This window comes from Budorcas taxicolor, chromosome 14 (genome assembly GCF_023091745.1).
Source record: "Budorcas taxicolor isolate Tak-1 chromosome 14, Takin1.1, whole genome shotgun sequence".
NCBI lineage: Eukaryota > Metazoa > Chordata > Mammalia > Artiodactyla > Bovidae > Budorcas > Budorcas taxicolor.
In genome coordinates, this window is record NC_068923.1 from 29,581,489 (window position 1) to 29,725,667 (window position 144,179).

Genomic DNA, 144,179 nt, shown 5'->3' on the forward strand with positions numbered 1-144,179 from the left:
CAGCTTCAACGTCAGTCCTTCCAATGAACACACAGGACTGATCTTTAGGGTATACTGGTTGGATCTCCTTGCAGTCCAAGGAACTCTCAAGAGTCTTCGTCAACACCACAGTTCAAAAGCATCAATTCTTTGGGGCTCAGCTTTCTATATAGTCCAACTCTCACATCCATACGTGACCACTGGAAAAACCATAGCCTTGACTAGACAGACTTTTGTTGACAAAGTAATGTCTCTGCTTTTTAATATTCTGTCTAGGTTGGTCATAACTTTCCTTCAAGGAGTAAGTGTCTTTTAATTTCATGGCTGCAGTCACCATCTGCAGTGATTTTGGAACCCCTCAAAATAAAGTCAGCCACTGTTTCCCCACCTATTTACCATGAAGTGATGGGACCCATGCCATGATCTTAGTTTTCTGAATGTTGAGCTTTAAGCCAACTTTTTCACTCTCTTTCAATTTCATCAAGAAGCTCTTTAGTTCTTCACTTTCTGGCATAAAGGTGGTGTCATCTGCACATCTAAGTTTATTGATATTTCTTCCGGCAATCTTGATTCCAGCTTGTGCCTCTTCTAGCCCAGCATTTCTCATGATGTACTCTGCATAGAAGTTAAATAAGCAGGGTGACAATATACAGCCTTGACGCACTCCTTTTCCTATTTGGAACCAGTCTGTTGTTCCATGTCCAGTTCTAACTGTTGCTTCCTGACCTGCATATAGGTTTCTCAAGAGGCGGGTCACATGGTCTGGCATTCCCATCTCTTTCAGAATTTTCCACACAGTGATCCACACAGTCAAAGGCTTTGGCATAGTCAATAAAGCAGAAATAGATGTTTTCCTGGAACTCTCTTGCTTTTTCCATGATCCAGCGGATGTTGGCAATTTGATCTCTGGTTCCTCTGCCTTTTCTAAAACCAGCTTGAACATCTGGAAGTTCATGGTTCACGTATTGCTGAAGCCTGGCTTGGAGAATTTTGAGCATTACTTTACTAGCATGTGAGATGAGTGCAATTGTGTGGTAATTTGAGCATTCTTTGGCATTGCGTTTCTTTGGGATTGGAATGAAAACTGACCTTTTCCAGTCCTGTGGCCACTGCTGAGTTTTCCAAATTTGCTGGCATATTGAGTGCAGCACTTTTACAGCATCATCTTTTAGGATTTGAAATAGCTCAACTGGAATTCCATCACCTCCACTAGCTTTGTTTGTAGCGATGCTTCCTAAGGCCTACGTGACTTCACATTCCAAGATGTCTGGCTCTAGGTGAGTAATCACACCATTGTGATTATCTGGGTCATGAAGATCTTCTTTGTACAGTTCTCCTGTGTATTCTTTCTACCTCTTCTTAATATCTTTTGCTTCTGTTAGGTCCATACCATTTCTGTCCTTTATCGAGCCCATCTTTGCATGAAATTTTCCCTTGGTATCTCTAATTTTCTTGAAGAGATCTCTAGTCTTTCCCATTCTATTGTTTTCCTTTATTTCTTCGCTATTTCCTTGCTATTCTTTGGAACTCTGTATTCACATGGGTATATCTTTCCTTTTATCCTTTGCTTTTTGCTTTTCTTTTCACAGCTATTTGAAAGGCCTCCCCAGACAGCCATTTTGCTTTTTTGCATTTCTTTTTCTGGTAAAGTTAGGAGATTATAATTTAGGCTGGCATCACCACTTTGAGAACCACCAAATATGTGACGTAAATAAACAGGCCCAGTCTAGCCAAGAAAGATGCAGTGCCTATAATAATTTAGAATCACTAAGTATTTATGATACAAAACAAAAATCCCCAAACCTCTCCAATCATGCCACTTGTGCCCTCTTTCCCCTATCAAGGCTGATCATTCTTCTTTCCCAGGCTGTTCTTTTTCTGCCCTCTGGACCTCCAGCCCTGACATTCTTCCAGAAATGACCTGGGGTTATAGGAATTCCCTTCCCTTTCCCCCTGCTGGTGCTGCTGCTGCTAAGTCACTTCAGTTGTCCGACTCTGTGCAACCCCATAGACGGCAGCCCACCAGGCTCCCCTGTCCCTGGGATTCTCCAGGCAAGAACACTGGAGTGGGTTGCCATTTCCTTCTCCAGTGCATGGAAGTGAAAAGTGAAAGTGAAGATGCTCCGTCGTGTCTTCACGATGAAGAGTCACGTGTCGTGACTCTTCACGACACCATGGACTGCAGCCCACCAGGCTCCTCCATCCATGGGATTTTCCAGGCAAAAGTACTGGAGTGGGGTGCCATTGCCTTCTCTACCCACTGCTGCTATCGCCTGGGATTATCCCAGCCACCTCTCCACATCCTCATCCAGCTGGGGAAGGAGAAAAGGATGAGATGATACTAGAAATAGTTCTGATTCAGCCCATACCAAACTTGACTGTGGATGCAGTTAAATCATCCAGAGGTGGCTACAGTGGTGGTGATCTTGAAAAATGAGGTGTGTCGGTTTCTTCTTTGGCCTCCAAGCTTACTATCTTTCACCTGCCTGCAGCCATAAACCATATCTCTTCTTGATGAATTTCCTGTGCTCTGTGACTGGGCACCCTTGATCAGAACTTATCTCCACACTGAGCAGCGCGTGTCAAACTGCCCTCTTCCTCCTGAACTTTGAGCCTCAACAGCCTGGGGTGGGAGAGGAAGGGAGGGAGGGAGACTGTCATTGATCAAGGGTTCTAGGAGGGGTTAGTGACACAGAGGTAGATTCCAAAGCCAGCACAGAGGTGGGGCAGGAGGACTTGACCCCAAGAAATACGCGGATGGAAAAGGACGCAGTGAATGATAGAACACGCATTAGACACTGAAGACAAAATCATCATGGACAGTCAAAATGTTAGTTGTTAACTTAAGTCTTCTTGCCTTCCGCCCCATTCCACTGTGGTACGCAGAGGAGAGTCAGTGTTTGGCTTACCACTGCATCTCCAGCACCCAGCATCCCACCTGACACCCGATAGACTCCAGTCTCCTTGGCCATCTTTCATTTCCATTTGCAAAGCTCTTCCCTGTTTCTTGGAGAAGGAAATGGCAACCCACTCCAGTACTCTTGCCTGGAAAATTCCTTGGATGGAGGAGCCTGGTAGGCTACAGTCCATGGGGTCACAGAGTCAGACACAACTGAAGGACTTCACTTTCCTGTTTCTAGAGCCATAGCATAAACTAAAACATCAGATCTGGAAGACTTTCTCACTTTCTCAATGATGCCCTGCTTCTCATCCATTGGTTCACAGCCTAGCTAGCTCTTTAAAGAGTTCTATTTCTATTTAGAGTAAATTATAGACACACTTGCACATATGCATGGATATGTGTGCACACACACATTTGCTTCCATCATAGCATTCTGTTTGGTTCCACCACAGTCCATACTACAGTTTGTAATAATTCTTCGTACATTTCCTCAGCTTGGCTGTACATTCCAGAAAGAGAAAATATTCATATCCATTTTGTTCATTGTTGTAGTCCCAGTGACCAGCCCACCCAAGAGTCTCAATAGATAAAGGTTAAAGAACAAAAGAACGAGAATATAAGCAGAGGTAATAAACCTATACGAATTTTCATCCTAAGTTACATGGGCAGGTGGCATAAAATAAAGACAGCATCTTAGACCAGAGGAGGAAAGATGGATTAATTAATAACCATCTATGATCGATTAAATAACCAAAACTAAAGCAGAATCCATTCCTTCTTTATTCTACATCAAAATCAATTCCAAATGAGTCAAAGATATAAATCTTAAAAAAATTAAGCCATTCAAAAAAAAACACTTGAAGATGAAGATATACAAGAAATCTTAATAATCTTAATGCAGAGACTTTTTTCTAAGCAAGTCAAAGAAGAAAGGATGGATATATTTAAATATGTAAAAATTAACACTTCCTTCACACACATATACACATATATACACGTTCCAAACGTAAACAGAGACAAAAGATAAATTGGGGAATTATAATTGTCATACTTGACAAAAACATGGATTTTATTATATATGTTCTTACAAGTAAATAATAAAAACTCTAGTAACTCAAAATAAAAATAAAGGACATAAACAAGCAGAACACTGTAAAACTCATACAAATGGCTTTTAAGGACCAGGATATATTATTTTAAGAATACCAAGGAAAGGAATGTAAATTAATCATGAGATAGCCATTTTTTATCTTTGAAATTGGCAGAAATGAAGTTTGATCATCTTTAGTGCTGGTCAATATATGGAGAAAGAAGCACTGGCATAGAACTGTAGAAGGGTATACACATTGTCTTGAAAGTCAGGTGTTTGAAAGTCACTCAGCATTTTTATGTCTGTGTGTAGGACAACTTGGCAGCATCTCTCAGAATTTTAAAGCACGTGGATGTGAGAGTTGGACTATAAAGAAAGCTGAGCACCGAAGAATTGCTGCTTTTGAACTGTGGTGTCAGAGAAGACTCTTGAGAGTCCCTTGGACTGTGAGAAGATTAAACAAGTCCATCCTAAAGGAGACCAGTCCTGAATATTCACTGGAAAGACTGATGCTGAAGCTGAAGCTCCAATACCTGATGCGACAAACTGACTCATTGGAAAAGACCCTGACGCTGGGAGAGATTGAAGGCAGGAGGAGAAGGCGACAACAGAGGATGAGATGGTTGGATGGCATCACCATCTCGATGGACATGAGTTTGAGCAAGCTCAGGAAGTTGGTGATGGACAGGGAAGCCTAGCAGGCTGCAGTCCATGGGGTCGCAAATAGTCAGACACCACAAAGCAACAGAACTCTTTAAGCCACCAATTGCATTCTAAGATTTTATTCTCCAGATAAACATGCACACATATGCAAATATGCATAAATGAAGACAGTCATGCAAAAGACCAAAATAATCTAAACCACCCGGAACAGTGGACTGATTAAATAAGCTTTGGTTCATACCCACAGTAAACTAATATGTGGCCACCAAAGAAGAAATGTGCCAGTGTCTTGTGTCTGTTTACTAAGTGAAGCCCACAGGGCATGGGACAAAGGCAATGCACAAACCCATTTTTTGAGAAAAAGAAGCCAGTGATAGATAGACAGATAAACATGGCTGTGTATGCATACCATCTCTGTAAGGACTCAAAGCTCAGAGGGGAGGGGCTGAGTGGTCAGTAGGCTTACTTTTCATGGTGCCTTTTCATATTATTGGGGGAAAATGTACCATCTGCACACATTATTTTTGAATTTAGAAGTTAGCTAGATTATAAAAAATGATGGTAGCATAACTCAGTGCAGCCTTCAAAAAGACCCTCTGTAATAATAATGGCGATGTTAGTAAAATAAAAAGATTTTTCAGTCTTGTTTGGTAATGCTTTTATCACTCCAAGTACAAAGTTTTAAATGAACACCTAAAATGAAAAAGAGTAATGCTTTCAATAGTTCAAGAGTAAGACAGGTTTAGCCCTTTTGCTGTGAATAAGATCAACTTTAAAAGCCTATATTTAATTTATTAAAATTTTTTTTTTACTTTTAAAAAGATGGCCAACCAAGGCAGCATGGGCAGGTTAAGATCACTTGTTGCTGGAGTCAGTCCTTACCCATCCCCAGCAATGTATTCAAATGCAATGGCAATGGTTACTTATTAAACTCAAGAGATATTATGCCCTGGGAAAACCATTATAAACTTGGCCTTTAGGAGAACTGATCTCTTCATGAAATACAGAACAACTGTCTCTGAAGAAACGAAAATGGGCAATCGTCATGTAAGTATTTATTGCTCTCGGGACTCAAACCAAGTTCTAATTTTGGTTAACATGTGGAGAAATTTAAATTATGAAATCATGATTGATGCTTTCATACTTTATCATTGTGATCACTCCTAATTGTTGGTTTTCACAACAGCAAACTATGCTTTGAAAATGCATTTGAAATGTATTTTTTTTCCATTAGAAATATTTTAGGAGGGATGAAAGAGAAGTATTTGGAACAAGGTGGAAAACAATGCCTTGCAGAGAGCAAGTGGTTACAAATTTAAGGAATGTGTGATTAAAGCTGTTAGTTTGTAGCAAAGCTACACAAAGCTTCATAGATGTCACCCTAAATGTTTTGGGACTACAGGTTCATGTTGTAAATATCAGACATGATACTATCCTAGTAGACAAAGCTACTAGGATTCTCACAAGCCTATATAGCTTGGATTGAAAGGTGAAAATATCCCAGTACCAAACAACCAGGTATTTGTAAATATTCACAAAATAGATTTAATATTTTACTTTTCTTCTGAATGTCTAGGCTCACATGAATAGCATGTCCGTAAATTATAAATGGCTAAAACTTGATGAAAATACTACCATTTGGGACTAACTAGGCACAAGGCAGTTCAGAGTTAAATCTTGATTTTTTTTTTTTTTAACAGTGAAAAAGGTATACCCAAAGCTATGGTAATAAGAATTTTAATAAGGTTTTGCTGCACCTTCTGTAACTTCCCTCAGGAAGAAGGATTTATTGTGTGTACACTAGGAATGAAGAGAATAAAAATCCAAAATTTTCCGTAAAGTAGAACTTTATTTATAAGATATTTCTCCTTTGCCCTACATCAGACTTGCACTCAGATGGCTGCAAACCTACAAGCATTGTCTTCAGAGAGGCATTATTTTTAAAGTCATCTGTAAATACCATTATCATACTAGCCAAGGTTATGAGGCTTCCATTTAGTTGGTCTTTCAGAGAAACTGAAACCTACTTTTAAAAATACTCCTGATCCTGGGAACTCTCTGGTGGGCAAGTCACTAGGACTCTAAGCTTCCAACGCAGGTGGCCTGGGTTTGATCCCTGGTCGGGGAACTAAGATCACCATAAACTGTGTGATGTGGCCAAAAGAAAAAAAAATTTTTTTACTATTTTTTAAAAGAAATAAAATAAGATACTCTGATCCGTGCAGAGGACCTCAGGAAAAATTATTAGCTCCTGCCTTAGCTACTTCAGAGGATATTTTCACCCCTTGAAAGTCAACCCCATGGGGCCGTGGCTTGTGTGAGTGGTCTGGCATTTTATGTATTTCTTTTTTGAATCTTCAGAGCCAATCTTACTCCCTGCCAGAAGGCAGTCGACACTTGCCCAAAGGGCAGGCCTTACCCTCGGCAGACCTGCAGCCTCTCAGCCACCCATCAGGGAGTGGAGAGCCAGAGTCCCACCAGCCTGTAAGCATTTATTTTCCCTCCAAATCATAAGTATGACCGGGCTTTCTCATGGGCCCCATATTACTCACCAATGACTTGTCATGCTGAACCCTCCAATCTGAAAAGATCCCCATGAGGCATTCCTTCCAAGCAGGGGCATTTTTCCCTGGAAAATGTTTGTTACCATATTTGCAGCTGTGGTGAAAATTTAATCTAGGAACTGAGCTTCCCTTCCCAACAGTGTCCTTTAACAGTGCCCGGGACCCGGGAATGTGATCCTACACTATGCTCCTATGACACCATAGAAAATATTAGTGGAATTTAACATGTATAAAGAATGATATGTTCTAAGATTGTGTTTCTAGATAAGTAAATGCAACATCTCTTACAAGGACAAATGACTGCGTTAGAAAATGACTTGAATACGTACAAACTTAAAACTAAGATGCTTATAGTTTTAAAGCAGCTATACTTCCTGGTGGTGGCTTAGTGGTAAAGAATCCACCTTCCAATGCAGGAGACACAGGAGACTCAGGTTCAATCCCTGGGTCAGGACGATCACCTGGAGAATAAGGTGGCAACCCACTCCAGTATTCTTACCTGGAAATTTTCACGGACAGGGAGCCTGGTAGGCCACAGTCCATGGGGTTGCAAAGAGTCAACACGACTGAGCGACTGAGCATACACACACACACACACACACACACACACACACACACTCAACCAAAACACATTTGGAAACTAAATGTTAGCAAAATACAAGTCCATGATGTACAAAAGTATGTTGTTGATTTAGTGTAATAGATAATATTGTGCTGAGGTTAAATGCTGGGCTCAATGCAAAAATGGCACTGATAGCTATTATGTGGTTTTTCTGAGTTACAGCATCCCTGAAATATGATGTGGTGTGTGACTTCTTAGTTCTCCCATCACGTTTCTCTATCCTAACTACTGAGAAACTTTTGTTTATAAGACTCCCTGTAAAACAACTGGGCATTCTCTTGGCCAAAATGCAGGCTTTTTACATTAAACCTCCTTCTGTTCTTTGTTCTTTTATCATGAGCTTGTAACAATTAAAGTATGTTATTTGGCATGCTTTATAAATAGAAACACAAACACAGGCATTGAGATCATGTGCTAGCGCCTACTCAACCTGATGATCCAGCATGCTTCATACTAATTCTTCAGTTCAGTTCAGCTCAGTTGCTCAGTCGTGTCCAACTCTTTGCAACCCCATGGACTGCAGCACCCCAGGTCTCCCTGTCCAACACCAACTCCCAGAGCCTACTCAAACTCATGTCCATCGAGTTGGAGATGCCATCCAACCATCTCATCCTCTGTTGTCCCGTTCTTCTCCCACCTTCAATCTTTCCCACTGAGCATCATGGTCTTTTCCAATGAGTCAGTTCTTCGCTTCAAGTGGCCAAAGTATTGGAGCTTCAGTTTCAACATCAGTCCTTCCAATGAATACCCAGGACTGATCTCCTTTAGGATGAACTGGTTGGATCTCCTTGCAGCCCAAGGGACTCTCAAGAGTCTTCTCCAAAACCACAGTTCAAAAACCTACTAGGAAAGCTGAATCTCTCAAAATATGTCCATAAAGCAGAGTCCACAGATAACTGTTTGACAAATATTGGTCTAAAGCCATTTGAAGGTTGGAAATCATATTTTCCAAGGTACTCTGATATGGAATCCTAGTCAATTCTGAAAACTGAAACTTACTTTTTTCCTTTGTGTTTTTCTCCAATGCTTTCGCCATCATCACTGATTTTTCTGAATTCTAGACATAGTGTTTCTACCTAACCTGTTTGGAGCAGTAAGAACTGACACTAGTATATTATTATCATTTGCTGAAACACAGTGTTCAGAGTCTGCTTAGCCTAGAGGCCATGTCTCTGCTCAATGAGCTTTGTGCAGAGACAGAAAAATAGATCCTCATGAAAAAAGCTTAGGTTCAGCCAGATGACTCTTCCTCTGTGTGAGTTATTTTCAAGAGAGTAACCATTTGGAGGAAAATAGAATATTGTGACAAAGAGTGAGATGACTTAGTCACAAGAGTGTGGCTGCAGAGGGCAGAGTCATAGACAGGGAGCAAGATCTAGGGATGCCATGGATAAATGTGGAAGTCATCACAAACTCAAGAGGACTACTGATTTCTGGAAAATTTTTTCGAGACTAACGAACAGGTGCTAAAAAAGTACTACTGAATTTCTACTCAGAGTATGGACCCTGGGCTAGTAGCAATGTCCACATGGCCTGGGTGCTTTTAGAAATATAGAATCTGAGACTTTCCTGGTAGTCCAGTGGTTAAGAATCCAGTTGCAATGTGGGGGACATGAGCTCTATCCCTTAGCAAGGAACTGCTGCTGCTGCTGCTGCTAAGTCGCTTCAGTCGTGTCCGACTCAGTGCGACCCCATAGACGGCAGCCCACCAGGCTCCCCCGTCCCTGGGATTCTCCAGGCAAGAACACTGGAGTGGGTTGCCATTTCCTTCTCTAATGCATTAAAGTGAAAAGTGAAAGTAAAGTCGCCCAGTCATGCCCGATTCTTAGCGACCCCATGGACTGCAGCCTACCAGGCTCCTTCGTCCATGGGATTTTCCAGGCAAGAGTACTGGAGTGGGGTGCCATTGCCTTCTCCGATTGAGGAACTAAGATCTCATAGGTCAAGGAACAACTAAGCCCACACACTGCAAACGGAGAGCCCGCCTGCAGCAACTACTGAAGCCCTTGCACTCTGGGGCCCAAGTGCCACAGCTAAGACCTGACTCAGACAAAGGAAAAAACCCAGACTCTCAGGCCCACCCAGACCTACTTCATCCGAACCTACGCTTCTACGAGGTCCCCAAGTGTTTCCCACGCACGTTGACGTCAAGAAGCACCAGACTGGGGAACAACTTCAACTTGCCTGGATGTTGGAGTTACCTGGGGGTTCTAGAAACCAGCAAGGCCTGAGTCCCACCCCCAGAGAATCTGAATTAATTGGTCTGACAGTTGGCCTGGGTGTTGGGATTTCTAAACGCTCCCCCAGGCAATGCTAATGAGCACAGAGTTTGAGAAACGGTGACCCGCACACCACGATCCTGGCAAGACCAGCTCAGCACACTGCTGATGAACAAAATGCCATTGTGAGTGCCTGGAGATGAAAACCAACTCGTAAATGTCAGAACATCTGCTCAGTGGTCCCCAGGGTGTTTGTCAAGATGCCACGTTTATGACTCGCTTGTGCTGATATTTAGCCAACACAAATATTGTCTGAAATGGGACTACGTGGTGGACCGTGAACACCCAAGAGATACATGACAGGTGGGGCCTAGGGCAGGATTCCTGAGAAAAGCAGCAAGGCTCTAGAGACAGCTGAAGTGTGATGGGTGATTTGAGGCAAAAGTACATATGGCTTTAACTAAGAGTGCTTTACACTGTGATCTCCAAACTCAAAGAATCACAGTGACCCCCCAAATACAAACCAGCCTAGACTATACAGGAATATCCCTATCAGGAAAACTTTTATCCTGGAAAGTTAGTCCTTTAGATCATCACCATCCAGAAGAGGAAACAAAAATGGCCTCTGCCATCAGAACATGACATGCACTAAAGCAAGCTTTATTTAATGACAACTCTCCCACGTGAAGTCTAGCTATGTTTTACGCAAAATTACACAATCTTGGCTTTGGAGGTTTCTTGGCTATAACAGATTAAAAGCAGTCATTTAAAAGAGGTGCAGGATAAAGACTGGCAAGGACAAGTACACTTACAGAAGAAGAGCATGCAACTGAAAACTTGACCCAGGACAAACTTGACCCAGGAACTCGGCAGGTGTAGGAGCCTGGGGCGCTTTGAGTAGAGGATGGATTTGAGCACATCCCAACACAGCCAAGCATCTCTGCTCTACAGCACAGCAACATGACCCCAACGCCCAGCAATAATGGGCATCATTGGAGGTTTAAAAGGGCCTTTTGAAATGATGATGGCAATGAAAACAGACATTTTTTAAGTTGTTGTGAGACAGTGAATAGCTTTGAGCACAGTGGTCCACGAAATTTGAGCCCTTTACAGAGCACTTCATATATACAGGTGTCAGTCCTCACAGCAATTCTAATAGTAAGGTACTATTATTATTAGTCCTCTTTTAAATGGTGGAAAGTGAAGCAAAAAGAGGTTAGGTTATTTGTCTGAGGTTGTACTAATATATCTAATAAGAGATAGTAGAGGTGATGGAATTCCAGTGGAACTATTTCAAATCCTGAAAGATGATGCTGTGAAAGTGCTGCACTCAATATGCCAGCAAATTTGGAAAACTCAGCAGTGGCCACAGGACTGGAAAAGGTCAGTTTTCATTCCAATTTCAAAGAAAGGCAATGCCAAAGAATGCTCAAACTACCACACAATTGCACTCATCTCACATGCTAGAAAAGTAATGCTCAAAATTCTACAAGCTAGGCTTCAGCAATACGTGAACCGTGAACTTCCAGATGTTCAAGCTAGTTTTAGAAAAGGCAGAGGAACCAGAGATCAAATTGCCAACATCCGCTGGATCATGGAAAAAGCAAGAGAGTTCCAGAAAAACATTTATTTCTGCTTTATTGACTATGCCAAAGCCTTTGATTGTGTGGATCACAATAAACTGTGGGAAATTCTGAAAGAGATGGGAATGCCAGACCACCTGACCCGCCTCTTGAGAAATCTGTATGCAGGTCAGGAAGAAACAGTTAGAACTGGACATGGAACAACAGACTGCTTCCAAATAGAAAAAGGAGTACGTCAAGGCTGTATATTGTCACCCTGCTTATTTAACTTATATGCAGAGCACATCATGAGAAAAACTGGGCTGGAAGAAGCACAAGCTGGAATCAAGATTGCCGGGACAAATATCAATAACCTCATATATGCAGATGACACCACCCTTATGGCAGAAAGTGAAGAGAAACTAAAAAGCCTCCTGATGAAAGTGAAAGAGGAAAGTGAAAAATTTGGCTTAAAGCTCAACATTCAGAAAACTAAGATCATGGCATCTGGTTCCATCACTTCACGGCAAATAGATGGGGAAACAGTGGAAACAGTGTCAGACTTTATTTTGGGGGCTTCAAAATCACTGCAGATGGTGATTGCAGCCATGAAATTAAAAGATGCTTACTCCTTGGAAGGAAAGTTATGACCAACCTAGATAGCATATTGAAAAGCAGAGACGTTACTTTGCCAACAAAAGTCCATCTAGTCAAGGCTATGGTTTTTCCAGTAGTCACGTATGGATGTGAGAGTTGGACTGTGAAGAAAGCTGAGCCCCGAAGAATTGATGCTTTTGAATTGTGGTATTGGAGAAGACTCTTGAGAGTCCCTTGGACTGCAGGGAGATCCAACCAGTCCATTCTGAAGGAGATCAGCCCTGGGATTTCTTTGGAAGGAATGATGCTAAAGCTGAAACTCCAGTACTTTAGCCACCTCATGCGAAGAGTTGACTCATTGGAAAAGACTCTGATGCTGGGAGGGATTGGGGGCAGGAGGAGAAGGGGACGACAGAGGATGAGATGAGTGGATGGCATCACCGACTCGATGGACATGAGTTTGAGTGAACTTGGGAGTTGGTGACGGACAGGGAGGCCTGGCGTGCTGCGATTCAAGGGGTTGCAAAGAGCTGGACACGACTGAGCGACTGAACAGAACTGAACTAAACTGAATAAGAGGTAAACATGAATTAAGGTTTGGGTAGAAATTCTTCACACTATGTCTTGGGCTCCTATTACACTAACTAGAAGCTAACCAACTGGGATGTATACAACTATGGAACTGGATTATCACTTCATGATGTCTTCACTCCATTTGAGCTTTCTCCTTCTCTCCTCATCCCCACAATGGAATAGATGCTTTTCTGCAGTGCTTCCATAATATTCTGTGTATAGTGCCATCACTTCTCTCCCAGGTGATTCTGGAACTTTCTATACATCACTGGACAGAACTGGACAGACAGCCCCAACTGCCCTGGGGGCGGACTGTGTCTTGTTTGTCTTAGCTTCCCCAGTACCGACACAATACCTGGCGCACAGCAAATGTGAATGAATTCATCAATTCACTGCGTTTTCTCTCTTTTTTTCACTACATTTGTTTATTCATTTTTGTGCTGGGTCTTTGTTGCTGCTGGGGTTTCGTCTGCTTACGGAGAGTGGGGGCTACTCTCTAGTTGCAGTGCGTAGCCTTCTCATTGCAGCGGCTTCTCTCACTGTGGAGCACAGACTTCAGGGCACAGGCTTCAGGAGCTGTGCCTCCTGGGCTCTGGAGCACAGGCTCAGTAGCTGTGGTGCATGCGCTTAGCTGTTCTGTGACATGTGGGATCTTCCTGGATCGGGGATCAAACCTGAGTCTCCTCTTCTTATGAGGATACCAATCACTGGATTTAGGACCCTCCCTCAGTCTGAGCTCATCTAAAACTCCTTAACTAATTATATCTGCAAAGGTTCAATTTCCAAATACTGTCACATTCTGAGGTTCTGAGTAGACATGAATTCAGGGGCACTAGTCAACCTACTACTCCAAGGAAATTGGGTTTCATTGCCTTAAGCTAGTAGCGGTTTTCAAACATTGCATAGCAGATTCCTTTGGAAGACTTATTTAAACAGAGAGCTGGGCCCCATCTGCAGAGAGTCTGATTCAGTAGACGCTCTATAGTGGGGCCTGAGAATCTGCACTTCTGACAAGTTCCCTGGTGATGCTGACGCTGCTGTCTAGGTACCACACCTGGAGAACTACTATCTTAGGCAACAGAGAAGTCCCGGTCAATCTCATACAAGGGGATGGCAAGGTGGGCATTATGGATGGACCGTGCTGGAAGCTGGTAGAGAAAGGTTTGGAGAGAAACACGACCAACAGCGAGTATAGCCCTTGAAAGACAGTGGCCCTGGAGAAAGATGATGAACCTCTGCCTGAACTGAAACAGGGACAGTGGGATTGGAGAGAAAAGGACAGATGGGAGGGTCAAACGGGCATAACTTGCTGACTGACAGGATATGGGAGGTGGGGGACAAGAAAGACTCCACAGGGCCCCCCAGGTACCTGGCTGTGAATGCGGGATGATAGCGGCGCACCCTGGGAGTGAGGACAAGTCTGCAAGGTGAAACGATGAATTTGGTTTGGGGATCTGTTGGGTTTGAAGTATCTGGGTATTATACCTAACATAGCTGGATCTGAAACTCAAGAAACAAGTCTGGGGTTGAGGTGGTTTGTAAGTCTAAATTCTGGGGTTTTGTTTCGTTTTGTTTTTAAGTGAGTATGTATTTATTCACAAACTACTGGACTGACAGTGGCTTAAATAACAAAGACCTTAAGTTATTAACTCTGACTGGAAGCCTGAATGCAGGAAACTCCAGGGCTGGTTCAGCAGTTCAGTCCCATCACTAGGGACTCAGGGTACCTCTGCCTTTCCATTCTGCCACCCCCGAGGTACTGGCAACATCTCCACTCATGGATGCAAGAGAATGGCCACGTGTGTGCTCAGGTTTGCGATCTCACAGGATAGGGTCACAGGCAAGAAGGAAAGGGGTAGAGAAAAAGTGGGTTTCTCTTCCTGTAAACAGTCCCCTGTCAGTGAGGAAAATCTTCTGGGAAACCCCAGGCAGACACGCCTTTGTCACATTGGCCGGAATTGGTCAAAAGCCCACTCCAAGACCAATGACGGACAAAGATGAAGAGCACGGTGATGGATCACGATTCATCCCGAGCACTGGGGAAATCATCTTGTCAGTAAGTGTTCTTTCCCTCTCCTCTCTCTCTCACACTCTCTCCTTCTTTCTATGTCTTGGCCTCATTTTCTCCTATCAAAAATGAACCTTGCCTTTTGAATGGTGGGGAAGGCAAAAGGAGTTGATGAGAGGGAGACCTGGCCACAGACAGTTCAGGCACCACAGAGAATTCCACAGCCTCACATAGCTCCAGATTAACTACCCTAAGGAAAAGAGTTTTCTCTAAGCATCCATACATTCAATGCCAAGGGTAATTCTGATTGACTTGGGTATGTACCTGTTTCCTGGACTATCACCTTAGCTAAGGTTGGCCTTACCTATTCTTAGGGATGGGTGGCATTGCTTTGTCAGTATCACTTTCTTATAACTACTGGTTTTTTTGTTTTTAAATGTAGAGTCATAGTTTTATTATTTTATTTTTTATTGGAGTATATGTGCCTTACAATGTTGTGTTGCTTTACAATGCTGTTTCTGCTGTACACAAAGGGAATCAGTTATATATACATATATCCTCTCCTTCTAGCGCCTCCCTCCCACCCCCAACTATGACTACAAATATGACTACGATTGAAATAGAAAGAGAAGGACGATTTGAAGATCAGATGGGAAGGCAGTAGAATAAATCACCCTTCTGATGATGTCAGTTTGGATTGTGGTGGGAATGAAAAGGAAGACAAAAGTGATGAAAAGAATTTTAGAGAAATAATTAAGAAGTTTGGATCCAATGCATATTTCAACTCTCTTACCAGGGGAAAGAATAGCATTCATTGTTTTGATTCTAGAGGAGACAAAAATCTGCTTAAAGCAAATTTCACTCTTTCACCTTGTTTCCTTTTCAGCAAATCTGAACTTGTTCATAAAATGTTGGTTATGCCCCAATACACAGCACTATTCAGTGCTGCAATGGCTCAGCTCAGCCCCTAATATTTTCAATTTTCAATTCCATCTGCCCACTTATCATTGATTCCGGAGGATCCCAGAGTATACTCGCTTCCCTTTTTCCTGTAAGCAATGAATCTCAAGTTTATATGCTCATTGAATTGGAAGGGGAGAAAAAACAGTTTTTGGCAATAGAAAAAGGACATGGACAATTCTTCTCTAATGGGAAGAGCGCTTCATTTTTCATCACTCTTGAAAGCATGTCTCCTTTCATAGCTGAGAAATAGCCATCATCACCCCATCACCACGTTATCCTCCAAGTGCACTTTTGTTAAGGCAATACAGCAGTCATTGACTATCTGAAGGCTTAACACTCTTTAGAGGCCTCTAAATCCCCAAACAATCTGTGGACAGCCTCAAAGCAGACATTTCCCCCAGGACACAAAATCTGGTTTTGAGACACTGATGGCGTTCTGCCTCTAGTAGAAACTCGGGGTTGTCCAGCCCAACACAGTACTGAAAGGCCTCCCAAAGGAGCTGCCAACTGGGGCTGTCAGCTGAGGCTGTGATTCAGACAAAGAAGCAGGTGGGGATAACAAGCTTTTACCTTGGGACCAACCTGAACTTGAACTCTTCCTCCTAGTTACCTTATCCCCATACTCATCTTTCAAATGTGTCATCTAGGTTCCTTTGAAAGAGAATCAAAGAGAAAGACACCATGGTCCACTTCTAATCCCCTCTTTTAAGTAACCACAGCAATGCCCTCTTTGTGACTGGGGACCTTGTTACCTAGGTGTCATTTGCCACCAGAAGCTTGGCCTTCTCAACACCTGCAGGTAACATGTTGACAGAACTGTCACAGCCATGTGATCAGGGCTGTAGACCCTTCACAGATCAGAGCTTAGCACTACTGACACTTGGAACCAGGTAATTCTTTGCTGCAGAGGGTGGTTGTGTGCCCAGTAGGATGTTTATTAGAGTCCCTTGTCCTGTGTGACTAGATACCACCAACACTCCCCTATTTGTGACAACCAAAAACTCTCTAGACATTGCCCAATGTCCCTAGAGGGGCAAAATCACTCCTTGTCAGTTGAGAACCACTTCACGAGGCACAGACCTTAAATGGGAAAGCAAGGCCACTAGGCAGGAGAAGTCCCGATAATGTCCTTATCTGGCTGAGCTTCCACCAGCAATCATGCCTTCCTGCCCCTCTGGCCCAGGCTCTCTCTCCCACCGATTGCCCCTCTTATCACAGGGCAAAAGCCAACTCATCTTGAACCTTGACCCTTGTCCTCCTGTTGATGACCTCAGCAGTCGAGAGGCAGTGGTTCCCCCCACCCCAAAAGTCCTTAGCTCATTAATTAAGTTCTGATAGCCAGAATGCAAAGAGCTTCCCTGCAGAAATACCCAGGGACAAGCCTGCCGAGCTACTGGTTTTCCTACCTAGATGAACAGTGCTTATCTGGAAAGACACTATCTGAAATAATCAGGAGTCAGTTTGCTCACCTCTCCTCTGGGTGGAAACCCTCAAAGACTTGCCCCAGTCAATCTCCCCCTGAATGGAGGAATCAGGCTTGCTACTGGTCAATGTGACCCTGGCCAGTCCTAGTTAAAATGGAGGTGTAGCTACATGGTGAAATTACTAAATATTCTTATAAGACGGAAACTGTGCTTAAATATACCCAATGGAGTACACTGCAATGTATTTTTTCTATTTATTAATAATAGTTTAACTTTTTGCTCTGACAAACATCAAAGTGGATTTGGATATAAAACTCCTGAAAAGCAAGACTTTCAAGACCAGAGACAGGGTGTGGTAGGCTTCTCACATTGTTTGTGTTTCTGAGTGTATCGCTAGTATCTTTGGAAACAATGGCACCCACCACCTTGATGAGTCTTAAGTTCACATCTCCTTAAGGTCAAGTCTCAACCTCATAGTCACCTTTGACGGTAAATACCACATTGGGATGTATAACCCAAAGAGCATAGCCTAAGAAATTGTGTCTTTCTGGAAAATGACCTAACAATGCCAATCTTCTTCAAACGTTGTTCTTAAAATGCTAATCTATAAAATTTAAATTTACAGAAACCCCAAATTTAAAAGAAAGATCACTTTTTAAAATCTAAAAAGTTGCACTTACTTTTCAGAACACACAGCCTATGTAAGTATATCATTTTGAGATCTGATCCAAGGGGATGATTTTTCTATGTTCAGCCTTATTTGCCCAGTCTTGCAAATATTTGTACTCATTCAGAGTGACGGCTTCCCTAGTGGCTCAGACGGTAAAGATGGTAAAGAATCTGCCTGCAATGCAGGAGACCTGGGTTCAATCCCTGGGTAGGGAATATCCCCCAGAGAAGGGAATGGCTACTTACTCCAGTATTCTTGCCTGGAGAATTCCATGGACAGAGAAGCCTGGCGGGCTACAGTCCATGGGGTCACAAAGGGTCAGACACGACTGAGACTAACACTAACAGGGTGATGGCCAAACCTTTAATAGGCACACCTGTCACTGTAAAAACCCCATCTTTGAAAGGATGAATCAATAGAAACAAAGAGCTCCCTGGTTCTCAGCACCCTTCAAAGGTTTCCTAACATGCTTTCCTAGCTATCTGGTCCACATCTTTGGCTAACAGACTTCAAAAGCTGATTCAAGTGGAAAGAGGATCTAAGAACAGAGGAATCAGCTTTGCTATTAGTCAATGTGACCATGGTAAGTCCTAATTAAAATGGAGGAATAGTTGCATGGCAAAAACTACCAAATATTCTTGTAAGATTGAAACTGTGCTTAAATACACCCAGCAGAATATACTACTATATGTGTTTTTTTCTATTTAATAGTTTAGCTTTTTGTTCTGACAAGCATTTAAGTGGATTTTGATTTAAAACCCAAAAAAGCAAGACGTTTAATCAAATTTATTGTTTCGAGGAAACCATGGCCAAGAAGCAATCAACTAAATGAAACAATATGCCACTAGTCACCCAAGATTCATGTTTAAAGAGGTGAATGACCCCTCTGTTGTGTTTCAAATTGCCTCTCAGTGTCTACTAAGTGTATCTGTGGAAATGTCACCAGGACAGTATCTAGCTCTAAATTCATCAACTTTAAATAGTACAATACTTTGCATTCATGCTAACTGGTTTCAAAGTACAAATGAGTGGCCAGTTAGGGGTAAAAGAACATTGTCCTTGGAGATAGGAATCCAGTATTTTTCCATAATCGAGTAAGTGACTCTGGGCAGATGACTTCACCACCAAGCTTCAGTGTATCTGTAAAATGAGGTGATTGAATACGTTGAACAATGTTTCCCAGACTTCACACTTTAGTGTGACCTTTTGGAATGCTTCCAAATACTTGTGCCACATGTCTTATTAATCGTTCTAATTATTTTCTTTGAATCCACTCATCTTTTTGACACAAATTTATCTTAAAAAGAAACCTTGTATTAATACCATAAATGGGAAACTAGTATCAGTTGACATAAATACAAAAGTGAGAAGAGTGTATTAATCTAAATACTATTGCCAGCCAAAGGCTCAGATTCTGTCATTTGTTTTCTGATAAAAAACACTAGTTTGCATAAAATAGAGAAGGTGTTTGCAGAGTAACTTCTGAGGCTTTCTGGGCCACATAATCTTTGTTGTTGGTAATGGTTTAGACGCTAAGTCGTGCCCGGCTCTTGCCACACCATGAGCTATAGACCACCAGGCTCCTCTGTCCATGGGATTTCCCAGGCAAGAATACTGTGGTGGGTTGCTCTTCCCCACCCAGGGACTGAACCTGTGCCTCCTGCATTACAGGCCATTTCTCTACCACTGAACCACCAGGGAAGCCTTACAACCTTTGTCGTAGCTACTCAATTCTGCTATTGTAGTGTGGGAGCAATCATTGACCAAATGGGTATGAGTGGGTTGGTTATGTCCCATGTTCGTTCTGTTAAATAAAAATTTTATTTACAAAAACAGGTAATGGACTAGATTTGGCCCCAGTCTATAGTTTGCCAGCTCCTGGACTGGAAAAGTGTGAAAAACATATTACCAGACAAAGACTGACTATTCACAAGAATCTAGAGAGAATTTTAAAAGGACCTCCTCTCCCAGTTGGAAATGCAGCGGGTTTTAATATCTTCAGTGTTCCATGTTATCTACTTTGAAAACTTTGTTTCAAAATTCACTTGGTTGAATTTCTACCCTAAGAATCTCTGATAAAACTCTTCCCTTTATCTTTTACACCCTGGATAAAGTCTAGGATTTCTTACTTGTACAAACACTCAGTGTATATATTTTTAAAGCTTTCTCATTCATTGAAATATCAGTTGGAAATGTCTTAATTTTTATGAGACCAGTGATTTTCATCCTTGGTTACACATTAGAATTATCTGGAGAGTTTTAAAAATACCTACACCTCATATATCTGCGTGCATGCTCAGTCACTTAGTCCTGTCTGACTCAGCAACCCCATGGACTGCAACCTGCCAGGCTCATCTGTCCATGGGATTATCCAGGCAATGATACTGGAGTGGATTGCCATTTCCATCTCCGACCCAGAGATCAAACCCACATTTCCTATGCATTGGCAGGCAGATTCTTTACCACTGAGCCACCTGGGAAGCCCATACCTAGTATATACATATATCTTGCTGCTGCTACTGCTGCTAAGTCGCTTCAGTCGTGTCCAACTCTGTGCGACCGCATAGACGGCAGCCCACCAGGCTCCCCCGTCCCTGGGATTCTCCAGGCAAGAACACTGGAGTGGGTTGCCATTTCCTTCTCCAATGCATGAAAGTGAAAAGTGAGAGTGAAGTTGCTTAGTCGTGTCCGACTCTTCGCAACCCCATGGACTGCAGCTGACCAGGCTCCTCCGTCCGCAGATTTTCCAGGCAAGAGTACTGGAGTGGGGTGCCATCGCCATATATCTTAATGATTCAGATTTATTAGGACTCAGTCATTTGTGTGTGCACATGCTGGCTATTGCAAACTTGCATAGTCAGTTTCAGCTAGGGTGACCACCTATCCTGGTTCACCTGGACTGTCCCAGTGTTAGCACTGGAAACCCAGGATTTCCCAGGAAACCCTCCATCTTGGGCAGTCAATGGTTGTTCACCTTAGTGCCAGCCCACCACTGGCAGAAAATCCTCATTTCTTTCCAGGAGGGTCAGGACAGTTTCAGACAGAAGATGAAGCTTCAGTAAATTTTCTTAAGTAGATCCATTCTCCTCTGTTGCCCATAGAACCAACGGTGGGCAACCAGGTGTTTAAAAAATAAAGGGACATGAGGCTCCATGCTGTCAGTTTCTAAGCCCCTCTGGCCCTGTGCAGACTCAGGCAGGACAGGGAGGAATCCATCCATCACAGCATCCGCCCTCTGCTTCCCCTGCCTCACATGGACAGGCCTCTGGCTAGTAAGGCAAACCAGCATTCGTTTTTGCATAGATTCTGTCAGGCAGAGAGAAGTGACCTTTTACCTGTGAGAATGTTGGACAGTTCATCAGGCTGGTAAGCAGTCACCCCAAGGGGGCAAACATCAGAAACTGGTCATGCAGCTGGCCTCATGCCTTCTTAGTCTTCACAGTGCCTCTGCTAAAATTCAGTTCCCTGGCACTGTGGTCCTCGAACGATGATCCCTATGGCAAGATATCTTAGTAGCAGAAAAAGGGGTAACTGGAAGACTTGAGATGAGATGGGGAGAGGAGGAAGAGTCCCAAGAGCCTATTGGAGCAGGTCGGAAAAGTCAGTCCCTCCCTGGCCAACTCTGATCACTGTAATGAATGCGTTCTCCCCAGTCCTCACATGTTCTCTTTTTTCCCCAGTTTTATTTTTTTTTTAAACATAATCTTTGCTATTTATTTACTTATGTGTATGCCATAGTGGCATGTGGGATCTTAGTTTCCCAACTGGGAACTGAACCTGTGTTCCCTGCAGTGGAAGCTGCTGCTGCTGCTAAATCACGTCAGTCGTGTCCGACTCTGTGCGACCGCATAGACGGCAGCCCACCAGGCTCCCCCGTCTCTGGGATTCTCCAGGCAAGAACACTGGAGTGGGTGCACAAGAGTCTTAATCACAGGACCCCCAGGGAAGTCCCTCCAGCTTTATTGAAATAAACTGATGTATAATATTATGTAAGTTTAAAGTGTACCAGGTGTTGACTTGATACACTTACATATTGCAAAATGGTTACCAGCATAGCATTAGCTAACACCTGCAGCATGGCATGTAGTTACCATTTCTTTTTTTGTGGTGAGGACATTTAAGATACCTTCTTGGCAGCTTTCAAGTATATAATACAGTATTATTTAACTATAACCACTATGTTATGCATTAGATCCCTAGGACTTATTCATCTTACAGCTGCGAGTTTGTATGTGTTAGCTAACCTCGTTCCTTTTCCCCTGGTTCCTGGTAACCGCCATTTCAGTGTTTGTTTCTATCAGCTTTTTTAGACTCCACATATAAGTGATATCATATAATATTTGTCTTTCTCTGACTTATTTCACTTAGTATAATGCCCTCAAGATCCATCCATGTTGTTGGAAATAACAGGATTTCCTTCTTTCTCGTGGCTGAATAATATTCCATTACATATATATATATGACATAATATCTCAAGTTTGTTTGTCTATTTAGCTAGCTAGCTAGCTAGCTATCTGCCACATCTTTATTCATCCATTGACAGACACACGAAAAGTGAAAGTGTTAGTTGTTCAGTAACGTCCGACTCTTTGCAGTTCTATGGATTGTAGCCTGCCAGGTTCCTCTGTCCATGGAATTCTCCAGGCAAGAATACTGGAGTTGGTTGCCATTTCCTTCTTCATGGGATCTTCCCAACCCAGGGATTGAACTGGGTCTCCTGCATTACAGGCAGATTCTTTACCAGCTGAGCCACCAGGGAAGCCCCATAGGTCGTTTCTAAATCCTGGCTATGGTGAATGATATTCACATTGTCATTGCGAACACCATTCATCTTATCTTCCTGAGATTCTGCTGGGTACGGTAGGTATTGGTCCCATTTTACAGAAAAGAAGCTGAAAATACAATTTCATTTGACTCAGAAGGAATATTGGTAGCAGAGTTTGACAATAACATCTGCCCTGCACACACACTTTGCCCTGGGAGAGGCTTTCCCTTTTGCCTTGCAAATAGTGATAACTGGCCTTTATTTTTCATTTCAGTTCCTATTGACTCATCATCAGGAACATTTATTGACCCCATGGCCATGCACGTGGTCCTCAGCTTCCCTGGTCAGCAGACCAGTCACAGGTTTCCACTGATGTTTCTATTTTTAAAAACTAGCATTTTAAGAGTTGAAATGAACTTTTCTACCATTAATTTTTTTTAAATAAACAATTTTGACAGGGACAAAAAATTGGTTGATGAGAAGTCAACAGTAGAGTTTCTGGATCCAGACTCTGTAGGTTTGAATTCCATCACTTACTAGCTGTGTGACCTCAGGCAATTAATTAACCTCTCTGTGCTCTGGTTTTCTCATCTGCAAAATAGGAAGGTCTCTCTAGCCCAGCCTTCATACTTACTTCATAGGGTTATTGTGAAGACTGAGTGAATATATGTCAATTGTTTGGATCTGTGCCGGGCATGAAGTAAATGTGTTATATTAAGCTGTCATTCTCAATTTGAAGTGTTTCTCCCATAAATTTCTCTTAAACTCTTAGCTCCTGCTACTACTTAGCTACAAGTAAAAAATGGTTTTTGGACAAAATTATGTAATGAGCTATTTTAAAGCTGGCATACAAGGCACCATGTCAGGGGCTTGTTCAACACAGCCGGAATCAGGTCAAGATAGAAGGAAGTGCTAAAAATAACCCTGAGCCCTTACCACATGCCGAGTATCCTGCTAAGCATTTTTGACCCATATCCTTATAACAACCCACGAGAGAGATACTATTATTACCATCTTGCAGATGGGAAAACAGAGACTTTGAAAGGATGAGAGAACCAGCATCACACCAAGTTCAAAGGCAGATATCTTGAAGAGGGGTGTTGGGTGGGATGGTTACCTATGTGATCAGAAAGAAGTTTCTGGCCCAAAGTGAACCTCAGTTGCCCCAACTCTATACAAGGCAAATTTAGCCCAAATGGCCAACATTCACTCAAGGTACCACAAACCAGCATGGCAATGGTCTTGCTAACGCTGAGGAGAGTGCAGGTGTGTCTGAGGGTCTCCCTAGCCCAGCCTTCATTTTGCTCCTGTTTAATAAGCCTAGGCCATTGCTTAGCTCTAATCCCGCCCCTTATTACTAGTCTTCCCCATCCCCTCCTGATTCCACGTCAGCTCACACAGCAGGCCTCTTCAGATCAGTGTACAGTGAGCCCTCTGCCCTCTGCTCCCCAGCTCTGCCTTGGAGACTTCCTGTCTCAGAGTCTGGATACCAAGCAACCACTTTTAAATATTTACCCAGGAGACTGCAGACAGCAAAAGCTTCTGGAGACCAGCGCTGGAAAGAGCAAACAATCCAAATGCCACTCCAATTCCTTTTTGATAATACTTCCGAGTTTACAAATGACCCTTACCTCCTCCTGTCATCCAGCACCCCACCGCCTACGTGCCACCGTCTGTGTGCTGATTGTAACCTGGCATGGTGCGACTGCACCCTGAACATGACCACAGCCAAAGCGTGTGCTGCAGCGAGCTGGTGCCGCCCTGCTGTGAAGATGAGACAGCACAGGCTTGGACAGACGGGTCAGCTTGCTTGCAGGCCTACAACCAGCAGGGGGCAAAGAGTAACTGAACACAGTGGGACCAACTCCCAAGTTCACATTTTGCTTTTATGTCACATTCAGATCATGCTTGTTCTGCAGCAGCGCTGTCACAGGTCACAGTAAGCACGCATGCACACAGACCCAGGAAGCATCATGCTATAGTTTCTCCCTGGACTGTCCCTTTTCTTCCATTTCCACCCTTCCTCTTCCCCCTTTTTTGCGCTTGCCTAACTCCTATTCAAAAGCAGAGACATTACTTTGCCAACAAAGGTCCGTCTAGTCAACGCTACGGTTTTTCCTGTGGTCATGTATGGATGTGAGAGTTGGACTGTGAAGAAATCTGAGCGCCGAAGAATTGATGCTTTTGAACTGTGGTGTTGGAGAAGACTCTTGAGAGTCCCTTGGACTGCAAGGAGATCCAACCAGTCCATTCTGAGGGAGATCAGCCCTGGGATTTCTTTGGAAGGAATGATGCTAAAGCTGAAACTCCAGTACTTTGGCCACCTCATGTGAAGAGTTGACTCATTGGAAAAGACTCTGATGCTGGGAGGGATTGGGGGCAGGAAGAGAAGGGAACGACCGAGGATGAGATGGCTGGATGGCATCACTGACTCGATGGACGTGAGTCTGAGTGAACTCCCGGAGTTGGTGAAGGACAGGGAGGCCTGGCATGCTGCAGTTCATGGGGTCGCAAAGAGTCGGACACAACTGAGTGACTGAACTGAACTGACTGAACTCCTATGCATCTTTGAAGAGCCAGCACAAATGTCAACTTCTCCATAGAAATTCCTCTTTCTCTTCTCAGCTGTTTGCAGCCAAAGTGCTTACTATATCCTAACGCAATGGCCATTGATTTATTTCTGTGTTTATTTCCCTGAGGACAAGGGTTACAATTAATAGACCCATTGAGTCCCCCTCACCTGGGGTAGTGCTTGCCACATAATAGATCTTCAATGCTTGTTTGTTGAAGGAAGAGGAGGGAAGAAAAATAGAAGGAGGAAGGAGAAAGGGGAAGAAGGAAAAGGAAAAAGAGAAGGGAGGCGAGAAAGCAGGTGAAAGGGGAGGAACTGCTAGAGGATAGTCTAATTTGCCTGCAGGGCATTGCTTTTCAATGAATTCACATGTCTCTCACGAGACAGCGTATTATTTTCCAGGCTCGATGTTAACCAAGTAGACGATCAGGTCACCTAAGCAGGTTACACCTACTGATGAGTAGGAGTGTATTTAAATATGCGTGTACTCGGGCTGGATGACCTATCTGGAAAATCTTAGTTATGATGTGATGCATAGAGCAACGAATTTGCAAACCATATCCTTTGTTTCAACACACACCATCGCCAGAGTTTGCTGGAAGCTGGAGGAAGATTTCGTAAAATATTCCCTCTTGATCCTAAGAGTTAAGCCTTGCTTGAACTGCACGGAGTCAGAAGCCTTTGGGTGTCTGTTCCTCCCCTTCATCCTTCTGGCTGGGGGTATTGAAACTCGATAAAGATATCAAAACTCGATAAAGATGTCAGAACTCAACAGAGAGCTACCTTTCCTCCTGGACAATCAATGTGCTAAACCTGAGTCATTTCAGAGTGATGTTCTCAACCCTGTTTCTGCCTAGGTGGCACTGCTTCCTAGGCTCCTGGAATCGATTTACTTTCCTTGCGTCCTTCCTCCAGAAAAATGGATCCTGAGATGCAAGGACATGAAAACACAGAAAGATGACATGTAGACAAGAAAGAAAAAAACAAAAATCTCCCAGAGGAATCATGTACCAGGCAGTGCTTTCTGTAGTATTGGAAGTATTTGCTTCATTTTGAGCCTGGACTGAGCAGTGCGATGGTTGGCTCTGCACCAGCCTTGAATCTCAATGGGACCCTCACACCCAGCGGGTGCGAACTGTCATGCTGGCCAGAATGTGGTTGTGGTGTCAGCCCAGATCATCTGGACTCCACACAGCCTGAATTATTAACCACTTTACTGCCCGCAATGAAGTGCATGCTTAGAACTCGAGCCACGCTGCAGGTGATGAGTGAAAAACTGATCTTTAGAGAGCCATTTACAAGGTGAAAACCCCTCAAGCAGGAAAGGTTTCGAATATTCTAGAAAGGTCAGGGCTGATCTGCCTTCAACAAATATTTTTTCCATTTATTTTAACACATGCCTTCTGCTAGGCTTCCTTTCAGATGCTTTGCATGAATGACTTATTTGAACTCTCACAGGAAACCTATGAGATAGGCGATATTATCTACATTTCGCCATGAGGAAGCCGCGGCACAGAGAGTTTCCCAATCTTGCCCAAGGTCACAGAGGAAATAAGCAGTCCCCATGGGATTCAAATGCAGTCTGACTAGAAAACTGTGTACTTAAAGTTGACTATTATATCCCTGTACATGTGTGCTAAGTCATTTCAGTTTTGTCCAACTCTCTGCGACCCCATGGACTGCAGCCCACCAGGCTCCTCTGTCCATGGGGTTCTCCAGGCAAGAATACTGGAGTGGGTTGTCATGCCCTCCTCCAGGGGATCTTTCCAACCCAGGGGTCAACCCGTGTCTCCTGTGTCTCTTGTATTGTAGGAGGATTTTTCACCACTGGGCAACCAGGGAAGCCCATTAACATATCTTCAGTGGCTACTTATTATAAACATGATGTCTTCTAGGGCACTGCAAGATAGATAATAGCTGGATGGATGAATAGATAGCTAGATAATAGATAGATGATAGATGGATGAATAGATAGATAATAGAATCTCATAATTTCAAGTTTAGAAAATACGTGTATACCTTCCAAATTTGCCAAGTCAAAATACAGACTTGAAAGCCTAACTATCACTACAAAACAACAACAAAAAAGAGTTTGCCCAAAGTAGCAGAGACAAGACTAACATGTCTGCGGCTTGTCTAATTATCTGGCACTGGAAATGTTCTTTCAAGTAAGTCTCTGATCTCAGAAGGCAGACACTGCCCCCATTTTACAGATGAGGAAATAGTGGCTTACAGTTTAATTGGCTCAGGTTCACATGGCTGCAGAGGGGCAGGACCACATTCAAACTTGAATCCGTGTGGCCTCAAACCCGGACTCTGTAATCATTTTTATTAACAACTAGCATCATGTCCTTTTTACGTGTCTCCTGAGTATCAGTGCAAACGCTATTTAAAAAACAAAAAACAAAAAAGGAATGTTGCCCCAGCTCTTTGATGCCTTGTAGTAGAAAGCAACGGCACCCCACTCCAGTACTCTTGGCTGGAAAATCCCATGGACGGAGGAGCCTGGTGGGGTGCAGTCCATGGGGTCGCAAAGAGTCGGACACGACTGAGCAACTTAGCAGCAGCAGCAGCAGCAGTAGAGAGCGGGTAGAATAACCACGTCGCAAACTCAACCTTTCATCCCCATCCTGGGGTCTCCTGCATTGCCGTTTTGTGTCTGGTTCACATTCCTGCAGACCTGCTTTGTATGGAAGTTCTGTTCAGTGGCCTCAGGTTTCAAAACAAAATCTTCTGATGAGCAAATTGACCCAAGGCCCCAGAGTCAGCTGCCCGGCCCATTAACAATAAACCATGGAGGACGAATGTCTGCTCCGTGTGCATTCCGGAGAAGCTGTTACCCGGCTCATCGGAACAAGCCAAGGACAGCCCTTGCATCAACACTGGCCCTGGCTGATGAATGCAGCCATTGTAGACGCAGTCCCGGCCGTGCCGAGGGGAAGATTCCTTCCAAACAGACTGTTTTCTTTTTCTTTTTTTCTTTTTTAAATCACAAAACACAATTCCTTCCCTCTGACATTGAATATCCTGCTGTTAGAATCTGCCTGCCAATGCAGGAGATGTGGGTTCGATTCCTGGGTTGGGAAGATCTCCTGGAGAAGGGAATGGCAACCCACTCCAGTATTCTTGCCTGGAGAACCCTATGGACAGAGGAGCCTGGCGGGCTACAGTTGGACATGACTAAGTGATTAAACAACTAGCAACAAGATGGAATTCTCTTCTGATAAGGAAAGATAACCAAGACAGCTAAGACTCATTCCTAGAAGGGGGCAGTTACTTTATCCTGCCCTGCTGAGAGTCACGTCTGATAGAGACTTACACGCTTCATTAGTTGTAAACGAAAAAATGAAGTCTCAACATCATCTTTATTCCTGACATGTGGCTCAACCCTTTCCCAATGCACACCCTCCACCAGCCTCCTTTCCCCCCAACATGCTCCCGCCACCTTGCTCAGACATTAATATTATTTTGGCCTAAAGGACACTTATTTGTACTTTTCTGGTCTTGGATAAACAAACTGCCCCTGTTCAGAGGTTCTTTTTCACACCCCTCCCCTCTTACAACTCCATGATATTTGTATCATGGAACCGTCTTACTAAAACAGAGACAGAATGGCATTCTGTAGCTCACTACCAGACAGTCCTGGTTAAAGCCCTGGCTCCAATTCTGCAGTTACCTGGCCCGGGGATCTTGAACAAGTCTCCTCATGGCTTCTGCAAGCCCTGGCAGCATCTTTGTGCCAATGAGGAAAAAAGTCTCCCCCTGGGGAAGAAGCAGACAGCCAGCACAGAACTGGGCAAGCGTAAACCCACCTGGACCCCTCCCCACCCTCACCACCCCTCAGCCAGGACCCTCAGGCATAACCAAAACCATTCACAGGGCCCCCATCTCTGTTTCAACTTGTCAGTTGGGAAGTGGGATAGATAATAAGAGTTCTACTGAATTCTTTGATGGATGAAGCTAAAGTGACCTACAGAACTGTTTATGAATCAGCCTGTTACTAGGAGATTTCTGCTGCTCTGGTTCAACTCCACCTCACTTCCTGAGCCACCCATAATACTCCTGATGAAAAGCAGAGACACAGTCTACTTCTTTGAGATTGCTCCTTCCCACACTCCCACACCCAGAGAACCAGCCCTTTGAGAACGTGATCAAAGAGCAGGGTGAGCTTGGTCAGTGTGCAGCCTGCGCAGCTGCACAGGGTCCCGCACTTACAAAGGCCCTGCTCTTGGTTAAATGCTTGGATGGCACTTGAAATTCTCAATCACTTTTGAACAAAAAGCCCTACATTTTCATTTTGCACTGAGCTCCACAAATCATATTTCTGGTCCTGCCAACAAGCCTTCCTAAGTCCCAGATAGTTTTCTTACAGCTGACAAAAGATTGGGAGAGGAAAATGGGACACACCATCCCTCCACTGAATGTGAAGGTACCAGTCATAATTAGATGTGAGGCAGGATGGTGCAGGGTTTCCTAGGTGGCTCAGCAGTAAAGAATCTGCCCGCGATGCAGAAGACACGGGAAATGCCATGGGTTTGATCCCTGGGTTGGGAAGATCCCCTGGAGGAGGGCATGGCAACCCACTCTGGTATTCTTGCCTGGAAAATTCCATGGACAGAGGAGCCTGAAAGGCTACGGTCTATAGGGTTGCACAGAGTTTGGATACGACTGAAGTGACTGAGCATGCACACACAGAGGATGGTGCAGGAAACACAAGAGCATGGGCTTTAGGAGACAAATTGAGCTGGCGCACACACGCATCCTGCAAGAACACTGATAGGTGCTCTGACCTGCGTGAACTCAGGCTTCCTCCTCTGTAAATCAGGTGACTAACGCCTACTCTTCCCCGTGAAGAAAGGTCTGTCAGTGAAGGAGCCGTCTAGCATGTGGCAGGTGCTCAACAAATATGAGTCCCTCTCCACCTTGTTTCAGGAATAGATACTTTAAGATGGGCCAGGTGGGACTTCCCTAAAGGTCCAGGGGTTAAGACACGGTGCTTCTACTGCAGGGAGTGTGGGTTTGATCCCTGGTTGGGGAACTAAGATCCCTTATGTCACACGGGGTCAAAAAATAGAGGGGGGCGGGGAAGATGGGCTATACACTACACTGCAAAAGGCAATGGCAGGGAGGGGTCCTGATATCCCTTCAGCTCTAAAATTATATGATTCTCCATTAACCAAAACCTAAAAGTCAGCCCTCCTCCAGTCCCTAGTTATATTCTCTCTCTCTCTCTCTCTCTCTCTCTCTCTCCGTATTTCCACTCTTATTACCTCTGCTTTGCTTCATACTGAACCCATGCTTCCTTCATGGAGTGGACCACATGGCCACCAACACACACTACACTCACGCTCAGTTAGCTTAGCAAACTCACCAGGGAGAGACATCTCTCTCCCAATATCTATATATCAAAGCAGGAAAAATTCTAACTGATCCTGCTTGGATTACATCCCCACTCCGGAACCAGTCACTACTGCCTGAGTGACAGGGTGCGTGTCCACCCAAGGGCAAGACAACAGGGCTCAAGCCTCATGACTGACAGCCCCAGTGAGACCACGTGGAATAGGGGAGGGGAAGTCCTCAGAGGACACAGAGCTGCCAGGCAAATGAATGAAACTCCTTCTCTGTGCTTTATGTGGTTTACTGCTCATTCCCAATAGGCACCCACAGAAATGAAAGGAGGGAGAGGAGAATCTGGGAGTGTAGACAGTAACACTCGAGCCAACTTTCCTGGAAGGATGGCAAATAAGTGACACTTGTCATTAAAGAAGGTCTCTGAGGAGAGACAAAGAGCTGAGAAAAGCCAGAGTGTGTTCAAAGCTACTCGTTGCATAACTGCAATTAACCTCATGTCTTTAAATTTTTAGTAGTGGTGCAGATTTTTTATGCTTACCTTCTGTTCAAGCAAGCAACACTGGTTTTCCACTTCAGTGCTAACAGAAAGTTTCTTTCTGGAAAATAACTTTAAGCAAAACAAACTAGGTCAACTGAGAGAAAAATAATAAGCAAATAATAATGTAGACTTAGATAGCTGTGGACATTTATTTAGTGGATGTACTATGCGAATGACTAAAATATGGGAAACATTAGATTAGTATACATACCGAACTTTCTCTTCCCAAGGACCAGTAAAAACCAGTACCTCTTATCTCCAACAAATTAAACAGTACATCTCTCATTGTGTGAATGGTAAAGCTTTAGCCCAGCTTACAAAATGGATCTGTAATAAGATCCTAGAATCCTCAGTTTCTGGCAGGCAGCAACTATTCCCTAGACAGGCTGTGTCTCAAAGCAAAGGGGAAAAACCAGCATTCCAAGACACTGGCCCACTGTATTACTCTCTGTTTCAGAAACAGACACACAGAGGAGGAGTCGATGAGAAAATCACTCCTCCCAGAGCTGACCGGGCTGATTGTCCCAGAGAACAAAGGGGCCCATTCTCTGTGGGCATCCGAGTCCAGCTGGCTCCAGGAGGTACCAGCCATCTCTCTGCAGCCAGAGCTTCCCCAGCTGATTTCCACACATATCCATGTGTACAACGGCAGCTGTTCCCTCATCTGGGTGTCTGCTTGGTCTTCCTTTTAGCTGCCAATTTCAGCCAGAGATCATTTTTAATGCCCAAAGAGTCAGACACAACTTAATGACTCAACAACAACAACAAAAAATTGTCCACTCACCTTTGCAATTATTTTTCCTTCTAGGCCAAAGGGAAAAGTCATCAGGGCTTGGATGCTGGTCGAGATACCAAAGCAAAAAGTCATCAGCGTTTTGATGCCGATCGAGATGCCAAAAAGCTGAACAAAGCCTGCAAAGGAATGGGTATGAAAGATATTTTGTTTTCTCATTCACTCCTGACGCTGATTAAACTTGATCTCACGTCTGACTTTCCCATGATCTCAGGAAGATGACCTCCGACTTATCTTGTATTAATATCTTCCAAGCTAAACTGATCATTTTTAAGTTTCCCTTTATAAAATCTCTCAAAGTTATCAGATCCTATTACATTTCAGGATTCAACATAATAGCTAGAGATTGAAAATTATGACATTTAATTTGAACTTGAGCTGGGGGAAGCTTCATGAGAAGTGTAGTTTCTGCAATCCTAATGTCATTAAACCCTCTGATGTCTTTCATGGGGGGTGGTGGGGAGTCAGGGCTGATGAGAACTGAATTAGGGACCTGGCACTTCACCTGGAAGCTGAACAAGTGGAGACAAAACTATGACCAAGGTCAAGAATCAAGGGGCCACACTGAAGCAGCTATTTACATCCAGGCCTAAGTGCGGCCAAGAATGGGAGTCCAAGCAGGAGATTGGGCTTCCCTGTTGGCCCAGTGGTGAAGAATCAGCCTGCCAATGGAGGAGACGCAGATTCGATTCCTGGATCAGGAAGATTCCCCTGGAGAAGGGAATGGGAACCCACTCTAGTATTCTTGCCTGGGAAATCCCATGGACAGAGGAGTCTGACAGGCTACAGTCCATGGGGTGGCAAAAGAGTCGGACATGACTTAGCAACTAAATAGAAACAACAAGCAAGAGATCAAGAGAAAGGTAAACCCAGGAACAAAGTGGGATGAGGGAAAGAGCACCTAGTGCTGGGGCCATAAACAGAGGCTCTGGAACCCAAGGAAGTCACTGGGTTGATCCCAGGTTTGTTGATCAAGGGTTCCAGGAAAACAAGGAAGTAATGGCAATAGCTTGGGAGGAAAAGGAGGGGCGAGGTTGATGAATTTCCTCAGTTTTCTTTCGTATACCTATTGGGAAACTTTTAATATTCTAGACATTGAGCCAAATACTTTATATATAAGATCTCATTAAGTTATTCTCACTAAAGTCCATTTTTCAGATGAGAGGAAAGGCATGACAAGTTAAGTAACGTGCCCAAAGACACGACACCAGTAAGCAGTGAGCCCTGGGATTGAACCAATTTCTGTCATTGCCTCCAAGTGCCAACAATTTAGAGACATCACAGCTAAGCCATCTCGGCCACACAATGGCCATGGGTGGGTTCAGGCCTGAGAAGACATGGCTGGTAGAAGCCATCTGAATCCAAAAGCTGCTTTACTAAATGTTTCTTTTTCTTATTGTGATATAATTTCTATATCATAAAACCCACCCTTTAGCAGTGTTCAATTTAATGGGGTTTCATATATTCACAGGGTTTTGTAATCATCACCTCTAATTTCAGAACATTTTCATCAACCGAAAGAAACCCCACATGTATTCATAGATGCTTCCACTCCACCTTCAGGTCCAGGCAATCACTGGTCCACTTTCTCTCTCTATGGATTTGCTGATTCTGGACATTTCATGCACCTGGAATTACATTAAGTCCCCTACATATAAACGAGTCCCATTCCAAGAGTGCATTCATAATTACAATTTGTTCCTAAGTCCAACAAAGTAGCCTAGGCACCCAACTAACACAGTCGGCTACACAGTACTGTACTGTAAGACATTTATAATACTTTTCACACACATAATACATAAAAACAAACACAAAAAATAAAGAAAATCGTTTTGATCTGACAGTACTTTGAAAAGCACAATAGTACAGTACAAGAGCCCACACACAGGGACTGCGGCATCGAGTGAACAGGATAGAAGAGATAGTACCTGCAGGAGCAAGACGAGGCGGGAGCCCGGAGTGCAGCCTGGAGGGCAGGCTGCAGTTTCACTCACAGCTGGTGTCAACAGAACGCACGTTCGTATCTTGGAAAGTTCGACACTTGAAGGTTCATCTGTAGGGGACGCACTGTATACAACATGTGGCCTTTTATGTCTGGCTTTTTTCTCTTGGCATGATGTTTTATGAAGACAAGTGCTAGATTTTACTTAGAGATAAATCAGTGGAGATTTACTTTCCTAGGAATGGGTATTGTGGTAGAAGATGGCCATTTAAAGTTTCTGTGTGAGTCCAGGGGAAAGACCTGGGATCCACAGTGGAAGTTCTAGGAAGACATCTTTTGCTTCCGTAGAAGGAACTATCCAACAATAGCATAGTCTACCTTGCCCAAGAAATGCTGAAATCCCAAAGGAGCTGGGGTTGAAGACAACGTGGCGGGAAGTAGTAGAAGGGATTTCTACATAGTAAGTATTGTTGAATAAATCAGAGGTGGGAGGGCTGGAAATGAAGGATGACAACCAGGTTGTTCGGTTTGGGGGCATCAGAGGTGAGCTCAGCAGAGAGGAGCTGGTCCTTGCTCACATCCTGGCTGGCTGATCAGGAGGCATGCTTGCCTGTGAGTGTCAGGATGTTTATAGTTCTGAGGGTCTGAGCCAGCCTCACAGGTGTTTCCCTGCTGCCTCCTGAATGAGGGCCTGACATCTGGATGTGGGCTGGAGACAGGGGCTGAAGTGGGTGTGGAATGAGTCAGCTGTGGTTTATGATAAATCCCTGAGTTCTTAGCTACCACACGAATTTAGTTCGCCAAGCACAGATGCAGCACTTACTGAATGTCAAAGTCATGCTGTGTTCTCCTCCTGCCTCCAACTGGGTGTGGCCACGAGGTGGAACCTCTCTTGCGCTGGTGACTGTTGGAGAGTCCCTTCTACGTGCCAAGTACTAAACTGGGTACCACACACATCATCTTTTGTAACCTCCTGACGATCCTGTAAGGTTGTACAGTAATGACTTAACAGATGAGAATGCCAAGGCTCAGAGGTTAAATACTTGTCCAAAATCAAAAAGTTATGAAATGAGGATGGGGTGATTGGACCTAGAGCTATCTTGAAAAGCTATCATTTGGATAAAGGTCTAGAATTCCAACCTCTATTAGTAAGTCCAAGCAAAATTGTGTCATTGGCAAAACTCATCTGTAAGACCACGTACTTATCTTATTGCTATACCAGCCCTGCCAGGGCTGGATTTAAATTTCTAGGGCCATGCTGTCCAATAGCCATCATGGTGAGACATACGGATCATTTTTAATTTTTGAGAAGCCATATTTTAAAATCCAGGTGAAATTAATTTTAACAATATATTTTAGTTAACTCAATACTGTATTGCAAATATCATTTCAACTGATGGCCAATTTCAAAGTTATTCATGAGATACCTGACATCCCATTTTTCACATGAAGTCATCAAAGGACTATATATATTCTACACTTACAGAACATTTCAACTTGGACCAGCCCACACTTTGCATCCTCAGTAACCACATGCATCCACTATGTTGCATAGAGAGGGGTTAGCGGCCCTAGGCATCAAAAAGGTTATGTGGGCTCCCACTCATTCACCCAACTATGAAAATCCAACTTATAAGAATGCAATATTACTTAACCATAAAAAAGAATTAAATTGGACCATTTGTAGAGACATGGATTGACTAGGTGTGTCATACAGAATGAAGCAAGCCAGAAAGAGAAAAACAAATACTGTATATTAACACATATATATGGATTCTAGAAAACGCTATAGGTGAGCTTATTTGCAAAGCAGAAATAGAGATACAGACATACAGAACAAACACAGGGACCCCAAGCAGGGAAGGGGTGGTGGAGTGGACTGGGAAATTGGGATTGACATATATACACTACAGTATAAAGCAGGAAGCTAATGAGAACCTACTGCATAGACAGGGAAGTCTACTCAGGACTCTGTGGTGACCTAAATGGGAAGGAAATCCAAGGGAGAGGGGACATGTGTATAAGTATGGCTGATTCACTTTGATACAGAAAAAGAAACTAATACAAAATTGTAAAACAACTGTACCCCAATTAAAAAAAAAAAAAAGAATGCTATACCATAAAATAACAACTGATTTTTCCAAATAACGCTAAACTGGCAAATTTCCTTTTCACATCTTTGGTGCTTATGCTTCCCTAGCTCCTAAGTACCTTGGACCCTTGGTCTGGGTCAACCCAAATCCCTCGACACTGACCCCCGTTAGGCCTTCCTCTCGGGGCTCTGTGAACCCCCATCCCAGCAGATCCCTCCTGTAGATAATGCCTTAATCTGATAGCGCATGGACCCCAACATTCATTATCCTTCTGGAAATGCAAAAGAAGGTTTGCCATTCCTCCTGAAAAATACAGAAACTGGTCTTGGAGAAGCTGCCATGGCACTGTTGGAGGGTGGCTCTGGCTGGCTCTGGGGCCTGCTGAGAAGTGGTCACTCATCAGGGAGGGTACCAGGGAGGTCGCTTCAAACCCAGCAGAAACTCAGCTCCCCACCACCCTACTGAAACTCAGCTCCGTGTCTTCCCAGGAAATTGCTGGAAAAGCCAAAGTCAGGAGGCTCTTGGCCTTCCAAGGCTGATGGTCACCGGCTTCTGACCTCGACTGTGTAATTACTGCGTCCTATGCACAGTCAAGGCTGAGGTTCCTTCTTTCCTCATTAAAAAAAGTCTTTCCCAGAATCCCTGGTGACTGGCCCTGATCCTCAAACCATTGTAAATGTTTACAGGAAATGGTTCCCCTGCACAGACTGCTTATATGACACACATACTGTGAAATATAAGATGAGGTCACTGTTCAGTAAATCGCTTCTTGGTCCAGTAGTGGAAACAGTTCCCCACATAAACGTGATGCCTGGACTCAAAGAGCTTGAGGGAAATCAAGTCACTTCCAGTTGTTCCCCCTCTCACCTCCAGGCTGCTGCTGGGCCAGCCCCAGACTGCTCTGCTCTCCTTTTAAAAAGTATTGCAGGAAGCAAAGTCTTGAAAGCCTTACTTTTAAATTTTTAACTCAATCGTCCTGAATTATGCAGATATAGGTTGACTGAAGCATCGGAGCAGAGGATTTCCTGTTGGTCCCTGCTACATACAGGCTTCCCAGGGGGCTGAGGGGTAAAGAATCTGCCTACCAATGCAGGAGATACAGGAGACTCGATTTTGATTCCCAGGTCGGAAAGATTCTCTGCAGAGGAAATGGCAACCCACTCCAATATTCTGGCCTGGAGAATTCCATGGACAGAGGAGCCTGGCAGGTTACAGTCTATGGGGTCGAAAAGAGTCCAATACAAGCACACAGACACACACACACACACACACACACACACACATCACATCACCGGCTACGAACAGGGTGCCTGAGTAGAGCACACAGCTTCACACCCATGCAGAGACCAGCGCCGTCAAAAGGCAGTGCAAACGGCCCCATGCATTCAAACATTCCTTCACTCAGCAAGTCAGGTCTGATGAATACTGAGAGCCTTCTGTGTGGAGATTGCAATGAGCAGTGAGTGCCTCCTGCTCCCATGGAACTTGCAGTGAGGGATGGCAGAGGAGGAGGAAGGGCAATAGGAGGGACTCAGGAAGGAGTGTCTGTCTCTTCCCAGGAGAGTCCAGCGAGCTGAGTCCTGAAGGAGGAATGGGAGGGAAGGTGAGGGGCGCAAAGCTAACAGAAGGGCTTGCGGGCAGAGAAGAGTCCAGGCTGTTGTTCTGGATCTAAAGGGGCCTAGATGGAATGGTTTGAAGCAGAAGCATGGGCAGGCGGATCTGTTCAGCAGAAAGGCCACTCAGGACAGCGAATTCTGACCAGAAAAGGTGAGAGTAAGGCAGGATCCCCATGGAGCAGCCCACATGGAAAAAAAAAAAAAAAGGAAGGGGTTGGATTCAGAGATTTCTTTTTATGAGGAAAAAAAAATCCCTTCTGAGGTGAGATTTCCGGCACTCAGAGGTTAAAAAGACATCATGTCGCAGAGGAAGTAACTGCATACAGATTCCGTAGGCGAGGCTGCAGGAGGAAATGAGGAGGGACAGCAGAAATAGCTTTGGGAGTGAGTCGGAATGAGGCAGGCAGCGAACGTTATTTTTGCAAGTGAGCTCATCCTAAAGTTTTCTGGTTTTCCAGCTGGAATCAAAGAGCTAGATCTTCCTGGAATTGTAAAGGTGGAACTAGTCCTTGAGACCAAACGAACAGTCCACAGACATGGAGCTGTGGCTTTCCTAGGAGCAGCGCACAGCCCTCCAACCCCTGGGTCAGCGCAGTCTTTCTAAGTCCCAGCACTGACTTTCCAAATAAAGCGATGTGGGTTGGGGCCAAACACTTCAAGTCTTTGCCAGCACACACTATTTACAGGCAGCAGGCATGAGAGGAGGTCTAGGAACAGGCAGGAATGCTCCAGAATCTGATGATTTGTCGTGTGGTTTAAGGGTGGAGCCAGGACTTGAACCCAGTCTGAAGAAATTGAATTCACGGTTTGTTGATCAAGGAGTCTTTTTCATTCCCATACCTGCAGCCCCTGGGACATCTTTGCTACTCTGCATGCAAGGATGCTAAGTCACTTGAGTCATGTCCAACTCTTTGCGATCCTATGGACTGTAGCCCACCAGACTCCTCTATCCATGGGATTCTTCAGGCAAGAACACTGGCGTGGGTTGCCCTCCACCAGGGGATCTTCCCCACCCAGGGATCGAACCTGCATCTCTTATGTCTCCTGCATTGGCAGGAGGGTTCTTGACTACTAGCACCACCTGGGAAGCCCCTTCCTATCCTGCGTCCAGGTTCTAAAAATGATACGCTGCCCTTCTTTCTTAGTCATTATCATTTCAGTATTGATCACAAATCCGCCTGCAATGCGGGAGACCTGAGTTCGATCCCGGGATTGGGAAGATCCCCTGGAAAACGGAAAGGCTACCCACTCCAATTTTGGCCTGGAGATTTCCATGGACTGTATAGTCCACGGGGTGGCAAAGAATTGGACATAACTGAGCAACTTTCACTTTCACCTATGATGAACAAGGATTATTTTGAGCATCAGGGGAAAAGTGTGGTTCAAAGGAGTTTAAGGGGTAACTACCCCTCAAGCTCCCGATTACAACTTTTCTCTGAAATTAACAAGTTTATGAATGGGCCTGATATTGTAACAATTTGGGCCTTTTGTCTTAACCTCTTTCACTCCATTTTAAGTAATTGGAGGCCAAGGAACATACCGTTTTTTTTTAAACAGCTTTTTTTTTTTTTGAGGTATAAGACACACCATACAATTCACCCATTTAAAGTGTTCAGTTGTTTTTAATGTGGTGATGTGTGAAACCATCACCATAGTCAATTTAGAACATTTTCATCACCTTAAAAAGAAACCTCCTACACTTGAGCTATCGCCTCTCTGCCCACCCCACCTTCAGCCACTGTTCTTCTTTCTGTCTTAATATAGATTTCCCTGTGCTGGGCTTCCATATGAATGGAATCACAATACTTCATCTTCTGTGACTGGTTTCTCTCACTTACCACCGTGTGCTTAAGGTCCACTCATATCGTCAAATGTATCGGTCTCCATTTCTTTTTCTGGCCAAGTAACGTTCCACCAAATGAATATGGCACGGTTCATTTTTCCATTATCCACTGATGGACATTCAAGTGGTTTGCACCTTTTGACCATTATGAATGATGCTGCTGTGAGCATTTGAATACAAGTTTTGTGCGGACATAAGTTTTCATTTCTCTTACATTTATGTTGAGCAATGAAATTAAGGGATATACTGTATTTGTTCCTCTTTCCACTGCAATGCCTAGTACTGTGCTTTATGCAATGTGAGACCTCAGTGGATACTTGTTAAGTGAATAAGGAGAATACAGTTATCAGCACAAGATATTAAAGTCAAATGGTCCATCTAGGTTATACAAAGTGTGTGACCTCTACCCTGGTTTCTCCAGCTGGACTTAAATAAACTTCCAGCTTGTTTCTTGCTCACCGTGGTTTTGTTTCTTTCTCCTGCACTTTAGGAACTGATGAAGCCGCCATCATCGAAATCTTATCAAGCAGGACATCAAGTGAGAGGCAACAAATAAAACAAAAGTACAAGACGACATACGGCAAGGTGATGCCAAGGGCCTTCAGCCACGCGCACACGGCCTTGGCCTTAACTGTCTCTTCGGCTTCCTTTATGTTCCCAAGACAGTGACAGATACCTTTAAGGCTTTATCTAGTTAGCCCAGGAGAAACAAAACAAGACACCTATTTAGAGCTTTAATCGACTTCAGAAAAACTGAAATGGCCTTGTTAACAGCCTGTAAAATCAATATTAACTCATTGCTTTTTAAATTGACTTCTTTATAAATTAATCCCTCAGTCATTTTTTCCCCATTCTTTTAGACTATCTTCACACATTAACTTATAGATAGGGCACTAATTTGAAAATCAGTTTTTGTGGGAGGGTCTTTATATAAGAATTATTTATTCGGGTGTCTTCAATAATGATTTATTCTTCATAAATGACTGTTACAAAAATTTAAAAACCAAAAAGTGAAAACACCCTCTGTTTCATTAAGCATCTATACCTTTTCCTTTCTTTACATGTTTCTTTTATTCTTATTGTTGATAGTGTTACGTACAGAAATCTTTAAGAATACACTAGCCTTTCTACAGTATTTTCTTCATCAATATATCATGAACGAAATTTAACATTTTCTTAATGTCATTAGAATGATCAGTTTACAAAATAAATATTAATTATGCTGCATTCTAATTCCAAATTTAGAAAATCTTTACAGTGTCAATAATCCTATGTATAATTAGATAGAGAGATAGAAAAGGACTTTCTTACAGGTTTCTCACTGGGTGGGCAACCATCTCTCCAGGCTTGGTCTCCTCACAAATACAATGATAAATTTGCCTCCCTTCTCAGGTTGCTAGGAGAATCAGGCAGGGGAATGCTGGCACCTTCCAGCAAAGGGAAGCCCTAATAAGGGATGGCTGTTTCCATCTTACAGAGAGGAAAGTGGAGCTCATCTATTTAAATGACTGATGCAAAACCACACACTTACTAAGAAAAAGAACCAGGCCTCGAGTCTAAGCCTTCCACCTCCAGGGCCAGCCATCACTTCTGGAGAACCTGTTGCCATAAGAGGAGGAGCAGTTTATTTCTACATTAAGTGGCCCAGACAGCTGTGCTTTTGTAGTTTTTCCTGCTTCTCTCCTCACGATGAGGCTTGTCAATGTCATTCACTGATGACACTGGGCAAGATAAGTGAAGCTTCAGCTTAGCTGATTTAAACTTAATTGAATGACATTGAACTTTCATCCTTGTCAGTGTGCCTGACTGTAGCAGCCCCTCAAGCACTGTGTCTACTTCTCTCCTGCTAATATGGAAAGTCAGATACAGGCTTCTTGAGCTTTGGTGTAAAATAAGAGTGTGTGTGCGCGCTAAGTCGTGTCTGACTCTTTGCAACCCAACAGACCGAAGCCCATGAGGCTCCTCTGACCATGGGATTTTTCATCAAGAACACTGGAGTGGGTTGCCATTTCCTTCTCCAGAGGATCTTCCTGACGCAAGGACTGAACCTGTGTCTATTGTGTCTCCTGCATTGGCAGGAGCATTCTTGATCACTGCACCACTTAGGAAGCAGTAAAATAAAAGTAAATGGGTTCAAAGCCAGACCCTCGGGCTTTGTTAAAGTGGGCACTCTATAGCACAAAATCTGCAATACCTACATCTGCCAATCATTTTTTTTTTTACTTTCCAATTCTCAGCTGTGTATCAGACGGCTGAGACCTCCAGAATCGTGTTACAAAGCTAGAAGACATCTCTTGTCATTGTTGTTCAGCTGCTCAGTCATGTCCAGCTGTTTTGCAACCCCCTGGACTGTAGTCTGCCAGGCTCCTCTGTCCATGCAGTTTCTCCAGGCAAGAACACTGGAGAGGGTTGCCATTTCCTTCTCCAGGGCATGTTCCTGACCCAAGGATTGAACCAGCATCTCCTGCATCAGTAGGCAGATTCTTTACCACTGAGCCATCACAGAAACCCTGGAAGACATTCAGTTCAGTTCAGTTCAGTTCATTAGAGACAAACAAATCTAAATCCTCAAGTCAACTGAGCTCCAAAGAGAATAAGTATCCCAAGGTGACACAGCTAGTTAGCAGGAAACCAGGGTCAGAGCCAAGGTATCCTGAGCTGGCTCCTATGTCCAAATAGAATGTAAACACACAGGGGTTTGTTTTCATGCTTGTGGCTTCTAAGAGCAGGCAGCTGGAATCTCTCTTCTCTGCAGTTCTATATAATGCCCATCTGACTTGAAAAAAGATTCCAGTCTTCGGGCGGATCCACACCAGAGCACTGACCAGAGGCCTGTCTTCACAAGGTCAGGGTTAGATGCAGCAGCTGCTATGGAATGAAGCTACTAATATTAACATCACAACCCACTACTGAGGCAGCAGATCCCAGGGCCTTGGACAAAAATCTTCTGGGTTTTTCTCCCAGATCTGGAACTCAAAGGTTCATTTGAGGAATAGTTGATTTGCCTTCTCTCTGAAAGTTTCACCAACATAGAATAATAATAACAGCAACAATAATAATCACTTGCTGAACATCGAAAATGTACCAGGCACTGTGTTCAGTGTCTACAAGGACTGTCTCATTTAATTCTCCCAACAACCCTAGGAAGTAAGTCTTACTATTCTCCCCATTCTTCAAAGAAGGAAACCGAGAGATGATGAAATTAAGCGCATTTCCGAGGTCACAGAACTCCGTGGCTGTGTTGTTAGCCATCATGCGTGGAGCTGAGTAGCCAGGCCCACTCCGTGCTGTAGCTTGGTCTATTGGCTTCCATTCTGACCCACACGGAGCAATCTCTCTGCATGAAAGTCCTTCTTTGAGGTCCTTCATTTTGGTTGGGATGTCGACAGCTCTAGCTGGACTGAACGTTCATTCTTGACGCTTTTCTCATTAAACCATCTAGCCAGAGGGAGCAGGCGGGAGCAGGCAGTCTACTGGTGATTGGAGGGGGCTTGCCAAAAACCGATGCCAGGGAGAATTTCATGAACTTCCCTCCCCCTACTTGAGTTCTTTCTCACGTGTGTCCCTTCTAGGATTTAACAAAACACCAAAGTGGATGTCCATGGAGCTTGCCCAGGACAGTCTCACGTTACTCCTGTCATCCCCCTGTGACAACAGGGGACAACTATTGGTAGTGCCCCCCTTCCACTCTCAGGGCTTCCCTGCTGGCTCAGCTGGTGAAGAACCCGCCTGTCAATGCAGGAGACACAAGAGATACAGTTTCGATCCTTGGGTCTGGAAGATTCCCTGGAGAAGGAGATGGCAACCTACTCTAGTATTCTTGCCTGGAAAATTCCAGAGGGGCCTGGTAGGCACAGTCCACGGGGTTGCAAAGAGCTGGACACAACTGAGCATGCATGTGCTTTCACGCTCAAAGCACCCCCATCCGGCCAGTGAATGAGCCAGTCTCCTGGAGAGGACAAACCTGTGTTAGTCCTCTCTAGCCAAGTGTTTGCAGATGAGTCCTTTATCTTACCAAGGTTCAGTCCATGGGGATAAAGCAATAAATACCTCCCCTCTTGGGGCTGTCTCGAGGATCAATGAGAAAGCTGTCTGAACCCTAAAGTGTTCTGCAAATGCTTGTTGTCATTGTGACTCATCTTCAGTGTCCCCAGCAGATGGATGGGCAGTCGGGTGACCATGGTCCTCCAGAGAAGGTCACTCACCCCTGTAGAGCTCCTGTCTAGGGCGTGCCCTGGGCATCCACAGCAAGTGTCCAGTATCCCCTGGGGCCGTGCCGCGCGGAAAGCAGACACCTGTCCCCCTGCCCTCAGGCCCTTCTCAGTCAGGACTCCTGCCATCTTCCCACAGGACCTGGAGGAGGTGCTCAAGAGTGAGCTGAGTGGAAACTTTGAGAAGACAGCCTTGGCCCTTCTGGATCGCCCCGATGAGTATGCTGCCCGGCAGCTGCAGAAGGCCATGAAGGGCCTGGGCACGAGTGAGGCAGTACTCATCGAGGTCCTGTGCACAAGAACCAATAAGGTGAGTCCCAGTCGAGCCCCTGAGGGAGCGTCCACATGCCCGTCAGAGAGGGTTACAGCAGCCAGAAGGGAAAGTCCTCCTAGCCCTCCACCCTGTGGTGAGCAAGTGTCTGGGCAAGCAATTTGCCCGCTTGGTTCACATTGGAGAGACGCCTCTTCCAATATTCTGATGGTCGGTTTTGGTGTTACTGCCCCTGGCTTGACAGGATAGAGCCTTCCAGAAGAGCTGTGTCAACCCAGCTTTATTTTTCCACAGAGATGCAGTTTCATATGTGGGATACGAGTCCTACTTTACCTGCCCAGCCTGATTTTGCAGGTCTCCTAGCACCAATACTGCAATTAGCAATCCAAGTGTGGATGCAGGGAGCAAAGGAATGAGGCAGGAGGGTGGGAATGCCAAGGGGATCCCAGGAAACATCTGGGGCTGCCACCACCTCCCCAGAGGTTTCCATGTCCTTCTGTTAGCAGCCCTCTCCCCTTGTCCCTTGGGTACATGCCATCATGTCAGGAGCTAAAAAGGACATTTGTGAAGGCCCATTCACATTTGGTTCCAGAACCCATAGGGGCCATGTGTGTGTGTTAGCTGCTCAGTCATGTCCAGCTGTTTGCGACCCCATGGACTGTAGCCTGCCAGGCTCCTCTGTCCATGGAATTCTCCAGGCAAGAATAGTGGAGTGGGTTGCCATTCCCTTCTCCAAGGGATCTTCCTGACCCAGGGATCAAACCCAACTCTCCTGCATTGCAGGCAGATTCTTTCCCATCTGAGCCAGCAGGGAAGCCCAGGGACCATGGACTTCATCAAGAGTAAAGAGGGTCCCCAGGTCATTCTCTGGAAACGTCCTCTTCTTCTGCAACATCCATCATGTAGAGTGGGGAGGTCCAGCAAGGAAAGTGCCAAGAAAACCCAACATTTTTGATTCCTCCAGGGAGGAAACAGAAGCAGCACCTGGAGCAGACGGCGAGGAAAACCACCCTGGCGCTCTGATGCTGCTGGGCTATTAATACTTAGGCCTCAAATGTCGATAACCCAGGCTTGTTCCTTCTGCTCAGCCTGTGCTGTCCAGCCCATTATCCGAGGCACCACCGGGGTCCAGGCTACAGGAGCAAACCCTTTACCTGAACATCCCTGGACTCCTCTTCTTCCCACAGATAATAAAACCCCTCTATTTGGGGTTAGGATAGTGGTTTAGAGGAGCCTTAGCACAGGTGGATGGCATTGGTTCTGTCCAATAACCACACAACTCTCCTTACTCAGCATCCCCATCTTTTCCAGAAGCACCAAAGTGCCAGTGACCCGGCAGCCAGTATCTGGGCAGCCTCCCTTGGCCAGAAGGTTAATTTGGTCATTCTTTTTCTAATCACATTTGTCCCCATGTGGCTCACTCTCAACCTAGTTTCTTTTGGGTCCTGGTCTTGAACAATGAGCAAGACTTTTTTTTTTCCCAATCAAATAGATCTGACAGCAAAAAGGAGAAAAGCAGGGAGGGAGCAGGCAACAGGTTCAGGCAGATCCTGGTAGTGGGTTGGAAGGAGAAAGGGGAGGGGGCTGCAGAGTCACAGGTGTTCAGCCCCCACCTCCTCCTACCCCCTTCCCGCCCACCGCAGCAACACGGGCCTGGCTCCTCACCTTCCATCAGCCCCACTCGCTTCTCCCCATTGCTGCCTCATGACCTTCATTTTAAACAGTTTGTGGGAGACACTGTGGGGAGACACTGGCTCTTATATGCTGCTGGGTCAAGTATAGACTGAGGCAGCTCCCAAGCGGCCCCCTCGGGACGAGCCAGTGAAACATATAGCCATACATGGCTTTATGCACTTCACTTTATTGCATTTTTACAAACTGAGTGTGTGCAGCAATGCTTCTTGGAGCAAGTCTATCAGCATAATTTTTCCAGCAGTGTTTGCTCACTTCTTGTCTCTGTGTCCTATTTTGGCAATTCTCATAATATTTTAAACCCTCCCCTGGAAGAAAGATGATGATTCACTGAAGGTTCAGATGATGGCTAGCATTTTTTAGGAATAAAGTATTTTTAAATTAAGGTATGTACATTATTTTTTTAGACACTATTGCACACTTCACAGACCACAGTAGAGTGTCAGTATAACTTCTTTCTTTTTATTTTTTTAACCTTTTATTTTATATTGGATTATAGCTGATCAACAATGTTGTGATAGTTTCAGGTGGACAGCAGAGGGACTCAACCGTACATATACATCAATGTAACTTTTGTATGTACTGGGAAACCAAAAGATTCATGTAGTTCACTTTATTACGACACTCATTTTATCAGGGTGGCATGTGCCTGTAAGGCAGTCCTTCCCAGCACACACCCTAGAGAGAGACTTGCATTGCAGCACATAGCAAAATTGTTGACTGAGTGCAGCCTTGTTTGAAGTAGAGAAAAATTGGAAACAGCCTAAATGTTCATCAGTCAGAGGCTGGCTAAATAAACTGGGGCTTACTGTAGGATGGAACATTTTGTTTCCATTAAAAAAAATGCTAGGTGACTAATAGTACATAAGCATAGCAGGACCTTAAAGACCTATTACTGAGTGAAAAAAATAAGTTGAACAAATATATACAGTATTCCAGTTTTTAAACACATACACAAAACAATTCTATATATTTTCAGTAGCACAGACATATACGTACAAATGCAAAGGGAAAATGTGCGCAGAGTTTCTAAAACTGGCTCCCTTGTGGGGAGGATGGGGAGTGAGATGGAGCAAGAAGGCAGTGAATGACTATGTTAGCTTAGGGACTTCGCTGGTGGTCCAGTGGTTAAGACTGCCTTCCAGTGTAGGGTGTGTGGGTTTGATCCCTGGGTAGGGGGCTAAGATCTTCATGGCCAAGAAACCAAAACAGAAAACAGAAAAAGTATTGTAACAAATTCAATAATGACGTTAAAAATGATCCACATCGAGGAATCTTTAAAAAATAAATCAGCTTAGCTGTAATGCTTTCACTTTTAACTAAGAATGTGTGTGTGTGTCTGTGTGTGTGTTAGTCACTCAGTCGTGTCCAGCTCTTTGTGACCCCATAGACTGTGACCCAACAGCTCCTCTGTCTGTGGGATTTCCCAGGCAAGGATACTACAGTGGCTAGCCATTCCCTTCTCCAGGGGATCTTCCCACCTAGAGATTGAACTCTCCCACATTGCAGGCAGATTCTTTACCCCCTGAAGCACCAGGGAAACCCCTTATCTCCACACAGCCAGGGACTTGCTGACTTGCTCTAGGTTTGGACCTTGAGCTGCAGGGACTGCCCCCTTTGGAGGAAGTCATGAAGGCATCCTGTGTCCAGAAACAGGCTCTGCCTATCTTATCAATAAACCCCGCCTTGAAGTATTGATTTTTTTTTTATTATCTTTCCTAGGAAATCATTGCCATTAAAGAGGCCTACCAAAGGTGTAAGTGACCTTTTGTTCTGACTTCAGATACTAAAGAATGCTTCTTGCAAACTACCTCTGGGAAACTAAATCTGCTTCCTCTCCTCCTTTCTTCTTCCGCTAAAGTGTTTGACAAGAGCCTTGAATCAGATGTCAAAGGGGATATAAGTGGAAGCCTAAAAAGAATTCTGGTCTCCCTGCTACAGGTAAGAGTGAAGAGGCCTCACCTGCTTCATGATCCTGAGAAACAGCCCTTGGCAACGTGCAACCATGCTGTAAAAGGCAGTGTAGATAATATTCCTTCTCTTATTAAATTGCTACTGAGGAACCACCAACCTGTCTTCCGTCCATCTAGCTCTTCTGAAATTATTCATTGGAGATTTCCCCCCTTGTAACAATCTGCCTTGTTATTTGCAGTCTACAATCCCTTTCTGTTAGTGAGTCATTTCATTAAGCATTGCCATCTCACTTTGCCAGTGAGGAACCTCTAGGGGTATACACAGTAACATACAGGCCGGGAGCAAGAGCCAACTCATCTGACCCCAAATAGGGTCCTTTTCATGATACAACTAACTTCCAGGATTCACCCTAAGTCTAGGCCTGTAGGAACCTCTTGGCCAGGAAAGCAGGGTTTTCAGAACTGGCCCTGCGAGGACGCAGCCCCTGGGCCTCCAGCCAGATGGCATCTGCCCTCTCATTGACACACCAGTCTTTCTGAGCTTTGTGTGTTTCCTCTGATTACTTTCCATGTGGATAGACTGACAGCAGAGAACACATAGATAGAGTAAGCCTGAGCTATAGCAGGAAGACTATACGAATGGTCTCCTGCTACGTAGCAAACTGCTGCAGACTTAGCAACAACACACATCTACGATCCAGCAGTTTCCACGGGCCGGGGCTCCTGTTACAGGTTAGTTGAGCCCTTGGCTCAGGGTCTCTATAGACTGGAATCCAGGGCTGCCATCTCCTGTGAGGCCTGGGGTCCTCTCCTAAGCTCACTGGCTGTTGGCAGATTTCAGCTCTCTGGGGCTGTATGACTGATGCTCCTGTTTTATTGCTAGCTGTCAACTAAAAAGACCCTCAGTTCCTAGAGGCTACCCACAGTCCCCTGTCATGTGGCTCCAGAGAGAGTTCAGAGCATGGCTATATGGTTTCTTCCAGACCAGGGTGAGCTCATCTCTCTGACTTCTTCCATCTCTGACCTCTCAGAGCTCACCTGATTGGGTCAGACCTACCCAGGGTAACTGATTAGGGACCTTAATTACATCTGCAAACATCCCTGTTGCCACATAAACATAACACGATCACAGGGGTGACACCTCACCATGTCTACAGGTCTTGTCCACACTCAAAGGGAGGAGATTAGTGTGGGCCGTCAGGGTCACCTTAGAATTCCACCTGCCACTAAAGGGCTTAAGTGAGACCTCCAAGACCTTCCATGACCAACATCCAGGGTTCTTCAGGACAGGGACCCTGAGAGGTGCAACTTGATATTTTGGAAGGAAAGAGATACCTTCCCAACAGACTCATTCTAGGGGACATCATGAGGTTTCTTAGAGGTCAGAGGGGTTTGTGAGTGACCTTGGATTCTACAAAAAAAAAAAAAGGAAAAATGTTTTGTCACAGAAGCTACTCTGTTTATCAGTTGTGCCCAAAAGATGGCAGCAAAGAGCAGTGCTGCCCCTTTGCCAGGCTGAGTCTAATTTTCAGGCCACTGCTCTGAAATCACTGCTTTTCAAGGACTTTCCCTTTTTTGTTTTCTTTGCTCAAGCAGGAACTCAAGTTAATAACAACGTGCTGATTTTTCTAGGCTAATCGTGATGAAGGAGATAATGTGGACAAAGATCTAGCTGGGCAGGATGCCAAAGAGCTGTATGATGTAAGTATGCGGGTGTGCCAGTCTCTGCAAATGGTTCTCTGTTATTTAACACGATTTTCAACAATTATGTCTTTCTTTTATGTGAATCGGAATTACTTGGGAAATAAGTATGATCTTGAAAGTATTTTTCATCTATACTGTCTTCATGAACCTAAAAGAATTGCTTATTCTATTATTTTACTCTCGTGTTAACCACCTCAGATCCATTCTGAAATAAAGGAACATATAAATAATATAAATAGATAAGTGAGGTATACTTGTGGGTTAGAAATTGAAAGCGCTAGGTCAATCCATTTGGCTTCTCTTCGGCTCATGTTTTATTGTTTCCTTTAAGTGAGGCCTGGTGACAGCTGTGTATATTTGGTCTTTTTGCAAAAGTCATTTTCAAAATGTTTGCACTTGGTTCTCTAGGCAGGGGAAGGCCGCTGGGGCACGGACGAGCTTGCCTTCAATGAACTCCTGGCCAAGAGAAGCCACAAGCAGTTACGAGCCACCTTTGAAGCCTACCAAACTGTAAGTGACCCAGCACTAAGGCAAGGAGTTCACACAGGAACAGTCCCAAGTTATCTCCAAAAGAAGCTGAGATCTGGGATATGGAACTGAGCGGTGGGAGCAGGGGCGGCGGGTGTCTTTTACAATAGCAGTTCTCAATCACGGATGATCTTGCACACCCTTAGGGATATCTGGGGCTTCCCAGATGGCGCGGTGGTAAGGAATCCTCCTGCCAATGCAGGAGATGCAAGAGACTCGGGTTTGATCCCGGGGTTGGGAAGATTCCCTGGAGGAGGGCACAGCAACCCACTCCAATATTCTTGCCTGGAGAATCTCATGGACTGAGGAGCCTGGTGGACTACAGTCCGTAGGGTCACAGAGAGTTGGACATGACTGAACACACACACACACACGCACACAAGGGATTATTTGATCATGCCTGGAAATATGTCACAACCAGATGTGTTGGGGGGAGCAGTGCTATTGGCATCTGGAGGGTCAAGACCAGGGATGCTGTTAAACATCTCACGATGAACAGGACAGCTCCCCACAACAGGCAACCATTCGGCCCCAGTGCAGTGCTGAGGCTGGGAAACCCCACTTTGCAGCAGAGGCTAGGACAACAGGTCAAGTTTAGGAGCAAAGCCCTGGAGTCAGAGGGCCCAGGTTCAAATCCTGGCTTTACTGTAACAAGTGACCAGATGTCTCCATCTTCATTTGTAAAAAAAGACCCTGAACATCATCTTCCCAACCTCAAGGGATTATTTTAAGAGTTAAATAAGATGAATATAAAAGGCTCAGGACAGTATCTGGCTTGTAGTAAGCATACAAATGTTTGCCCTTATTTTCATTCCAATTGACAATTGGCTAAACAGTGCCTGAGACAGATGCAATAACACCTCAGAGATACATTCCTGAAAAGGTGTGTATAAATTGCTTTTATACAATTATTTTTTAATCTGATGATCATTTTAAGCCAACAAGGTGAGTTAGCTATTTCAAGACACTTAGTAGTTAGTCCTTCCCTGAAAATCAGTCTTTGATTTCAGGAAGGCTTTTGTGGACTATCAGATATTCTTTTGTCTAGTATTTTTTATTTGTGGAGTGCTTTTAACTATTCAAAGCACATCTGTACCCTGTGTCTCATTTCAATTTCATAACAATACTGTAACTCGAATGTAGGCTGAACAGCCGTTGTTACCCACAACTGCTGGACAAGGGAAGTGTGTTATGAGTAAGGAGCCATCTGTTACTTATCAGGACCACACAGCAAGTCAGTAGCAGAAAGTGGATGAGAGCTCCAAGATTCCCCAGCCTGAGCCCCTACCTCGGCTAGAGCTGGCCGCTCCTCACTCAGAATAGCGTTTCCGACGTGTTGCCAGCAGATGAAAAGACAAGAAAGCTTTGGAATTTTATCATTGCTGTATATAAGCCTTTAGGGCCCTCTGCTTTCAAATCGTGCCCAGAGTCCTGATCAAAGGCAGCTCACCCTGAACTCCCCTGGCCTTTGGGCCTGGAGCTGAGTAGACTGAGCTGGAAGCCTTCTCTATGACCTAGAACCTCTTCCCATTAGGCAGGGGCCGTGGATGGAGTTTCTGGGGTGGTTGTCATTGGGCATCACTGTAGAAACACACATACATGTGTGTGTGTGCATGTGTGTACACATGAGTTACTGACAACCTAAGGATACTCCCTAAGCCAATTGTTCTTAAAATTAATCCTGAATCAGCAGAATCAGTATCACTTGAGAACATTCTTAAAACAAGAATTCTTAATCCCCACCCTGGATCAACTGAATCAGATTCCCTGAGGTTGGGGTCCTACAATCTGTGTTTTAATCAGTCCTCTAGATCCTGATGCATGTGGAAGTTTAAGAAGTCTGCTCTAGGCTGTATGACCCTGGGCAAATTACTAAGGGTTCTGTGCCTCAATCTCCCCAACTGCAAAACAGGGATAATAATGTACCTGCTTCACAGAGTTAGTAAGGATTAAATGAATAACAGATTTAAAGCATTTAGTGCCTGGCATGCAGTGGGTGCTCAGCTAACATTAGCAGTTGGTAGGAGTCTCCCTGTGTGAACAAACAGCAACAAAAAACAGCTGAAACTCAAATGGAAAATAAGATAATCTACTGATCTGAGGATTCTTTACATGAAACCAGCTTTAAAATGCTATTAATACCTATTCATCTATTCCAAAAACCTTGCTGGGACATTATTCATCTTGATCTTTATCACTGATTTTGAGGGTTCACCATGACCATGATCTTGGGAATCTGGCTCCATAAATTTTCTCATGGTCTCTGGCTAAAAGCACTAAGATGCTAGAGTCAGATCATTGAAGTCTATTATGTGACATAGGTTTTGCTGGTATAGCGTTGAATTTTAATTTTTGGCACAAAAACTTTGCCCTTGATTTGTCCTCTAAACTTGAATCTTAACTGCTGACACTGTCAGAAATCCCAGCCCAAACAACAAAGCTTCCCAACTGTGCCGCACTGTGAAAAGTTATTACTCTCCACAAGTCTACCAAACATGAGAGGCTTATAGAGTTCTGATGTTCCCAAACAGGGCTCAGTATAAATTGTAGCTATACATACCTTCAGCCCCAGGTCACTTTCTCCCCACCGCACCCCTCATCACTTCTCCCCTCCCCTTACAAAGTTTTTCTAAGCCCATTCCAGAGCCTTTAGCCCTTTAGCTTTTATAACTAAAACCAGAGTGCCTATGGTTCTGCTGTGGGCATGTGGTCAATCAGGGGCATCAGTTTTAAAAGAAAGAAATGTCTCCCCTATTCTTCTAATAATCTCTCCACAGACAATGCTACCTGGTAAACTAGAAGCCTTTGAGGCTTGTCTGGAATCCACCCTGGCAATGTGTTTTTGTACCGAGATCACAAAACCCGGTTTTGTTCAAAGAGCTCCCTGAGAATTAAGTGTTCCAGTGGGGAGCATGCCATTTGCAAAGGAGAGTCCTAGTACCTTGGGCCAGTGGATTGTTTTCCATTTGTGTTCAGTGGAGCCTCTGGAGGTGACTTGGGAGCTATCAGGAGGGGATAGGGTCAAGAGACAGGCAGAGAAGAAAGGACAATGCCATCTCCCTGTAGCTCATCAATAGCGCCCCCTGGAGACGGGCAGCGATGAGACTCTGAGAGGAGGGGAGCCTGGCGTCTAGGGCTGGGGTCAGCCTTCTCCTGCCTCCCTAGAACAGCTCTGCTTTCCTGCTTTTATCTGTCATGTAGAGTGAGATGCTATAGAAAATTTAAAAATACTGTTCTAGCCCAGTATTAACAATAAAAACAGAAAGTGGTTTAGTGTGAGGATTTTTTTTTAAGTAAACACAGACCTATGTGAATACAATCTCCTTTTGTAACACAACCTCTGTCTACAGAACAAGAACCCTGTTCATGGTTGAAAGGGAGAGCAGTTTCTTCTGAAATACTAGCTCCCACATCCAACCCCTAAACAACTGAGGACAGCTAAGAAAGGGACAGGACTGAAAGCCCCCAACCCAACTCCCATCTTATCTAGGTCCATTCCACACCGGACCTCTAGATGGGCCAGCTATGATGAGAAGATCAAGCGACGGGTTTCACTGAATTCAGACCCTCCTCCCCCTGCATCCATCGTGCTCCCACCACAAAGAAAATGTTGTTTACCAGGATTTTCAGAATAAACTCCCCTGCTGTGTCCTCAAAGGCCCCAGTTATTTATAGACTCACAGTTGTGTCATAGCCTCAAAAGATAATTTCTAAGGAAGAAGTTTCAATATTTCTAATGCTTAACTGCATTTCCCAAACCTGAAGTTTCTCCTTTCTCTTTATATGCCTGCTCTGAGCTTAGCCCAGGCGGTACTTGTGCTAAGTGTGGTCACAATTTACTCTAAACTTCAGCTTCTATAAATATTTGGAAGGACACCTAACGTGTAATGCTACGCAGAATGATAGGCGAGCTGGGGGTGAATATAAGATCATTCGGAGTCTCCCCAGAGGAAAGAAAATTGGCATTTGACGTGGTCAGGCCCCCTACACAACCCCCACCCTGCTTCTAGCCCATGTAGCCCCATCGTATCAGAAACATTAGACCAAGTCCTTGCCGTGAATTTCACAGCCTCTACCTATGTCGCCCAGACTGTAGCTGCCTGAGCTCCCCGTCTCAGTTTACAACGGAGGAGATGATTATAACCACAGGCTCCTGAAAAACTGGAAATGGAAAGAATTTTTATAAACACATGGGAAACTCAAGTACTATAGAAATACAAAGAATGTTGTTTCGGTATTTACTCATTGTTCTTCCACTTTCTGATTCTTACAGAAGAGGAAACTGAGGCCGAGGGGGTGGTCCTGCCTGCGGTCACGTCCAGTAGGGGTCAGACTCCCTTGGCCCCAAGAGTCCCCACTCAAATGGAGGGAGTACCACTCCCAGCCCTGCAAGGGATGAGGCCATGTGGGAGTTTCAAAGTTTCCTTGGTCCTTGCATGACCAAATCTGGATGAATCTTTTTGTGGAGGAACAAGCCTCCAGGGCACCATGGCCAAGAGCAAAAGCTGGACTAACAGCTAGGCTTTCTCTTTCTAGCTCATCGGCAAAGACATCGAAGAGGCCATCGAGGCAGAAACATCAGGAGACCTGCAGAAGGCCTACTTAACGCTTGGTGAGTAAAGCCAGGAGAGCCCCTGACTTCAGCCAGGCTCCTTGGAACCAGACTCGGAGATAGAGGTTTGTGTGCAGGAAGACTTCAGGTAATAGTCTGAGAACCACAACACATCTTAGCAGCCTTGGGAAGGGAGAGAATGGGTCTGATGCAGCTGCAACAGGAGCTTTTCTGGTCCCCAGGAAGCCCTGAACTCGAGATGTCTGAAGTGTAGGCAAGGGTCCCAGGCCTTCGCACCCCTCATCAAGCAGCTGGCTGGCTGAACCCACAGGGCATGTGCAACCTTGGGGAAGCCAGCTCCCTCCTTTGACTCCTAATGTGCATGACCCAGTCACTCCCTCCCTCCTGAAAAGTGACTCAGCTGTGAGCAGCCAGCACGTAACACTTTGCCTGAGTGCCATGGTCCTGAAGACAGAAGATTTGGGACACATCACAGCATCCACTACAGTCCCACTAAGACTGTGGGTCCCCAGCAGCAACCACCAACAGCCTGAGGCCATTGTCTAGTCCCAGGGCAGCAAGGGGTCACATGACACACACTCGAAAGCACTCAGGTTCGGATCCATGGACAAGTTTTCGCAGGTGCCTGATGGCTCGAGGGTGACCTTTTCCATTTGGTTCCCTTCGACATTGGAATGAATGAGGTCTGTTTAGAAAGCAAGGGGGAGGAGACCAGATTATGGCCATGCCAAGCAAACGCCAGGCCCTTCTCTCCAGGTGTTGCCCGTGAGGCAGGAAATAGCAGAGAGATGGGTACTGGGCTGTGACTGGCAGGCTCCTTTCTCACTTTTGCAAGTCCTGGAAGGAAGGCATTGTCCATTGTCCACACTCCAGTGGTGCGGAGGCCAGGGCAGCATCCCAAATGGCACAAGAAATGGAGAGAATATCCCCAGAAGAAGAGGAAGAACCAAAAAAGCAGCCCCTGGAAGCTTAAAAAATGTCCTCTCGCTGCCAAACTCTTTTGTTTTGCCTTTTTTCTTTCTTTCTTTCTTTTTTTTTTATGGGACTTTTGGGAGCAATGTCAGCAATTGATAATTTTTTTTAATCCATCAACATTTTGCATTCAAACTAGCCGCTCGGCTGTTGTGATCCAGTGCAGAGGCCTGAGCATCCTTAATGTTGCCCCTGTCCCAAGATGGATACACACAGATGACTGTCCTTGGGGCTTTAAGGATGACTGTCTCAAGTAAACAGAGATCTACTCATGGCCCATTTACAAGGCTCCAAATCCCTTCTGTACTTGCAGTTGTAAAGAATTAGGAAAACACCAGAATTCAGTCAAAAGATTAATATCAATCCTTATTGATATCAAGTATTAATGGTAATAAAACCATTCAAGTCTGTAACATTTACTTAGCACCTGCTTGGGCCAGGGGTTGTGCCAGGCATGGGAATCAGTGGGAAACAGGTCCATTTTCTCTTCTTAAGAAGCGTCAAGGTCAGGACAAACACACAAACCAATGGACTGAGCTATAGTAAAGATAAAATGGGCTTCTCTGATGGCTCAGCAGGTAAAGAATCCACCTGCAAAGCAGGAGACCCAGGAGATACGAGTTTGGTCCCAGGGTCAGGAAGACTCCCCTGGAGAAGGAAACGGCAACCCCTTCCAGTATTCTTGCCTGGAAAATCCCCATGGAGAGAGGAGCCTGGCCGACTACAGTCCATGGGGTTGCTGAGTCAGACACGACTGAGCATGCACGCACAAGCACAAATGCACAAAGATAAAAGCAATCAGAGCAAAGCGAGTACGGAGGAAGGAAAGGGCCCGGCCCTACAGTTGGGGGACCGTGAAAGGCAGGAGTGAGGTGGACTCCCCTGGTAGTAAATTAAAAAGAGATCAGAAAAGACCTTGAAAATGAACCACGAAGAAAGTGGAACATGATTCCATAACTAAATTCTCTAGACATTTCCCCACCCTGCTCCTACCTAACTAGTAAAGATGCCAGTGTGAAGCTAAAATTGAGGAGGAGGTGTTTATGAGACCAAATGGTTCTCAGTGCTCACAGTCTCTGGAACAGCAGTTCTCAAACTGGAGTCTGACGACCCCCTGTATCAGAAGCACCTGGGGGAAGGGGATGTGAAAATGCAGTTTCCGAGTCCCAGTCCAGGCCACCCACTTAGAACTTGCAGGAATTCAGCCCAAAGCCACACCTTTACAAGCTCCCCAAGTGGTTGTCTTACTTTCCCTGGAGTTTGAGAATCCCTGCTCTGCATGCCCAGAGGAGCAGGGGACACAGCAGAGCATCTGGCTGCCCTGCACCCACAGCCACCAACAGCTTTATTCCCATATCCTCCTGAGCTGTGTGAGCATGCATGCTAAGTCGCTCCAGTCATGTCTGACTCTGTGTGACCCTATGGACGATAGCCCACCAGGCTCCTCTGTCCATGGGATTCTCCAGGCAAGAATACTGGAGTGGGTTGCCATGTACTCCTCCGGGGAATCTTCCCGATCTAGGGATCGAACCTGCATCTCCTATGACTCCTGCTTTGCAGGTGGGTTCTTTACAACTGAGCCATCTGGGAAATCCTAGCCCCATCCAAACTTTTGGGGCCTTCCTGCAGCTGTGACCAGCAGAGCTTGTTCACCAGGCATAGCCTGTATACAGCAGCAAAGTTGAGAATTTTCTCCCCAAAATATCAGGAAGAAGGAATTCAAGGGAGAAGTCACCCCTAGTGTAGGCTCAGAACACATCTGCCTGACATCAGGCAGATGATTATTTCAACATCAATTAATACAAATGCATGGCAGAAGGTCCTCAGGAAAATCGTGTGAGGTCACCAGCTCAGAATGCCTGGGAAGGGGGGTGCCACAGTGAGTCTCAGATACGTTGCTCCTCAAATTGCCAGGTTCACCCCCCAAACCACCACCAATTCAGCAGCTTGTGGATTCAGACACCTGGGTCTGGGCTTCTCTGGTGACTACCACATAACCTAAAAAATAAGGAGACAGACCCCCAAACTAGACTCTGCTTCCCCAGTTCTGTTCCCGCCTCTGGCTTGTAAGCATCAATCCCATTGGCAATTACCTAGCAAACAAGAGTTCTCATTACAGGACATGGTGAGGATGTGCATTCCACACTTATGCTGAATTTATTACTTATCCCTAACATAAAAAATGTTCATTGTTCTAGGCAAAACATCAACAACATAAACAGAAAAGAGTTTATTCCCCCAAAGTGTTAGACACCAGTGAACCTGGGAGGAGGGAGGACAAGCCAAGATTTATCCCCAGGAGCAGAGGTGCACCCCATCCCCTGAGTGCTGATGAGAGACCACACTTTGTTAATTTGTGGACTAGCTCATAGTTCATTCATTTCTGACTGGGGCAGGGCTCGAAAAGAGCAATTAGCAGCATCACAGGAAGATGCTGTGTAGACAGGACCAAACATTTCATCAAGCCCACATCCCAGGCCGCACACGATGAAGGTTGTGGAGACTTCGGAAAAGATTCAGAGATGAAGCTCACACCTAAAACCCAGTGATGAAAAATGAAGGGAAGGAAGTTTGCTTAGCACGGCAGGCAGGAGGATCACAGTGCAACTGAGCCAGTCTTCACGATTACCAGGTTTTGTTATGGAGAGTTTGCAGGCCAGTCTGTGCTCCCCCTCGGGGGCTTCCCTGGTGCCTCAGTCGGTAAAGAATCCACCTGCAATGCAGGAGACCCAGGTTTGATCCCTGGGTCAGGAAGATCCCCTGGAGAAAGGAGTGGCAACCCTCTCTGGTATTCTTGCCTGGAAAATTCCACGGACAGAGGAGCCTGGCAGGCTACAGTCCATGGAGTCACAAGCATCGGACACGATTTAGAGACTAAACCACCACTGTGTTTCCCCTCCACACCTGACTCTGGCATCAGAGATTCTGCTGGTGAGAATCGTGAACGTTGCAGGGAGAGCCTGAGGGTGCCCACAATGCTCCTCCTCCTCCCCAGGGTCTTCAGGGAATAGGAGAGGTTCTTATGTGTCTGAAGGCAACTTGCTTGAAGAGTCGGGTGTCCTGACCCCAGGGGAATCTTCCAGATGCTTTATCAACAGTGTGAAGTCTGCTCCTTTCAAAGGTCATGACTCCATCCGCTCCCAGGGCAAGCCAGCTCTGTTCCTCCCCAGCATCTCCCTGTTACTGAACAAGACGTGACCGCCTCGTGCTCTTTTTCCCTTTGTCCTGCCCAGTGAGGAGCGCCCGGGACCTCCAGGGCTACTTCGCTGACCGTCTGTACAAGTCCATGAAGGGGGCGGGCACCGACGAGGACACCCTCATTGACATCATTGTGACCCGGGCTGAGGTAAGACGCATTTGGCTCCACCTTCTTGTTTTGCCACCACGGAGGTCATCAACAGATCACTTTTTTAAAGGGTGTATCTACAGAGATGGCCCTTGCTTTCCCAGATGTTGTGGAAGGACACTGTGCTGTGCTCCAGTCGGTTTCTTTTCAGAAAAACACAATAACCATAGTGGCTTCTATGTCTTTTCCTTTTCCATCTTTGCTTTCCCGCACTGTGGGGCATGTGAGATCTAAGTTTCTGGACCAGGAATCACACCCATGCCCCTTGCAGTGGAAGTGCAGAGTCTTGACCACTGGACTACCAGGGAAGTCGGCAGCTTCTATTTCTGCCATCCGTGCCTCCGGAGAGCTTGGGGCGGTGGCTGGAAGGGACCTGGAGGGGCTGGTCTGGGTAGGGCAGCTCCTTTTGAAGAGCTTCCCTGGCGGCTCAAAAGGTAAAGAGTCTGCTTGCCATGTGGGAGAACCCGGTTCAACCCCTGGGACAGGAAGATCCCCTGGAGAAGGCAATGCCTACCCACTCCAGTATTCTTGCCTGGAGAATTCCATGGACAGAGGAGTCTGGTGGGCTACAGTCCAGGGGTTGCAAAGGGTTGGACACGACTGAGTGACTAACACTTTCACTTGGCAACAGGTCACCCAGCAGCAGAGCCTTAGCAAGTCCTTTCCAGACTCCTGAGTTAGGCCTTTATTTCCTTAAACACACCCCCAAAGCACAATTCTGCACAAAAACCATGTCAGTACAAGACAAGGTTTCTCAACCTTTTTAAAATTAGCGATCCCCGCACGAGGGAGCCTTTTTAGACCTCATTTTTTCCTAATCTTTACTCCCCTCCAAGAAACGTTAACACAGCTTACACTGTATATCTGTTTATGTTCCTCATGTATAGACGTAGTTACATTTACATTAAGAGATTTGGATTCTTTTTTTCAGCCTCTAAGAACCAATTTTGCCCCTTTTGGGAGCATTATCGCCCCCCTCTGAGAATGCCTGAGCATAACAAAGGCCCAGGGAGAGAAATAGCCCAAAAAGTTTGGAAACAACTGTTAAGACTCAGATTCGGAATACAGGGCCACAGAGAGGAGGAATTACAGGAGAGAGGGGAAGCGGCATTTCATCCACAGCAGAGAGACCTTGGAGGGTGAAGTGGAACTTGAACTTGAAAACCACTGACATCTTCCCTCAAAAACGTGTTAAATGAGGGGGAAGAGATACCAACCCAAATTCTGGCCCCCATATTTCTGGCAAATAATACTTAACATCTGACACTGTTTTGAAACATAACTTAGCAACACGACCGTTCTTTCATTTTTATTTCTATTCCTGGAATTTCTCCTCCCTCTCTTTCTCCTCCTCCATGATTGATTCATATTTCCTTTTCTCTCCCAAAGCCCCTGTCCTTTCCTCCTCCTCTCTCCCTCCCCCAGTCTCTCTGCCACCCTCTTCACTTTGTTTTGGTTGCTCTGAATCTCTCTCTTTCCTTAATCTCTCCAGGTCTCTGCCTTCTCTGTCTCTCTGTCTCTTAGTATCTCAGGCCCAGCCAGAGTGTCTGCAGATCCTAGGACACTCCGAGGAGCAGGTTGGTGACAAAGGCCAGCAAGGATGCTAAAGAGCCCAGGGGTTGGAGCTCTCCGAGTGATCCCCAGGGTACCACGGTCACTCCAGCATGCTGGACTGTGGACTGGTTATTCCAATATGCTCTGTCCTAGCTCAGTGCTGACCACAGGCCCTGGGTCACCTCCATATGGGGACCATTCCCTCTGAATGCTTCGGGCCCAGACAGTTATATTGGCCAGATCCCCTAGTCCCCCAAAGCTGCCTGATACTAGAAAGCCCGGGAGAGCCCCATCCTGTCCCTGCACTCACCTCCCTCCCCCAGCCAAGCAGCCTACCAGTCAAGGAAGCAGGGGACATGTGCCACCTGCCTGATCTCTTGCACAGCGTCCCCTTCCAACAGCCCTGCACTCTTCTACCCTCTCTTTCTCTCACTTTCTGTCTCCTGTTGGGCCCTCTAATTGGGATAGGAGAAAGTAAGAACCAGAAACCTGGGCAATGGTCTGTGGGTCTCTCTAGAAAGCCCTTCCCGGGTGGCACTCGTGATAAAGAATCTGCCTGCCAGTGAAGGAGAGGCAAGAGACTCAGGTTTGATCCCTGGGTTGGGAGAATCCCCTGGAGGAGGAAAATGGCAGCCCACTCCAAAATTCTTGCCTGCAGAATTCCATGGACAGAGGAGCCTAGCAGGCTACAGTCTCTGGGGTCACAAAGAGTCGGACACAACTGAGCAACTGAACAAATACTAGAAAGCAAGATATAGTCTAATTTGAAAACAATAATGATAACAAACAAAAACCAAAAGAATTCCTGGTAAAAGAGAGCTCTGTGCTTCTTTTATGAGACTTCCTGTGTTCTATCTGGAATAATATCTTCCATGGCACAACTATTATCTCCTTTACTAGGCTGTAAGAGTCTTTAGAGCAAACCAATCTTTTTATTCATGTTTCTTAGGTCCTTTCTCCACCTCCAGCACCTAGGTGGTACCTTTTCAAGCTTTTCAATTGATCCTTGAACAACACAGATTTGAACAGTGTGGGTGCTCTCATATGCAGATTTTTTTCAATAAATAATAGTACCTGTGTTCTCATTTTACAGACCTTTAAATTAACTAAGTGTGAGGAAAAGTTTGTATTTCCTTGTTGTTTAGTCACTAAGTGTTGTCTAACTCTTTTGTGACCCCATGGCCTGTAGCCCACCAGGCTCCTCTGTCCATGGGTTTTCCCAGGCAAGAATACTGGAGTAGCTTGCCATTTCCTTCTCCAGGGGGTCTTCCCAACTCAAGGATCAAACCCAAGTCTCCTGCATTGGCAGGCCGATTCTTTACCATTGAGTCACCAGGAAAGCCCTTGCCATTCAGTTCAGTTCAATTCAGTTGCTCAATCGTGTCCAGCTCTTTGCGACCCCATGAATTGCAACACGCCAGGCCTCCCTGTCCATCACCAACTCCCGGAGTTCACTCAAGCTCACATCCACTGAGTCGGTGATGCCATCCAGCCATCTCATCCTCTGTTGTCCCCTTCTCCTCCTGTCCTCAATCCCTCCCAGCATCAGGGTCTTTTCCAATGAGTCAACTCTTCGCATGAAGTGGCCAAAGTACTGGAGTTTCAGCTTTAGCATCATTCTTTCCAAAGAAATCCCAGGGCTGATCTCCTTCAGAATGGACTGGTTGGATCTCCTTGTAGTCCAAGGGACTCTCAAGAGTCTTTTCCAACACCACAGTTCAAAAGCATCAACTCTTGGGTGCTCAGCTTTCTTCACAGTCCAACTCTCACATCCATACATGACCACAGGAAAACCATAGCCTTGACTAGATGGACCTTTGTTGTCAAAGTAACGTCTCTGCTTTTGAATATGCTATCTAGGTTGGTCATAACTTTCCTTCCAAGGAGTAAACGTCTTTTAATTTCATGGCTGCAGTCACCATCTGCAGTGATTTTGTAGCCCAATATGTAGTATCAAAAGAACTAAAGTTTGAGGCCTGATTCTATTCAAACTGTTTAAGTTTCCTGCCCTTGCATGAGTTGTTGATTAATTCTTTCATTTTTGAGGCAGAGATAGCAATACACAGATTCTAGACTGCCCGGGCATCAGTGTTCCTAATTCCTGTATTGTCAAGGGTCAATTGTAGATTCAAAATTAAGTCCTACAAATTGATGATGATTTGAATTTTGTTGTTTGGCACTAATATCCTTGCTGATCAGGGTATAAGAGACAAAAACAAAAAGCCTTCATTTCAAACTGTGTTGACAATTTTTTTAACTTTATACTAAGAGTCGGCAAAGTGTGGCCGGCAAGTCAAATCAGGCTCACCATTCATTTTTATACAGCCCTATTATCAGAAAGTGATTATTTTAAAGTAACTGTAAAAAAAACCTCAAAGGAGAAATAATATGTTTGTAACACATAAAGTCATATGAAATTCAAGTTTTAGTGTCCATAAACCAAGTTGTACTGGAACATACACACAGACACCCAGACAACTCTGCCACCTTTGGGGAGCTGAACCGAACTTTATTTTTCTCAGATACAAAATAGGAAGAATAGTAACTCCAACTCCAAGGGTTGCTCTGAGGCATAAATGAGCAAGTGAGAATAATGTGCTCAGAACAGTGGCTGCCTGTGTTTATGGTGGAAACACTATAAACGTCCCATTGGCTATCATCTCTCTTATAGGTAGACCTTCAGGGGATAAAAGCCAGATTCCAAGAGAAGTACCAGAAGTCTCTCTCTGACATGGTTCGCTCAGACACCTCTGGGGACTTCCAGAAGCTTCTGGTCGCCCTCTTGCACTAAACCAACCCAGCGCAGCAGGAGCAGAGGAAGGAACCTTTGTTGAAAACCTCTCCCAAACCAGATTTGCAAATACAACTCCAGCATGAAACACCCTCAAGAGTCCTGGTTTATTTCACTGGCAGCTTGAGCCAAGTGTCCAGGCCAAGCTGCTTAAGTTAAGGGCGGCAACCTCGAGACGCTTGAATTGATCACCCTGAATGCTGGCTTAGTGAGTACCTGGGCAGCCTCTTAACTTTCCTTGAGGGTAATAACTGAATGCTTTCTAAGCACAAATAAAGTCTGCAGTTGATGAAAAATCTATGCATTCGTAATAAAACCTTTAGAAGAATATGTCACACAGGGGTATGGATGTTTTGGGTAAAGAGAGAGTAGGTGAAGTACAAGAAAGACAAAATTAAGCAATTCATTCATTTTCCCTCTGTGTACTCAGTTTCAAATCCTCAATGTTAATTAAAGATGTGGATTATGCCTTCATCAGCTGCTTTTTCAAAGACTGGGTTGATTTCATTTTGGCTTTTGTCCTGGAAATATATGACTTGTGAAATTCAAACATGTTTGGAAAATGCAAACAGTTACGTTTATGGATAATCACCAAGGACAGACATCAAGGCCAACAGCAAGGAAACAATGGACTTGTCGATATGAAACGTAACGAAGGGTATAATTCACTGATCTGCTACCTGGTCTAAATGGTTTTTCTTGCTCCTCTAGACAACTGACCCACTTGAGTCTTCTCTCTGATCTTCAAATACAATTAGGCTGGGCACAGTGCCATTAGGATTAAGGTTAATGGTCTGACTCTTAAATGGATTAATTCTGTACCAATAGCATCTCTGTTCCAAGATGGTTGTCTCATAGCCACGTGCGACTCCACATAAAGGGGTCTGTCATGAGAACATGGGCACTTTGGTCTAATTATTATAGTCATCCTTCATTGGATGGTTATTTGTGCCTGGCACTGCTAAGTGGCTTAATTTCATATTTAATCTTCCCAACATCCCTTTAAGGTTAATATTGTTACCCATTTATTAACTGAAGCAACTGAGACATTCAACAACCTGGCTAAATTCATTCACAAGTGACAGAACAGAGATTTGCATTCAGAGGTGGCTGAGTCCAGAATCCACACTGGTAACTGCTTTTCTTGGGAGAATAACACAAAGTACATGGAAATGGGTCTATACTCATTTACCTGCTTCAGTTCCTACTGCTTGCCAATCACTGTTGCTGGGTTCTAGGGCTACAAAGATAAAGAGAACGCTAGCCACACCTTGGGCATTTCATTCCCAGGTCGCTGGTGTTGACAGATGCCTCAATACTCACCAGACCTTGTAAGTGCATTAAAGGTGGTGATGGTTTAGTCACTAAGTTGTTTCTGACTCTGCGACCCCGTGGACTGTAGCCTGCCAGGCTCCTCCTCCATGGGATTCCCTAGGCAAGAATATGGAATGGGTTGCCATTTCCTTCTCTAGGGGATCTTCCTAACCCAGGGATCAAACCCACGTCTCCTGCATTGCATATGGATTCCTTATCACTGAGCCACCAGGGAAGCCCTAAGTACATTAATATGGGCAGGTAAAGCTCTCCACCCTTGAGTAAGAAGAGGAGAACACAGGGCTCCGCCTGGGGGAACTTGGGGATGTGCTTCACAGAGATGCAGTCGTGCTGGGGTTTGAATGCATAGAAATCCTCCAGAAAAACAAAGAATGACATGTGTAGAGGCTTGGAAACATGATGGAGCATGATGTGTTCAGGAAGTGGTGAATCCCTTCCCCTGGGGCTTGCATGTGGGCAGAAGGAGAGGGTTGTGGAGGCAGGCAGTGAAGCTGCCGAGGTGTATGTTTGGGCCACATTAGCTGTGGCTTTGCTTCCCAAGTGTAGGCTTAGTCTTCTGGACAACGGTGGTCACTGGGAATGTTTGAGTGACTGAGAACATGATCAGATTTGGTCCTGGGAAATCACTTTGGTGGTGTAATCACCACAGAGCATATAGCCCAGACATACTGAGCCCTTCCCAGTGGTTGTAAAAGGGTGATCAACAAATGAAGACCTGACATTAACATCCCCATCCTCAACATACCCGTGTATCTACCTACCAGTCACTGCTGCCACTATGAGCTCTAACAGGTAAATGGTTCGGTGACAAAACATACTCATATTTACTTGTTGTCAAAGCTGGCCTTTACTTTTTAAAAAGACAGTAACAAAAACAGCCAGTTCTTGGAATCTGAGGTAATAGTAAGGACAGAAAAACCAACGGGCTACAAAGAGATCTATGGAAAACTACTGAAAACAGCCACCCTCGGAGAGTGTTGAAGGATGCGATTAACGTGAAGAAGAGAGGAAAGGGATTTCACAGGGAAGGAAGCAGACCGAGGAAGATGGAGAAGCAGAGTCATTTGTTCAAAGTCACACATAGCATCTTTTCAGGTGTTTATTGGAGATCTGTATATCTTCTTTGGAGAAATGTCTGTTTAGGTCTTCTGCCCATTTTTTGATTGGGTTGCTTGTTTTCCTAATACTGAGCTGTGTGAGCTGCTTATAAAATTAAATATATATACAAATAGAAATATATATTATATAAATATATTACATAAATAAATGTCTATATATAAATTTTATTTATTTATAAAATTTATATAATACACTTATTTCTAAATTTATATGTATTTCCATTATATAAATTTATATGTGAATTTATAAATATACATTTAATTATATAAACTGTATGGCATTTAAAAAAAAAATAAAAGACATTGCGATAAAGAAAAAGTCACACATAACAAGAATGAATCAGGGCCAGAATTCAAACCCAAGTCCTTCTGACCCTGATGTCTGAGCTGTTTGCCACACAAGCTCATGTCCACACGGGGTTTCCCCCAAAGCTTGCCACACAAGGCACAAGGCACCTCCCTGATGTTGCTCAGCGCTCACACTCACAAGCATAAGCCAGTTTTTTGTGCCTGACCTGGGGGCTGCCTCAGAGAGAACTCCCATCCGCTCTGCCCCCTGAGTGCCCCACCCTCCAGTCCCCTGGTCAGGAACCCCCTCCTTTTCCCTTGCTACACCCGTGCCCTGTCCAGGCTCCCCCTCCCCGCTCCCCAAGCCCCCACTCTCCGAGGGCAGGGTGGCCAGTGGGGATGGGGAAGGAGGAGAGAACAGAGGTGGAAGGAAGGGGGGGCAGGCAACCCTGCCTTGTCACCTACCCTGCCCCCACCCCACTCCCTTCCTCCAGGGCCGCTCACTGGGGACATCCTAGTTCTTGCCACCCAGGGGGCTTGAGGAGGTGGGGAGTGGGTGCCAATCTCTCCTCTGGGGCTGCAGGAAGAGCAGGCAGGTCCCATGGGTGCATGGAGTAACTCGCCACCCATTTCCCCAGGAAATTCCCTTCTGAGCCCTGACAGGTTCATCCCCAGAGACTCACCTGGCCACAGCTGGTTGGTGACACAGACTTTGGGACACTTGCCTGTGGGAAGCTGGGCAGATGCTGAGGTTCCCCCTGAGGGGCAAAGGGAGTCCCACAACCCACTGCAGGTGCTCCAGCTCCCTGGCCGCTCCTCCCAGGGGCTCTGGAGCCCCTTATGCAGGCCCACTCTCAATTTTTGTGGGTCCCAGCCCACCTTCTCGATTTTCCCTTTCCGTGGAAACAGTGCAGCCCACACACCCAAGTGCTGTCCACAGCCCTGCCATGAACCTTGGGGAGAGGTTGGTGCCTGCCTGGAAGCCATCTCAGGGCCCCAACAAAGACAAGGTCTAGAGAAAGGGCTTCAAGCTGCAGGTCAGTGTGTCTCCTCGGCCCCATGCACCCCTCACCCCACAGGAGAACTGCAGCTAGGTGGGGACAGGGTATCTTCCCTGAGAGAGGGGCCCAGAGCAGGGAGTCCTTTCCATGAGCCATTCTGAGCGGCAATGGCCACTTGCCTTCTTACCTTCCTCCAGCCTCCCATCTCTTCTCCTCTCAGGAGACCAGAGCCAGCTCAGGCTGCTGGAACCTTGCATGAGCCTTAATCACATCAAATGAGCAAACTACCCGCCTCCATCAACACCCACAGATTGCCATCTGCTGCCCTGGTGACTCCGCCTAACCAGACCTCTGGGGTCTGACTCAGCCTCGAGACAGATCACCCTTTGCCATTTTTCTCTTCTTTATTTTGGCTCTTCCCTCACCCGGACTTAGGATCATCAAAGGCAAGGGGCTGGAGGGCAACTGACTCCTATTCTAATCACGCAACATGAGCAGGATCAGAGAACCTCCCGCTAGCCGGGTGCAGTGTTGGGCCATGAGGATGCAAAGGTGAGTCAGTCACACCTGGTTCTGCCCTCAGAGAGCTTCCTGTCCAGGGGGAGACACACATTTACCAAGTAAACAAAATGAAACTGTTAGTTGCTTAGTCGTGCCCGACTCTTTGTGACCCTATGGACTGTAACCCACTAGGCTTCTCTGCCCATGGAATTCTCCAAGCAAGAATACTGGAGTGGGTTTCCATTCCCTTCTCCAGGAGATCTTCCTGACCCAGGGATCAAACCCAAGTCTCCCGCACTGCAGACAGATTCTTTGCCATCTGAGCCACCAGAGGGCCCAAGTAAACAAACCAAGAGAGAAAATAATCACAGATTATGATATCAACAATTAAAGGAATGAAGTGGTGGTTGGGTTTGAGGGACAGAGAAAGGAACCACTTTAAATGTAGCAGCTGGGACCTACTTCTCAGAGGAGAAAGCATTGAACATTAAAACATAAGTAATAACAGAGAATCACCCATATTGATGTTTTCGATATCATGTGGTGTTGGAGAAGACTCTTGAGAGTCCCTTGGACTGCCAGAAGATCAAACTAGTCCATCCTAAAGTAAATCAACCTTGAATATTCATTGGAAGGACAGATGCTGAAGCTGAAGCCCCAATACTTTGGCCACCTGATGCGAAGAGCCGACCCATTGGAAAAGAAGACCCTGATGCTGGGAAAGATTGAGGGCAGGAGGAGAAAGGGGTGACAGAGGATGAGATGGTTGGATGGCATCACTGACTCAACGAACATGAGCTTGAGCAAACTCCTGGAGATAGTGAAGGACAGGGAACCCTGGTGTGCTGCAGTTCATGGGGTTGTAAAGAGCTGGACATGACTGAGCAATTGAACAACTACCCATATCTCAGGTGGAGGAGATTCAGCATCCAGGACAGATGAGGGCAACTTGGGACAACATGGGAAAGAGCAGGGGTGATCTGGAAAGCCTTGGCTGGCCAGTGTGGTCGATGCTCTGTGAGTGAGGGCAGAGTGAGGGGTGGTCAGCAAGGCAGGAACAGGAATCCATAGGCCACGGTAAGGTGTCTGGGTCTGATTCCAAGTGTCCATCCTGTGGGAGAGCCCCACGTTCAAACTCTGAGGTTCCACCTCTAATCCACACTGGTTAAGAGGTGCAACCATCTGGGTTCCCAATGTGACTGGGATCAGGTCAGGGTGGGGGCTGATATCATCCAAGCACAGTCCCAGAACAGCTCACCTTCCCTCTTCTCAGTGTCGAGTTTCTCTTAGAGGATTTGGTGTCCCTTCCCACAAAGTGACTTAGAACCATGTGACCATGTCACAGAGTTTCTAGAAACACTGGATCCCACTGGATCACATTGAAGGGCTGTGGTGTGTTGGTAAATGTTTAACAGTTAACTCTCTTGGGGGAGGGGTAGCTGATCTCTAGCCTTTGCTGATTTCTGGGGTATAAATACTCCACCGTAGCCAATTTCAAGTTACTAATGTTACTGAACAGAAGAGTGCACACCCATCTAGTGCTCCCATTATACAGATACAACAGATGCAAATGACTTCAAGAGCACGAATACAAGTAAAATGTAGTAAATAATTAGACAGTGATAAATTCTGAGTATCTATTACACTTGTTATCAACATAATTTTTGCTGTTGATCAGCCACTAAGTGGTGTCTGACTCTTTGCAAGTCTATAGACTGTAGCCCTGTCAGGCTCCTCTGTCCATGGGATTTCCCAGGCAAGAATACTGGAGTAGGTTGCCATTTCTTTCTCCAGGAGATCTTCCTGGATCAGGGATTGGACCCCTGTCTCCTGCATTGGCAGGCAAAAATTCTTTACCACTGAGCCACCAGGGAAGCCTCAATTTAATTGTAGCTTTACATAATATAATTTTTAACAGTGACTGTGATTAACAACCAGCTCATTAAATGTGTGAAAAATTAACAATTAGCTCCCATGAACCAATGGGAGACAACACTAGCACTCCGTTTGTTGTAAGTTTCCATCCCATTTCTTCCAGAAGACTCCCGAGACAATTCATACCCTGTCCCCAGGTACCTGCACAAGAAGGGATTATCCTGAACAGTGATTGTCCTCTTCCCTCGTGGCAATGGATTGCTACCTACCTTACATTTTAGGGACACAGTGAATGGTTGTGTATGTTGTCTACTGAACAAGGCTGCCTGACAGAGGGAATGTTTGGGACCTGAAATCCAGCCCTAGGACTGCAGGTGCCTAGAGAGGGCACCTTCCACTACTATTCACCGAGGTGCCATATGGACTGGTCCTGGAACTGTAAGTAATCTATTTTACCTACGAAAGGCCATTTGTTGAGAGGCCTTGATGAGAGGCCATCAAGAGACTCCTCCCTGGACAAAATGCTTCTACCAGCTTCTTATTCTTAAAAAAAATTCATGCTCTGCCCCTCTTGGCACCCCACATAGTCATATAATCAATTCCTGTAAATCTAAGGAGGGTGTTTAAAAGTAGAGATTAAGAAGAGAAAGATGAGAATAACGATCCAGAAGATGAGACAGAGGTTTTATCACATACGTGGAGATAGATGCGAAAGCAGAAAGGGATACCCAGGTTGCCTTCAGGAGGGTATCAGCCCAATCAGGACACTGTGTTCCTGTGTCAGTGGTGCAGAGTCTGGCTGCTTCAGCAGCAAAAGAGTGATGCCCAGGACTCCTCCAGGCTGCAAACTAGCTATTTCTCAGATCACACTACAGCCAATAAAAATGCCTCAGATAAGCCCTCAGAAGCTGGATAAGCCAAGAAACAACAGTGCTGGGAAATGGTATTCGCCTCTCCATACCGACAGCAAGAACTGCCACACTGAGCTCAGACAGATGTCAAGGCTGCCCGTTTGTGTCACTACAATTTCTTACGTGACCAGGACTCGGAGTGACGACCAGTATGTTTAAAGACATTGGGTCAAGAGAAAGGAAAGTAGCTGGGGGATAGGAGGGTTCCAGAGCAAACCTTTTATTCTATAAGTTTTAGGTTTACAGAAAAGTAAAATTATATTAGAGAGTTCCCGTATATCATCCTCCCAGTTTTCCAAATATATCATTTATATGGTACATTTATCACAACTTGTGAACTAAGATGGGCTTCCCTGGTGGTTTGGATGGTAAAGAATCTGCCTGCAGGGCAGACCAGGGTTTGATCCCTGGGTCAGGAAGATGCCCTGGAGAAGGGAATGACAACCCACTCCAGGACTCTTGCCTGGAGAATTCCACGGAAAAGGAGACTGCTGGGATACAGTCCATGGGGTGACAGAGTCGGACACAATGTAGAGACTGAACAGCAACTTTGGGTTATAACTCAAGACTACACTATTCATTTTGTTGCTCAAATTGTTCCAGCTTTGTCTATTGGGAGCTCTTGCAGTTTGCTCCCATGTCCCTTGAACATACCCTCTTGCTTTGCCTCTTGAATATTTCTTTTATCTCTGGCACTATATGATGCTCGATGTTCATTTTGCATATTTCCTTCCCAGCCCTACAACCTGCCATTTCTCCAGGAAATCCTGTTCCTTTTATGGGAGAATGATATTAGAAACCAAAGTCTGGGCACAGGATGTGCTCATTGCTTCCAGGCCCACTCAGTAGACAGAGTTTGGAAACATAAGTGCATATACTAATTCAGGTATGCATCGTATCTCTATTTATACATACATGTAGATAGATAATACAGCTGCACAGGTATGGATGTAGATGAAGACATAGACATAAATCCACCTGCAATCACATTAAGCTAAACACAAGTTCATATCTTCAGCTTTCATTCGGTGCCACATTGCTCATGCTAGGAAGACATTTGACATTTAAAAAAAATAATAAACAGTATCATGTTTTTAAAATTTTTGCTTTCCACAAGTATGTTGTTAACATATAGAAATGGCATTGAGTTTTTTTTCTTTTTTTGGCCATACAACGCTGCCTGCAGAACTTCCCCCACCAGGGGTCAAACCTGTTCCCCCTGCAGTGGAACGGCAGAGTCTTAACCACTGGACCACCAGGGACGTCTGATTTTTGACATCTTGAAAACATTGTGAGACAATGACACATAATTAGCATCTTTCAGAATCACGGGTTGCACACCCAGGCAGCATTGGACTCACTCTGCTTTTATCAAACTTTCCTTTCTTTGGGAGGAAAGTTCCTGGAAAAAGAAGCCATGGGAAGAAGCAAGGAAAACCACATAGTGGCCTGCGTGTGCCACTGTTAGAGTGCATCTCCCTTTTGAATGGCAGACTTTGTGCCCAGGTCTCAGGAGAAAGGGTAGGCCATGGCAGAGTGGGCCTTGGACCTCCCCTACCAGGTACCCAAGGAATTGTCCTTAGGTTCTGAAGACAATGCTCCAAGGCTCCTTTGTGACTAAACCAGAAACACTAACCCAGAAGTCTTCTGTTCCTAAGATAACCAACTTTCAATGAGTTCAAACTGTGTTCAGCTGGGACTTCCCCAATTGTCCAGTGGTTAAGACTCCATGCTTCAACTGCAGGGGACATGGGCTCAATCCCTGGTTGAGGAACTAAGATCCCACATACCATGTAGTGTGGCCAAAAAAAAAAAAAAATGTGTTCAGCCAATACTGATACAACTCAAAGGAAAGAGAAACAAAGATCATCTTTAGTGTCAGAATCATAAGACAGTGGGTTTTCATGCCAGTCTCTTCCTGTAAACGACTTTTGTTCCCTGATAAATGTAACTTCAGAATTCCTTAGAACAAGGATGTCTCAGGACAACAGAGGCCTGAAGCATTTTTAGACACTGGGCTAGAAGGAAAAAAGCACTGGTTTTGAATCATTCCTCACTGTGAGTAATGTGGACCAAGATAATATGACTCACAAACCAAAATGGACACACTAATTGGCTGAACTCTGAACCCAACCCACATATTAATTTTTTTTTAACTGCACTGAAAACAAAATCAAAGTTGTTGTTTTTAAAATCCTACTGAACCAGTTCAAATTAGAACCAGTCTTTGGAAATGGTAGAGCCAGAAGAAACAAAAATTAGAAAGGCAAAATCATTTCAAACTGAAGGGATTTCATTCACTTCAAGTGTCTGGTACATACAAATAGGCACTGTATATGTATTTCTATCAGGAGATTTTTAATTGAATCTCACTTAACCAATTTGCCACATCCTCTCTATAGAGTCTATTGGTGGAGGTCCTGGATGCTCTGAAGGCTGGTGGCTGGTAGAGCACTGGGCAGGAAGCCCTCCCTTCTGGTGGATCATGCCTATGGCAAGAGTTCCCCAAATTTGCTCCCTAACCTATCTTTACCTATTGTAATCCCTACTATAACTGCATAATGTAATTCACTATCAAAGAAGTCAATCAACTATAAATTCAAAAAGAAAAACTTTCTTGTTTCTATGAAAGTTAAATCAAATACTTTGGAAAGATCAAGGTGTGTTGCATTTAAAATAAAAAGACTGAACAGCACTGATGCCCATCAGTAGCTCATCTGTGAAGAAAAACTTCTCAATAAATCAATGTATATTTGAATGCTTTTTATGAACAATAAAATTATGTATGTTTCATTGTAATGATTCTTTGCTTTCCGCTTAAATAAAATGGCCTATTGCTCTTATCCAGTGTGTCAGACAAGAGGGTTTCCACACGGTACGTACTTTTTCTTCCTTCTGAAGCACTTATCTGTCCATGATGATTACACAGGCTTTTCTTCTGGTCAGAGACTTCCAAGGCATCAACACTGCCTTCTCTTTCTCTGGATACCTAACCCCCTGTGCAGTGATTAAGAGCAAGGAGGGGCTGGGGATAGAGAAAGACCATGGAGGCTCCATTCTCAGGCTGTGCTGCTTTGGGAAGCCACTTGCCCTCCTGAGACTCAGTTTCCTCTTCTATGAAATGGGGATGATAACAGTTCAGAAGCTTCCCTATTTAAGGACCAGAGGTAAAAGAGCCTCCATAGGCAAGAACAATACACCTCCAGGACAAACAAGGCATCTTGCTAACAAGAGATGTCTTCAGAGGTCACTGATTCAGCGTCATTTTGAGTCTACCAAAAACATCAGCAACAACTTGATTCATGCATATGCTGAGGAGCTAAACCTACCCGGTAGGATCTCAGTGAGGGTTAAATGAGATAAAGTATCAGAAAGCCTTAGCAAAGAGATGGACCCATCACACGAGCTCCCTATATGCTTGCTGAATTTTTGTCTAGCCAAGTCACCCCATCCTCTGTGCTAAATGGCCATGATTTCTGAAATGGGATCACAAAGGAGTCTATCGCATGAGGAAGTGAATCTAGGTTGCTACTACCAAATGGATTCAGGACTCCCACCTTTCCCCACCTGGACTAACAAGACAGACTGCGGTGGTCTCCCTGCCTCCAGCCACGTCCCTCTTCCAGGCTGTCTCATCCCACAGCCAGCACTGCAGCGCTCCTAACCACAGCTCTCCCCCACACTGATCCCAGGTTCCCAGAAGGGTCTGCTTCTCTTATACCTCAAGCCTTTATGCTTCCTCTCCAGGGGTGGATGTCCAACTAACATCTCATACGAAAGGCATCCAAAGAAAAATCTTGATTTCTCCCACAAAACCAGTTCCCTTCCTGGTCTTTCCTATCTTGGTAACCACGCCCAACTACCCAGTTGTTCAAGCCAACATCATCTTTGATTCATTCCATCCCTCAGTCCTCAAGGGCCAAGAATCAGAAGTCCTGATAGTTCTATTGCTCAAAATATCATCGCTTTTCCATGTTTTCCCACCTCTAAAGCTCTCACTCCAGGTCAGGCCTCCACCCTCTCTAATCTGAATCACTACAATGGCTTCATATCTCTGTTTTCTGCTTCCCTGGTTGCTTCATCTCTGACTCCTTATAGAACTGACCCACTCTCCCCTTATTCACCAGGCATCAGTTACACAGGCCTTTTTTCTGTTCTTCAGACTTTCCAGGGTTCCTCCTGCCTCCAGACTTCTGTACTTGTAGTTTCCTCCACCTAGAACTCCCCTTCTCCCAGACGATCCTGTGATCCTATCTCAGCATACGTCTCCTCCTCCAGAGGCCTACATCAGCTACCCTATCAAGTGTCCTTCCCATCACTGCCCTCCAAACACACCCAAATTCTTCCTTCAACCTTATGGCATTTTTGACTTCATAACAGTTGTCGCCATCCAAAGTTATCTCATTTGTTTATATATTCATGTCTACCCTGTAACCCCAGGGATGAACAATGCCTGGGACTTGGTTGTTGTTGCTCAGTTGCTAAGTCATGTCCAACTCTGCAGCCCCATGGACTACAGCCCATCAGGCTTCTCTGTCCTTCACCATCTCCTGGAGTTTGCTCTAACTAAGTCCACTGAGTCAGTAATGCCATCCAACCATCTCATCCTCTGTTGGCCCCTTCTCCTCCTGCCTTCAATCTTTCCCAGCATCAGGGTTTTTTCCAAGGAGTCAGTTCTTCACATCAGGTGGCCAAAGTATTGGAGTTTCAGCTTCACCATCAGTCCTTCCAGTGAATATTCAGGGTTGATTTCCTTTAGGATTAACTAGTTTGATCTCCTTGCTGTCCAAGAGACTTTCAAGAGTATTCTCCAGCACCACAATTCGAAAGCATCAGTTCTTCAGTGCTCAGCCTTCTCTATGGTCCAACTCTCACATCTGTACATGACTACTGGAAAGAAATGAACACCTAACACAATTTCCTTCTTCCCCCTTTCCGCCAGCTTTATCCTTTGTGTGTGTGTGTGTGTGTGTGTGTGTGTGTGTGTGTGTGTGTTTTAAGAATTTTTTTATGTGGACCATTTTTAAAGTCTTTATTAAATCTGTTACAATATTGTTTCTGTTGTGTTTTTTTATGTCCTGGTTTTTGGCTGTGAAGCATGTGGGATCTTCGCTCCCCAACCAGGTACTGAACTTGCATCCCCTGCCTTGGAAGGTTAAATCTAAACCACTGGATCACCAGGAAAGGCCCCCAACTTTATCCTTTGACTTCCACTTTTCCTTTCTGTTGTAGCATCTTGCCTTGCCTGCCCCACCTTCATGTAGCCAGCCCCCCCCTTCTAAGCTCTTCCTTTTACACAATTCCATCAGAGCCCTTAAAGTATTATTCTTCTTCATTCTCTTTGTCCACGTCCCCAACTAGACCAGGAGATCCATGCGATGAAGGACCACATCTTCCTCAGCCTTCCAGGCCCAACCCACACAGCAATTCTCTACATCTCTCACCGCCCTGCCGGCCCTGATCATGCATGCTTGCATGCTAAGCCGCTTCAGTCATGTCCGACTCTTTGGGACCCTGTGGTCTGTAGCCTACCAGCCTCCTCTGTCCATGGGATTCTTTAGGCAAGAATACTGGAGTGGGTTGCCATGCCCTCCTCCAGGGGATCTTTCCAACTCAGGGATCAAACCCATGTCTCCTGTGGCTCCTGCTCTGCAAGCAGTTTCTTTACCACTGAGCCACTTCAGAAGCCCTGATCAGGAGATTATTTCATATCTAATCTTTTCCTCGTTGGAGGTCAGGAAGGGCGGCTATAAGGAGATACCCTTGTCCAAGGTAAGGAGCAGCGGCTGCGCTTTGCTGGAGCAGCTGTGAAGAGATACCCCACACCCAAGGTAAGAGAAACCCAGGTAAGATGGTAGGTGTTGCAAGAGGGCATCAGAGGGCAGACACACTGAAACCATACTCACAGAAAACTAGTCAATCTAATCACACTAGGACCACAGCCTTGTCTAACTCAATGAAACCAAGCCATGCCCGCGGTGCAACCCAAGACGGGCAGGTCATGGTGGAGAGGTCTGACAGAATGTGGTCCACTGGAGAAGGGAATGGCAAACCACTTCAGTATTCTTGCCTTGAGAACCCCATGAACAGTATGAAAAGGCAAAATCATAGGATACTGAAAGAGGAACTCCCCAGGTCATTAGGTGCCCAATATGCTACTGGAGATCAGTGGAGAAATAACTCCAGAAAGAATGAAGGGATGAAGCCAAAGCAAAAACAATACCCAGCTGTGGATGTGACTGGTGATAGAAGCAAGGTCCGATGTGTAAACAGCAACATTGCATAGGAACCTGGAATGTCAGGTCCACGAATCAAGGCAAATTGGAAGTGGTCAAACAAGAGATGGCAAGAGTGAATGTCGACATTCTAGGTATCAGCGAAATAAAATGGACTGGAATGGGTGAATTTAACTCAGATGACCATTATATCTACTACTGCAGGCAGGAATCCCTCAGAAGAAATGGAGTAGCCATCATGGTCAACAAAAGAGTCTGAAATGCAGTACTTGGATGCAATCTCAAAAACGACAGAATGATCTCTGTTTGTCTCCAAGGCATGCTATTCAATATCACAGTTATCCAAGTCTATGCCCTAACCAGTAATGCTGAAGAAGCTGAAGTTGAACAGTTTTATGAACACCTACAAGACCTTTTAGAACTAACACCCAAAAAAGATGTCCTTTTCATTATAGGGGACTGGAATGCAAAAGTAGGAAGTCAAGAAACACCTAGAATAACAGGCAAATTTGGCCTTGGAATGCAGAATGAAACAGGGCAAAGACTGATAGAGTTTTGCCAAGAAAATGCACTGGTCATACCAAACATCCTCTTCCAACAATACAAGAGAAGACTCTACACATGGACATCACCAGATGGTCAACACCAAAATCAGGCTGATTATATTCTTTGCAGTCAAAGATGGAGAATCTCTATACAGTCAACAAAAACAAGACCAGGAGCTGACTGTGGCTCAGATCATGAACTCCTTATTGCCAAATTCAGACTCAAATTGAAGAAAGTAGGGAAAACCACTAGACCATTCAGGTATGACCTCAATTAAATCCCTTATGATTATACAGTGGAAGTGAGAAATAGATTTAAGGGCCTAGATCTGATAGATAGAGTGCCTGATGAACTATGGAATGAGGTTCGTGACATTGTAAAGGAGACAGGGATCAAGACCATCCTCATGGAAAGGAAATGCAAAAAAGCAAAATGGCTGTCTGGGGAGGCCTTACAAATAGCTGTGAAAAGAAGAGAGGCGAAAAGCAAAGGAGAAAAGGAAAGATATAAGCATCTGAATGCAGAGTTCCAAGGAATAGCAAGAAGAGATAAGAAAGCCTTCTTCAGTGATCAATGCAAAGAAATAGAGGAAAAGAACAGAATGGGAATGACTAGAGATCTCTTCAAGAAAATTAGAGATACCAAGGGAACATTTCATGCAAAGATGGGCTCGATAAAGGACAGAAACGGTCTGGACCTAACAGAAGCAGAAGATATTAAGAAGAGGTGTCAAGAATACACAGAAGAACTGTACAAAAAAGATCTTCATGACCCAGATAATCATGACGGTGTGATCACTAATTTAGAGCCAGACATCCTGGAATGTGAAGTCAAGTGGGCCTTGGAAATCATCGCTATGAACAAAGCTAGTGGAGGTGATGGAATTCCAGTTGAGCTGTTTCAAATCCTGAAAGATGATGCTATGAAAGTGCTGCACTCAATATGCCAGCAAATTTGGAAAACTCAGCAGTGGCCACAGGACTGGAAAAGGTCACTTTTCATTCCAATTCCAAAGAAAGGCAATGCCAAAGAATACTCAAACTACCACACAATTGTATTCATCTCACACACTAGTAAAGTAGTGCTCAAAATTCTCCAAGCTAGGCTTCAGCAATACGTGAACCGTGAACTCCCTGATGTTCAAGCTGGTTTTAGAAAAGGCAGAGGAACCAGAGATCAAATTGCCAACATCTGCTGGATCATGGAAAAAGCAAGAGAGTTCCAGAAAAACATCTATTTCTGCTTTATTGACTATGCCAAAGCCTTTGACTGTGTGGACCACAATAAACTGTGGAAAATTCTGAAAGAGATAGGAATACCAGATCACCTGACCTGCCTCTTGAGAAACCTATATGCAGGTCAGGAAGCAACAGTTAGAACTGGACACGGAACAACAGACTGCTTCCAAATAGGAAAAGGAGTCCATCAAGGCTGTATATTGTCACCCTGCTTATTTAACTTCTATCCAGAGTACATCATGAGAAATGCTGGGCTGGAAGAAACATAAGCTGGAATCAAGAGTGTCGGGAGAAATATCAATAACCTCAGACATGCAGATGACACCACCCTTATGGCAGAAAGTGAAGAGAAACTCAAAAGCCTCTTGATGAAAGTGAAAGAGGAGAGTGAAAAATTTGGCTTAAAGCTCAACATTCAGAAAACGAAGATCATGGCATCCGGTCCCATTACTTCATGGCAAATAGATGGGGAAACAGTGTCAGACTTTATTTTTTGGGCTCCAGAATCACTGCAGATGGTGATTGCAGCCATGAAATTAAAAGACGCTTACTCCTTGGAAGAAAAGTTATGACCAACCTAGATAGTATCTTCAAAAGCAGAAACATTACTTTGCTGACTAAGGTCCGTCTAGTCAAGGCTATGGTTTTTCCAGTGATCATGTATGGATGTGAGAGTTGGACTGTGAAGAAGGCTGAGCACCAAAGAATTGATGCTCTCGAACTGTGGTGTTGGAGAAGACTCTTGAGAGTCCCTTGGACTGCAAGGAGATCCAACCAGTCCATTCTGAAGGAGATCAGCCTTGGGATTTCTTTGGAAGGAATGATGCTAAAGCTGAAACTCCAATACTTTGGCCACCTCATGCGAAGAGTTGACTCACTGGAAAAGACTCTGATGCTGGGAGGGATTGGGGGCAGGAGGAGAAGGGGAGGACCGAGGATGAGATGGCTGGATGGCATCACGGACTCGATGGAAGTGAGTCTGAGTGAACTCCAGGAGTTGGGGATGGACAGGGAGGCCTGGCGTGCTGCAATTCATGGGGTCGCAAAGAGTCGGACACGACTGAGCTACTGAACTGAACTGACTCTTTTCCTCCACCCTCTTCTCTATGCAGTGCCACCTCTGTAGCACTTATCATCATCCCAAATCATCTCATCTCTGGTTACTCAGTTATTTGTTCTGCTTATCTTTTAGCATTACCTGCCTCCCACACTGTATCTCTGGTGACTAGAACAGTGGCTGACACATAGTAGGTGCTCAATAAAGATCTATTCACAACAGGCTTATTCAATACATTTGTTAAATGAAGGACTGTCCATCAATTAGCCACTGTGGCCACTATATATCTCAGGATACCCAAAGAGCAGGGGCATTCAATGCTATGTTTACAGCAGTCACTGATTGTTTCCAAAACAAGATACAGGGACATGATTCATGAAAATCACATTCTGAAGCACATGTTGATGCAGAGACGGGAAAGGGGAGGGGAAGAGAGGCAAGGAGACAATTGTCTACTGAGCAAACTGGGTCTTCAACTGTTCCAGGGCATCCACAGCCTGAAGGACTGACCAGTTGCTTCTTTTGTTTGGCATTGAGAGCCCAGTCAGGAGCAGCAGGTTTCTCTACAGCTCTACCAATTCCATGCCAATTAGTCCAATTAGAAGCAATTCTGTAGATTAACTGCCCAGATGTTTGATTTCATCAGAGGTCACATGGCTTATGCAGCCCAGGAAGATTAACATAGATCTTGGCACACAGAGGATGGGGGAAGGGACGACACTCAACCAAACAGGTCTCAAAGGCCAAGAAGGTTTAAAGGCGTTTCAACAGTCCCTTTCCCAGAGGGAGACCTCAGGTCACCTGGCCTTCTCCAGGACCTTCAACCTGGGCCAGCTGGAGAGAGTAGGGACATGAGATTTGCTGCAACGTTGGCTTGGCATCTTCCATGTGACATGAAATGAATATTAACCCTGTTAAGTCATCCCAGGCCCCCAGCATTGCTGAAGACGTGACAAGCAGAAGTTGCACCATGTGGCCGCCACAAGGGCAGAGAAAACGGAGGCTGGACTGAGCCAGCCAATGGGGCCAGCAGAACAGAAGCCAGGTCAGGGGTTGCCAGCCACCAGTCCCCAAAATAATGTTTCATCAGAGGACATATGAGTCCTGGCTAGGACTGGCCTGCCCCAGCAGACGGAAATGTATGGCTAATTCCAAACAGGTTATCAAATACACAAATGTACCCAAGAAGCTAGCTGGCCGCACTTCACCTCTGGGCAGTGTCTGTAAGGAAGATCAAAAGAAGAGTTATGGTTTCCACTTGACATCTTAATATGAGTAAGACAGGCTAGTTGATCCTGCCTGAGTTTGTAAGTGACGTGAGTGGGATCTAGCATGTGGGGGGTGCTCCACAGAGAGAGAGGCAGTGGAACTTCCCTCAGCAGAGCTGAGGGGTCCCAAGGAAAAGTGAGCCTGCTGTCCGCCAAACCAGCCCCTCGGCCAGCGAGAGACAATCACACGAGACAGGGGTTCTGTCTAAGCAGTTCCGCTTTATTGTCGTAAGCTCCTGGTTTATATAGGCAAGCAGGGGGGTTTTGCGAGGGACTTTCCATAGTTCTACCAATCAAGTTAAAGGTCAGATTACCACGTGCTTACATCAGGACAGGGTCTATGGTGATCACGCGTTGTCCACGTGCATGGAAATCAAGAGAGCCAATCAAAAATTTTGACAAACAACTTAAGCCGCACCCTCATCTCTTCCACCAGGCACCATCTTAGCTCTAAACCGCAAAGCTAGCCCTTCTTTTTAAGGTTTCCATTTAGGGCCCCACACTAGCACAGCGTTTTCCACCTTTGGCTGCACAGTGCAATTGCCAGGGAAGCTTACAGAGTGCAAAGCCTGGGCCCCACTCCGGGAGATCTGGATTTTAGGGGTGCAGCCTGGGAACTGGGAATTTTTTAATTTCCCCAGGGCTTTAATGGGAAGCTCGGGGGAGAACCACTGCCCTAACACAGCTGCAGATTGATGGCTCCACAACCCACCCCATCTTCACCCATGGACACTCCCAGAAACTCACATCATTCTCCAGACTCATTTTAAGCAAAGAGGAAAGGGAAGGACCACTCACTGATTCCTGTTACAAAAAGGGCCTTCTGGGGACATAGAACGTACCTCGATACAGGTTTTATTTGAAGTCCTCATAACTTCCTATAAAATCCCAATTTCTTAAGCTAGAATTCTGACCATCTTTCTATCTGCTTGTACATTCATCCAACAAACATTCATTGAGCATCACCTCGGGTTCTATGTTCTTGCTTTCATGAGGCTTTCATTCTGCTAGGGGAGGCAGAATAAACGATCAAATGTAACAAATAGAATAATTCCATAAAACATAAAGTGTGATAAAAGATAAGACAGGGTGATACAACATCAACAGGCAAGGGGCTGCAAGCCACTTCAGGTGGCCAGGGAAGATACATGTGACGGGATAATATGAGCCAAGTCCTGCACACCGAGAAGCCAGCCATGTGGCTCCCTGAGGGTGAGGTACGTGCCAAGGCCCAGCCTCAGTCTCCTCTAGGCCCACTTCAACGCCTCTGCCGTCCACTGGGGGCCACCAGCTTTCCCACCTTCCCATTTTGGATTCGTCCTATCAGAAATGCCATCTTCCGATCCAAATCTATGACTACTAAAAGAACTCCCTCCTCTAAGTAGCTTCCCAGGTCCAGACCCTCCACATTCCGACCGCCCATTACTTCGCCTGACACGTCTATGAATGCTCCGGGTGAACGGCAATGAGGGTAAAAGCATGAGATGCGATTGTCGCTACTCACACCTCCTGAGCCTTCTGCCTGAATCTGCACTGAATCATCACACCCTTGATTTTGTCGTCTTGTTTCACCTAGGTACAACTGGTCTCCTCCCACAGGATTGTTGGTCTTTCCGGGCATAAATCAGGTTTTCTGTTCCCCTCTATCCCTAGTCGTTCCTCGCACAGAGCTAAGCATTCATTCATACCCTGTGACCAATGCTCTTAATGGAGGATTTGATTAGGTTGTTAGCAATTCAGTGCTTGTTCGAATGCAAGAGTTCACTAGTAAACCTTGTCTCCAGACCTCGCAGTCTTCAGTCTATTTTGCACTCACATTATCTCCAGTTTACAGGTGAGAAAGCCAAGGCACAGAGAGGTTAAGTAACTTGCCCCAGGTCACACAGCTGGTAAGTGGCAGGGCTGGGATTCGAACCCAGGTCCGTCCAGTACCAGCTGCTGAGTTGTACTGCATCACCTGGTCCTGTGAAGAATGCAGGTCAATAGTCCCATTCTCAACTTTTCAACAAAGAAAACAAAACTCATGGAAGAATTAACAGAGATAGCCTGGTTCATAGATTCACTGGGTGCCAAAGCCAGGGCAATTATTCATGGCCGTGGATGCCAAGGCCTCCGGGCTTCTGCTTTGCTACGTCCCTTTCAGAAAGGTCAAAACTCCGGTTCGAGATTCAGCCAAAGTATCAGATCATCACTGCGCCCTCCAGTGAGTTTCCGTGCTGCCAGGTTGCTGCTGATAATAGTTGACAGTGTTTAATGAAATGGTCCGTGGGCAGAGGGCTGGAGAATATTCATTCATTTTGCATAATATTTCTTTTCTTTTTTTCTCTCTTTGGACTGCTCAAATAGTGGAGATAGAGAAGACCAGGAGTAAGAAGCTAACGTGATCAAGCACCCGAGCAAGTCACATTACCTGCTCTGCAGTTTGGACTTAATGAACTGTTGCCAGAGTTAGCAGATGAAAAGACAGGAAGCACATTTAAATTTTAATTTCAAATCATGAGAAAGTATTTTAGCCCAGGTATGTCTTGCGCAATATCTGGGACATACTTATGCTGAAAACCCTAGCTTAAGGAGACCTGCCTGCCAGGTTCATGGTGAGAAGGAAAGAACACACAGGATGTAAAGTGCTCAAAGATACCTGACTATGGTGAAGTGCAGCGCTATCTCTGTTCGAAGACTGCCGTTTGTCCTTTATATAACAGAGTCGGCAGACAAACTCTGCCCTGGACCCTCCTGCAAAACAGAAAAATGGCCACCATGGATTACTGACTCACAGTTTAATAAGCAAATTCACCAGGAGAAAACACTGCTTCTCTCGGTAGATGAGGTTCTCTTGTTTTCTCTTTGCCCCCAAGGAAAGCAGGGGGAAAGGGTAGAATCCAGTGGCCAAACCAGTCAAGTCCAGAAAAGTGCCTCATGAGAAATGATAATAGAAGAGATAGCAGGAAAGAAGTCTTGCAGATAGAAATAACTTGGCTGAGCAAGAGGAGAAAATGAGATGGGGAGATAGTGGAGAGTGGGGGGAAGGGAGAGAAACAGGACCTGGGAAGACCCATGAAGAAAATGGATGGGAAAATGTCAATGGGGAAGGCCCTGTGTACCTAAATCAGAACATCTGGGCACCTTGCATGAAGCCCAGGGAATGATTCTCAAAGGTTCACAGACAACCTCAGGCACAGCTGGGAAGGCAATAAATCTGTCTTCACCACCCTTTCCTCTGCCTTTTCAGCAGTAATACCAAGTCTGGCCACCCCTCTACCCAGCAATTCCCTCGTAGTTCTAAGAAAAGCACCACCTTCACCCCCAGCCCCTCCTCCCTGGTTTGGCACTGCTCTGTTTACTTGTCCAAAGGGCTCCTTCTCAGACCCTCAATCCTACGTGACAAACTAGCCATGGGGCTGGGACTTTCTTTCTAGGGATCATTCACACAAACCAGTCAGTCCTAAAGGAAATCAACCCTGAAGATTCATCAAAAGGACTGACGCTGAAGCTGACGCTCCAATACTTTGACCAACTTATGTGAAGAGCTGGATCATTGGGAAAGACCCTGATGCTGGGAAAGATTGAGGGCAGGAGGACAAGGAGGTGGCAGAGGATGAGATGGTTGGATGGCATCACCAACTTAATGTGGACATGAGTTTGAGCAAACTCCAGGAGATAACGAAGGACAAGGGAGCCTGGTGGGCTGCAGTCCATAGGGTCACAAAGAGTCAGAGGCAACTAAAAAACAGCAACAAACATCTTCTGGAACAATCTTTTCCCCTTCTCCCCTGCACTGTTCTCCCCATTGTTGTCTAATTCATGGCCTGCTCTGGGGTAAGTAATGCTTTTCAGGGAGGAGAGTGGGTTACCGTGTGGCCTGGTAAGAATGAGATCTTCGCGTGTCTTCAGTGAAGGCAGTAGGTGTGCAGTAGGCATTCCATCATTTTGTGTTGGGACGATTTAATCAGTTAGTGTGCCCTGGTGTCTCTCCTAATTTCAGAAAAGATCCCCTCGTTACTGTTCTTACACAGTCTTTTCTGGAGGAATAGCCACTAACAACTGGGAATCTCGGTCATGTCATTGGCTGCCCACCCCCACACCCACCTCCACTGTCTAATGTTCTTTTCTGGGAGCCACTGAAAAAGTGTTCCTTCAGGTATTTGTGCTGAAGAAAATTCTGGAGATGAAATAGGAAAATGTACGTGTCTCCCAGGTTTCTGACTGCTATGATTACTACCAATATTGTGTAATGCCTTTGGACAACCAACAACAACACACTAGATGTTATGAAAAGTTTAAATAGCAGACTCCCTGACCTCTAGCTCATGTCTGAAACTCTACAGCCTGTGCTGGTCTGCCCATTGGAATGGGAAACACAGGAAGATACTTCCTTCCTCCTTACCCAAAGCCCTGGAAACTTGGACAAGCTTTCCTAGCAATCCTGTGTAACCCTGTGCTCAGTCCCTCAGTCGTGTCTGACACCGTGTGACCCTATGGACTGTAGCCCGCCAGGTTCCTCTGTCCATGGGACTCTCCAGGCAAGAATTCTGGAGCGTGTAGCCATTCCCTTCTCCAGGGGATCTTCCCCACCTAGGGATCGAACCCGGGTCTCCTGTGCTGCAGGTGGATGCTTTACTGTCTGAGCCACCAAATCAACTGCAGCTGTCTTGCTCACTCTTTTTTCCCCCTACCTTCTGATTATTCAGGTGTAGGATAAAACAAGGAGCTGACAAGGGAAGACTACCCAGAGGGCTCCTGGATGCCTCATAGATTCTGAGAACTGAACCTCAAAAACATTGTGTAAAGCTAATATACAAGTGTCCCTCTGGTAGTGTCTATTTCCCACCAAAAATTATTTACAAGGAATGGGGAACGCCCACCACAACCTCAGAAAGGTAGGACTGATTACAACTCAATATCAGAATCAACTCAATATCAGAAGCAGATACAGTTGGCTTGTGCGAAAGAGTGAGTGACCTATTCATGCTTTACCTTATGAAAGAGAGGAGATTCAATTCTTTGAAAGTAAGGAGAGAGTTTATTTCTTTGACACTCCTGCTCCTTGACTCAGAGACCCAGAGACTAGACTAATCTTAAAACTGACCAGCTAGGGACTTCCCTAGTGGCCCAGTGGTGAAGAATCCACCTGCCAGTGCAGGTGCATAGGCTCAAACCCTGGTCTGGGAGGATTCCACATGCAGTGGGGCCACTAAGCCGCCACTGCTGAGTCCTCGAGCCCTAGAGCCCTTGCTCCGCAATAAGAGAAACCACTCAATGAGAAGCCCATGCGCCGCAACTAGAGAAAGCCCACGTGCAGCAACAAGGACTCTATGTGGCCAAAAATAAAATGAATAAATAAATTAAAAAAAAAACTGACCAGTTATCCACCATCACAGAAGTGATATCTTTTGAGGCACCCAGAGTTCAATTTTATTCACAACACACACATCCCACAAAAGCTATCCTATCCTTTTACAGGCTGCAGCTCTCAAGCAACCAATAGGACAGGATGTGGAAGGACAGGTGGGGAAAGTCCCTGCCAGGGACCCTTTGTATCCCAAAAGTGGAGTGCAGTCGGCATAAAGTTTTGAAAGCCATGGAGGGAGACCAGAAAAGTCTGTTGGAGGCATTTGTTAGAGTTGGGGTTAGAGACTCACAAATACATTGCAGATAGAAGAAAATCACTCCTCAGTCCAGCAGAGTCAAACTTCTTGGATGTCACTAAACTGTGGGAATGGAGCTAGGAAGTGGGAAGAATAATCAGCCATCCTTCCAACTGTAGAAGTAAGAAGGATATTCAAGTAGCACCCAAGGGGATAGTTAAGAGTTCCAAAGGCCAGCTATATAGTCTGTTAGTTGCCCCATCACTGGGTCTGGATAAATCTTCTCATTCAAAGATGAATACATAAAGAAAAGAGACAGACTGGAAATATACTGCAGGACAAGAAAAGAGAACACCATTCTGAAGACTCAAGAGTATGTCCAGAAGAAACCTTTTCGAAACCTTCAGCCTCAATAGAAAGAAAAATGCCATTCCTTCTGTAAAATAGGCAGAAGTCCACAATGATCAGACTGAGACAGAAAGAGAGCTAGAAGAGCTATGGGATTATTTTGGAGGGATAAAAATGCAGGAACATATTTCAGTTCTGCACTAGAAGCATCAAAGAGGAAAACTAATCATATGGAATAATACACCAATGGTATAAAAGGTAAATTTGGGTTGGTATTCTAGAATGCAAGGACAAGCAAGTAAATATTTTACAAGAGATAATCATTTAAATGAGGAGGCCAAGTTAAAAAAATATATCAGTGTTGTTCATGAAGAAACAAGACTTCAGTAGAAGCAGTAATCAAACATAGAATTAAAAGGAACTTCCCTGGTGGTCCAGGGATGAATGGAGGATGGATGAATGGATGGATGATAGGATAGACAGCTGGATGGACCCTTAGTTAATTAGACCCTTTGCTGTTATTCAGTCGCTCAGTCTTGTCCGACTCTTTGCAACCCCGTGGTTGCAGTCTTCCCTGTCCTTCACCATGTCCCAGAGCTTGCTCAAACTCATGTCCATTGAGTCCGTGATGCCCTCCAAGCACCTTGTCCTCTGTTGTCGCCTTCTCCTACTTTGTTCAATTCACATTTCCCCTGGGGATTCTAATCACTCCTACTTTTAAAGGATTAAAATTTACCCTCCCAACAGACCTTCCTCTGTAGGTCATCCACCTTCTGTACCACAGCTGCAAATTGCCAAACTTCAGGAGTCTTGGATTCCAATCCAGGCTCTGCCTGGGACAGGCTCTGCCTGGGACAGGCTCTGTGCTTTGTCACTTGGCCAAGAAGGTTTGGGTGGGTAAACTAAGCCTCGGTGGCCTAGAAAGAATGATGCTCCTGCCTAAATTCCTATCTCCCCATCAGGGAGCACCCGCCCTAGGAAACAGAAACACCAAGGCAGTGTATTATTTTTTGTGACTCACAGTGCTAAAATGGGAGAGTAAGAATGTATCTTTGATCATACTGTTTCTTTATTCCTGATTTGATTTAGAGCCCAGAAAGCTGACCTGTGGCATAAATGATATATGAGGTCAGACTTGAGTTTGTGGGGAGAAGTGGGACCAGACAGCCGAGTTATATACCAACAATCCCCTAGCAGTCTTGACGTCATCTCTGTCGGCCCTTTCTCCCCCTTGCCCTCCCCAGGGGAAAGAAAGTATAAAATATTTCCTGGCAGTGGGACAGGATGGAGGAAGAGTTGGGAATGCAGTCATTTGCACTACTGGCCTAGTAAAAGTAGCTGGGCTTGTAGCTCTCAGAGGATGGTTGTCATGGCAACTCTAGAATCAAGAAGCAGGGTGCCTTTTAGCCACTGCAGCACAAAGTCCATGTTCAGCTTTCCACAAGCTGGTCAAAAAAACATACCCAGTCAGATAGGTACAGAGGCTGATGGCCAGGCACTCACAGACACAGAAAAGTTTAAAAACCACATTGCAAGAGGCAAGTTCCTTCTTACAGTTTTGGATGATCCAGATCACTGAAACCTCGTTTGTCTGCTTCTCACTTTTCTCCAGCACCTGCAGAGTGAGGAAGCTGGACATACTGCGATGTCAACAGAGGACAGTCTTCCAGGTATCAAGGAGCTGTCCCTAGGCCTTCAAGTGTACATATGTCCCTTCTTGAAACACAGGTCCTGGAAACTGCCCCGGCCGCGGTTCCCTGCTTAGTGTCAGAGTAACACCTTCCTTGTCTTGAAGGGCATGTTAGGAGGACTTGCCACGTGTGGCAGAGCATATTTTGTGACTCCCTTGCCTGTAGTTGTCAGACCTGACCCAGCAGCACTGCGCTTCCACGAGAACCCAGGCCCAGCTTTGGACAGGAAACAAGCAGAGACCTCCTGAGTCCAAGTGATAGCGATGCAAAACTCCACGGGGAAGCGGAAAGCTTTCTGAACTTACTTCAATGGGCAAAATAATAAAGAGTACCAGCTGGCAGCTTGACCAGTGTGGAGGCCAGAGCCTCAGCTTCAGGCCAGAGATGTGCAGAAGCTCCGACAAGCCCCTTTTGCTGAGGCTCAGGTTCTGGCAGTCCCTTCAGTGGTCTGTTTGAGGGCACAAACCACAGGGTGAGCTGAGAGAGGCAGGATTCTGAAGTTACCCTCCCATAACTTCTTGGCCAAGAGACAAAGCCAAAGAGGCTACGTGACTGGTCTAAAAACATACAGTCTGACCCTGTCAGAGCCTGGATTGGAATCCAGGACTCCTGAAAGCTGACTCGATAATAGGGAACGTGGCACTTGCTCAGGGCAAAGGAAACAGCCACAGTGAGGGAGACTAAATTAGATGCTGAAAACTGAGTACAGAAAATATTGGGATCTCATGAGGTTATTTTCAAAGTAATAGAATAATGCTAGCCACAATTTCCTGTGAACCTACACTGTGCCAGGCACTTTGCTAGAGGCTTCCCACACATTATTTCTCTGTGATCAAGTTATCCCCATTTAACAGATGGAAACATTGAGGCTGGAAGTGTAGTTACCAAAGAAGAAGGGGAGGGGCAAATTAGGGACATGGCATAAAGAGATCCAAACTGCTCTGTATCAGATAGGTGAGCAACAAGGACATACTGTACTGCACAAGGAATTGTAGCAATTATCTTATAGTAACTTTAAGTGGAGTACAATCTGTAAAAACACTGAATCACTATGCGGTAAATTAATATGATATCGTAAACTAATTGTACTTCAGTTAAGAATAAGCTACCTGCCCAAGACCACATAGATGCCGAGAGGAGATGGAAGGTTCTCCTGAGTCTTCATGCCTTTGAAGCCTGATTCTTGACTCCTTATGACACTGATTTTCATCACAAGGAGAGGCAAGGAGCTAATGTGCTCATTTATCTTAAGTTCCCTTATGTTCAGACCCTAAACTAAGACATCTCCCAGAAAAGGTCAGGAAATAAAGTTAAGACAAAGACCATAAGATTATTGGACACAAATCGATTCATGAGTTGAAATTAGCCAATTGGGGTTACACAGGGGTGGGGGCAGCAGATACACATTTGGGGTTGGGTTTAGTGTTATACGTGTATGCCTGCTAGGAGGAAAACACCAAGACTGTGTTTGTGTCTTTTTCGAATGTTTAATGTGGAATTCTCCTCATAGGCTTCCCCAGTGGCTCAGCAGTAAAAGAATCCACCCCCAATGCAGGAAACGTGGGTTTGATACCTGGGTGGGGAAGATCTCCTGGAGGAGGGCATGGCAACCTATTCCAGTATTCTTGCCTAGAGAATTCCATGGCCAGAGGAGCCTGGGGGGCTACAGTCCATGGGGTCCCAAAGAGGTGGACATAACTAAAGTGACTAAGCAAAAGCAGTTTTCCTCATAGGCAGGCCAACAGAAGGGGGCTTGTTTTTTCTAAAACTTTAGAATCCAAAAGATTTATTAAAGTTGGTCAGACATTGACGCTGCACACCAGGGCTCGTCTGAACACATGACAGGGCTGGATCCCAGAAGGTCTAATTAGTTAGAGAACGTAGGGGACACTCCAGGATTCCTACCAATGGATGGCACCATGTTAGTTCATGCCCAGAAATCCCTACCTATTGCCCTCACACCAAATCTTGGCTTGCCCACTGTCTGGAAGAGAAATAATACAGGAGTCTCAGAGCGATAAGGAGATTATTGTTTTCCTTGTGCTGACTGCAAGGCCAAAGACAAAAGCACTAGGTCTGGAGTTGGGAAGACTTCACAGTTCAGTTCCCAAACTTGAACTTAACTCTTGCTCTGTGGTATGAAGCCTTCATTTTCCTTTTCCCTTCACCATGTTATTGAATTTGATTAAAACGAGGCACATCCAGGACTGCTCCAGAGCACTGTTTACATTGTGTTCTAATGGGCATGTGCCAAGCTGTGCATGCCCATGTTCAGTTGCTCAGTCGATTCTGAGACCCTTTGGACTGAAGCCCACCAGGCTCCTCAGTCCATGGGGTTTTTCAGGCAAGAATACTGAGTGAGTTGCCATTTCCTCTTCCAGGGGCTCTTCCCAACCCAGGGATTGAACTTGCATCTCTTGTGTCTTCTGCAATGCAGGCGAATTCTTTACTCACTGAGCCATCAGGGAAGCCTTGAACACGGCAGCCCGGCTAAACCTATATGGCAAAGAGGAGGCATGAAGGGCACCCGGCAGAACTTGCTCTGTCTCCCCAGTCTCCCCTTTGTTATGCTCAATTCAGGAACTATATATAATTCAGCCACAGTGAGCCAGGCACTGTGCTAGACACTGCAGATGGAGAAACAATTAAGATTAGGTTCTTGCTGTCCAGACACTTCCATTCTAACAAAAGGGACACAGACAGGCAAACATAATTGCAATGAGGGTGTGAGGCATGTACTGTTGGAAGTGTGTAGAGGGCATGGAAACAGCACAGAGGAGGACTGGGTACTCAGAGGGTCAAGGAAGACTTTTGGAGATGCTGATATACAAACAAGGTTTTGAAGGATGAATAGGAGTTCAGAAGTGAAAATGGAAAGGAGGGCAAAGGGAAGAGCATGTGCAAAGGCCCAGAAGCACAAATAGAAGGACCTCAGGCCCTTAAAATTTGGTTACTCATTCATATATCCCCAGCATAGCTCAGAAGAGCAAATGTGCTCAGTCACTCAGTTATATTCCACTCTTTGCAACCCCATGGACTGTAGGCTCCTCTGTCCATAGAATTTTTCAGGCAAGAGTACTAGAACTGGTTGCCATTTCCTCTTCCAGGGAGTCTTACTGATCCAGGGATCGAACCCATCTCTCTTGCATCTCCTGCATTGGCAGGCAGTTTCTTCATTGGCAGAAGTGCAAAAAGAGCCACCAGCTCTGACAGCTGCTCTCTCCAGTCCCCTGCTTCTACCTCCCAGGGTCTCTGACTGCGCTTGGCTCAGATCTTCTGCTCCTAATTCTGACCTCTAGGCACCTGTCCCCAGTGACCTGTGATGGATATGCTTTCCTGATCTTGATTTTCTAGACTCTTCTGGGCATTCTCGACTCTGTGATGTGCAGGTATGTGAGACAACCCCCCGCCACCATGCTCTGTGGTGTCCTTAAAAGCAGCCCAGCCCAGCTTCCCCAACAGGGACAAGACACCTACAAGGATCTGCAAGTTGTCTGAGGGAACCAGAGTGAAAAACATAAGTGGGACAGGAAAGTGGCAGGAGATGCTTCTGGAGGAGGGCAGGAGGCCAATCTGATTCCTGCTAAAGAGTCTGGACTTCATCCTGCAGACAGGGCGGTGGGAGCCATTGAAGGGCATGATGCTGAGGGATGGGAAGATTCTGATTTGGCTTCTTGGGGGTGACTGTGGTGGTGACAGGGTGGATGTACTGGAGGGAGAGACAAGGATCGAGGGTTGGGAGCAACTGTTGCAATAATCCCGGCAAGACTTGAGAAGGAGAGAAAGCCAGGCTTCCCTGCTATCATTCACTGCTGGTACCCTCAATCAGGACCTCCCTGGATGCAGAGGCAAGATAGATTCAGGGTCCCTTTAACTCACCCTGGCAGCTCTACAGCCCTCTAGCATGGCTCTAATTCTTATATTTGGAGATTGCATCCTACTCCATCACCATCAGCATTCTCCTTCTCTTCTTCCTCCCCCTCCTCTTTCTTCTCCTTCCTTTCATCCTCACTCTCTCTCTCTCTCTCTCTCCTGCCCACACTCTGCTCCTGGAGCAACACAGTTTCCTCCTTCCTCTAGCTCAAGCCTCTCTGATGGGAAAAATTGGAAAAACAAAACAGAAAAGCAAGCCTGAACTTTTTTTTTTTTTTTAATGAACTGAAGAACAGTCAGCAGGGCTCTGGTGAGAAGCAGGTGTGACCCACAAGAGTACTGCCCCGGCCACTTTAAAACAGAAGCCCCTGTGATAAGGAGGATCCACAATGCTTTGGTCTTCCCCAAGTCTGGAAACCCTGGGGGTGCTCCACAAATATCTAAAACAATTTTCATCACAGAGACCATCACCTTGGAGCTTGGAGGAGGAACTCACAGCCCTTCTCCAACAATCCTGCCCGCAGACAGTAGGAAATAGAGACCAACTGAGCAATGCCCTTGGGCCCCCATGTTCTGGCTTCCCTGTGACCATCTGCCACCTTAAACTCACCCAGAACTATCTCCAGTGACTTTTCCCAGGTCACAGCAACCTGTTTACAGACATCTAGAATTCCCAGGCACTTTTAGGACAAGGGACTCAGGATGTGTCCAAGTGGGCAGCAAAGTCTTGTCTAAGAGAAGCTGTTCCTCCAAATCTATTTCTGCCCATGTAAACATTTGCCAAGGAAACAAGGCATATGGGCATGCGCTGGCCCCACAGGCCCTCGGGTTGCTGCAAAAGGCAAATGGAAAGTCACATGTCATAACAGTGGAAAGTACATACGCAACTATTCTTAGCCCTGGAATGTATACACGGTCTCTCTGCCCAGCAGTTCTTTCACAAAGCTCTAGAAAACTGTGAAAGCGCCTTCAGCATAAACAAATCCAGAATTCTCCCAGGACAAATTATTTGCCAGCTTAAGGAAAGGCCTGGTTTTATGGTTTCACTTGGAGCCAGAGGTGGAAAGTCTCCGGAGGGACCAGCCGCGGCAGGTATCGATGGTTTTCACTGCAGGAAAATGAGGTAAATAGCTCTAATGTTTAATTCTTCTGCAGGTGAACGGGTGGCCAGATGTCATCCAATAAACCCTGCCCAGGGTACCGTCGGTCTCTGCTTTCTATTTATCTCATTTTAAAAACAAAAGCCACAAGACTCCGTGAGGTCATGTTTAAAAATAAAAACAAAACATTGCAAAGATCCATTTCCATCCCTCATTTCTGTCTCGATACCAGAGGCCACGCCCCCAGCATGACATCCGTGGGGAATGACTAACACCCGGAAAGATGTTTGGATGAGTTTACTAAGTAAGAGATATGCTGAGAATCCGGAGAAAAGTTCACAGACTTACGCTTCAAATGCACAGACTGTCATTTTGCTTCAAGCTAACGTTTTAGCCCCTGTAACCACTTACCACCTTCAACTCTCCCAACTTACCCAACCACCTGCTCTCTCTTTTAAATTTTTTTCTTTTCTTTTCTTTTTTCAGATTGTCTGCAGATGCTATTTCTCTGTTACCTCTGAGAATAATCATAACCAGATAGAGAGATTTTCGCTGAGGCCCGTACATTAGGTGGTCCCATTTTCCAGTCTTCACTAAGGAGTATTCTTGGTGGTACCCACAAAGAACTTAGTGAATGGACAGATAGATGTGCTCTAAGTCTCAGAGCCGCCACAGCTTAACCCTCCAGGACGACCTCCTTCTTGGGACTTCTCCCTGTCTTTACGGGATGGACATGGAGTCATCAGAGGCACTCCTCTTCAAAGACCATGACTTCTCCTCTGACTTGCTGAGGCAGCTCAACGACTTGAGGCAAAATCGGATCCTGACCGACGTGAGCATCTGCGCCGGGGCCCGGGAGGTCCCCTGCCACCGCAACGTGCTGGCCTCCAGCAGTCCCTACTTCAGGGCCATGTTCTGCAGCAACTTCCGGGAGAGCCGAGAGGCCAAGGTCCAGCTAAAAGGCATCGATGCCTCGACTCTGGAGCGAATCGTCCTGTATGTGTACACGGGCGAGGCGCACATCACTGTGGAAAGCGTCCTGCCCCTGATGGAGGCCGCGTCCATGCTGCAGTACCCCAAGCTGCTCGAGGCCTGCTCCTCCTTCCTCCAGAGCCAGTTGAGCCCCAGCAACTGCCTGGGCATGACTAGACTCTCTGAAATCTTCAGCTGTGAGACCCTCCGGAAGAAAGCCAGGGAGGTGGCCCTGACGTATTTCCCAGAGGTGGCCGCGTCGGCTGACCTGAAGGAGCTCTGTGCCTTGGAACTGAGAGACTACCTGGGGGACGATGGGCTGTGTGGGGAGGAGGAGAAGGTGTTCGAGGCCCTCATGGTTTGGATCAAGCATGACCTCCAGACCCGGAAGCGATACGTGCAGGAACTGTTCAAGCAGGTCAGGCTGCAGTACGTCCACCCGGCCTTCTTCCACCACTTCATCGCCAACGACGCCCTCCTCCAGTCCTCGCCCCCCTGCCAGACCATCCTGGAGACCGCCAAGAGGCAGGTGTTTTCTCTGTACAGCACCGCTAGTTCCGTGGGCCTCCAACCTCTGTGGCATGTCCCACCAAGAAACTCTTACCAAGACTTCCTCATCCTCTTGGGTGGAAGGAAGGACAACCAGCAGACCACCAGGGACGTCCTGCTGTACGATGGACAGACTGGCCGGTGGCAGAGCCTTGCCAAACTCCCGGCCCGCCTGTACAAGGCCTCAGCCGTCTCCTTGCACCGCGGCATCTACGTGCTGGGGGGCATGGCTGTGGGGAAGAGTGTGCCCAGTGCCAAGGTCTACGTCTTCTCCCTGAAACTCAATCAGTGGAGGTCAGGGCAGCCCATGCTGGCGGCCCGCTACTCCCACAGAAGCGCTGCCCACAAGAACTTCATCTTCTCCATCGGGGGGATTGGCGAGGGGCACGAGGTCATGGGCTCCATGGAGAGATATGACAGTGTCGGCAACATCTGGGAGAGGATGGCCAGCATGCCAGTGGGGGTCCTCCACCCTGCAGTTGCTGTGAAAGACCAGAGACTCTACCTTTTTGGGGGAGAAGACATCATGCAGAATCCTGTGCGCCTTATCCAGGTAAACAGTACTTCCCACCATACAAGTGCACACACACACACATACGTATGCATACATGTATCCAGGTAAATGGTCCTTCCCACCATGCCTGCACACACCTACACATACACACACACGTATACATGTATGCATGTATGTATCGAGGTAAATGGTCCTTCCTGCCATACCTGCACACACACACACACACACACACACACACACACACACGTATGTATGCATGCATGTATCCAGGTAAATGGTTCTTCCCACTGTGTCTACACACACCTACAAACAAGCACATGCATGCACACACGTATGTACAAATGCATACATGACACATATGATCACATATATGTGTGCACTGCATGCACACACATGTGTACATGTGTGCATGTGCAAACACATGTATACATACACAAATACATGAATACACATATGCACATATATGCGTATTATACATGCTTGTTAGTTGCAAGGGAAGGATAAAGGAGGAAGGGAGGGAGGAAGGAAGTTTAATTTCAGCAAGATCTTATCCATTTATGAATTCTTTTGTGTAAGGTCAATACATACAAAGGTACATCAGATACCTCTAAAGGATCTAGCTGCTACTGCTACTGCTGCTAAGTCACTTCAGTCGTGTCTGACTCTGTGTGACCCCATAGACGGCAGCCCACCAGGCTCTCCCATCCCTGGGATTCTCCAGGCAAGAACATTGGAGTGGGCTGCCATTTCCTTCTCCAATGTATGAAAGTGAAAAGTGAAAGTGAAGTAGCTCAGTCGTGTCCAACTCTTGGCGACCCCATGGACTGCAGCCTACCAGGCTCCTCTGTCCATGGGATTTTCCAGGCAAGAGTACTGGAGTGGGGTGCCATTGCCTTCTCCAAAGGGTCTAGCTAGAATACATCAGATGTCAGATAGTGAAGTTCTACAGGGCTTCCCATGTGGCTTGGTGATAAAGAACCTGCCTGCCAAGAAGGAGACATGAGTTCAATCCCTGGGTCAGAAAGATCCCCTGGAGTAGGAAATGGCAACCCACTCCAGTATTTTTGCCTGGAGAATTCCCTGGACTGAGAAGCTACAGTCCACGGGGTCAAAGAGTTGAACACGACTGAGTAACCAAACAACAACAGAATAGAAATATTGCAGATGCTTCTAACCCAAATCAATAAGGCCTTAAAAGAAGATTCCCAAGCCCTGGTCCATAGTCTATTACCAAAAGACCAGGAGCCAGACCTCAGATCTGCTGAATCAAAATCTGAATCTCCACGTGTGGGATCCTGATATTCACTGTTATTAAAGTTTACAGGAGATTCTAAGGCACAGCCAGGTTGTGGAACCCCTGCCTTAAATGATAGGTAGATGCCAATTTCACTTACAAGTTCCCTGAGAAGTGTGATTAATAAAGATCAAAATGTCAGAATATTGGGTGTTTTCCAACTTTATGCACATTCTAATCTCTGTAGTTCACCTTTAATAAAAAGCCTATCTTTATTTTATTTTTTTACTTTTTGGTCACGCATGTGGCATGTGGGATCTTGGTTCCCCACCTGGGAATCGAACCCAAGCCCCCTGCATTGGAAGCACAGAGTCCCAACCACTGGACCATCAGGGAAGTCCCTCTCCTAAAGATGATCAAGGAGGCCCCTGAGGTCGGCTCTGTTCACTTAGAGGAATTACACTGGGTGCCCTGGGGATACGGACAGGAGCTGTAAATCCCACTTACTCTCCAGGAGCTTAGGAGAGAACTGAGATTCAAATGCTGAATAGAGGGGTGCTCTAAAGGAGAAGGCAATGGCAACCCACTCCAGTACTCTTGCCTGGAAAATCCCATGGACGGAGGAGCCTGGTAGGCTGCAGTCCACAGGGTCACACAGAGTCAGACACAACTGAAGCGACTTAGCAGCAGTAGCAGCAGCAGCTAAGGGGTCCCCTAAACCAGTCTGGAGGGAATCTAGGAGGGTGTGAGGATGCAGAGGCCTTTGGCGAGAACTCTGTGAGGTTGGTTTAAGTGGACTTTAGCAGAGAGGCAAGAGAAGAGAGAAGGAGGTGAGGATGGAGGGTAAAAGAGGAAGAGGACACATGGTGGACACAGGACTCACATGGACTGAGATGGGCATGCAGCTTCTCTGAGCAGATGAGTCTGCCATCAGGAGGAGGAGTCAGACTCTTCTCCTGAGGGAGGGGTGGTGTTCCTGGGTAAGGGGATAGCTGGCAGAAGGCCCTAAAGCAGAAAGGTGTGCAGCACATCCCCTGGAGGAACCAAAAGCTTGACAAGATGGTTGTAACACAGAGGAAGGGGCAGAAAGGCTGTGCACCAAGGCAGAGCTGGGGGTGGTCAGTCCCCCTGTAATCTCCATCAGCCCCCTTCCCAGGTCATACTGAGCAACTCCCTCTACCCAGATTGCTGCCCCTGAGCCCTTCCTACAGAAATTCTAGAACATTCTGGGGGATGAGTGTTTATGTTGATGAGGCTGGTCTGGCTTTCCAGGCCTTGTCAAGGAACTGGGGTTCAATCCTGAGAGTAGCAGGGCAGGTGAAGTAGCTGAATTTGCATTTTTAGAATTTCCTTTGGATGCTTCATGGGTTTCCCTGGTGGCTCAGCTGGTAAAGAATCCGCCTGCAATGTGGGAGATCTGGGTTTGATCCCTGGGTTGGGAAGATCCCCTGGAGAAGGGAAAGGCTACCAACTCCAGTATTCTGGCCTGGAGAGTTCCATGGACTATTTAGTCCATGGGGTTGCAAAGAGTCGGGCACGACTAAGAGACTTTCTCTTCACTTGGATGCTTCATGGAGAAGGAACTGGAGGAGGCCTGAGAAGACAAAGGAAGGAGAACTGGCAGACCTTTCTAGAGGTCCAGGCAAGGTCCAGGATGATGGCAGCTTGGACTAAGTTGGTGCCAGTGACAACACAGAAAAGTGATCATTTCTATTCAATCCTTTCCTTGTTTTTCTCTTCCCATCACTTCTCCAGCCCATATTTCCCACTCCTCCCTGACCATCTAGGCAGACTCTAAGCCTGTTCCAGATTTCACTTGTGTACTTGAGCCTAGAGAGACATGTTCTGTGCCCCCCCAAACTCTGGCCGCACCACTCAGATTTTTTTTTTTATTTTAAAATCTTTAATTCTTACATGTGTTCCCAAACATGAACCCCCCTCCCATCTCCCTCCCCATAACATCTCTGTGGGTCATCCCCATGCACCAGCCCCAAGCATGCTGTATCCTGCGTCAGACATAGACTGGCGATTCAATTCTTACATGATAGTATACATGATAGAATGCCATTCTCCCAAATCATCCCACCCTCTCCCTCTCCCTCTGAGTCCAAAAGTCCGTTATAGACAGCTGTGTCTTTTTTCCTGTCTTGCATACAGGGTCGTCATTGCCATCTTTCTAAATTCCATATATATGTGTTAGTATACTGTATTGGTGTTTTTCTTTCTGGCTTTCTTCACTCTGTATAATCGGCTCCAGTTTCATCCATCTCATCAGAACTGAATCAAATGAATTCTTTTTAATGGCTGAGTAATACTCCATTGTGTATATGTACCACAGCTTTCTTATCCATTCATCTGCTGATGGACATCTAGGTTGTTTCCATGTCCTGGCTATTATAAACAGTGCTGTGATGAACATTGGGGTACATGTGTCTCTTTCAATTCTGGTTTCCTCGGTGTGTATGCCCAGCAGTGGGATTGCTGGGTCATAAGGTAGTTCTATTTGCAATTTTTTAAGGAATCTCCACACTGTTCTCCATAGTGGCTGTACTAGTTTGCATTCCCACCAACAGTGTAGGAGGATTCCCTTTTCTCCACACCCTCTCCAGCATTTATTGCTTGCAGATTTTTGGATCGCAGCCATTCTGACTGGTGTGAAGTGGTACCTCATTGTGGTTTTGATTTGCATTTCTCTAATAATGAGTGATGTTGAGCATCTTTTCATGTGTTTGTTAGCCATCCGTATGTCTTCTTTGGAGAAGTGTCTATTTAGTTCTTTGGCCCATTTTTTGATTGGGTCGTTTATTTTTCTGGAATTGAGCTGCAGGAGTTGCTTGTATATTTTTGAGATTAGTTGTTTGTCAGTTGCTTCATTTGCTATTATTTTCTCCCATTCAGAAGGCTGTCTTTTCACCTTGCTTAGAGTTTCCTTTGTTGTGCAGAAGCTTTTAATTTTAATTAGATCCCATTTGTTTATTTTTGCTTTTATTTCCAGAATTCTGGGAGGTGGATCATAGAGGATCCTGCTGTGATTTATGTCAGAGAGTGTTTTGCCTATGTTCTCCTCTAGGAGTTTTATAGTTTCTGGTCTTACATTTAGATCTTTAATCCATTTTGAGTTTATTTTTGTGTGCGGTGTTAGAAAGTGATCTAGTTTCATTCTTTTACAAGCGGTTGACCAGTTTTCCCAGCACCACTTGTTAAAGAGATTGTCTTTACTCCATTGTATATTCTTGCCTCCTTTGTCAAAGATAAGGTGTCCATAAGTGTGTGGATTTATCTCTGGGCTTTCTATTTTGTTCCATTGATCTATATTTCTGTCTTTGTGCCAGTACCATACTGTTTTGATGACTGTGGCTTTGTAGTAGAGCCTGAAGTCAGGCAAGTTGATTCCTCCAGTTCCATTCTTCTTTCTCAAGATTGCTTTGGCAATTCGAGGTTTTTTGTATTTCCATACAAATCTTGAAATTATTTGTTCTAGTTCTGTGAAAAATATGGCTGGTAGCTTGATAGGGATTGCATTGAATTTGTAAATTGCTTTGGGTAGTATACTCATTTTCACTATATTGATTCTTCCGATCCATGAACATGGTATATTTCTCCATCTATTAGTGTCCTCTTTGATTTCTTTCATCAGTGTTTTATAGTTTTCTATATATAGGTCTTTAGTTTCTTTGGGTAGATATATTCCTAAGTATTTTATTCTTTTCGTTGCAATGGTGAATGGAATTGTTTCCTTAATTTCTTTTTCTACTTTCTCATTATTAGTGTATAGGAATGCAAGGGATTTCTGTGTGTTGATTTTATATCCTGCAACTTTACTATATTCATTGATGAGCTCTAGTAATTTTCTGGTGGAGTCTTTAGGGTTTTCTATGTAGAGGATCATGTCATCTGCAAACAGTGAGAGTTTTACTTCTTCTTTTCCAATTTGGATTCCTTTTATTTCTTTTTCTGCTCTGATTGCTGTGGCCAAAACTTCCAGAACTATGTGAATAGCAGCGGTGAAAGTGGACACCCTTGTCTTGTTCCTGACTTTAGGGGAAATGCTTTCAATTTTTCACCATTGAGGATAATGTTTGCTGTGGGTTTGTCATATATAGCTTTTATTATGTTGAGGTATGTTCCTTCTATTCCTGCTTTCTGGAGAGTTTTTATCATAAATGGATGTTGAATTTTGTCAAAGGCCTTCTCTGCATCTATTGAGATAATCATATGGTTTTTATTTTTCAATTTGTTAATGTGGTGAATTACATTGATTGATTTGCGGATATTGAAGAATCCTTGCATCCCTGGGATAAAGCCCACTTGGTCATGGTGTATGATCTTTTTAATGTGTTGTTGGATTCTGATTGCTAGAATTTTGTTGAGGATTTTTGCATCTATGTTCATCAGTGATATTGGCCTGTAGTTTTCTTTTTTTGTGACATCTTTGTCAGGTTTTGGTATTAGGGTGATAGTGGCCTCATAGAATGAGTTTGGAAGTTTACCTTCCTCTGCAATTTTCTGGAAGAGTTTGAGTAGGATAGGTGTTAGCTCTTCTCGAAATTGTTGGTAGAATTCAGCTGTGAAGCCGTCTGGACCTGGGCTTTTGTTTGCTGGAAGATTTCTGATTACAGTTTCAATTTCCGTGCTTGTGATGGGTCTGTTAAGATTTTCTATTTCTTCCTGGTTCAGTTTTGGAAAGTTGTACTTTTCTAAGAATTTGTCCATTTCTTCCACGTTGTCCATTTTATTGGCATACAACTGCTGATAGTAGTCTCTTATGATCCTTTGTATTTCTGTGTTGTCTGTTGTGATCTCTCCATTTTCATTTCTAATTTTATTGATTTGATTTTTCTCTCTTTGCTTCTTGATGAGTCTGGCTAGTGGTTTGTCAATTTTATTTATCCTTTCAAAGAACCAGCTTTTGGCCTTGTTGATTTTTGCTATGGTCTCTTTTGTTTCTTTAGCATTTATTTCTGCCCTAATTTTTAAGATTTCTTTCCTTCTACTAACTCTGGGGTTCTCCAATTCTTCCTTTTCTAGTTGCTTTAGTTGTAGAGTTAGGTTATTTATTTGACTTTTTTCTTGTTTCTTGAGGTATGCCTGTATTGCTATGAACTTTCCTCTTAGCACTGCTTTTATAGTGTCCCACAGGTTTTGGGTTGTTGTGTTTTCATTTTCATTAGTTTCTATGCATATTTTGATTTCTTTTTTGATTTCTTCTGTGATTTGTTGGTTATTCAGAAGTGTGTTGTTCAACTTCCATATGTTGGAACTTTTAGTAGTTTTTCTCCTGTAATTGAGATCTAATCTTAATGCATTATGATCAGAAAAGATACTTGGAATGATTTCGATTTTTTTGAATTTATCAAGTTTAGATTTATGGCCCAGGATGTGATCTATCCTGGAGAAGGTTCCATGAGCACTTGAAAAAAAGGTGAAATTCATTGTTTTGGGGTGAAATGTCCTATAGATATCAATTAGGTCTAATTGATCTAATGTATCATTTAAAGTTTGCATTTCTTTGTTAATTTTCTGTTTAGTTGATCTGTCCATAGGTGTGAGTGGGGTATTAAAGTCTCCCACTATTATTGTGTTATTGTTGATTTCCCCTTTCATACTTGTTAGCATTTGTCTTATATATTGCGGTGCTCCTATGTTGGGTGCATATATATTTATAATTGTTATATCTTCTTGGATTGATCCTTTGATCATTATGTAGTGGCCTTCTTTGTCTCTTTTCACAGCCTTTGTTTTAAAGTCTATTTTATCAGATATGAGTATTGCCACTCCTGCTTTCTTTTGGTCTCTATTTGCATGGTATATCTTTTTCCAGCCCTTCACTTTCAGTCTGTATGTGTGTCTTGTTTTGAGGTGGGTCTCTTGTAAGCAGCATATAGAGGGGTCTTGTTTTTGTATCCATTCGGCCAGTCTTTGCCTTTTGGTTGGGGCGTTCAACCCATTTACGTTTAAGGTAATTATTGATAAGTATGATCCCGTTACCATTTACTTTATTGTTTTGGGTTCGGGTTTATACACCCTTTTCGTGTTTCCTGTCTAGAGAATATCCTTTAGAATTTGTTGGAGAGCTGGTTTGGTGGTGCTGAATTCTCTCAGCTTTTGCTTGTCTGTAAAGCTTATGATTTCTCCTTCGTATTTGAATGAGATCCTTGCTGGGTACAGTAATCTGGGCTGTAGGTTATTGTCTTTCATCACTTTAAGTATGTCTTGCCATTCCCTCCTGGCCTGAAGAGTTTCTATTGAAAGATCAGCTGTTATCCTTATGGGAATCCCCTTGTGTGTTGTTTGTTGTTTTTCCCTTGCTGCTTTTAATATTTGTTCTTTGTGTTTGATCTTTGTTAATTTAATTAATATGTGTCTTGGGGTGTTTCTCCTTGGGTTTATCCTATTAGGAACTCTCTGTGTTTCTTGGACTTGGGTGATTATTTCCTTCCCCATTTTAGGGAAGTTTTCAACTATTATCTCCTCAAGGATTTTCTCATGATCTTTCTTTCTGTCTTCTTCTTCTGGGACTCCTATAATTCGAATGTTGGAGTGTTTCATATTGTCCTGGAGGTCTCTGAGATTGTCCTCATTTCTTTTAATTCGTTTTTCTTGTTTCCTCTCTGATTCATTTATTTCTACCATTCTATCTTCTATTTCACTAATTCTATCTTCTGCCTCCGTTATTCTACTATTTGTTGCCTCCAGAGTGTTTCTGATCTCATTTATTGCGTTATTCATTATATTTTGACTCTTTTTTATTTCTTCTAGGTCCTTGTTAAACCTTTCTTGCATCTTCTCAATCCTTGTCTCTAGGCTATTTATCTGTGATTCTATTTTGATTTCAAGATTTTGGATCATTTTCACTATCAATATTCGGAATTCCTTCTCAGGTAGATTCCCTACTTCTTCCTCTTTTGTTTGGTTTGGTGGGCAACTCTCCTGTTCCTTTACCTGCTGAGTATTCCTCTGTCTCTTCATCTTGGTTATATTGCTGCGTTTGGGGTGGTCTTTTTATATTCTGGTAATTTGTGGAGTTCTCTTTATTATGGAGCTTCCTCACTGTGGGTGGGGTTCTATTCAGTGGCTTGTCAAGGTTTCCTGGTTAGGGAGGCTTGTGTTGGAGTTCTGGTGGGTGGAGCTGGGTTTCTTCTCTCTGGAGTGCAGTGGAGTGACCAGTAATGGGTTATGAGACATCAAAAGTTTTGGAATAATTTTGAGCTGCCTGTATATTGAAGCTCAGGGGAGTGTTCCTGTGTTGCTGGAGAATTTGAGTGGTATGTCTTGTTTTGGAACTTGTTGGCCCTTGGGTGGAGCTTGGTTTCAGTGTAGGTATGAAGGCATTTAATGAGCTCCTATTGCTTAATGTTCCCTGAATTCAAGAGTTCTCTAATGTTTTCAGGCTTTGGATTTAAGCCTCCTGCTTCTGGTCTTCAGTTTTATTTTTACAGTAGCCTCTAGACTTCTCCATCTATACAGCACCGATGATAAAACATCTGGGTGACTCTGGCTCAGGGTCTCTCATGAGACTGCTGTGAAACCATTGACTGGAGCTGCAGTCATCTGAAGGCTTGACTGGGGCAAAGATATGGGTCCAGGTGACCGAAAGTGTTAGAATCCCTCTGGAACAGTCACTGGGTCGCAGGGAGCCTCAGATTTATAATAAAGTGCTTCTGTGAACAGCTAGAGCCCCTCCTATTTAAAAAAAAACAAAACTATTTTTCAAAATTAAGTCAACAAATATGTTGATGATGTTCACATTACAAAATTGTTATCAATTATTAAGAATAAATGCAAAGCTCAAAAGACTTTATAAGCTACTTCATCCAGAAATGCACAAGACAATCAAACAAGAATCTTAAAAAGCTGAAAACCAAAACCCAAAACGCTAACGTGAGTGATCCTTTCACCCTGCAGTCCAGAGAAGGGGAAAATGGGAAAAGTATCAGTTTGGAAGCTCTTCTTATTTACTTAGCAATTAGCTTTGTCATGGAAATTGTACTCATTCAGATATATAGTTCAGGATGAATGCTTGGGTTACTTGAAGGGGAAGGTTGGGTTTTCAGATACAGGGACAAAGACTTCTTCATCAGATGGTTTACCTGCATGCAAGCATTCTTTTAAAGGACTAAACTGCCGTGGCGGGGCCGGGACGGGGAGCGGGGGGGCGGGGCCGGGGCGGGGAGTGGGGGGCGGGGCCGGGGCCGGGGCGGGGAGTGGGGGCGGGGCCAGGGGCGGGGAGTGGGGGCGTTACTGTGCAAATTGTGTATGTAGATAAACCTTTCTACCTGGCCTTTCCGCTTCTACTGCTGGAGGGCATTAGGCAAACCCTCTACCGGAACAAAGTATCACTTCCTCCAGGGTCACAAACCATCCTCTGTTGTCCTTGCCTCAGCCTCTCTGAGGGTATCATGAGAATTGTGAGCAAATGTTTAATCTATTTTTGAAACCATCCTCAAAACTGATAAAAAAAAAAAGGAGCAAGCCAGGAGGCAGTTACTCAAGTAAGCTGCAATCAGTGTTTGCTTTCCTCCAAGGATCTCATTTTTCAGAGTGTCACCTGCATATTTGCAGATGGTTTAAAACACAAGGCTTGCCAGCCATTGTGGTTGAACCTGTCTCTAGCTGTGACCTCTTCTTTGCTTCACCAACTTTGAGAACTGACAGAGACTTCAAGAGAGCTTCAGTCTTGAAAGCCTCCATCAAGAAGAGCCACACAGGAGAAAAGGAAACCCTCCTGCACTGTTGGGGCAGCCACTACGGAGAACAGTATGGCGGTGGCAGCGGCGGCGGTAGTTTCGTTGCCAAGTCAAGTCCAAGTCTTGCGACCCCGTGGGTTGCCATTTGCTTCTCCATGGGATCTTTCTGACCCAGAGATCAAACGCATATCTCCTGCACTGCTGGCAGATTCTTTACTGATGTGCCACCAAGGATTCCCATGGAGAACAGTATGGAAGTTCCCTAAAAAATGGAAATAGTGTCATCATACAATCCTGCAATCCCACTTGTGGATATATATCTGGAGAAAATCATAATTCAGAAAGATACATGACTCCAATACTCATTGCAGCACTATTTGCAATAGTCAAGACATGGAAGCAACCCAAATGTTCATCAACAAATGAATAAACATGTGGTACATATATACAATGGAATATTACTCAGCCATAAAAAAGAATGGAATAATGCCATTTGTGTAGCATGGATGGACCTAGAGGTTATCATACTAAGTGAAGTAAGTCAGACAGAGAAAGACAATCATATAATATCATTTATATGGGGAATCTTTTAAAAAAGAGAGAGATACAAATGAACATATTTACAACACAGAAACATAGAAAACAAACTTACGGTTACCAAAGGAGAAAGCTGGGGTGGCAGGCAAATAAATTAGGAGATTGGGATTAACATATATATACTGCTGCTGCTAAGTCACTTCAGTCGTGTCCGACTCTGTGTGACCCCATAGATGGCAGCCCACCAGGCTCCCCCATCCCTGGGATTCTCCAGGCAAGAACACTGGAGTGGGTTGCCATTTCCTTCTCCAATGCATGAGAGTGAAAAGTAGAGTGAAGTTGTTCAGTCGTGTCCGATTCTTAGCGACCCCATGGACTGTAGCCCACCAGGCTCCTCCATCCATGGGATTTTCCAGGCAAGAGTACCAACAATACCTGAAACTAACACAATATTGTAAATCAGCTGTACTTCGATTTTTAAAAACCTACAAAAAGGACTTCTCTGGTGGTCCAGTGACTCTGAGCTTCCACTGCAGGGGGCATGTGTTCAAGCCATGGTTGAGGAACTAAGATCCAGTATGCTTTGCATGGTGTGGCCAAAAATAAAAACAGTTACCAAATATCTTTAAACACTAAGGATTCTTTACCAGCTGAGCTACTAGGGAAGCTCCACTAAGCACCAGATATCTTTAAACACTAGTAATACTGTAATAAATGCAAATTAGAGTAGTACACGATTTTTAAAAATATTTTAAAAAGAAAAGAAAAGCCATACCTCCATGACCCCAAGCAGAGCCATGAGTGTGGTGAATAAAAGCATGGACTCTGGGCTGTTCCACTCAGTCCAGCTGTGTGACCTTGGGCATGTTACTTAACCTCTCTCAGCCTCAATGGTCTAATCTAAAAAATGGAGGGAAGTAGTGGTATCCACATCATAGGATGATTGTGAAGATCAATTTGCTAAAATGATAAAATATAAGGCCTTTAATATTAAAAAAAAAAAACAGAGACATTACTTTGCCAACAAAGGTCCATCTACTCAAGGCTATGGTTTTTCCAGTAGTCATCTATGGATGTAAGAATTAGACCATAAAGAAAGCTGAGCACCGAAGAATTGATGTTTTGAACTGTGGTGTTGGAGAAGACTCTGGAGAGTCCCTTGGACTGCAAGGAGATTAAACCAGTCCATCCTAAAGGAAATCAGTCATGAATATTCATTGGAAGGGCTGATGTTGAAGCTGAAACTCCAATACTTTGGCCACCTGATGCAAAGAACAGACTCATTTGAAAAGACCCTGATGCTGGAAAAGATTGAGGGTAGGAGGAGAAGGAGAAGGAGATGGTTGGATGGCATCACTGACTCGATGGATATGAGTTTGGGTAAAATCCAGCAGTAGGTGATAGACAGGGAGGCCTGGCATGCTGCAGCCCAGGGGACTGGAAAGAGTCAGACAAGACTGAGCAACTGAACTGAATCAAATATGGCGGCAATTATAATTTACACAGAAAGAATTTTCCGTGAAGAATATTGGAAAGTTTTTGTTCCTGCTTTTCTTACATGAAGTCCATCCCGTATCTCTCATGAACTAACTTACATTTGATATTTAAACTTTAAACTGAGGGATTTAATAGGAGCACATGTCTGGGAAGGCTTCCCCAGTGGCTCAGCAGTAAAGAGTCCACCTGTGATAAAGAAGACTGAGGAGATGTGGGCTTGATCCCTGGGTCGGGAAGACCCCCTGGAGGAGGAAGTGGCAACCCATTCCAGTATTCTTGCCTGGAGAATCCCATGGACAGAGGAGCCTGGCGGGCTACAGACCACAGAGTCGCAAAGAGTCAGACACGACTGAAGCGACCAAGCACGCACACACACGTCTGAGAATCGTGATTTGCTGCTCTATTTCAGACCAAGGCCAAGAAATCCTGCCCCCATCTCTTTCCTCTTTCTTCCTTTTCTCATGCTTCCTTTTTTTTTTTCTCTATAATTCTAATGACTTTCAGGCATGACCTGTTCAAAAGCCTTCCCCGTTCAGACCCAAATTTATTATTGGCCCTAAGACCCTCTCAGATAGACTGGAACATGTTGAAATCTAAACATGAGCCAGAAATAAAAATGATTCAAAGATCATTGGTTTTATGCAAGTCCAAGTTGCTCCATTTCTCATTGAAAAGAAAGAAATGTTCCAAGCAAGGTAAGCAAACACATACTATCAACTCAAATGCATAACTCTCAGTCCATTCCACAGAAGCACAGCCACTGATCTCATGGACCACATAAAGACCAATTTCTGATAACAGTTTCTTCATTCTGTTATATATTTTGTTTATTGATGGTAAGATACCTATATTTTCAGAACCGGAGAAAAAATGCAAAGAAAGAGAAATCACCGCTCTTCTACCCTCTTAACTACTACTTCTACTTCTTAAAAAAATATATCACTGTAAAATGCAGTGCCGTGATTTTATTTCTCCCTCAGGTTTATCACATTTCCAGAAACACATGGTTCAAAATGGAGACGAGAATGATCAAGAATGTGTGCGCCCCTGCTGTGGTGCTTGGGGAGAGGATTGTCATCGTGGGAGGTAAGTTTGAATGGAGGATCATGAGACCAGACTTGAAAACCTGGCATCTTTCCTGGGTAAAAGGGTCGCTGATAGACAGGTGTTGTCCTATAAGACAGCCTTTTTAAAAGCACATAACTGAACCACTTTGCTGTATACCTGGAAGTAACACAACATTGTAAGTCAACTATACCCCCGAATATAAAATAAAAATTAGATTAAAAAATAAGGAAATAAAGTAAAAGCACCCATCCAGCTAAGGGAGTGTGGACGACTTGACAAAGCTATTTTCTCATCCAGAAGTCTCTCCCTGTATTTATCTGTAAAAAAGGAATGAAATAATGTAATACCTATTTCACAAAGTTGTGATCATAAAATGTGCTCACCTGTCTAAACCATTTAGCACTATCCCAGATCCAGGGAAAATACTGAAAAAAAAAATGCTATTGTAAATAGGACTAGCTGCTAAGGGATAATTTCTCTGCAATTGCAGGATGTTACAGTTAAGAGGGCTGGTTGGGGTTGGGGGGACAGATAGACCTGGGTTCAAACCCTGACTCTACCACTAATTGTCTGTATGCTCTTAGACATGTTTTTAATATCTTTGTGCTTATGTTTGCTGATCTGTAAAATGGAGGTCCTAAAAGTACCCACTAGATAAGCCTGTTGTGGGGACCCATTTTATGAGTTCCCAAAGCTCCTTCTTAGAATTGTTAAGGCTCTGGAATGAGCATATGTGAAAGATGAAAAAGCTAATGAAGCTGAGAGGCCCCTGGAATCTCTGTTCTCAATTTAAGAATGACATGTGTGCTGCCTTCACTCTGAGTTAAGATGCAGAGACTTGGGACTTTCCTGGCATCCAGTGGTTAAGACCCCACACTTTCACTGCAGAGGGCACAAGCTCAATCCCTGGTTGGGGAACTAAAATCTCACATACCACGCAGCATGACTAAAAATAAAATTAAAAAAAAAAGATGCAGAGACTCAAGTCAGATAGATCCAGGTCCAGACCCCAGCTTAATGAAATATTCCACGCTTTAGTTCAAAGTACAGGCTCAGTGTTAGGTGATGGCAGAGATCAGACAGATCCCTGGACCACCCACCTCCAGTCCCAACTAACCATCGCTGACCTTCTCGATATGCCATTTGGTTTTCAGGTTACACGAGGAGGATCCTTGCTTATGACCCTCAGTCCAACAAATTTGTCAAATGCGCGGACATGAAAGACCGGAGGATGCACCATGGGGCCACGGTGATGGGAAACAAGCTCTACGTGACCGGCGGGCGGCGGCTGACTACGGACTGTAGCATCGAGGACTCGGCCTCCTTCGACTGCTACGACCCCGAGACAGACACCTGGACGTCCCAGGGCCAGCTGCCTCACAAGCTCTTTGACCACGCCTGCCTCACCCTCCAGTGCATCCCCCACCACTCCACCGTCCCCTGAGTTCCGTGAGAAACTGAGAAGTCATCTGTCCTAGTCAAGATGCTCTGGTTACAAGAGCCAGAGCCCAGCTCCAGAAAGCTTAACCCTAGAAGGGTGCGGGGGGAGCTGACAGGAGGGAAAGTTCCAGAGCCTGGAGGCCTGGGACCAAGCACCCTGCTGGCAGAACTCTGTCTTTCGCTCTATTTCTGTCTCTCTGTGTCTATTCTCGCGCTCTCTCTCTCTCTCTCTCTGTCTCTCTCTGCCTCCCTCCTTCTCTACCTCATCTGTAGGCTTCTTTATACACACAGTGTGGGAACAATAGCAATTGATAAATCCAGACCCACACTCTCTAGCTTCAGAAAAGAATTTTACCATTATCCATATAATAACTGCTCCCCCAGAACGATGATGATTAGCCCTTTTGGAATTCCAAGCCTCCCTCTTGAGCCAGTCGCCATTTCCAGTGACTGTGTTACTATAGTTGGCTTGTCCTGGATTGTGTCTCTACAGGCCAAGGTGGGCTTAACAGTTGCTGCTGACAACCTATCTAAACTGCACATAATGGATAGAAGTAGTTTCCCAGTGCAAGAAATAAACGCTGAGCTCACAAGACCACATCTTTCCACAACATCCTGGAAATTCAGAATGAGAGGGCAAAGACACCCAGCAGGGTCCCTGGAAGTTCTTCTTCCAGGGGGCCTCAGGAACAACAGGCCTTGACTGGGTTTCTCTGTGGGCTTCCCAGGTGGTTCAGAGGTAAAGCATCCACCTGCCAATGCAGGAGACCTGGGTTCGATCCCTGGGTCGGGAAGATCCCCTGGAGGAGAAAATGGCAACCCGCTCTAGTATTCTTGCCTGGAGAATCCCATGGACAGAGGAGCCTGGCGTGCTATAGTCCATGGGGTCACAAAGAGTCAGACACAACTGAAGTGACTAAGCATATCCACACACTATTTCTCTGCATTCTAGGATGTAGTGCATCGGAATGCCAGAAGAGTATATGAAACTTGGTATCTAGTATTTGCTGAACTATCTGCACCACCACACACACACAAATAAATAAAGTGTGTTTCTACTGCCAAGTGATGTTTTTCTCTGGCCTCTGGGGAGCTATAAACCTGCAGAATTTATCAAAATTTTCATTTTGATAAATGTTATAAGAATTGCTGTCCTAAGGAAAGCCAACAAATTCCTTCAGAGTTTACCGCAATCGTGGCCCTTCCAATGCCAGGGCTGGCCATTTCTCTATGGCCCTCTTTATCTCAAAGTGTCTCCACGCTGGCTCAGTACCACATGTGGGAATTAGCTGAAGCTGCTGGCACATTACAATCACCTGGGAAGAAGTCTGAAAATGGGGCCGAGCCTCACTGAGGATGCACAAATGGGGATTCTCAGAGGCAGGGTCAGAGCTCTGGGTTATTTTGTTTTTGGTTGTTGTTTTCTTCGGCCTCACTACGTGGCTTGCAGGATCTTAGTTCCCCAACCAGAGACTGAACCCTTGCCCACCTCGGCAGTGAAAGTGTGGAGTCCTAACCACTAGACCACCAGGGAAGTCCCCAGAGCACTGTACTTTTGAAAAGCGTCCCGGATGACTGTAACGTACGTGCACTGAGGTCCAGAAGCACCACCCTGCTTAGTCACGGGCACTGAAGACCTTCGCGTGCTGGTCCCAGTCCCATCCTGTCCTGCCAGCCCTGCCCCAGCCCAGTGGCGGAGGCCAAGTCCTGTCACCGCCAAGGGAAGTGTCCAGAATGGGTCTTGCTGCCCTGAGCCGGCATGCCGGTGCCCCCCAGCTGAAGCCTTTCTCCCCACCCGGCTCTCCGGGTCCATGGTCCGGACTTTTCATTTCCTCCCGGTTTGTAGTTTTTGCACTCCTTCTCCTGCTCTGCCCTGCTCCCCAGATCACTTTGCTGTTGTCCAGCACCCTCCCCAGACGGTCAGCACCTGAGCTCTTGGCTGGCCTTACTCCAGCTTTTTCTCTTTGAACCTCTCTGAGTAGGCTCTGTCTCACCTCTCCCCTGACCCTGTACCCATGAAGGCGACCAATGGCTCCATAAGCCCACACAGGCAGCCCACTTTCCCTTCACGTCTGACTTGACTGGTCAGCAGCATATGACACAGCAGACCCTCCCTCCATCTTGAAATACCTCCCTCTCTCGGCCTCTGGAACAACCATTCTCTTCCTTCTCTTCCTTCTCCCTGCAGTCCGCTCTTGTCTCCTTGTTTTCCTGGAGACTACGCGGTGCTTTGCTAACCTCAGTGCTTAGCCCTGAGAACTTTTCTGGATCTACTCTCACTCCCTGGATAAAGAGCCTGCCTGCCAATGCAGGAGACATAAGAGATGTGGGCTTGATTCCTGGGTCAGGAAGATCCCCTGGAGGAGGAAATGGCAACTCAGTCCAGTATTCTTGCCTGGAGAATCCCATGGACAGAGGAGCTTGGCGGGCTACAGTCCATGGGCTCACAAAGAGTCAGACACGACTGAAGCAACTTAGCACATCACTCCCTTGGTGCACCAGCTCACCCAGGGCCTGGCCGTCCACACTGCCCCACTACTGCTGACTGGCAGCTTTCTCTGTCTCTAGACCCCATTGCCTGCCCTGCATCTCCATGTCGATATTAAGGACACACTTAAACTAAACATGTTCAAGATCACCCTTTTCTCTCCAAGACGACCCCTCCATGGACTTCTCCATCCTTGGAGAGAACAATACCCTCTCCCAGTTTGTCGGACCCAAAGCCTCAGACACTCCTCTTGGCTCTTTCTCTCACACCTCCTTCTGTTTGTTCCAAGACTATCCAGAGACCGACGGCGCCTCACCACCCACAGCTCTGCCTCTGGTCCTGGCCGTCACCTTGATTCCAGCTAAACCATCACCATTGTTTCCTCACTGGCCTCTCTGCTTCCACTTTGCCCCTGAACCTCTTCTCAACACAGCAGCCTGAGTGCCCTTCAGTTCAGTTCAGTTCAGTTCAGTCGCTCAGTCGTGTCCGACTCTTTGCGACCTCATGGACTGCAGCACACCAGGCTTCCCTATCCGTCGCCAACTCCCAGAGTTTACTCACTCATATCCATTGAGTCGGTGATGCCATCCACCCATCTCATCCTCCGTCGTTCCCTTCTCCTGCCTACCATGTACCTGGAGTGACCTTTAGTATACACAAAAGTGAGACAGAATCGATCATTCCACTGTTCCCTCCAGAGCCTTCCCAGCTGTCTCAGGCCACCTGCAGGGACCTGCAATCTCACTCCCCCACCAGCCCTGGATACCTCTCTACTCTCGTCTCCTGATCTCACCTCCCAATACGTCCCCCATTTCTTGTTCAGCCTCAGCCTCCAGCTCATACATTTCCAGCAATTCTCTACTTTCTGTTTCCAAGCTTGCTGTGCCCTCCACCAGAAAATGCTTGCCCAGTTCATAACCATGTGCTTTGCACCCTGGAGTCTCTGCTGATGCCTCCATCTGATCCATCCTCATCTGGTCCTGTCGCCAGATGACAAACCTGAAATAGACCTCCAATACCTCCAGCCCCTCTGTCTCCATCACTGCTTCTCTGAGTGTAGCCATCCCCCACCTCCTACCAGTCTCCTAATTGACTCACTGCTTCCATTCCTGTCCCTCTGATCATTCCTCAAATAACAGGCAGAGTATTCTTTTAAAAATTCAGTTCTGATCATGTTACCTTCCTGTTCAAAATGATGTTAAGTCTTCCAGAGACCTTTGCAAGAATCTAGCCTTTATCTGGCTTCCAGGGCTTCTCTGACCCAGCCCCTGCCTTTCTCTCTGACTTCTTTTGCTTCCCCTGCTCCCTACAGTCATCTCTGCTTCAGTCATCCTTTCTTAGTCCCCCTCCTCTCTCTTGCCACAGGGCCTTTACACTTGTTCTTGCCCCTGCTTAATACACACCACCTCCCTCACCTCTTCACCTAATGTAATTTCAATTTATACTTGACACTCCAGGTTTAAAAGTCATTGTATTGAGGAAGACTTCCATGCCCCCCACCACCCCGGCCTAGGTCAACTCTCCTATTAAATGACCCCCTTGTCTCTGATATGACCCCTCTGAAGCCCTCACCCTATCTGTGATAATTCGATCATCATCTTCCCCTCTATAGTCTTACATTTGTTCCATTTTCCTCCGCATTCCCAGAGCCAGGGCTGGCTGGGCTCAGCGTCAGCCACAAGGATTGCAGATCCTTGATAAACATGATGAGTGGATGAAAGAATTAGTAAGTGGACCCAGAGGCTGAATCAACATCATCTCTGGGATTTCCATCTCAAACTCAGAGCTAAGTATGCATAGGCACTACTCTAAGCTCCCCCAGGCCCTCTGCTAAGAGAACACTCTGTCCTTCCCGCTTTCCTTCTCCTTTCCCCTCCTAAATCAAGTTTGGTGACTCTGGGTGGCACAGCATACCTCAGTCAAGCCTGCAGGCTTTGTCCAGAGGGCCCTATTGGCCTGGAATTAGAAGGAGGCGTCTTGCCATCTATAAACTCCTTCTGGCCTCCAACAATCCTTCCGTCAGAGACTTGCTAATGCTTTGACTTTCTTTTCCCTTTGTCTCTATCCAATATTTAATAAGGTGCCAGAGTCTGTGGCTACTCAGAGCTGTCTAAGTCTCCCTGGGGCACAAAACTATGTAAATTGCCTGCTGGGATTTATAAAGAAAGATGTCCCAGAGCCAAACCCATTAGGACACACATCGCAGGCCAGCTCCGTGCGTCAGATCAGATGCCTCTGTGACAGGTGCATGCCACACACCTGGGCCTCCCGAGGTCAATCCCCACATCTGAACTGGGCTGCAAAATGACCCTCAGCACCCGAGGAATCCTTTCCAATCTGCTGACGATAAACTCAGACCAACACGAAAGAGAGAGAAGGTTTTGGCACAAAGTGTCCTCAGTCTTGCTGGTTGAGGAGAGAGTCACGGTCCAGAGCTGAGGTCAAAATATATTTAGCCAGGAGCAGTGAAACATTTTAAGCGGAAAAATGTCAACTAGGCTGACTAATCGTCTCAACAGGCAACAAGGAGAGAGGGGGAAATGAAGCAGAGTGAGGAGTAAGCAAGAAAACATCAACAAAAACATCAAACACCCTGTCCCCGCACACCAGGGAGCCGGAGGGGGACTAGCAGAGAAAACAGCACCGGAGGAAAGAAACTGCAGCGGGGGAGCAGTAAGTGGGGCACAGGAGGGGCTGCCAGCTTCTGCACTGAGACACGCCCCCTCCTCCCCCCGCCGCAGCCCTGACTCCCAGCAAGCATCTTGTTAAGAAGGCCTGCTGTGCTGAGACCACCATCAGGCCCCACGCTGACCAGGAAATGACCAGCAGACACTACAAGAGCAGTCCCCTGGCAGAGCTACATGGCCCCAGTGAGAGACGGTTGCTGGCATCCTGGCCCCACCCCATGCAGACCTTTTCTGACTCTCGTCCCCATGAGCAGTGGTGACTCAGAAGGTGAACCCCACCCTGGAGGGTCCAGTCTCCCCTCCAGATGGTCTCCCCCTTATAATCCTGCTTCATCCTCTTTTATATCCTGTCTGATGAGGGTTTCCCAGATGGCTCAGTAATAAAGAATCTGCTTGCCTGTGCAGGAGATGCAAGAGACGTGGGTTCGATCCCAGGGTGAGAGGGATCCTTGGAGGAGGAAATGGCAACCCACCCCAGTATTCCTGTCTGGAAAATTCCATGGACAGAGGAGCCTGGTGGGCTACAGTGCATGGGGTCACACAGAGTCTGACATGACAGTGTGACTGAGCGTGAGCACAGGCTCTGTCTGATAGAGAGCAAGCCCCAGATAGCCACGTTTTAAAAACCAAGTACCCCTGCCACCTATAATAAAACTCTGTAACACCCTGACAAGGACGATAACTGGCTTAACTCAAACATGTTCTCAGTACGTCTGACACCACCCTCTCCACACAGCTCCAACACACCCCCGTGCCTTTCCACAGGCTACTTCTTCTGCTCCAACGCCTCCCCCAGCCCTGCCTACTAAACTCTTACTCAGCCTTCACCTCCTCCATGGAACCCTTTCCAACTTTTCTACCCACCTTCCCCTCTCCCCCCCTCCCTTTATTCCAGCTCTTTTCATACCATAGCACCATAGAGACCTGGAAGGAAGCCAGAAGAGGTGCTCTTCGTGGAGGCAAAGACAGAGTCTCAGTGCCCTATAAACCCCTGGGCCAAGTTCAATCACTGCTTGGCACACAGATGATGCTGAAGTGCTTGTGGGATGAATGAATGCCTGCACAAACGAACAGGCCCTAAACACCACTGAGGTGTTCTTGCTGCTGTAGGTGAGAACTAGGGCTTAATTATCAGATGCATTGGTGCTTTTAAGTCAGGAAAGAACCCCGATGGTGCTTAAGTTTTAAAAATTGTTATTGCAGACACACCTGAGAACAATGAAAAACACAGACTAGAGCAGAATGAAATATGATGGGGAAGAAAAGGACATTGATTTTAACCACAGGAACACTATTCAAAATGGCACAGCTGACAGCCATCAGGAGATCCAGGTCCCCAGAACTCCACATGCCCACCTGGATCAGTTTTCAGAAAATCTTCCCCTTCCCCTCACCCAATCCAGTCATCTGGACTTGGACGGCATTGAGTCCTTCCCCAGCCTCAGGGACCCCAACGACCTTCCCTTGCCAACAATTGTTTAGTTGTGGAAGCAGGCACAGAAATGTGGGAGCAGGAGAGACCTGGGCCTGGATTCAGGGTCTGTCACTCCCTGGCAGTGCAACATCTAACAAGTTACTTCACTTCTCTGAGCCTCAGTTTCCACATCTGGAAAATGGGTGGACTTTTACCTACCTGAGGGATTGTCTGGAGAACGACAAGACAGATGATGGCCATTAACAGACACAGTACAGGGTCTGACATTGAGTGGACAATGGACACAGTCAAGGTCCCTTCTCTTCCTCTGTATTAGGTATTTCTGTCTTCTTCACTGGCCAGTCTGCACATCCCCCATGAAAAACTTCACTCAGTACCCACTTGAACCAAGGAGAAGCAACTGACACAGATAACACTTAGCAGCCCCTCCCCTCTGGCTGCCACAGTTTCTCACACCTGAAAACCCATTTCCTGCCTCTTGCTCAGTGATCCTCCTTTGAGAGCACTGCTCTCTTCTTCCTTCATTCACTTATAAGCTGTTATGCATTCAACAAGTACTGAGCAGAAACCCCTACATGCAGGCACAGTGGTAAGGAGGTGAATGAGGCTCCTGCTGTCACTGACCAATGAAGTTTTCCCAACTGCATGTGCTCCAACCTGGGAGAAGAGTGAGGGAATGAGGGCAAGGCTCTGACACCTCCTTCAGGACTCAGCTCAGACACTGTGTTGGCTCCCAGGGGTTCCCAAGGCTGCCATAACAAACTCTACCAACTCAGCAGGTTCTAACAACAGAAATTTGTTCTCCCACGTTCTGGAAGCTGGAAATCCAAAATCAAGGTATCGGCAGGGCTGGGCTCCCTCTGAAGGCTCCAAGGAAGAATCTTGCCTCATCTCTTCCAGCTTCTAGGGGCTCCTGGAAAACACTGCCATTCCTTGGCCGGTAGCTGCATTGCTCCAATCTCTGCCTCCATCATCACACAACCTTCTCTGCATGTCCTCCTCTGTCTCTTATTGGACTTGGGGCTTATCCTAACTCGTATGATCGCATCTTGATCCTTAACTTAGTACATCTGCAAAGACCCTACTTCCAACCAAGGTCACATTCTGAGGTTCCGAGTTGTCATGAATTTGGGGAGGAGGTATTATCTATTCCACATAGACAACATCTCTCCCCAGAAGGCATCTTGATGACCTGCACCATCCTCGGTCCCAGGCTGGGCCACCACAACAGACACCTCCTCATCTTCCCTTTTCATCAGGGGCATCTCATGGATGGGGACCACGTCACAGAAGGTATTCAGTAAATGTGTATTGAACTGAACTAAACCATTTCACTGGAGAAGGAAATGGCAACGCACTCCAGTATTCTTGCCTGGAGAATCCCATGGACAGAGGAGCCTGGTGGGCCACAGTCCATGGGGTCAAAGAGTTGGACACAACTGAGTGACTAAATCACTACCAAACCACTTCATAGGGACTAGCAACTCTTTAATGGACTCCACGGTCAATGTATAGAAGATATAGCTTTCGAGCAGCTTCCCAAAATCCCAAGGTGAGCAACGTTTGCCAAATGCCTATCAAGGAGGAGTTAGGGTCCGGGAAGAGAAGCCCAGGATCAGGCACGAGAAATGATCTAAGAGAACTCATCTGTTAGCACAATTCACCACCGCGTCCTATTCTCCGTCCAGCCAACATAAGCCTTTGGGATGACATCCTGAGAGGCTGCACGTTAACACAGAAGCCAATGCTGAGGGGGCTGGAGGGAGGGATCTGGTTTCTGAAGTGTCAGCTCTCACGCAGCCTTATAGGACTTCTAGTCTCCCGTTCAAACACCACGTCATTCTCTTCATGCAGGGAGTTTGGGTTTTGTTTTCCCTAAAGATATCCACGCGTCTCTTTTCTTCTTCATTTTACTTGTTTGATTTAACTAGGATTCCAGGGCCTGTGGTCCAGAAATCCCCAGTGATGCTCCCAGAACAAGCTGATGGTCCAGAAAATGGTGATTTGAGGACAGAGATTCAAGAATCCCAAGTGCTTGTAAGTTAGGAGGATGAAAGCACAAGAGCCTGGTCCTATTCAACATTGGAGGCTGTTTCTGCCTTTTGCCCAAAAGGCCCTCTGGCTCTCCTTACATTCAGAGACCAGAGGCCACCCCAGGGCCACTGCAAAATCAAAACCCTCTCAGACAGCCCGGAAGGGAGGCAACATGCAGACACCTAAGATAAGACTGAGGAGAAAATAGGAGAATTCATTAGCGGAGCCTCTGAGACACTTATCTTTTGTAAAGTGTTGGAGAAGAAAACAGAATTAATCCCCACTTTGGCTATAGATGTGTTTGACTTAACTTATCTGCATGGCAAAAGTAAGAATGCTAGTGGGTTTGAGAGGGCTCAGATAATTCTCCACTTGAGACTGAGACCACCAGGGGCTGTGCACACAGGTATAACAATTGCTTTTTACTTGATAAGTTGTGTCCAGCCCTTTTGAGATACCACAGACTGTAGCCTGCCAGGTTTCTCTGTCCATGGGATTATCTAGGGAAGAATACTGGAGTGGGTTTCCATTTCCTTCTCCAGGGGATCTTCCCAGACCAGGGATTGAACCCACATCTCCTGCATTAGCAGGCAGATTCTTTACCTGTTGAGCCATCAGGGAAGCCAGTATAACAATTAGCCTTCAGAAAATGTTTGCTGAGTGAAGTAATCCATGAATGACAATGACTAACATTTACTGCTCCCTTACTAAGCACTGTACCCACATTAACTGGCTCAGGTATCACAAGACTCTTCCAGATTCTCCTCAGCACCTTCCTGAAACCCTATATCGAATACCTTCTGGAATTTCCCTAGCAGTCCAGTGGTTAAGACTCTGCACTTCAAATGCAGGGGATAAGGGTTCAATCCCTGGTCAGGAAACTAAGATCCTGAATGCTGTAAAGCCAAAAAAAGAAAAAAAATCAACTGTCTAAAATAAAATACGGCCTCCACCCCACCCACTACATTATTCTTTCTCACCCCTTTGTCTTTCTTTCATACCTTTAATCATAACTGTTTATTATTTAATTTGCTTTCCTGACTTTATTTAGCTGATGCCCTCACCCAAATGGAAGTCCCATGAGGACGGAGAACAGGGTTGCCTTGGCCATATCTGTCTCCTTGGTTCCTGACACAGAGAAGGTAACCAACACAGGTCTGCTCAACAAATGAATGCTCAGCCCTTCCAGGGGAGGGCTGCAGGAAGACCACTCTGCAGGCAGCCAGGGGAAGGATGGAGGAATCCAGAGAGTTTAGATGCGCTGCTATTCCTATCCCACAGTGAGCTACAGCTGTTCATAGAACAGCAAGGACCTAGGAAACAAGGAGACAGAGTTCACAGGGAGCTGGACACTAACTGATGCACAAAGGGGAGGAGGTGGGGAGCAAAGTAGAGAGAGAGCACGCAGTTGCTAGCTTGACGGACTCTCAGGATGACTGTGCCATAAGCAGAGAAGCGCAGGACAAAGGCACAGGGAGGTTCGCCTTGGGACTGCTAGCCAGGAGGTGAGAGCCCAGAGACAGGAACTGAGGCCTCCTATGTGCAGAGTGGTGTCCCCCGTACCTCGGGGTTGGCACAGCCCCATGGATCTGTAATCTTGCCTACAGTCTGTCTGTCTGGGGCTTCCCAGGTGGTGCAGTGGTAAAGAATCTGCCTGGAAATACAGGAGATGAAAGAGATGCGAGCTCGATCCTGGGTTGGGAAGATCCCTTGTAGAAGGAATTGGCAACCCACTCCAGTATTCTTGCCTGGAGAATCCCATGGACAGAGGAGCCTGGTGGACTACAGTCCAGGGGATCACAAAGAGCCGGACACTACTGAAGTGACTGAGCAGATAGTCTATCTCCCCCACTAGATCTTAGGGGCCCTTCTCAAAACCCCCTTTTGAGACTTTCCAGTCACCACTGAAAACATCTCTAACAGTGGTTTGCGTGGTGACCTTTCGCGTCTGCAGAGGAGGCTATATGGCAGTTTCTGAGTGGACGAGAGCACAGATGGAGCCAAAGTGCCTGGCTGTGTGACCCTGAGAAAATTAACCAACCTCTCTGTTTCTCAGTTTCCTCCTCTCTGAATTGGGGATTATGATAACAGGTGCCTCCTCATAGAGTTTTTGCGAGGATTAACTGAATTAATATACATAAGTGCTATCTGTGGGTTGGCCGTAAATACCATTTCTGCTATTAAACATAATGCATTACAAAGAGCCAGCTGTAGCTATGTGGCCTTGGAGACATCTCTTAACCTCTCTGAGCATCAGGGCCCCCTGCGGTAAAATGGAGATGATGATGCTATCTCACTGTAGTGGGTTGAATCATGGCCCCAAAACATAAAACCTTATTTGGAAAAAAAAAGATCTTTGCAAATGCAGTTATATAAAGGATCTCAGGATGAGATAATCCCGGATTAACTAGGCAGATCATAAATCAAATGGCAAATGTCCTTTAAGAGAAAGGGTGAGGGAGATTTGAGACACAGAGGCAAAGATGAAGGCAGAAACTGGAGTTACGCAGCCCACAAGCCATGGAACGCCTGAAGCCATCAGAAACCCAAAGAGGCAAAGAAGAGTCCTTCCTCATCTAAAGCCTCTAGAAGGGGAGAACCCTGCCAATACCTTGATTTTGGACTTCTGGACTCCAGAACTTGAGATAATGCATTTCTATTGGTTCAGGCCATGGGATTGTTATAGCACCCGCAGAAAAGCAGTAACTCCTTCATAGGATTCCTGCAAGAACTGGAAGAGATAACACCCATTCGGGCTTCCCTGGTGGCGCTAGGGGTTAAGAATCTGCCTGCCAATGCGGGAGATGCAGGTTTGATCCCTGGGTAGGGAAGATCCCCTGGAGAAGGAAACAGTAACCCACTCAAGTATTCCTGCCTGGAGAATCAGACAGAGGAGCCAGGCGGGCTACAGTCCATGGGGTTGCAAAAGAGTCGAACAGGACTTAGCGACTAAACAGCAACAACATTGTTATAATTTACCTCCCTTCCCTGGACCTTTGTCTCCCCACCTGTAAAATCAGAATTTACATGCAATGAAGGTGTCCAAGTTTTTGCTACCTTCTGCCAGCTCCTTCATCCTTCAGCTCCCTCACATGGCAAGTTGGGACCATGTTATAATAATTCCTTTTCTCTCTCTTTCTACCTCTATCCATCATCTCAAAGATCCAGGATGGACAATGTCCCCAGTGAACAGTCTTCATATCTCTATATCCATCATGGAGGATGGTGAGCACTTGCCCTTACTTATCCCCATCTTCAAACTGGAGGTGATGATGAGATCACAGAATCCTGAGCAGTCACCCTCCAGACCTTCCAGTCTGAAAGAAGACCCTGGGCAAGCTACTCAACCCCACTAGGACATGATGCCCAAATTATATTTTAGGAATGATAATATCCTCCTCCTTCTCAGGGCTTGATGAGGAGGAAGCACTTAAGGTGACCATATAAATGTCGAAGGCAAAACTAGTAACCACATACGGTGGAGGTAATAACACATAGATAATAACACATAGAGAAGTAAAAATGTGCAGTGACATTAAGAATGTCAATGCCATTTGAAATATAAATATACAGTGACACTGTAAATGACAATGATAGCAGAAAGGATGGGAAAAGGTGATGGTGATGCTTCACGGGTGTACTGGATGGGAATCTGTCGCCAGACTATGCAAAAGGGCTCCCTAACGACTCTCTGGCTCCATTCTCTCCTCTTATCACTCTTGCCCTGCCACCAGGAGTCAGGATTGGAGCGACACTCCCAGAAGAAGTTGGGGAACAATAGATCCATTTATCTTTCAAAAAAATAAAGCTGGCCTCCGAGCTACGGAGTCGCGACGGACTATGGCGAACAGCGACGAGGAAGCCATGGCCAAGCGCTGCGTCCACCTGCGCCCTGGTGCCCTGGCCGACCCCGCCCTCGTCTCGCTGCACCTTCTGCCCTGCGAGGTCCGGGTTAACCCGCCCACCTCTGTGGGGCGCTTCTTCTGCCCAGCCATCCATCCGCCAGGGTCCCGACGCACCGGAAGCGTCGTTTCGGGGCCCGCAGTCTACGTGGCGAGGAGGTGGGGGTGCTGCCCGGCTTCGTGGGACAGCTGGTGACAGAAGAGAAGGCAGAGGTGTTGGGGAGGCAGGATGACCGCAGCGAGAGGAGCAGGAGCTCGTGGACAACCCGGAGGCGCTGGAATGGGACTTCGATGGCTTGATCGGGACTTCGACCGCTTGGTTGGAGCCAAAGCCAGCCAGTTTCAGCAGCTTCACCGTGTGGGACCTGGAATCTATCCCTGGTCCGGAGGCCAAAGTGCGTGGGGCCCTAACCTGGTGCACCCTCGCTGCCGCGATTCATGCACAGGTACCCGAAGGCTGAGAACCAGAGCTTGAAATTGAAAGCCACCAATCCCTTCACCCAAATAAACCCCTTCTTCAGTGTGGAGCCAGAGTCCCTCAGGCAATAAAGGAGCTCTTCACAGAAAAACCACTCACTCAATGAATCAATCTCACCGGATCACTCCTTCTTAAATCTCTGGCATGGTTAGGAAGGGCTTCCCTGATGGCTCAGAGGTTAAAGCGTCTGCCCGCAATGCGGGAGACCCGGGTCCGATCCCAGGGTCGGGAAGATCCCCTGGAGAAGGAAATGGCAACCCACTCCAGTATTCTTGCCTGGAGAATTCCATGGACGGAGGAGCCTGGCGGGCTACAGTCGGGACACGACTGAGCGACTTCACTTCACTTCATGGTTAGGAAGAAAGTCAAACTCCATTTCCATACCCATAAGGTCCTTTGTATGTGTAAGAATAAACAGCCTCTACTTGTTTAGTTAACAAATAACAGGAGAGCAGAGGGCCCACCCAAGAGGCTCTCAAGCCAATGCTAATTTCCTTGATGGGCCCACACTTCCTACTCTCTTCTACAGGGCAGAAAGAGAACTCTCTTATTTGCCTATTAACAAACAATGTTTAGCTATTAGCTGCAGTTGACTAAATTGATCTCAGATTGTTGTCCACTGGTTCCCCATTCTATGGCCTATGGGGACACAGTGACCTACTCTTTCATTCTAAGGACTCAGTCCCAGCGAATGCGGTCAAAGTCTTAGATTCTCAAGAAATTCTCAAGGAAATATTTTTACCCTCAAAATTGCTTCCATCTTTTCACCTAGAATGTTGATTTATTTTATTATTCAGTGACTGAAAATTCATGAAATTTTGTGGTTAGAGTAAAAATATCACACACAGTTCCATATGTCCATGCAGTGGGGCTGAGAAAATCTGACAATGAAAAAAACCACCATTTCTCCCCCTAGAGTTTAAGGGCCTCCAGTCTCTCTCTCTGTCTCTCTCCTTTTTTTTTTTTTGCTTATAATATTTATTCCCTTAATCAGCAACATTGCTTTAAAAAATTATAATTAGATACAAGACTCTATAAATAAGGATAATGGTCAAAGCATTGTATTTTCTTAAATTAGTTTCAAAATTCAAATTCTCAAAAGCAAATGTAATATTTTGGACTCATGGAGCTAAAAGGGAGCATGAGGAACCAGTTGTTCCAAATCAGACAGGCAACATGGAGAAATGGAAACAATGGTGGGTTCCATGAGGGCACAGGACTTTGGGCAGATCACTTAACAACAAAGTCCTGGCCTATAAAATGGATGAATCTCATCTGCTCAACACTCCTGAGAACACTGTGATAGTAAATAGAAAAGTTGACCATGCTCTAGTGGCCAGGGGTAAATACTCCCCCACACTCTTCATCTCTCTGGGCTCAAGGCCCATTTGGCCTGGGGAAGCAAGAGTAAAGAGATAATAGAGAAAGTCATTGAACACATGTGTGTAAGCAGTATCTAGATCAAGAAACAGGATATGATAATACCCCAGAAGGCCCCAACAATTAGAGAAATTCACTGAACACATGTGTGTAAGCAGTATTGAGATTAAGAAACACGATACGATAGTACCCCAGAAGGCCCCTACATACCTCCTTCCAGTCATTAGACTCTCTGGGGGCAACCACTATCTTCACTTCCAACACCTCATTTTATTTGGACCTGTTTATGATGTTCGTGTACATGGAACTAGACAGTTGAACCTTCGGTATGGCTTCTGCTCAACACTAAATTTATGAAATTCATTCTCATTGTATGTGTTGTTATAATTTGCTTACAGTTGTTCCCTATAGTTCAATTACATAACAATATCACATTCATGTATCTATTTTACTCTTGATGAGCATTTGGGGCTATTATGGACATTCATGTGCGTATCCTTTGGCAAATATATGTGTGCCTATCTGTTGAGTGTATATCTAGGAATGAAATCAGTGGGTCATGGGGTATCTATATAAGTTTAGCTTTAGAGATACAGCCAATTAGTTTCCCAATTATTGTACTCATACCAATCTCTCCCCCCATCAGCAGTGTGTGAGAGTTCCAGTTGCTCCACATCTCAACAGTTGATATTGTCTGTCTTTTTAATTTTAGCCATTTTGGTGGGTTGGAAGTGGCATCATATTGCAGAATGATATTTTTAAGGTGTAAACTGGATTATGTTACTCCACCAATAGTTTCGCTTTGCATGCAGAATAAAACCTAACTCTTCAGCTTGACCTATAAGGCCTTGGTTACCTCTGACTTTCTCATTGACCTCTCCCTCTCCTCACTATTCCTCCACTCCACCAGGTTCTTTCTAGTCTTCAGATATGCCTTGGTCATTCCCAACTCAGATCCTTCATATATTCTGTTTCTTCTGTCTAAAATGTTTTCTTTCAAATCAAACCATGAATGACTCTGCCTGGCTCATTCATACATTCAACAAATATTATGGAGTGATTATCAGATTCCTTCTCAAATGTCACCTCCCTGCAAAGATCGTTCCCTGATCACCATCAAGTGAGTCAAGATTACTCCACACCACAACCGCCACCCCATGTTCACTCTCTAGACCATTATAGCTAAGTCACTTGAGTCGTGTCTGACTCTTTGTGACCCTATAGACCATAGCCTGCCAGGCTCCTCTGTCCATGCGATTTTCCAGGTGAGAATACTGGTATGGGTTGCCATGCCCTCCTCCAGGGTATCTTCCCTACCCGGGGATTGAACCTGTGATTCTTAAGTCTCCTGCATTGGGAGGCAAGTTCTTTACTACTAGCACCACCTGGACCTTATCTTGCTCCATTTTCCTGGCAGCACTTATCACTATCTCCCATTTCCTCTTTTAAGATTTTGGCCTTATCACACGAGAATATAAACTAAGAGCAGATACAGTCAGTGTATCTTCAACTAGAACAATGTAAACAGTAGGTATACAATAAATATTTATTGGATGAGTAGAGAATAAAAGGGAAGGAATTCAGATAGCCTTCTCAAGGATAACAGAATACTAAAGGTAATGGAGTCTCTCCTATGTTTTTCTATCTTGCTTCCCACCATCATCCCACTTCACTGACAAAAATGAAGCTCAGAAAGATAAAGTGAATGGGCCAAGTCAGCAGCAAAAATGGGGTTTGAATCCAAACTCATGATGTCAAGTTCTAGTACACTATTCTACCTATAAAAACAGGGACAAAGTCTGATCCCATTTGAATCAGGAACTGATTCAACCCGGAGAAGTCCTCTCTTGTACCATAAAGGTTGACAACACATCAAGAGAATATGACACAGGAATCACCTCTGGTTTTTCCCCAAATCAGCTCTGTCCTTGGTTCAGAGGAAGAGGATAATATTGGGAGGATAAATGTAGATGAGGGTAGCTCCGAGTCTCCCATTCTCTCAAGAAAGGTACGTAAACCATCTTGGCAGGAGCAATTTTATTGGGCTCCAAGGGCCTGAGATCTACCAGGAGACCATGCCCCACCAGGTGAGGGCCCTGTCTCACACGCTTAGTTTGGGGGGAGAATCAGTGTGTACCACAATGTGATCCTCCATGGCCGGTTGCATAATTGGATATGTAATCAGTACCTTCAAGAACTTAAGCCAAAAACACTCCTGACACCACTTCGATCTTGCTGAATCACCTCCAAACCCCATGACTGGATGATTCACTGGTCTCCTCTGGGGTCATGACTATCAGGTGCTGACCCAGAAATGAGAACTAAAGTCATAAGGAGAAAGATCCAATAGCTGGAACTCTGGTTTTTCCATTGCTTCAACCTACTACTCGCTGAATCTCCAAGCTGTGATAGAGACCATGTTGGTCTCATAATCTAAATAAGTAGAAAAAGATAACCAGAGACCAAGTAGATAGGATAGGGAGCTAACATTTGGGGAAAAGTCAACTTGGGAAGATAAAAAACATACAAATCAACAACCTTCTATCACAATTTCAAAATCCAAAAATCTCTGAAAACCTGTGTTTTGCTTTGTTGCTTCTTTGTTTTGTATATTTGCAGCAAATTCATTTGGCAGAAAATCATGACAACAAAAACTAAAATGAGACTATTTTTAGAGGCTGAATCTATACTGTGTTCCAATCCCTGTGTTCATGATTGATTGATCCAGGGGTTGACAACTGACCCAAGTAGGGTACAGCAGAAAGTCTTCAAAGATGGCCACCATCTATTCCTTTCCTTCTCCTGTGAATTTGCTACTGCTCACATCCAGAGAAGTCTATTTTCATCTATGCTTGAATCTGGGTTGATCTTAGCGAATTTTTCGACCAAAGATTATGGCAGAAGTGATGCTATCTGACATCAAAGTCTAGGTCAAAAGAAGCTTTGCAGCTTTGATCTTAGTCCTTTGGAACATTTGCTCTTGGAACTCTGCTGCTACACTGTAGGGGTATCAAGCAGCCCCCATATAGAGGCTCACATGGGGAGAAAGTGAGGTCTCCCCATTGATGGGCTGACTGAGCTCCCAGCTGACAACCAGGACCCACCTACTAGCCATGTGAATGGACCATCTTGGAATTGGATCTTTCAGCAGCACCAGCTGTTGCTGCATAAGCTACACATCTGAGCCCTGCCCAAATTCCTGACCTGTAAATCATGAGATGAAACAAAATTATTGTCTGAAGTCACTACGTTTTGGGATAATTTGATGTTCAGCAACAGATCACCCCAACATGAAGCTAACCATAGTCTCTCTCTCTCTCTGTCCCCCAGGAATTTGAATTTTCAATTGGGGTTAAACAGATATTGGAAGTTTTAGGAGCTGAGTCTCATTAAAAGCAACTCTTGGTGTGCATTAGAATCACATGGAAAAACTGTGTGAAATGTATAAAGTTCTAGGCTACCACCCTTCTCCCAAATTTCTGACCTAGTCAGATTGGGTAGAACTTAGAAATATTTTCATCAAACATTTTAAGCAAGCATCCCAGCTGATTCTGATATCATGGACTAAAAGTATGATTTGGATAAACAACTTAGAGAACCAGCGCACACACACATCCACTTAGACTTTCCCTCCCGCTGTGTCCCCAGATTAGCCTTGACTTGAGCCCCTGACAATCAGTGTTAGTTATTTGTAGCCTAAAAGCGAGTTGGATCTCAAGGTCATGGGTATTGACAAAAGCCTGTGTCAATTAAAAAAAAAAACAACACCTCAGTAGAGGAGATGGTGGTGCTTGAATCCTCATTAACCCACAGTTCTCTCTAAATTGAATTTGAAGACTTAATCATCTTCCTAATTTTAGAATCCTAAAATATCTAGGATTGTGAGATTAAAGGCCTCTTTAAACTGCAATGTGAAATGCTATATATATATATATATTCTCCAAAAGGCAGATCTCATCAGCCACCTTAGGGATTCTTCTGGATTATATCACAGACAACAGGATCCTCTCAGTAAGACAGGCCGGCTGTGATGGCTATTATCTGCAGACAGAATTTTCAAAGGGCTGGTCAGTGTGGGTGAACTCTGGCTGAGGCAATTGCTTTGGGGAAAGATTTTCTTTGAGGATTCCAGATAGGAGAGATGATTTACAGGCGCTGGACTCCCACAGTCCTGCTCTAGTCAGACATGAATCGGGTCAAGGTCTGTGCGTTCTTTCCTGTTTAATGGTTTATTTGAGAATAAGAAAAAGAGAAAAAAAAAAAAACCAAAATCTCTGTAAGTTAAATTTGTGGACTATTCTCCTTTTCCCACAGCCAGTCCAAAGAGGCAAATACTATGTAAATGGACATTTGATAAGTCTCAAAGTGACAAGCCTGGAGTTTTCAAATATGGGGTCAATGTTAGCAAACTTGGCAAGCAGGGGACATTTACTTCAGCAACCTCCTCCCAACTCTGTGTTTGGTATTACCTCTCCTTGCTTTATCCTCTGTCTTCATATTGCCCTTCTGTTCCTCTGCTGTTCCCCACACTTAGGTTTCCCACCTAGAATTAACTTCTTTAGGAAATCATTAAAGCTCCAGCAGTATCTTCCTCTCCATTCTTCCATCAGCCCACCTCCTCCATCAAAACATAACTTTCTCATATCCATGCCCTCTGGACCCTCCCCATGCCTCACCAATCTGACTATTCATCCTTTTGGCAGCTCTAATAGAAGAGAATTTTTATTATTATCCTTACACTTTGGTTTTGCAATTTATAGGGACCTCAAAGAAGCAATCCTTTGGGAGTAAACTAGTAGTTAAATCTTCAGGCTCACTGCAGTGAGATGACACAGTGACATGTATACACTGTTGATTCTATACATAAAATAGATAACTAATGAGAACCTACTATATAGCAGAGGGAACTCCACTTAATGCTCTGTGGTGACCTAAATGGGAAGTAAATCCAAAAACAGAGGGAATGTATGTAAACACACAGCTGATTCACTTTGCTGTCAGCAGAAACTAACACAACATTGTAAAGCAACCATCAGTTCAGTTCAGTTCAGTCGCTCAGGCGTGTCCGACTCTTTGTGACCCCATGAATTGCAACACGCCAGGCCTCCCTGTCCATCACCAACTCCTGGAGTTCACTCAGACTCATGTCCATCGAGTCCGTGATGCCATCCAGCCATCTCATCCTCAGTCATCCCCTTCTCCTGCCCCCAATCCCTCCCAGCATCAGAGTCTTTTCCAATGAGTCAACTCTTCGCATGAGGTGGCCAAAGTACTGGAGCTTCAGCTTTAGCATCATTCCTTCCAAAGAAATCCCAGGGTTGATCTCCTTCAGAATGGACTGGTTGGATCTCCTTGCAGTCCAAGAGTCTTCTCCAACACCACAGTTCAAACGCATCAATTCTTCGGCACTCAGCTTTCCTTACAGTCCAACTCTCACATCCATACATGACCACTGGAAAAACCATAGCCTTGACTAGATGGACCTTAGTCGGCAAAGTAATGTCTCTGCTTTTCAATATGCTATCTAGGTTGGTCATAACTTTCCTATACGCCAATAAAAATTAATCAAAAAGAAGATATGGTACAATACAGAAGATATAAAGAAAACACACACACACAGTGGACTACCGCTCAGCAATTAAAAAGAACGGAATTTTGCCACGTGCAGCGCCATGGGTGGACTTGGAGGGTATTACGCTGAGTGAAATAAGTCAGACAGAGAAGGACAAATACTTCTCTTTGTATGACATCACTTATCTGTGAAATCTAGGAAATACGACAAACTAGTGAATCTGACAAAAAAGAAGCAGACTCACAGATACAGAGAACAAAGCAGTGGTTACCAGTAGGGAGAGGGAGGGAGAAGGGGAAAGATAGGAGTAGGGGAATAAGAGCTACCAATTATTAGGTTATCAAATAAGCTACAAGAATACATTGTATAACACAGGGACTATAGCCAGTATTTATAATAACTATAAATGGAGTATAACCTCTAAAATTTTGAATTATATTATATGCTTATAACATATAATATTTACAACAACTATATATGTGTCAATTTAAAAAAAAAAGACTTTGAAGGGGAAAAAGGGCAATGTATGATTCTTTCTCTGTACTAAGCCCGCTCAGAGGCTCAGGGAGTTGCAGGGTCCTGGGTACTGAAGAAAGGAGAGTTCATTCTTAATGAGGGTATAAGTGAATATGTCCAGATTTTGGAGTAAAAATGACCTTTCCTGTAACTTAGAATCTATTCTTCCCTATGCAAATTTACAAAACTTCTTTTTAAAATCTGGAAAATAAAACCCACTCAAAAAATTAAATTTCAAGAAATGGAAACCTGAGACTCACCCTCCCAAGTTTCTACCGGCTGATTCCATGGCATGTTTTTGTGGGTGGTTTACTCTCAAGACATATCACCACCCTCAGCCCTGCATGGAGGAAAGGGGACACTGATCAGTTCCTCTGACCAAAGCCAATTTTCTAACTTGTGTACCTTAGACCCCAAGATTTCCTCCATGACTCTCTTTTCACATTAAAAAAAAAAAAAAAGAAAAATCCAGACAAGAAATCAGAGCTGACTTCTAACCCAGGTTCTGCTGCTCACTATGGGGTTTTGAACTTAACAGAAAAATGAAGACTCCAAAACTTGGAAATTCTCTTCACCTTGAAATATGTAGGATTCCAGGATTGAAGGTCTCAGTTTAAAATACGAATTAATTCCCTGAAAAGAGAGACACATTCATTGTCTATTACCTACCGCCCCTTACAGGTTTCCCTGGTGGCTTAGATGGTAAAGAATCCACCTACAATGCAGGAGACCCAGTTCAATCCCTGGGTCAGGAAGATCCCCTGAAGAAGGGATTAGCTACCCACTCCAGTATTCTGGCTTGGAGAAGTCCACGGGCAGAGGAGCCTATAGAATAGCTAATATTTGCCTGTTTCACTGCTGTGGAACCCAAGGTTAAGTAACGTGCCCAAGGACATATGGTTAGATAGCAAAGATTGGAGCCAGACAATCGGACACCAAAGACCAAGATCTTAACCAGTGTACAAAGCAAACTTATCTTAGTCCAGTCTCCCATAAATGAAAGCGTGTTACTGCTCAGTGTATTAAGATTGATAAAGCTAAAGGGGATCTGAGCTATGATCCAGGCTGTTGACAGAACCAGAGACCACTCTCTGCCAGCGGCTCGGAGTGACAGAGAGGTGCAGGTTTTTGGAGTGGCAGTCCTGTCCCCAGAGCTTTTCAGGCCCCCAAACAAAACCTTCTCTGTGTCCCTGATGTTCTTAAAAAGCACAGCAGACCAACTTCAACCATCCTGGACAAACGGCGGCCACCATTCCCCAGCCTATGGAACGGCACCCTGACCCTCCCTTGGCAAATGATTCTGGCCCTGAGATGGGAAACTGGAATGAAAAGGAGGCAGGGAGGAGAGGTGAGGAGTAGAAAAAAACAAAAACTAGTGTCCACGTCTGTAAAACGCAGAGAGAAGCTGGAAGAATGAGAGAACATATTTCCACAAGTGGAAGCAAAACACGTTTCACAAACTCTCTTGACCTGACGAAGGATTAGCTGCTAAAGGCCACAACTGCGGGTACCACACTCTGTTTACAAAGCTTCTCCTCCGCCCTGCATGGAGACATGACTTTCCGTGTCCTCACTGAAGGGCTGGTTGTCTGGTTACCTGAGCTGCCTCAACCCAAACAATTCTCAGAGTCTCTAGGACAGGAGTCAAGAACAAGGCCTGGAGCCAGGCTGTTGACCCAGGTTCACTGTCAGCTGAGCTGCATGTGTCTTCAAGAGTTTTCTGTATGCTTCAGAAAAGTCAGTGTCATGAAAGGTGAAAAAAAAGCTGAGGAACTGCTCCTGATCAGAGGAGATAAAAGAGGCGTGACGACTAAATGCAATGAATGATCCTCCAGTGCATTTTGGACCAGAGCAGGGAGAGGGATGGATATTACCATAAAGGACATAATTGGGCCAAATGACAATATTTGAATATGGAGTGTGTGTTAGCTAACAGTGTTTTACCCTAAAGCTAAATCTGATAAGGCCAGATACTGTTAAAAAAAAAAATTTGACCCACAACTTGTAGCCGCTTGCCCAGAAAACCAACCCTCTATCTACAATAAAGAGCCCAGGTAGCAGCCTGTTATAAGTCAGACTTGCACAAAACCAGATTGCTCTCTCTAGTGACAATGCAGGAAGCCAAACAATAATTCAGTAACAATTGGTCCCAAATGGCCAGGACTTGATTAATAGGGGACACCTTTCCTAATGCTTGTTCCTGCTCCCAACTTAGGATCAACCAGAGAAATTCAATCATGCACCCCTAACCAATCATGTGGATCCCCCACTTCTAGTTAGCCCACCTCCAGCATCCCCTTGCCAACAGCCTCCAATCAGGGTATACTTGAAGCCTTCCTTTTTCCCCACTATAAAGCTTTCCCACTCCTCTGCCTGCCTAAGTGATGTTAACCAACTCTCTTGCTATAGTAAGCTCAGCATAAATAGCCTTTGATATTTTTCATTGGGTGGGTCTTGGTTTATTTCCACAGTTCTGCAATTACATGAGAGAATGTCCTTACTCATGGGAAATAGCAATGAAGAGTTTAGGAGTAAAAGGTTTCCTGAATGATTCAGAAAAATTCATATACATCTAGAGAGAGAGGGAGTGATAAAGCAAATGTGGTTGCAAATGGATGATTAGTAAATCTGGATGAATGGTGAGAAACTTCTTTGTAATCTCCTTGCAACTCTTTTCTAAGTTTGTAATTATCTCCAAATAAAAGAATTTTGTTGAAGTGTCCCCAGCTAATTGCTTATACTGAGCAGACAGACCACACCTGTTCAACAGATGATGGACTTATGTCTGTGGTTCTCCCCTTGCACAACCACAAAGGCAGAAGCCAGAGGCTCTCTCGACCCCACCCCTGAAGAGCAATCCTATCGTCCCCACACTCACACTTTCCTAACCCTCTTTGGCAGTTATCTGTTTGGATCGCTGGCTGCATGGAGAACCAGAGTGATCCTGGAGTCCCTTCTTCCCTGGGCCATGGGGCACAGAAGCAGCAAGATACTCTTCTCATTGTCAGCCCTCACAGACCCTGGGGCTCATGATGCAAATGGCTCATGAACTAAGGACTGCAAGAATGTTTGGAGATTGGCCATCAGTTTCTTAAAGTTAAACTGAGTTCTTGGATCTGGCTGAACTTAACTAGTACATTCCAAAGCTGCTGTAGATGACTGTTTCCTCATCTTACCTTCTTCCTCTTCTTTCATGCGACATACTGGGGCCCCTTCTTCTTTATTAGGGCTTCCCTGGTGGCTTGGATGGTAAAAAGACCTGCCTGCAATGCAGGAGACCCGGGTTCCATCCCTGGATCCGGAAGATCCCCTGGAGGAGGGCATGGCAACCCACTCCAGTATTCTTGCTTAGAGAGTCCCACGGACAGAGGAGCCTGGTGGGCTACAGTCCAGAGGGCCGCACTCTTATCCCTTCACCCGGTGGTTCCTAAACTTGGCTACCAGTGGCATCATCTGAGGAGCTCCAAAACATACTGGTGCTGGGTACTGTGTCCCAGAAATTCTTATTCAATTGTTCCAAGATGAGGTCTCAGGTTTGGGGGGTTTGTTGTGTTTCTTTCAATTTTTTAAGTTCCCTAGAAGATTCTAATGTCTCAGCCAAGATTGAGAACCACTACCTTAATGCACTGTCAAATACATCTACAACGCTCTTCTCTCCCAGACTTCCCATCCTTCTGATTACTCTGGGGTGATTTCTGATCATTTCTTCGGGCCTCACTGAGGCTCCCACACAGGGAGAACTTCCGTGAAGTGGTTAGAATTCACTTGGCCTTTCTTTGAAAATCTTTCCACAACAATGAATTAAAGAAAGATGAGACACATGAAAACCTGCTCTGGTCAATAACAATCAAAAGGAACCATCATCATTTCCTATAAATAAACTCACCCCAGCATATATTTACAGGACGAAAACCCCAGCGGTGGAACAGCACACAGCACACATCCCCTTGTGACTGCACAAACTGCTACAAAGCAGAAAACAACAGACTGTCCATCCAGATGTAGATACAAGATACTGAAGATACGTGGGGCAGAGCGATGATGCAACTGCGTCAGATTTACAGCAGCAGGTGGTGGCCTTGCCTAGCAGGCGTCTACATGGTCATCCAACCTCTCAGTCACAGGAAAGAGAGCACAAAAAGGTCCAGCACCAGGGAGTCTGTTGAAAGATCTGCAGTTTGGATTCAAAACAGAGTGGTCTGGAAGATGCTGGGCAAGTATGCACTTGTACAGTTTTCAGTCCAGATATTTGCAGAATTAAGAAGAAGGCTTCTAAAAATGACTTGTCTCTCTCCTATCCCTGGCTTGGTCCAATTAATTGAGTCTCTGTAGGTAGGCTATCCCAGGTGGAGCTAGTGGTAAAGAATCTCCCTGCCAGTGCAGGAGACACGAGAGACATGGGTTCGATCCCTGGGTCAGGAAGATCCCTTGGAGAAAGAAATGGCAGCCCACTCCAGTATTCTTGCCTGGACAATCCCATTGGCAGAGGAGCCTGGCAGGTTCATAGGGTTTGCAAAGAGTCAGACACGACTGAAGCAACTTGGCACGTGGGTAGGGCCCAGACACTGGTATTTTGGGAATTTCAGGGTTTGCTTTGGTTTGGTTTGGTTGTACTATGCAACTTGCAGGCAGTTTGTGGGATTTTAGTTCCCCAATTAGGGATCGAACCCAAGCCCTCAGCAGTGAGAGTGAGGAGTCCCAACTGCTGGACCACTAGGGAATTCTCAGGCACTGATATTTTTCAAAGCTCCCCGGAGAGTCTAGGGTGCTGTCACTTGACTTTGAGTGTCACCTCTGCAAGGAGTCCTCTTGTCTCACCATCCAGGCAGGACCCTGGGCTCCCTGCCCCCTTAAGTGGGTTCTGCAGCCCCATCACTTCTCCTACCGCCACCCCCTTAGCACTGCTGTCTCTTCTCACACCCCTGCTCCTGTTACACACATGTATGCATATACATACCCTCATAAACACTTACACTAACACAGACTCTCACACACAGGGACCCACAGAACAAAACTCTCAGCAAGTTCATGTGAGACATAAGAGGTTCTTGCATGTGAATTGTTCTCTTAACTACACTGTGAGTTTCTGGAAGTAACTGTGTCTTTTCAACCTGTGAGGGTCCCCACAGCATCTAGCAGAGTTCCAGGCTCCAGGAACTTCAAGAGCTAAATGCCCAAAGGGTCCACTGATCCCTTTAGCCAAAACTATCAGTGGACAGTTCACCCCCCTGAGCCCAAGACTTGGTATCCTGAAGTAGACTCACACAGCTACTGAATATTCCATACCATAGCCTGGGTTTGTGTTTTGGCTCCAATGCTTATGAACTCTGTGACCTTGAGCTCAACCTGTTCTCTAGGCCTCAGCTTCTGTAGCAGCCAAATGACAATAAGAATGGTAATCCACTCTTGGCTGGGAAATCCCATGGACAGAGGAGCCTGGTAGGCTACAGTCCATTGGGTCACAAAGAATCGGACATGACTTAGCGACTAAATAACAATAATTTTTTAGAGTAGCTTTGGACTCATAGCAAAATTGATCAGAAAACATAGACAGTTCCCCAAAACATAGACAGTTCTCTCCTCCCCACAAACTTCCCTGTTATGAATGTTTCCCAACAAAGTAGTACATTCATAATAATTAATTAATTTTTGACATGTGATTATCACACGAAGTTCATAAGTTGTGTTACAGTCTGATTTTGCTGTTACATATTACCACCCACATCATAGCATTGGTAGATAATACTACAATCAAAGTACTTTGCAACTACATGCATGCTAAGTCGCTTCAGTCATGTCCGACTCTTTGCAACCCCACGGACTATAATCCACCAGGCTCCTCTGTCCGTGGGATTCTCCAGGCAAGAATACTGGAGTGGGTTGCCGTTTCTTTCTCCAGGGGACCTTCCTGATCCAGGGATCAAACCCACATCTCTTGCATCAGCAGGCGGGTTCTTTACCATTAGTACCACCAAACTGTCTGGCAGATAGAAAACATTCAATGAATGTTTCGATGAATGATTTCAATAGTCACATCTACAGACCAAAGTTTGCTCTGAAATGATCCTTAAAACCCAACTTGAGTGTGTGTAGCATCTTCTCTAAACAGGGACAACCTCGAAAACAGTCTCCAGATGGTACGGTGCCCAGTGCTGGTGTCCTGTCTGGGTGACTCTGCAGCTTGGGCTCTGACAATTTTCAGTTTAAAACAGCTACCCAGGAAGTGTCGATCCATGGCTCATCTGTTTAATTCTTCCCCTGTAAGGGAGTACAGAGCAAGTGGCAAAAATGTTTGAGATTAATCCTAGAAATCGGACCAGTCTCATAGATGCTGGGTTTCCCTGATGGCTCAGCAGGTAAAGAATCCTCCTGCAATGCAGGAGACACAAGAGATGCAGGTTCAATTCCTGGGTTGGGAAGATTCCCAGGAGAAGAAAATGGCAACCCACTCCAGTTTTCTTGCCTGGAAAATCCCATGGACAGAGGAGCCTGGTGGGCTACAGTCCATGGGGTTGCAAAGAGTCAGACTGAGCAATTAAGCATGCATGCATGCTTAATCAGTCACAAGGCATGGGGTGGGGGTGGGGGGGGGTGGGGGTTAAGTGTGAATGACCTCAGAATCACTGGCAGAACTTGTTACATAGACAAGGGGTGGGTTCCACTGTCAGAGACTCTGATTCCAGAGGTCTGACTCAATGATTCCTCCCAACAACAGTCCAGGTGATTCTGGGGCAGGTAATTCAGATAATTGTTGAAGAGACATTGATCTCGTAGGGTAATCAAGACAGAGTAAATGAAGAGGGTTGTAAAGGAATGTGGTTCTGATGTCAGACACTTCAAGTTTGAATCAGTTACCTAATCTGTGAGTCTTAGTTTTGTCATTTGTAAGAGTAATAAAACCCATTTCACAGGATTATTATGAGTATCAAATGCCTGGCATTCCCACACGGGACTCTATAAGATGGGAAGAGGAGGCCAGTCAGGCAAACACATGAAAGTATCAGTCTTCAGAATCCAGGTGCAGTATGTGTCTTGAAGACACGTGGGCTCTTTCCAGGCTTCTCTCTAGTTGTCCCACAGCATGTGAGATCTTAGTTTGCCCAAACAGCAATTGTACCTGTGCCCCCCTGCACTGGATTCTTAACCACTGGACCACCAAGTAAGTCCCTCCTCTTGTTTTTTTTTAAGATGGTACATATAGGAAGGGGGCTTCTCAGGTGACTCAGTGGTAAAGAACCCGCCTGCCAATGCAGGAGACACAGGTTTGATCCCTGGGTCTGGAAGATCCCCTGGAGAAGGGCATGGCTACCCACTCCAGTATTCTTGCCTGGAGAATTCCATGGACAGAGTAGCCTGGTGGGCCACAGTCCATAGGGTCACAAAGAGTCTGACACAACTGAGCATGCACATAGATATATATGACAATGGCTATGTGCTATGAAGGGAATCATCCAGAATGAAGAAGAAAACGTGACGGTGCAGAAGGAAGAGGAAATAATCAGGAAGGCTAAGTGCTGGAGACGGTGGCGGGAGCTGGACTCAGTGTGTGTGATGGCAAGGCGGGGTCTTGCCAGGGAGCAAGGACCACAGAGGGTTGGAGCAGAGGGGAACAATTGTTGAGAGCTTTGTAGACTTGGCAGTGAAAGGAAGAGGAAGTTCTCCTCTGATTGTTTCTGTTTTCTCCGTGAACGTGAGGATGAAGGAGAAGATGGGAGAGACTGGAGAAGACAGGTGGTGAAATCACCCTTTGGGAGAATGGGACAAAAATTGACCAGAGAAATAGAGCAGAAAGGCTGTGTGTGTCTGAGAGCCCTCTTAAAAATGATGGTCCCCAATTTGAAGTGAGGTTACTCAACATTACTGAGTGCTCTTCTCCAGCCTTATTCAGCTCACTTGGTGTACAAGTCAAGAAGAGGAGGCGAGTTTTGCCATCTAACAGAGGGAGAGAGGGCAAGGGCTGATTGACACAGCGATCACGGATTCTAAGCTGAGCAAGAAAGTACATGCAAACAAGCACACATCACGTTCACCATCACCGCCATCTTCAACTGCCAGAGCAGTTGTTACTTTCACTGGTGTTTTAAAGCTATGAAATAGAATTTGCTACAAGACATAGCATTTTATTTGCTTTTAAAACTTATTTTTTAATATCTATAAAGATATGAAAGGCCTTGGGAAAACTGGATTTTTTTTAATCTGTCATGATAGGCTCCCGGTTTTTTGTGTGTTTTTTGACAGAGTACAGATAAGACATAGGAAAGCCTGGGAACAACTTTCACATGCAATCTTCACCCACATAAGGGTCCGTTTCCAAGAACGACGTGCTCTGCTGATGAACAACTCAGGTAGCAGTGGGAGGCAGATCTGGCCTCCAAGCCACTTTCCGTCACTGACTGACTCTAGCCAGGTTCCTCCACTTTTCCACCCCGGTCTTCTCAGTCATGTAATCAGGAAACCGTAGCATGTGCCTCCTAGAACTGCAATAAGGATTAAGTAAGAAAATCCATGTAAAGTGCCTAGCAATGTGCCTGGTATATACCAAACATTCAGTAAAAGATCATCCTCTTCCTCTATTAGATACTGACTTTCCCAGTCTCCCTTGTACCTAAGAATGTCTAATTGACCTTGTTATGGCTTATGAGAGATTAAGAGAGGTCATCTGAGAGGCTTCTGAATTTTTTTTTTTTTTTGGTTTCCTATAAAGGAGGCAGGCATGATATAATACACATAAGAGCCCCCAACCTGCATATGCACACACACACACACACACACGCACACACACACACACACACACACTTTCTTTCATCTTTCTTCCTTGAATTGGGATGAAATGCTTGGAGCTATGGTAGCTATTTTGTGACCATGAAGTGATAAACATGAAGGCAATAGTCAAAAGCTAAAGACAGAAAAGCTGAAATGAAGAACTGACTCTAGATCCTTGATAAGACCCTAGAGCTGATGAACCAACCTCAGAATGCTCTCCTCCAGAGTTCTTAAGTGAGATAAGAAGTGCTTGGGTATTTAAGCCACTATTAATTAATTGCCACAGGACTTCCCTGATGGTCCATGGCTCAGACTCTGAGCTCCCAATGCAGGGGAAAAGGTTCCATCCCTGGTCAGGGACCTAGATCCCACCTGCTGCAGCTAGGAGTTCGCATGCCACAACTAAAGATACCAAATGCAGCAACAAAGATCAAAGATCTCGCATGCTGCAACTAAGACCCAGCACAGCCAAATAAATAAATTTTTTTAAATTAAAAAATCACATGTACCCCTGTGGCAGATTCATGTCGATGTATGGCAAAACCAATACAATATTGTAAAGTAAAAAATAATAAGAATAATAAATAAATAAATAAAATAAAAAATCAATTGTCACTCACAGCCTAAAGCATCCCTAATTGGTTCAATAATATTGTCTGTTAGCATTTATTCCAAGCTCCCATCATTGTTCCTTTTTTGACTTGGAGCAGGGAGTCACATCTCTGAGCACCAACTGGGCATTATGAGAGGCAGTACTTAAACCAGCTCACCCACACTAATGTTGAGCTCCCCTATTATTTTCCATAAAGCCCTCCTCTACAAAAGCTCCAATGATAGCTTACAGTGAATGATGTAAGATTTGTGATCTCCAAAGAAGCTTTAGCTTCAGGACCAGGGACCAGGCTTGATCACTCAAGAGCTTTTGTGTAGCAGAGTTTTATTAAAGTATAAAAGGGACAGAGAAAGCTTCTGACATAGACACCACAAGGAGGACAGAGGGTGCCTCACTGGCTAGTCTTAGCAAGGCCTTATATACTTTTACCAGACCCACTCCCACAACATACATCTTAAGATAACAACATTAGTCAGAAGATTCTTTTTAAGGAGAAACATATCCTTGAGCAAGATACATTGTTATATTGACAAAGACAAAGCAATGTAGAAAAAATGTTTGTCCTTTTCTTCTCCTTGAGAGCCCCAGACCCCTGTCTCTTTCTCAAGGGTCCTGGACTCCTTATCAACCTACCTAAGGATGAACTCTCTCACCAACACAATCAGCAAATGAGGGGCTCTTAGCCCTGCATGACTAAAAAATGCTTCTCAGAGATTCCTCCTTATGATGCAGTCCCCCTGGACCAATCCCAAGTTTCTTGTGTCTCATATGTCATATTAACACTATTCTCACTACTCTGGGTCATTTCCTGGGTATTCCACTCTGCTTCAGTGGAAAAACTTCTAATTCTGAGAACCAGGTTCCACAATTGCCCACGAGGGCAGAGAGATGTGAACATGTGAGCAAACACACAGAAACTTAACACAGTGCTTACTTAGCCCAAGGGCTGGTCATAGTGGTCTCTCAATGAGAGGCCACTGTTATTACCATGCTCATGACCATTACTAGTATATAACACAGTGGTTGTCACTTCTAAATTCAGCTCCTCCACAAAGAGATAGACAAGCCCTGTCCTTCTAAGTCCACCCACCCTCTGTGACTTAGAGATCAGGACTTCTTCTGAGGTGGTGTGTTCCCAGGGCGGGAGGGGAACCCCAGGTTGCTGGTAAGTGAGCAGGTACCTGATAGGTTACATGAAGAAAGAGGCGGGACTTAGACTGACCATTCAGAAGATGAGTCAGAGCCATGGTGAAGAATCACACCCTATCTTCCCAACCTGGGCTGAAAGTCAAGATGAATTTTGCATTATTCATCACCCAACAAGTATTTATTGAGGTACATGGCAAGTGCTCAAAACTGTACTGTAAAATTCCCCTGGAAAACAAGGGAGACAGTGAGATATATCCTGCAGAGGGGATTTATGGCTTGATTAAAGGCATTCATTCCAGGAAAACATCCTCAGGTCTCAGCCATTCACTTTCCCGGAATTCTAACTGAGGTACTAAGCTGGAAGAGCCCCAAAGACACACACCAAACTTCCAATGTGCTCTCCTCTAACACATACACTGCAGCTCTATAAACAAGCCAATCCAAGGCAACTAAATGATGATGTGGTGGGACTCCCCTTTATTTGGTGCCAAAGCAATAAGCAACCTCCTTGTGCACTGGTCTCTGCTCTGCCCCGGTGGGGAAACTCCATAGTGAGTGAAGTAGGGCAAGAGGGCAGGAGCACAGCCAGGACACCTGCATCTCCAATGGCAAACCACCCCAGCACCTCCACCACTGAACTGCTGCACAGCTACAGGCAGATCACAGAGCCTCCCTGGACTGCCATCTCCCATCTCCCTAAGTGCCAAGTGAAGGGGCTGAAATCAACGACTTCTGTGATGGTTATTTTCACGTGTCAATGTGGCTAGGCCGTGGTGCCCAGGTATGTGGTCAAACGTTATTCTGGATGTTTATGTGAGGGTGTTTGGGGTGAGACTAACATTTAATCTGTGGACTTTAATAAAAAACAAACGCATGGATACCAAGGTGGGAAGGGGAGTATGGAATGGATTGGGAAGAGACTGGGATTGACCTGTGTATACTGTTATGTATAAAATAGGGCTTCCCAGGTGGCACAGTGGACTTCAAGTAAAGCAGATTCACTTCCCCCAAGCAAGAGGGAATTCTGCCAGAAAATGGCCTTTGGACTCAAACTCATCTCTTCCTGGGTCTCCAGCCTGCCAGCTTACCCTGCAGATTTGTTTTATACTCTTTCTGAGCCTCCATAATTATGAGAGCCAATTCTTTTTTTTAAGTATATATGTATGTGTCTATATTATATATAACAAGTATATGTATGAATGTGTGGTTGGTTGTTGGTTGTTTCTCTAGAGAACCGTAACTAATACACTCCCCCAAACTCTTTTCTAGTTCTAAGATGCTGGAGTCTGACTGGTGGCAGAAGGGAAGGTGGGGGCCCATTTCTCAGGCTGTGGCTCCCCAGGGCAGGGATGTCAAAATGATCAGGACAATGTCCTCTTTCAGGAGGACTTATGCAATGGGCCTCCTCAGCACAGCAATAAATGCCAGTAGTTCCAGAACTGGAACACTATGTACTGTGGGGTATGGACAGAGATAAACTGATATGAACGCAGCCAAGAGGAACCCAAGGTGGGATGTTAGGCAGCCCACTGGGTTTGCCATCCACTATCAGGACCTCCCCAGATTCTCACTGCATTATGACGCTGTTACTTCAGAGGCAGGAAGCAAGGTTTTTTGGTGGGGGTTTTTTGTGTGTGTGTGTGATGGATGAGGTGTTGCTGCACAGCAGAGTGTCTGCTGCAGAGTAGACAAAGAGCCTGCCTCTGCAAGATAGAACTGGGGGAAGGACGAGGGAGGGAGAGCAGACGGATACTGAAACCCGTCTGGAGACCACAGCATCAGAAGCACCTGCCCCACACCAGCTGTCATCTGGATGCTCTAGGACTGTTTCATGGCTCTTCCTTAACAACTCCAGGCAGATCCCAGCCACAGCTTTCAGAACTCGAGAGGCCACAGGTGGGAGAGAGCAGCTCACTCTCAAGCTCGACTGCAGTCTCTTCTTCCTCCTTAAGTCCTGTGTGTCCTGTGTTCCATCCAAGGCCCTCTTCTCTTCCATTCTACACCCTTCCATGTTGTCCCCAAACTTCACCCCTTTTTGGGTGAACCCCAAGTCCAGACATCCAGCCCTCCTGTTCTCCTGTGCCCCTGAGCAAAGCTCCTGGAGAATGCAAGCGTCATGAGACCAAAGACAGTCACCTCCTGTTCTCTGCTATGTCCCCAGCGCCTGGAACAGCTTCTGGACCATAATCAGTGATTAATAAATATCTGTTTATTTATCTATGAATTGATGAATGAACTGCACACAGCCACATGTAGACATCTCCACTTGGGCTCTCCTGGACTCAGCGTGTATAAAACCAAACACTTGATTTTCCCTTAAAACCTGGGATCATCATTTTGGTGGCTCTCTCCACCACCCATTTTCTGGCTAAGACCTGAAATCTGAACATCACTTGAATCTCTTTTGCTCTATCACCTCCAAATTTCAGTGAGTCTCCAAGTTCTAGCCTTCTTAATATTTCTTACGTGTTCAGTTTTCTCTTCCTTCACCTAGAATGAGGAAGGAGGCACCATCATTCCTTTTGTAGTGTAGTCATCTGTTGACCTTTCTGCTTCAGCAGTCAGCCATGCGACAGCAAAGCCCTAAAGTTCTGACATTTATCTGTATGCGTGACGGGGCGGTGGTAGAGGAGGTAGTTCCCAGAATTCTAATACTCCCTTCTTATTTGCAGAAAATCCTCCACTAAGTGAGGGATGGTGAAAGGCCAGGCCTCTGACTTCCTGAACAGAAGGCAAGGGAGCCATCGTACCCTCCCTGCAGTCATGATCACGTGACTTGGCCCCAACCAATCAGAGGCCTCCTCCCTGGGGATAAAAATCTGGTGAGAGGAAGCAAAGAGGTAGGTTCCCTCGGAACTTTACCGTGCTCCAGCGTTCTTGGGGGCTGTCCCAGCAGGGTGGCGCTGGCAGTGAGTCCTAACCAGCAGACTTTCCCCGGGGTAGGCCCAGGGCTGTGTTCTCTGTAGCCTGGCTCCCTTGGCCCTGCCTGCTGCCCAATTCCTGCTCTCCATCACTCTGAGAAGTGAGCAGTAGCCTTCTGACACATCCCTCTTATGAGTAAGTTTACTAGAATCAGTTTCTGGGCTATACCTAAGAGCTCTGACTGCCAAACCTGGTGTTGCCTGTCCTTAGCTCCAGCATCTAACAGAGTGCTTGGTTGTTGTTGCTGTTGTTTAGTGGCTAGTCGTGTCCAGCTCTTTGTGACCACATGGACTGTAGCCCACCAGACTCCTCTGTCCATGCTATTTCCCAGGCAAGAATACTGGAATGGGTTGCTATTTCCCTCTCCAGGGGGTCTTCCCCAGCCAGGGATGGAACCCATGTCTCCATCATTGGAAGGTGGATTCTTTACCACCGAGCCACCTGGGAAGCCCAGAGTGCCTGGCAGCTAACAGGTAATGTGTTCAGTTCAGTTCAGCTCAGTTGCTCAGTCATGTCTGACTCTTTGTGACCCCATGAATCACAGCACCCTAGGCCTCCCTGTCCATCATCAACTCCCGGAGTCCACCCAAACTCATGTCCATCAAGTCGGTGATGCCATCCAGCCATCTCATCCTCTGTTGTCCACTTCTCCTCCTGCCCCCAATCCCTCCCAGCATCAGGGTCTTTTCCAATGAGTCAACTCTTCACATGAGATGCCCAAAGTATTGGAGTTTCAGCTTTAGCATCAGTCCTTCCAGTGAACACCCAGGACTGATCTCCTTTAGAATGGACTGGCTGGATCTCCTTGCAGCCCAAGGGACTGTCAAGAATCTTCTCCAACACCACAGTTCAAAAGCATCAATTCT

General features: G+C 45.4%; 2 protein-coding genes and 1 pseudogene across 2 annotated transcripts; all 3 read left to right on the plus strand.

The window, feature by feature from the left end:
• Positions 1-5,630: 5,630 nt before the first annotated feature.
• Positions 5,631-63,131, plus strand: ANXA13 (annexin A13). Its single transcript, XM_052651886.1, has 12 exons — positions 5,631-5,681; positions 6,996-7,118; positions 31,872-31,989; positions 39,841-39,935; positions 43,701-43,871; positions 47,247-47,280; positions 47,386-47,465; positions 49,070-49,138; positions 49,550-49,651; positions 54,206-54,281; positions 58,448-58,560; positions 62,786-63,131. Exons 1-12 carry the CDS (start codon positions 5,631-5,633, stop codon positions 62,903-62,905), a joined length of 1,152 nt encoding a protein of 383 aa, XP_052507846.1. The 3' UTR covers positions 62,906-63,131.
• Positions 63,132-92,709: 29,578 nt separating this feature from the next.
• On the plus strand, positions 92,710-110,439 carry KLHL38 (kelch like family member 38). Its single transcript, XM_052651470.1, has 4 exons — positions 92,710-92,899; positions 93,363-94,950; positions 107,847-107,952; positions 109,089-110,439. The coding sequence occupies exons 2-4, from the start codon at positions 93,523-93,525 to the stop codon at positions 109,376-109,378; spliced, it is 1,824 nt and encodes a 607-aa protein (XP_052507430.1). The 5' UTR covers positions 92,710-92,899; positions 93,363-93,522; the 3' UTR covers positions 109,379-110,439.
• An 11,419-nt stretch (positions 110,440-121,858) lies between these two features.
• On the plus strand, positions 121,859-122,381 carry LOC128059166 (ribonuclease H2 subunit C-like; annotated as a pseudogene).
• The last annotated feature ends 21,798 nt before the right edge of the window (positions 122,382-144,179 follow it).

What these genes read in the sequence shown, in the direction of transcription:
- KLHL38 (XM_052651470.1), top strand. Translation starts at nt 93,523, where the DNA reads ATGTGCTCTAAGTCTCAGAGCCGCCACAGCTTAACCCTCCAGGACGAC. An exon ending in ATCCTGTGCGCCTTATCCAG is followed by an intron (nt 94,951 to 107,846) that starts GTAAACAGTACT and finishes TTTCTCCCTCAG; the next exon opens with GTTTATCACATTTCCAGAAA. An exon ending in GAGGATTGTCATCGTGGGAG is followed by an intron (nt 107,953 to 109,088) that starts GTAAGTTTGAAT and finishes TTTGGTTTTCAG; the next exon opens with GTTACACGAGGAGGATCCTT.
- ANXA13 (XM_052651886.1), top strand. Translation starts at nt 5,631, where the DNA reads ATGAAATACAGAACAACTGTCTCTGAAGAAACGAAAATGGGCAATCGT. An exon ending in TAAAGAGGCCTACCAAAGGT is followed by an intron (nt 47,281 to 47,385) that starts GTAAGTGACCTT and finishes CTTCCGCTAAAG; the next exon opens with TGTTTGACAAGAGCCTTGAA. An exon ending in TTCTGGTCTCCCTGCTACAG is followed by an intron (nt 47,466 to 49,069) that starts GTAAGAGTGAAG and finishes TGATTTTTCTAG; the next exon opens with GCTAATCGTGATGAAGGAGA.